The sequence below is a fragment of the Halichoeres trimaculatus genome, unplaced genomic scaffold (genome assembly GCF_033239565.1).
Source record: "Halichoeres trimaculatus isolate MK-OKI-2021-1 unplaced genomic scaffold, fHalTri1.1 fHalTri1_scaffold_7, whole genome shotgun sequence".
Taxonomy (NCBI): Eukaryota; Metazoa; Chordata; class Actinopteri; order Labriformes; family Labridae; genus Halichoeres; species Halichoeres trimaculatus.
In genome coordinates, this window is record NW_027437185.1 from 8,191,436 (window position 1) to 8,335,614 (window position 144,179).

Here is a 144,179-nt window from a genome sequence, read left to right on the forward strand (position 1 = left end):
TCGTAGTAAAAATACATACTACTTACATGCTAACATACATACTTAGTACAGGTATCCTGTGCTGAACAGGTGAATCTCAGCTATTAATATGTCAAGACTGGGATGAGTTATGTTTGTGGTTTTGATTCAGCTGTGTGATCTGAAAGGATGAAGAGTTCTTATTACAAGTGTCTCTTTGCCTGGATGTTGATGCTGAGGTGGATGTGGGTGTTGTTAAGGTGAAGGTGTGTGTGTGTGGGCGTGAGGCTGCTCCACACTGAGATTTGGTCAGGAGGATTTTTCATGTGAACAAAAGGACACATCTGTGGAGGAAACACGGCTACATGTTAGCTTCAGCCTCCGCACTGTGTCAAGGCTGCAGGATGAATTTGTCAGATTCTTCACACACCTCTTACACTCTTTGTGAAATGTCACATAAAAAGCCTTTGGAAGGGAAGATTATTTCCATTTTTCTTGCTCATCATAAACAGACACATTTCCTCTGAACGTCTTCACTTTGATAATATTGCCAACTCTGTATAAAAGATCATTTTTGAGGAATGATGTGAGTGGGTCATAGCAGGATTTTTCTTTTCATCTGCCATTGTGAGGAGTTGAATGTGGGTGTGTTTGTCTAGGTCAGGGTTTGGACCTCTGTGTTTTTTTTGAGTTTTATTCTCAAACTCTCAAAAATGTCAAACTACCAGCCCTGTAACACTTAAGTAACTGGAGTGCTGCAGCGACTGAAGTTCCGATTCAGTCACGACTCAGAGAGAAGACACATTTCAAAAATTATTTTTTGAGTCTTTGCCATAGCTTACAGCTGAAAGAACAAACTGTAGCTGTTTGGATATCTCTGAAAACAATGTTGCCCTACATCCATGCATAACAAAGATTTAGTCGCTGAATAATTCTCAAACATTCTTACATTTTTGAACAGTCTAAACGCTGACACACCAGTGCTGTGCAGTTTTTTTTTATGTACTGTGCTTGCATCCGCATGATGGGCCACCAGTTAGTTTACTTCATGATTTAAATGTGACGCTCTTAAACAGAGTTGAATGTGACTTGTTTAAGAAGATGCTAAACCATTGGAGGTTGCAAATCATGCATGATCAGAAGATGTTTTAAAAACATCATAGTGAAAGAATGTATGGCGCTGCTGTCAACTACTGTCCACATGAAACTTTCCCTGAGTTTTTGGTTTGATGATCGAACAAACAAAATCAGAGATGTAATCGTTTCATTTTGTCAGCGAATGAAATCAATCTGTACTTATTCTGCACAATATATGGGACCTTTGCATTTAAGACAAGGTAAATAAGATACACCTTTATTTGTCCCATTCCAGACAAATCTACAGATGTAATCCTATTATTTATTTATTTATTTTGAATGGCAATCTGTGTGTGTGTATATATATAAATATATATGTATGTGTGTATATATATATAAATATATATATATATATATATGTGTGTGTGTGTGTGTGTGTGTGTGTGTGTGTGTGTGTGTGTGTGTGTGTGTGTGTGTATAAATATATATGTATGTGTGTATATATATATATATATATATATATATATATATATATATATATATATATATATGTGTGTGTGTGTGTGTGTATAGATATATATGTATGTGTGTATATATATATAAATATATATAAATATATATATATATAAATATATATATATATATATATATATATATATATATATATATACGTGTGTGTGTGTGTGTGTGTGTGTGTGTGTGTGTGTGTGTGTGTATATATATATATATATATATATATATATATATATATATATATATATATATATATATAATTTTGTCAATGATTTACTTGTTTTAAGTTTTTTTTGATGATTAAGAAACAAAATTCAAGTGTTTTTAGGGTGATCTCAAGGTGCCTTCTTTGTAAAACTACAGGGAGACACAAAGAAACATGGTTCATGTAGTTTCAGCTGTTTGTGTATGGGGAGAGGGAGAGGAGCAGTTGGAATTTTGTTGAAGCAGAAAACTACTTTTGAGGAAAGTGTGAGTTCTGTAATAAAGGTCAGTTTTGCCCTTGGTGTGATTTTTTTTTTCCTTTTTTTTTTGATCTGGAAAAAAACTGATGGTGATTTGCTTCCTTGTCATCACCTAAGGTTGCGAGTTTCTCTAAGTGTGATGAAGTTAATGTGTCCTCTTCTGACACTGAGGTAAGAGGTAGACAAATCGGCATAATACTTTAGATTCTTCTGCCACTGATTTTTTTTTTTTTCTTTTTCTTTTTCTTTTTTTTTTTGCAAACAAACAAAATAAAACTATAAAAAACTCTAAAAATTAAATAAATTAATAAATAGATACATAGATCAACTCAATATCCTATGACCTGGGAGATTCCTTGCCGAACAGAGAAACTTTGGCCAATGATATATTCAGCAGGAGGTTGTTAGCATATTCCTGTTAAACTGATTTTTTTTTTTTTTTTTTAATAGAATAAATCTGTATCATCTATTAAGATGGAAATTTATCTTTGACTTTCCATAAATATAATATGGACATAATGTGATGTGTAACCAACTTCAGAGAGCTCGTGGAAGAAGAAATGATCTTCTCATATTCCAGACTGGATTAATAATTGGACTTTAAACAGCAGAGCCACAGAAAATGATGCTCCCTGACATATCAAACCGGCAGGTCATTAATTCTGTATTCATCATTAGAGAAGTGGACATAAATTAATTACATGCGCACTTCATTAAAAACCACTGATCAGCACATATAGAGCTCCCATAGAGAAAAAAGATTTATATGTATTCAGTATATATTTCATATTTTGAAGAGTTAATGAACTACTTCAACAAAATGTTAATGAGCTGTCTTTATATGGTGTTTCATCACTAGTACCATTCACCATTCACACCACACTCACACACTGATGGCACAGCCTCCAGGCAGTTCAGGGTGAAGTGTCTTTTTCCAAGAACACTGTGCCGTGTGGACAGTAAGACTTGGGATCAAACTGTCAACCTTAAGGTTGAGACACAACCCGCTCCACTGCTGAGCCACAGCCGCCCTGAAGGTAAAATCAGGGGTGGCGGTTTGGCCTTGGGGTCTAAGTCCGGGGCCCCATGCACAGAGGCTGTAGCCCTCAAGCAGTCGGCCAGGAACCTTCAACCTGCGGTCCCTTTCCCACATGTCACTGCCCACTCACTGTCACTGTTAGCTGCTCTATTCCACATCCTATCCTCTGTGAATACATGTAAGGCTGGGAAATTAACTTCATGAACAGTGAAATCATAAAAACTGTGAGCAAATAATTTTGCTGTAATTAGTTTTAGATTTAAGTAAACATTTAAAATGTATGTTTCCCACATTCACAAGTGATTTCAGATCAATACAGCATAGTATGTTGACATCAAAGGAGTTGTCAGCGATTGTCTATTCTGCACTATTTGTCAAAATCACTGTATTTATCCTCTCCATCCACAAGATACCATCACTGACAGCATGTTGAAAAAAAGTACGGTTTCAATACACAGCCTTGGCTCTGAATTTCAGCAGGTAAATACTGTGACTCGGACCGAGCCACCAAAACAGGGTACACCCCCACACACCCAGGGGGGCGGATCATACTCATGAGCAGATCAGACAGAGGGGGGAGGGGTAGTAGTATGTTGCGTAGCGTGTGCAGTTAGCGTAAGAAAGCAGTGTGATACCAACAGTAGCAATGGCTGAAAAACAGCCCAAAAGAAAAAGGAAAAAAGAGCATAAAATGAAAAAGAAGGTCTATGACCATAACAGAGGGAAGACCTGGGTCAACATTGGTGTGACTTTCTGATGGTGGAGGGAACTCTGCGATTTAACAGAGCTAAAAAACGGACGCGGATGTCGCTGTCTTTCTGCTGGACAGGTTAGCAAGATTAGCTTTGTTGTGCTTCACATAACAGTGACAGCCGTCAGGCGTTCATCTTATTGTCTAAACTGCCAAAATGTACTGTTGTTGTGATGGTATCAATTATGGCAGTCGAGTTGTCGCTACTGTTGTCTGACGAGTCAGGGTTACCTTAGCTTTGCAGCTTAGCTGTGTGCTAACCCAGAGTCGGCGTCAGACAAAATTAAACAGGGGGCATTATGACAGGTGCAGGAGGCACAAATTCTTGTTCATCGCTGGATTCATAACCATTGTGTAAAGTTCTGATTCACATATACAAGGCACTGTACCACAATGAAAGCCACGTCCCTTTCCGGTGCACACACAACCGTGCATCTTTAGGGCACCAAGATTAGAGTGAACATCAAACACCATTCAACAATCAAAGAACCACGAAACCCCAACAGTAGTAGCAAGCTAAAGATAGATATACCTTTAAAACAGCTGGAGTCGGCGAGTGTTGCAGCTTAATCTCCTGAGGACAGTATCGTACATCTGTGGGTCAAGTCTCTTTCGAAGGCAAGCTCAACAACCTGGACCTTTCTATTGTGGAGCATGGCACGTCTTAGATCGGAAAATATTTATTTATCTAAGTATTATAATATCTTTTGCTACAATGCTACTAAAACTCGTCAACTGCTACTACTTTCAAAGTAATAAATACGGCTTCACGTATTATAGGGAACTGACCCAAGTTGGTCAGCTATGCAGTTTCTACGGTCGTTTCCATGACGATGCATGTCCATCATCTTTTAAGCGTGGAGCCAGGGGTGGGTTATTGGGGGGAGGGGCGGGTCTAAATTAGTTTATCAACAACCTCTCCACTCGTTTTCTCCGAGACGGCTGACTATATCTTTAAGTCTGTTTTTGTCCTTCTCTTGTTTCCTTTCTCTGTCTCAAATTCACAGTCTGACCTGTTACGTCTAAAAGGAAATACTGCATGCTGAAAAAGTGTGTGCATGTTTGGGAATGTGTGCTTGAGCTTGTGTGTTTGTGTGTGTATGTGTGTGTGTGTGTATGTATGTGTGCACACATTTGTTTGTGTTCAATGACTGTGTTCTTGGGTGTGTGTGTTTGTGTGTGTATTTTACTGCTGAGGTGACAGAATGGGGGCAGATGGCAGATTGCTGGGGTTCCTGATGAGACACACACACACACACACACACACACACACACACACACACACACACACACACACACACACACACACACACACACACAAAAAGAAACCTGTGTGGCTGCAGCTCTCTAACAATCCATAATCTAGATCCCTTCCTGCACTATCAAAGGAAAGTCAGTCTAATTGTTGCACCTGGCAGTCAATGCTCATCATCATCATCATCATCATCATCATCATCATCATCATCATCATCGTCATCATCATCATCACCCTGTATTATCATTATTACTTTATGTTGGTATCATTAGGGTCAGTATTTTTGCTTTTTCTATTTCAATCTACCGGGCTTCACACAGAAGTAAATGTCTCTATGAAACTTAAAGTCTATTCTTGTCATTGTTTTACTGTGGATTCCAAATATTTTGGATTAAATGAGAGAAAAACATTTTCAGGGGACTTCATTTTTAGTTAGTTTGACTTTAGAGAAGAATATCTGCAGCAGTGTAACTGTGCTATTAGCAAAATGAAAATAAGAAAGGCATACTCCTGGTAGTCTCTGATCCACTAATTTGTTTTTCCTTCCTCCTTTTCTTCATGTTTGCCTCTGCAGCCGTGTGATTGCTGTTGCCAGAGCACAGTGACAAAATATATTTCTAAACTAAATGTTTCACATCATTAAAAAGCGTGTCATTGAAAGCCAGCAGGACAGCTAGAATGCCATTATCATTAGTTGAAGGAAATAAAAACCTTGTGAATAGCAATTATATTCATGAGTGTCTAACGGTTAGAAATTTGACATTTAAACTTTAATAGGTATCACAAGCTGCAGCAATTCTGAAATGCCAAACAGCAAGCGCTCTTAATAAATGTTCCAACAGGAACAAAAAGAGACGAGGATTAAGTCTAAGGCCAAAGAATTTATCTTAAATTTCAAGGAAATACACATAATTAGCATAAACCTGTGTAAAGCCTTGGTCTGTGTGGTTCTTTGTGGCTTCTTAATTACAGATTTTGAAAAGTTAAGTTTTAGTCTTTGTGAGCCTCAAGGCCAGCTGGTCTAAGAATAATGATAGTAGATTTGAACAAAGGTTGGTCTCACAATGTAACGTGCTTTCCAAGGTAAAATAAACCAGTTACGGCTCATGTTTTGGAAGATCCAGATTTTAAGCTCACATTGTGTTGGTTTTGGTGCCACCTGTTGGCCAAATAGTCTCAGAGTTTTATTCTTTACATGAACTTTTTTCTGGATAAATATTTCAACTTCAAAAAAGTATAACAAGTAAATAGAGCATTGACTGCATTGGTAAATATTCATCTAAACATGTATAATTCACTTCATTCCCTCAGATTTACACAGCTTAGCCAGAACTTTTGCCTTTTAACGGCATGCACATGATGGTCAGTCACCTGTGACTGATTTTATGTGAACAGGACATTAGCCTGAAATCCCCCCTTGCCAGCTGTGTCCCAAGACTGCAAACAACAAACAGCCAGGGAAATAACCAATAACTCTTCTTGTTGCTGGTTTTGTTTAAGATGCCATGAAGAGGATCTGTTTTAAAGGTCCCATATTATGCAACTTTTCAACAAGTTCAAATAGGTCTCAGAGGTCCCAGGACAGTCAATTTAACGTTTTTTTTTTGCTCCTGAGAACAAGCCGTTTCTGTGGGCATAGCTCTAAATAATAATGAGCTGCCCTGTCCACACCTCCTTCACAACTTCTTGGGACACGGGTGTGGCTTTTGCTCCAGTACCGTGCTACAGTGTGTACAGAGAGTGCGTAGCTATGGCTCATAGAAGCACCGAGGTTCAGTCATACCAGTTTCACCCAGAGACTGACCCAGAAGGAGAGGCGCCTGAAGAAATCCAAACTCTACAGCTGCAGCAGGACGTTTCTGAGTGGTTAGTGACAAATATTATGTGTTTTGATATAAATTAACGTTAGCAGCTTGGTGCTAACTAGAGTTATATGACCATACCGAGCAGAAAGAACTGTGTGCAGCCTGAACTGTTAGTTACAACTTTTTTACCTGGTACAATGCAGCAAGGTAGGGTTTTTATCAGTAGTGCTGTTGTGTAAAATGTGAAAACCAGCAAACATTATAAGTTTGTACCGTACGTCAGTAGCCGGCTAAATATAGCATAAATAGCAGTCTGGTGTGAAGCTAACATGACAACAAGCAAACAGTCAGTTTGTACAGTAGTTTAGCCGTCCATATGTAGCGCTACTCACAGCCCAGTGCTGTGAGACATGTCTGTATTGTGTAATGTTAGTAAATCCTGGTTAGCTATGTCCTGCCAGTCATCTACCAAGCAGAGCTAACGTAACCTCACTCTTCATTTTGCTGATAGACTCTCAAGTTTGAACAGACCACTGCAGAATAACTGCTGACTGTGGAACAGCAGACATGCCCCCCATCTTGCCAGGTGCCTGGTTTTAAAGAAAAAAGAGACTTGTTGGCCTTTTTTTCTGCCATGACAGAAACCATGAACTGAGAGAGCTCCTGCTGTCTGGAACAGGAGCTGGTAACAACAGGACCTTTTTGAACCATTGGATGCCAGCAGCTCACATATGACAGCAGACTATATCACTCACCATCCAGAGTTCTCTGCCTCACTGTACGACACCACTTGATCCACTTTCTATGACTTTTATGTTCAATATGAAAAAAAAAAAACCCAAACAGAATATTTATGAGCAACAGCTTTTGCTTCAAAGACGTCAAAGTCAGTTTAGATCACCTTAGAGAGAGTCAATCAGTATTTGGTGGTTTGTGGACCTGATGTTAAATTCTGATGAGCTTGATTATGATGTTTTATTTTTTTTTATTTTTATTTTTTTATGCCTGTATGGTGCTTTTCTCTTTTAAGAAAACCCTGACCATTTTTTTCCTACTGTGGTGAATATTACAAGCCATAATTGGGACTAGTGGAGGCACATCTTTTAAGCACTCAGACTCACTCAAATCTAAACCACAAATAGAAGATAGCCAGGGCCTGATATGATCCATCCATCTAACTGCAGAAAAGAAAAAAAGCAAAGCTGGTGCTATTTAAAGAGGGGGTATTGTGCATTTCTTCTTAAGGCTTTATTCTGCCTCTCTGGTACCTCTGAAGTAGCTTCACACAATTTACAGCAAAAAAAAAAAAATCAAATTTTCTCACACTGTTTTTTTTTTTTTTAGAAAACCCTTATTTTATCCTCTGGTTCAAACAGTTTAGCTGCTGTCTCTTTAAGTTCCCAGCTTCACAAACCTCCTTCCCTTTGATTGGCTGACCCTCTGGAGGCCTGTCAAGAGTGGAGCTATAGGCAGACCTTTGTGCTTGAGGCCCACCCCTCCAAAGTGTTATGAACCACTTAAGTGGATCCTTGTGTGATGGCGTCACTTCAGCAAGTCTCATGAAAAGCTCCTGATTTTTTTTTTTTTTTTTTTTTTTTGCTATTTTTAAAACATTACATTTTGATCACTCAGATCCAGGGATTTCTACAACATAAAATTATGTAGAGGTTGTAAAACCTGCACACATTTAGTATGAACATCCATAATTAATATATCATATCTGCATTTAACACATGGGAAAGCATCACACCCCCACTTTAAGGTTATTATGAGTGAGGAGAGGATTGTACAAAAGAAATCAAGTACCTTTACTTTGCTGTTTTGTCTTACCTAGTTCATCTGGATAGGGCTGATGTTAATAGACTTGTCTACTTTAAAATAAAAAAGGCACTGAATCGTGCAGACCAACAAAATTTGTGATGTTTTGGACCTTAATCTGTGAGCCTTGCTCACTAGACCCCTTGAAATCCATCACTTCTGTTTCATGCTGATAATTTAGACGGTAACCTTTTGGCTGTTCTTTCCTGCCTCCCACTCCCCCCACCTTCCAGTCATCTTTGTTTACTCCATCTCTGTGTATTTCTCCACCTTCCTTTCTTACTCAGACTGTTGACCAGCATAGTGCCAGCTGAAACCAACACCTGTAAAAACCACAACCAGGATCACAGCTGCTCTTTTTGCTCTCCTCACCATCTTCTCTCTTATCACTACGCATTCATCCTCTGCTTCGCCATCATCCCTGTAATTCTCCCTCCGTACTCCTCTCTGATGTGTAATCAGTCGTATTCACGTTATCAACAGCTTCTTTGTCTGCAGTGCTGACATTACAGTCTGTCAAGTCAAATGTGAGCCTTGCTGCGAGTACATGCTATCAAATTGTTGGAAATAGTATTGTTTACAGGACAATCATTCAATCTTTTCGTTCCTTCCCTTTCATCTGCTCTCTTGTGTAGACCCAATCAGTCCTACAGTATCTAACCTGCTCTGGTTGTGGCCTGTAATCCCACCCCTACATTGTGATATCCTTCTGATGTCTGTTTCTTCTATGGCCAGCACAAATGTGTTTTCATACAAATTTTTAAAAACATGTTCTCATGTTTCTCATTGCATTCTGTTCACTTTGTGTTCCTATTTTTATTAAGGTGGTATTCAGGGTTACAGTCAAACAGGATGAATGAGTTTCTGAGAGGAAATGATATGCATGAACAGGGGAAGATGACACAGACTGGAGCAGATCCGATTTTTAATTAAAGACCAATATCTTCCTCATACATCGCTCAAACAGCACCTGGCTGACATCACACCCACTCCCTCTTCTGCACCCCCCTCATCCTCATCCTCCTCTCTCATTTTTTAGTCCTAATTTCCCTACATCACTTTCCATCTCCTCCTTTTATCACAGCATCTGTACTGTACTTCCTCACTTATTTATACCTTTACCTCCCCCTCCTCCTCTTCATGTCCCTCCTTCAGTCTGTGTCGTCTTTCTCTCATCGTTTCTCCCTGTCTTTGAACCATTTACCAGTCCTCTTATACTTGCAAGCCTTTGAACTCTAGATCAGGATTCATTACCCCTCTCCTGCTTCTCTCCCACAATAACCCTTAAAAGACACTTCACTTCATCACTTCTTTAACCTCCCATCATTCTCATTCATCCGTCTCTTTCTCTGTAGCTCTCCACCAGCCCGACGAATATGTTTTGCTCTGCTAATTTTGTTTTCCCACTAACTAAAGAAGGCCACATGAAGATGGAGTTCCCCCCTCCACCCTCCCCTCATCAGTCTGTCTTTCTTTTTGCTCTCTCTCATTATCGCCTCAGTAACAGTCCCCATGGTGATAGCATAGCTGCGGAAACCAGGACATCCTTGACAAGAGGTGGTACCTTTTTTTGGAGGAGGAGAGAGCGCGGCCGAGATAGAAAGGAGGAGGAAAATTGAGGCGAAGAAGCTGGAAATACTTTTGAGAGCAGGTGAAAGAGTGGAAAAAAAGGGCAAAGAGGACAATTCTGGTCAAAGACGGAGGAAAGGACGCAAAGAAAGGGACGGGGACAAGAAAAGTTCCCATGGAGATGAAGAAAAAAAGAGCACAAGGCATGAAAGTTTTCAAAAAAATGTATCAAAAGCTCATCCTTATTCAGTTTAGGCAGAAAGTACACATGCTTAGTCTTGTTTAGGATGAAGTCAGGTGTCACGATAACACTGCAGAATCTTAAAGAGGGGCTTTTATATTTCACATATTGTAAAGATGAATATAAATTATCAATGCTGGATGTACAGATGAAATGTGTGAAGATTTTCAAACCTCTACATATTCATATGTTGAAGAAATCCTTAAATCTGTCTTCAACTGATCAACACAATCTGTGGAAAAGAATAGCACAAAATCTTCATGAGACTTGCTGAAACGATTAAGTCAAAACATAAGGATCTTTTGACAGGTTCATAATATGTTGGAGGGAGGGGCCTCAGACACCAAGGGCTTCCTGTAGCTCTCCCCCAACTGGCCTCCAGAGGGCTGTGAAGCATTGAGACTTAAAGAGACAGCTGCTAGAACAGGCATGGGCAAACTATGGCCAAGGGGCCACATGTGGCCCATTAAACGTTTTAATCCGGCCCGCCGAACTTGAAAAGATTAAATGAATAAACCTTGTTAATGTTTTATTTTCCATGCAATTCTGATGTTTTCCCACTAGATGGCGCACTGTAGATACACTGGCTTTGTTGAGGTGAAGCGTAGGCCTATTACTCCATGTTTGCACTTTACCCTCTGACCCATCAGCCCTTCTGTAAAGATGAACGGACCTAAGAAAAGGAAAGTGGACAAAACAAAACTCATTGAAACACATGGAAGTGCGCATATGCGCGTGGATAAGATGGAGTGGATCGTCAGCGATCTGTTACTTATAAAAAAAAAAAAGCTCTGGAACATGTCTTCAATGTGAGTAATTTGTCTAACTTTTATATAGACTTCACATTTAATATCAAAATATCACACAAACAATTTTGACACAATCTTTTATTACTTTTTGTTTTTTCATTTTTAAAACCAGGGCAGAAAAAAATGTGTTTTTTTCTGTTTTTTCTGTAATTCCGTTTTTCCGTTTTGGTTTTAAAACAGAAAAACAAAAAAACAAGTCAATTTTTTCTTTTTTTTTCTTTTTTTAAAAATTTTGTTTTGAAACAGAATAATGAAAGAACGAACCATACACAGATTAAAAATCCCATTATAATTCCTTTCTCTCATATTCTTATTTTAATTTCAAAACAAAATCAAAACAGCGAAAAATAGACCGTTATTTTTTTTCTGATTTTTGATTTGAAAACGAAAAATTGAATAACAAGTCGTTTTCCGTTTTCCGATTTTGGATTCTAAAATGGATATTGAATGAACAAATGATACCCTGATAGTTACCAAAGCACTCCATCCATCTGCTCCTGGTCCGGCCCCTTTGTCAAATGTTAGAAACCATTGTGGCCCACAAATCAAATAGTTTGCCCACCCCTGTGCTAGAACAAAGGAAGATTCAGACGCAGGCTGAAATCAATGATTTCTAAAACACTAGTGTGAAGAAAGAAACTACAGGGGCACATAAGGGACAGTATGATACTCCCTCTTTAATCTGCATGGCTACTCACCAGTGGTGTTGTGCTCAGAGTTTGAGACTTTTATCCTGATGGAGACTGATCCAGGCTCTACAGGTCACTATTAAACAAATCACTATATTTTCTGGACTATAAGTGGCTCCAGGGTATAAATTGCTAATCTCGCAGAGCAGATGGACCTGGTTGATTCAGTTTCTGAAATCCTGCAGATCCATCTTGCCAGGCTGCCAGACAATTTCACTTGGCTAAATTCTAACCCGCTCAATCAGGGAGGAGCTGTGGGAGCAGCGAAAGTGACGAGCAGACAAGACATCAGCAGACTTTCGTACTTGTCCATGTTCCTTTGATTCTTAAGTTAACTTCACAAAAACAGCAGCAGTCGTCTCACGCCATTATCACAGCTGTTTCTCCTGTTCCTGTAGTTGTTTGTCAATTGTTTCTCAGCAGCTGCGCACATTAGCTACGTCATACCGTGGCTTGAAGTGGATTGGTCTGTGGTGAGTGTGTCAATCAAAACAGTCGTCCAATCACCAGCTGCTGATTTTTTTTAAGGTCCCGCCTCTGAAAACAAATCTGAAGAGCTGCTACCCAGATGGACTTGTGACATATTTCCATGGCGGATATTTGAACCTGTCCGTCTGGCATGTCAGATTAATAAATTGCATATAAATCATGAAAAGGAAAAAAAAAAAGTCACACTGACTTTAAGACACATTTATTTAGAATGATTTGGTTTGTTTACAGTATTTCCAGAGATAACATATCAAATACAACTTGGATAAGTAAGAATTTGTATATTAGGAGACTTAAATATTTCCGCTACAGCACATCATATCCGTGCCCATAGTTAAGTTTCGGTTTCTGTTCTCTTTCCTTGCTTCTCTCATACACTTCACTGATCGCTATCTTCCGTTGCTGCAATGAGTGTTGCTGATTAGACCAGTGCAGTATGAGCTTCAATAAGCTCCATCAGATAAATGTATTTACTTTTATAAAGTTACAGGAGTTTTGACACTAGTTTAGGGCTCAAATCCTGAAAAAAACTGTCTATGATGGAGAGTGAAGAAGACACAAGCAAACTTTTATTTCTCTAAACCATGTTATCAGGCCCGACAAAAGTCAGACTCTCCAAGCAGGAGATGCAGAGACGCGTGCAGTGCTGTCAGGGCCATATAAATATTTCCTCAGCAATATTCCTTATGTATGAATTTAGCAATCTTTTTCCATAAAAGTATCCAATAATACAGCACCTTATTTGTTTGATATATAAATTACAGCTGACTATAAGTTGCAGGACGAGCCAAACTATGAAAAAGTGACTCATAGTCTGGGAAATACAGTAATACTGCAGAACAATCCACCTCAGAATAGATCCCTATTCCCTGATTAAGGCTCACAGTTTAATCAGTCTGTAGAGTCCACAGTCCTGAGCTGCCCCACAAACCTCACACCGTGAAACAACCCACACACAGTTTTTAAACTGTTTGGAAGTTTTTCAGGTTTTAAAGCCAAATCAACATGATAAAACAAACTTAAAAGCCCAGACGATCTGCATCAATCAGTTTTATGCACCCAAACAACTTCTTACTTTCCTTTATTAAATAATTACTGACATTAAAACCCCTACAGCAGGTTTGACCACGTTTAGAATACCCAGGCTGCCATCGCATTTCACCCAGTAAAATGTTCACATTACATCACTTTAACAAGCAGCATAAAATGTAACATTTATTGCTGTTTTAGTAACAGTAAAATCAGTCATAACTGTAGGATAAAACTATGAAATCTCCTTCTTCAAGTGGAGAAAAATGCCTTCTCTGTGCTCACCAGGAGCAGAAGGAGATTAAGAGTTGGGATAAAGAAGAGAGAGGATATAAAGAAGAAAAGGAGACAAAGAAAAGGGAAGGAAGGAGCTGGGAAAGAATGGATCAAGACAGGAGGTGGGAGTACTCTCTCATACACACACACTCACACACACACACCAACCATCTAAACCCACCAGTAAGCTATTTCTCCCTAGAGTTTGAGAGACAGAGGGTGTGTAAGTGTGTTGGCTTCGATCCCAGGTGTAGAGGAGGGATTTGAGTCCTTCTCTTTGTCTTAATGTCAAAGTAACATTGTCTTTCTTTGAGGTTAGAAGTCTGATCTGCATGTATACATGTCATAGTGTGTGTGTGGTCTGTGATGTTTGTGAATTAGATTACTGTTTAACAGAGAAATTTCTTGGCTGGTCTCTTTGCAGACCTTAATACAAGCTTTATTTAAAGTTACTGCAGCGTTTCCTCAATCTGTAATTTACTCCTCTGCAGCTCAGTAGAGACCAGACATACTTGGCTGCACACATTCCCCTCCTCAATTTAGATACTGTTGATGCAACGCTTCAGCGCTGTCTAGCATCCCCTGCTAAAAACAAACATGTAAGTTTATATCTAATCTCTAGTTCCCTTCACTGGGCTCAGTCTGCCAGCTGCTGTCAAAAAACAGAAACACACCTCCTGCATGCTGAGATGTATAGACACCTCTCTGGATTACCATGATGTATTCTGTGTTCATGTAAGTTTAAATGGTGACAAAACAACTAAATTGGACTTATACACAGTTTGTGGCGCTGTTCTTGTCTTTAAAAACCTTTGATGAGATGATGGTAGGTTATTTATCAGTCAAATGTTTGCATGACTAACTTGTAATATTCCAGATCTGAGGAAGTTTGTAACTTCAAAAACCCGGTGAAATAAAACAAGATAATTTGAAGATTAAGCATTTAATCTTCTCCAGGGAAGTGGTTTTTTAACGGACCCAAATTATACTGATACCTTGCATTAGCTTCAAGAGCAAAACAGACCATGAATATTAAGGAAAAATGGCATTCAATTATGTCTAAAACTGCTGGCAGGGAAAGTGTTTGATTATGTCAGCTGTAGTGATTGACCGCAGACAACTACAATGGACAAATAATACATTTATACTTTAGATTAGAGCACTGTGAGGTTGCAAAATATAACAATTAAAATTAATTAGGTAGCGGACAGATTCTGAAGTAACAGGTTTTGCTTTGTCCAAAGAAATTGCTCACTGGAGCTTTACAATAATAATAATAATAATAATAATAATAATAATAATAATAATAATAATAATAATAAATATATATAAAAAACTTATATATATATATATATATATATATATATATATATATATATATATATATATATATATATATATATATATATATATATATATATATATATAAACAAATAAAACAAAATAAAATAAATTAAATAAATATAGAAAATAAATAAATGATCATTTAAGGATAAAAATATTCTAAGCCACGTCAAGAAGAACAACAGATTATTAGGTACAGCAGGCTACAACATAATGGAGCCACATTTTTTTTTGATTAGCCAATCACACTGCAGCAACTCAAAGCATTTAGTCATGTAGACATGATGAGGACAAACTGCTGTAGTTCAAACCGAGCATCAGAATGGGGAAGAAAGGTGACTTCAGAGACTTTATACATGGCATGGTTGGTGGTCTGAGTTTTTCTCAAACTGCTGATCTACTGGATCTATAACCATCTCTAGGGTTTACAGAGAATGGTCCCAAAAAGAGAAAATATCCAGTGAGCAGCAGTTCTGTGGGCCAAAATGTCTTGTTGATGCCAGAGGTCAGAGGAGAATGGACAGACTGGTTGGAGCTGATAGAAAGGCAACAGTAACTCAGATAACCACTGGTTACAACCGAGGTCTGCAGAAGAGCATCTCTGAACACACAACACGTCCAACCTTGAGGCAGATGGGCTACAGCAGCAGAAGACCACACCGGGTGACCCTCCTGTCAGCTAAGAACAGGAAACTGAGGCTACAATTCACACAGCAACACCAAAACTGGACAATAGAAGATTGGAAAAACGTTGCCTGGTCTGATGAGTCTGGATTTCTGCTCCACATTCAGATGGTAGGGTCAGAATTTGACGTCAATGACATGAAAGCATGGATCCATCCTGCCTTGTATCAACGGTTCAGGCTGTTGCTGGTGGTGTAATGGTGTGGGGGATATTTTCTTGGCTCACTTTGGGCCCCTTAGTACCAACTGAGCATGGTTTAAAGTCCAGAGCCTACCTGAGTATTGTTGCTGACCATGTCCATCCCTTTATGAGCACAGTGTACCCATCTTCTGATGGCTACTTCCAGCAGGATAACGCTCCATGTCATCTCAGACTGGTTTCTTCAACATGACAATGAGTTCCCTGTACTCAAATGGCCTCCACAGTCCCCAGATCTTAATCCAATAGAGCACCTTTGGGATGTGGTGGAACGGGAGATTCTCATCATGGATGTGTAGGATGTCTGGCTTAAAAGTTTAAACAAGGACTTCAAGCTTACTGTGCTAGCAAATGGTATTACATTAAGCATATTGAGGGATGCAGAGAGGTAAATCACAATTACTGTGGTAATAACCAATAACTATAATGCCTATTTATCAATGTGATGTTCATTATTAACATCAATACTCCATAGGTACTGAACCAATGTTCTATTAGCATCATTAAAACGAACCTCAAAATAAAGGCTGTGTTGAGTGAAAGCTTTGAAAACATGAGTAGTTCATCATATGAATCTCACAGAGGAAAGAAGTGTGGAAAACACCAAGGGCTGATAGCAAAACAGCATTAGCATCAATGATGGATGATGTTTTGCTTCACCAGCATGTCTGGGCACTTTGGTGAATGTAGAAAAACATTTGTCTCTGCAATGTTACTCTAATAGTTCACCAGATGAGCTGTGTGTTAATGCTTCCTGTTCCAAATTTAGTCTGACACTCCTACGCTTCTGTTAGGCCAATGATGTTGCAGACACCCATCCTCTCTCCTCTGGACTTTGGGGAAGAAGGGAATAAATGAGAAGGGGGGTGCACAAAAGTCTGGGGATGGGACATCTGGTAAATCATTTACCAGACAAGAACAGGTGGCTTTCTAATCCCCCTACGTCATCCTTCATACTTTACAGGCTAAAATATTTATTGTGCTGCCACAGAACGAGACCCTCATAATTTGGCTTCCGCACATGGTGGCACTCAGGCTCATTACAAGTAAATATTATGCACCATATGCTTTCATTTTTACTGACTAATGTCCTAACAACTAATGTGCTGTTACCAAAAGAGGAGGGGAGATGAGAAAGGAGGGTTGGGGTTGTCAAGCCAAAACTAAAACACAAAGAGGGGACAGAGAAAAGCAGCACTTGTGGTCACTTTATAAGGCTGTAGATGCTCATTGGTCATAGATACCAAACCAGTCTTATCTTGTAAGTATGTAGCAATTTTCCCATTGTTTTTTATTCTCCAGATTGATTTAGAAAAGTGCTTTAATGTATTCAATATTTGTTTTCTTTATTTTTTTCTGAGGTTAGAGTGATAACTTATTTGTGTGTTTGTGTCCTAGATAGACCGCTAGCTTCACTGCTAGCTTCACTGCTACTTTGAGTCTGAGTTTTGATCATGCAGCAGTGCACGTCTGCAATGTGTTTACAAATAGTGCAAAAACAAACAGGCCTCTAATGGCAAAGTTATAGGATAATTCTCTGTAGATTGTGCAAATTCATTAAGATGCTGTTTGACTGTTTTTTTTTTTCATTGAAGGGTGCATTAGGGCTATTAAACTCATATAAGCACACACAAGCCTTCTTCAAATGCCTGAAATATCCCTTTAATGACTACATTTTCTTGTAGGTTTGGTAGTAACTAACAGTTTTCTGTTTTAATACAGAAATAAAGTTTCTTTGGAGTAATTTCAATTTGCAAAAATAACAGTGCAGATGACTTCAGATCTGAGTTTTACTCAACAGAAAACCTGAGTCTTTAAACAACTATTTAAATGTTCCTTTAGACGCCTGGTATTATGTAAATGAGGGCCTGGCTCTCAATAATTTCTGAGCTAAATAAAGAGCAGTGTTGTAGTAATACATAATGTTTAAAAAATGTAATGTTTGTTACACACATCTAGTGATACTTATTCTTGGACACATCATCAGTGATAGTACCTGGGGTCATAGAAGGTTTGGGGTCTTTCAACTTCAGACCCCCTCTTCCAGGCGACCCGACCGGGAGTGATCAGTTCCCGGTCTATGTCCAAGAAGCGCTCGTCCCTCTGGATCCACAGCCATCGTGAGGCTCTGTCCGCAGCCTCTGATGATGAACAGATGGCTTTTCTTTTGTGTGCACCTGTGATGCCCAAGAGGCTAAAGGCCTTGCAGAGTGACTTCCCTGCAAAACCCCTTGCCCCTACCTCAATGGGCAGACATCTTGCACGCCACCCCCGTCCACGGCACTCCTCTACCAGCTCTGCATACTTCTCCCTCTTTCTCTCATTGGCTTCCTCTATCCGCTCCTCCCAAGGCACTGTCAGCTCCAGCAAAACGACCTGTTTGGACGTGGCTGAGAACAGGATGATGTCTGGTCTGAGGGTGGTTTCGATGATGTTTTCTGGAAATTTCAGTTGTTTTCCCAGGTCCACCCTTAGCTGCCAGTCCCTGGCTGTTCCGAGGAGGCCAGTTTGAGTTTTCCTGCTGAGCGGTGGCTGTTCCCCAGCTTTAACAAAGGGTATGACCCGTGTTGGTGGTTGTAGGCGCCTGCTCTGGTCTATGGCAGCATTGATGGACTCAGCAACCGCCTTTAGCACCTGGTCATGGCGCCAGCGATAGCGGCCATCACCAAGTGCTTTAGGACAGCTACTAAGAATGTGCTCCAGCAATCCTCTACCCTGGCACAAGGGGCATGCTGGAGTTTCCACCTTGCCCCAGCAGAAGAGGTTGGATGGGCTGGGCAGGACGTTGTAGACCGACTGAATGAGGAATCTGATGCAAAGGGGCTCAGCTCTCCACAACTCGGCCCATGAGATTTTCCTCTCCATGGCTTCTTCCCATCTGGTCCAAGCACCCTGCTGCCTCAGACCTACCCATTGGCTTGCCCGCTGCTCTTCAACCCCCGCCCTCACTTCAAGCTGGACAAGGTCCCTCCTTTCCTTGCCCTTGACCTTGCTGTAGTGGGTTGTTGGGATGGTGCCCAGTCCTGCTTGCCCGGTTGCCACGGAACCGACCAGTTCTTTGTGGGACAGCCGTGCTTCTGCCTGGTCCACCGCCTCCTGCGCCCGCCACCTTCTGCCCGTCCTCACTTCGATACCGGCTTGGGGCGCTTTCGGGTCCTTGGACTCCTTGTATTGGAGGACTTCCCTCACTCTGGCAACCTTGAATTATAATAAATTGAACAAATTATGGACATTTAAAATTATAAGTGTAAGGGCTCCAGAACCCAAAACAATTATTGTACAATTATAATACTTATTATATTTTATTTTCAACTGATGTTGAAAATGTGACAATAAATAAAGTAAATCTATGAAAATATAACTTTACATTTTTGAACAGTTTGTCTGCTTTGCATTATCTTACGTATAAACTTTAAATGGCACAGTTTTTCCACACATTGTTTTTTTTTGTTTTTTCTCTCCAAGTGATCAACCATTTAATTGTATTCCTAACCCTGGGGTAAAATTATTACAACCCAAACCCAAATCAAAACTGTGTTTTTTAGAGGGGGTATTCCCTCTACATGTTTTTTAAGGGCTCAGGGGTCATCTGAAGAAGTAAAAACCTTCAATGACCAATCTTGTCCAGCTGGAGAAGAATCCAGGGATTAAATGAACCAGCTGGACATCACTTTATGATGTGTTATTATTAGCTCTTGGCCTAAACTCTAACAGGTCTTGAAGGCCTTGATGCTCAAATCCAATTTTTGGTTGCCTGTGACTTGTCTGCAGACTTTCAGTGCATTTACATGCAGTCAGTACCCTTTCATATTTGGAATACTAGCAATAAACCAGTTGCGCAAGGGCCATGTCAACACTAATAACCCTTTAAAAAAACTGGAATATGCTCATATTCCGGTTTTCCAAACCCTGAAAAACAGCCCTGGGTTCCTCCTTTTCTGACCTGAATATTTGTCCCCATCCAAAGTAATATTATTTTGTGATCTGAGCATGTTCTGTTCACAAGGAATCTTGGTCTTTTGAGTACAGGAAATTCACCATGCTGCTGTTGTTGTCGTTGTTGCTATGGATACAGCAAGATGAAGCGGAGATAACGCGCATTGCACCATGATGTTTGCTGTGCCTGGAGATGTTGCCCGTGCGATCAGAATACCTTGTAAACAGGAAGAACTCTGCTCAAGCATGTAAACGGGTTATCCTGAACATTTCAGAAATCAGAATATTGGCTGCATGTAAACGTAGCCTCTGACGCGAGCAAAACATGACATGAACTGTGATGTGTGTCGCTCCAGAATAACATCAAAGACTCATTAAATGTGACCTGGCAGTTCAGATTGCCCTTGCCCTCAACAAATCTAATATGATTCCGAATTCGTACTCCATTTGAAAGTGGCCTGAATCTGACTTGGGAGTGTCAGATTCAGTGTGACTGTTACTGTTCATACCTTGAGAAACAAAGCAGATATGGGTAACATTTGAGAAATAAAATCAAATTCAGGTCACTTTTAACTGCAGTGTGAACACAGCCTAAGACCAGGTGTACATGTGCTCAGCTTTACCATTTGCAAAATGATAAGTGTTGTTACACATATGAGGGAAATGCAGTCCATCAGACACACACACACACACACACACACACACACACACACACACACACACACACACACACACACACACACACACACACACACACACACACTCAGTGTCCTCAGTAACATAAAACCAGAGAGTAAACAACATTTATAAAGCGAGGACAGGAAACCTCTTCTGTCTGACACGTTGCAGGGTGAGCTCTTTGATTCATTCCAACAGGCCTGTATGACAGAAGGCAGCATTAAAATCCCTGTCATCTTAATGCACTAACATCCATCATCCCTGTCTTCTTTTTTGCTCTTTGACTTCTGCATCTTTTATTTGTTGTATATAACCTCAGTCCGACTTTACAAACATGCCCTTTGCATGAAAGTTGCACCCAAGTTTCCCACAAACAAGGATTGTGTCGTGCACCCACTCTGACTTTGAGTGGGTCGTAACTTGGGGCTCTAACTCAGATGAGAGGTTGTACCCATGTGTGCGCCCAGCTGGTGCACTCGGCTTCAGATGACATTCATTCCGAAGTATTACCATCAGTGCCATTTCCATTTATTGATCTAGTCTGTAAGATTCACTTCAAAGTGAAATAATGTCTGTCCCTTCTTCTGTCAGACAGTTTCTAATTCTGCTTTTCACTGCTAACAAAGGCTGAGAGACACACACACAGAGCGGGAGTGATGGAGGAGCAGTGAGAGCTGTTGAAGAGCAGCAGAGCAGAAATAAAAAGTGTCCACCCCTTTGATTCTAAAGAGCATTTGGACTCAAGGCGCTGGGCTGGAGTGAATAGGCAGACTAATTGACTCACTTTACATTTGAAGCAGGCTCTATACACCATAATTAATAAAGTGATACTGCCCTGCTGAGCCTCACAGCCAGTGGACGACGGGCGATTAATGGCTCCCACTGTAAAGGTGCCAAAAGGAACGGTCATTACTGCTCTATGTGTGGACTTCTGTGAGTCATTTGTATGTTATCTGGGAGACGGCCTCTCCAATTATGTCACCCTCTTAATGTGTCTTAACATGGTGGACAAGCTTTAGTACAACAAATAACTCAAACAGTTATTGCTCTGAGAGTTTCACTCTTAGCACTGTGGTTTGATTGTATGCAGAGGATCAACAAAACAACACCTCAGCTGCCTTTACATGGCAGTCAAGAAGGAAGGACTTCCAGAACTTTTAGTTCCTGAAACTACTCTACCAGGAAGTACATGATTCCTGTGTTTGTCGTACACACATATATATATATATATATATATATATATATATATATATATATATATATATATATATATATATATATATATATATATATATATATATATAAAATAAAACAAAATAAAACAAAAGCAATTGCATTACAATGCGTTCCACCAATAGAGGGCAGTAAGACAACAATAAAACCATTTAACACAAGTGGCATACACAATAATAAATAAATAAATAAATAATTAAAAAAAACTCAATTTTATGTTTTTTTTACCCTAAAATTTCAAATTGTTTTTATCTTTTTTAAAGACTATAAAAAACTGTAAAATTACAGAATTTATCTGTAAAATAAAAATCTGGATGTTTATTTATTTATTTAGTTTTATGCCTGTGATGTATGACAATGTCGTGCTATGTTTATTTATAATGTTTTATCTTTTCTGCTCTCTTAAATCACAGTCAAATTCATGTAAAATGACAATAATTAGCCGAAACAGTGGAAAGAAGTTAGTACACAGGCCAGAAATATAATGTCTGACTCTACAGTTATCCCTTTTTCACTGGAAAAATCTCTGTTTAAAACAAGTTTTCTCACAAGTTTTTGTGACATAAATGCCCAAAACATTTGACTTATGGTAGAAAGATAGATTTTTAAAGCCCCAGCAGGGATCACTTTAAAGAGACAGACCCTGTTAATCAACTTCTATAAGGGCAGAGCCTTTAATACTTTTCTGATGAGGATTTTGTAATATTTTGATTGGGAAAAAAAATGATGGAGGACTTCTTCTGTGTTTAACAACTGTAGTTAATCTGACATCCAATGACACATTCAGCTGAAGTTCTCCAGTTTACAGAGTAACTCTTTGAATTATAACAGCTGGAGATGACACATGGTTTCTTAGAAGGTCCCTGGTTCCCAGGGAAGGTCCCTGCAGTTGAAAAGCAACCTTAGTCTCATTAAAGTAGTCCTTGTGTCTTGGAGACAGGAACCACCTTTAAAAAAAAAAAACATTGTGTCCTGTGGAGGGCTTTACAACCCAAGGATTAAGTTCAGACCCTGACTCCTGCAGCCAAAAAGCAAAGAGTTTCTCATAAGACCCTGGCAAAAAGTTTCTGCAGTCTAAAAGCATCTGAAGTGGTATTTGAAGGAAAAGGAAGGCTGAAGTGGGTGGATACATCTATCATCCAACTCTTACCTTTCAGATCAGTTCATCTTTGAAAGGTGCGGCAGGCTATATTTATCAAATCAGCTGATTTTCTGCAACATCACAGGCAAAAAAAAAGAAGAAAGAAAACTAGTTGGGATGAGCTCTGAGCAGTACCAGTTATTTGTATTTAGCTTTTTAATCATTACTAAATTTAACTTATTTCTTTATGATTTATTTAATGGACAAAATCTAGTATGCTATTTGACTTTTTTTTTTTTTTTTTCTAAATGAAAGGTTCTTTGTAAGCACACTGCAAACACCAAAAATTAGCTCTCAGGGCCAGGCAAAATGTGTCAGCTGCAGAGAGGAAGCTGTAATGGGCTTCATGAAACCTTGTAATTGTGTTTTCTGAGTAATGTCACTTTCCAGGACATTCTTCCCAATAGCTGACATTGAGGTTTTTTTAAGCTCACTGGAGCCTGACTACTGGCCTAAAAACATTACTTTTGATTCATACAGTGACAGTCATTGTCTGTGTTTTTATGAAATAGTTGGGTAAGCTGTTAGCTCTGTGTTGTGAGTTATCATACACACCATTCATGCTTCAGTGAGTTATTGGAGGAGAGGTAGCAGATCCACTGGTTTATGTGCACATCAGAGAAGAATAACAAGTTAACACAAAAGCAAAACTACCTCACTTTTTCTAAACTCTTTTTTTTTCTTGTTGAATTTTCAGATGATGGCATTTACCAGCAGATTTGTCAATAGACTGTGTTTTAGCTTCATCGTATTCCAGCTGACTGCAGTGGTCTCACCAGGGTGGATCAAATTTTCTTTCTCTCCTGCTCTCAGACCTTGGTAAATCTTCAGCCCAAGTTCAACCAAGCATTCAAGTATTGATCAGTACAGTTTGGCACTCTGCAAAAACTGCAATCTTATCAAATGTTTTTGTCTTCATCCATCCATCCATCCATCTTCTTCCGCTTATCCGGGGTCGGGTCGCGGGGGCAGCAGCCTAAGCAGGGAAGCCCAGACTTCCCTCTCCCTAGCCACTTCGGCCAGCTCTTCCGGGGGGATCCCAAGACGTTCCCAGGCCAGCCGAGAGATGTAGTCTCTCCAGCGTGTCCTGGGTCTGCCCCGGGGTCTCCTCCCGGTGGGACGTGCCCTGAACACCTCACCAGGGAGGCGTCCGGGAGGCATCCTCATCAGATGCCCGAGCCACCTCATCTGGCTCCTCTCAACGCGGAGGAGTAGCGGCTCTACTCCGAGCTCCTCCCGGATAGCCGAGCTTCTCACCCTATCTCTAAGGGAGAGCCCGGCCACCCTACGGAGGAAGCTCATTTCGGCCGCTTGTACCCGCGATCTTGTTCTTTCGGTCACTACCCAAAGCTCATGACCATAGGTGAGGGTGGGAACGAAGATCGACCGGTAAACAGAGAGCTTCGCCTTCCAGCTCAGCTCCCTCTTCACCACGACAGACCTGTGCAGAGTCCGCATTACTGCGGACGCCGCACCGATCCGCCTGCCGATCTCTCGCTCCATCCTTCCCTCACTCGTGAACAAGACCCCGAGATACTTAAACTCCTCCACTTGGGGCAGGATCTCATCCCCGACCCGGAGAGGGCAGTCCACCCTTTTCCGGCTGAGGACCATGGACTCAGATTTGGAGGTGCTGATTCTCATCCCAGCCGCTTCACACTGGGCTGCGAACCGCTCCAGAGAGAGTTGAAGGTCACAGCTTGATGAAGCCAACAGGACCACATCATCTGCAAAAAGCAGTGATCCAATCCTGAGGTCACCAAACTGGACCCCCTCGACACCCTGGCTGCGCCTAGAAATTCTGTCCATAAAAGTTATGAACAGAATCGGTGACAAAGGGCAGCCCTGGCGGAGTCCAACCCTCACTGGAAACGAGTCCGACTTACTGCCAGCAATGCGGACCAAGCTCTGGCACCGGTCGTACAGGGAACGGACGGCTCGTAACAAGCAGCCCGACACCCCATACTCCCGGAGAACCCCCCACAGGACCCCCCGAGGGACACGGTCGAATGCCTTCTCCAAGTCCACAAAACACATGTGGACAGGTTGGGCAAACTCCCATGCACCCTCAAGAACCCTGCTGAGGGTATAGAGCTGGTCCACAGTTCCACGGCCAGGACGAAAACCACATTGCTCCTCCTGAATCCGAGGTTCGACGATCTTACGGACCCTCCTCTCCAGTACCCCCGAATAGACCTTACCAGGGAGGCTGAGGAGTGTGATCCCCCTGTAGTTGGAACACACCCTCCGGTCCCCCTTCTTAAAAAGGGGGACCACCACCCCGGTCTGCCAATCCAGAGGCACTACCCCCGATGTCCACGCGATGTTGCAAAGTCGTGTCAGCCACGACAGACCCACAACATCCAGGGCCTTAAGGAACTCTGGGCGGATCTCATCCACCCCCGGGGCCCCGCCACCGAGGAGCTTTTTAACCACCTCGGCGACTTCGACCCCAGAGATGGACGAGCCCACCCCATCATTCCCAGACCCTGCTTCCTCCAAGGAAGACGTGCCGGTGGGATTGAGGAGGTCTTCGAAGTATTCCTTCCACCGATCCACAACATCCCGAGTCGAGGTCAGCAGCGCACCGTCTCCACTGAGCACAGTGTTTACAGTGCACTGCTTCCCCCTCCTGAGATGCCGGATGGTGGTCCAGAACCTCTTCGAAGCTGTCCGGAAGTCGTTCTCCATGGCCTCACCGAACTCCTCCCATGTCCGGGTTTTTGCCTCAGTGACCGCCGAAGCTGCATTCCGCTTGGCCTGTCGATACCTGTCTGCTGCCTCAGGAGTCCCACACGCCAAAAAGGCGCGATAGGACTCCTTCTTCAGCTGGACGGCATCCCTCACCACTGGTGTCCACCAGCGGGTTCGGGTGTTGCCGCCCCGACAGGCACCAACCACCTTACGGCCACAGCTCCGATCAGCCGCCTCAACAATGGATGCACGGAACAAAGTCCATTCAGACTCAATGTCCCCTACATCCCCCGGAACACAGTTGAAGCTCTCCCGGAGGTGGGAGTTAAAGCTCTCTCTGACGGGAGATTCTGCCAGACGTTCCCAGCAGACCCTCACGATACGTTTGGGTCTACCAGGTCTGACCGGCATCTTCCCCCACCATCGGAGCCAACTCACCACCAGGTGGTGATCGGTTGACAGCTCCGCCCCTCTCTTTACCCGAGTGTCCAAGACATGCGGCCGCAAGTCCGATGACACGACTACAAAGTCGATCATCGAACTGCGACCTAGGGTGTCCTGGTGCCAGGTGCACATATGGACACCCTTATGCTTGAACATGGTGTTCGTTATGGACAACCTGTGACGAGCACAGAAATCCAACAACAAAACACCACTCGGGTTCAGATCGGGGGGGCCGTTCCTTCCAATCACGCCCCTCCAGGTCTCACTGTCATTGCCGACGTGAGCGTTGAAGTCCCCCAGTAGGACGAGGGAATCCCCAGACGGAGCACTCTCAAGCACTCCCTCCAAGGACTCCAGAAAGGGTGGATACTCTGAACTGCTATTTGGACCATAGCCACAAACAACAGTCAGGATCCGTCCCCCCACCCGAAGGCGGAGGGAGGCTACCCTCTCGTCCACCGGGGTGAACTCCAACGTACAGGCACCGAGCCTGGGGGCAACGAGTATCGCCACCCCAGCCCGCCGCCTCTCACCATCGGCAACTCCAGAGTAGAAAAGAGTCCAACCCCTCTCGAGAAGGCTGGATCCAGAGCCCTTGCTGTGCGTTGAGGTGAGGCCGACTATGTCTAGCCGGAACTTCTCAACCTCGCGCACCAGCTCAGGCTCCTTCCCCGCCAGAGAGGTGACGTTCCACGTCCCTAGAGCTAGCTTCTGCAGCCGAGGATCAGACCGCCAAGGTCCCTGCCTTCGGCTGCCGCCCAACTCACACTGCACCCGACCCCTATGGCCCCTCCTGCGGGTGGTGAGTCCACGGGAAGGGGGTCCCACGTTGCCTCTTCGGGCTGTGCCCGGCCGGGCCCCATGGGAACAGGCCCGGCCACCAGGCGCTCGCCATCGAGCCCCACCCCCAGGCCTGGCTCCAGGAGGGGGCCCCGGTGACCCACGTCCGGGCAAGGGAAACGCTGAACCATTGTTTGTACTCATCATAAGGGGTCTGTGTGAGCTACACTTTGTCTGGCCCCTCCCCTAGGACCTGTTTGCCATGGGAGACCCTACCAGGGGCATAAAGCCCCCGACAACTTAGCTCCTAGGATCATTGGGACACGCAAACCCCTCCACCACGATAAGGTGGTAGCTCACTCATGGAGGGGATGTTTTTGTCTCACTACTGAAAATAAGACAAAAACACTTCATGAGATTCCTTTTTTTTTTCAGTGTAGAGGTCAGATCAGCAAAGCCTGATCCGTTTTTTTTTTGTTTTGTTTCCACAGCCGACTGTGCTCCTTCTTGGTATGCCGCGTATAAGCTAGATGACAATAGACACATCAGTTCCGTATAGTAGGAGGCCCTAGCAGCAAGATCCAGGCTACCTGCTAATTAATCCAATGAAGAAGAAAAAACGTACACAGTAAACAAAGGGCAACCATGGAAGACATTCAGCGTTGCGTCTCCTTTGTGATTGGCTTTTTGTGAGAAAGAACAATCAAGCTTTGTTTCAGCGAAGACTGTGTGCCAGGAAAAATTACAGCAAATGTCGCACAGGAAGAAACGATTCTTTTAACCAATCAACGGACTGCAATGTTGTAGCTTCACCTTCTGGGGTTTGGTCTGTATGTCTGGCACCTAAAAAAGTGGGTCAATACAGGTCAGTTTTAGTCAATGGAAATGCCACAATATGCGTGCTGTACCAGACAAACCAAACTAAACAACCAGGTGGGAACGGGACTTTCCTCTACTCTTCAGGTGGATTTTCTTATTGTGTATCTTGACTTTTGAGAGAAATCCCACTCCCTCAAGCAGCGACACTGTTATCTGCGTTTTCCTTTAACTACGTCACATGTGAACTGCTTCTGAAACACTTAACCTGAAGAATTTAACTAAACACTACAGGAAAACGATATATAAGTGTGTCATGTGTCTCAAAAGTAGCACAGTCTGTAAAGGCTGTATTTTAACAGGGTGGTGAAACATGATACTATCAATCATGCAACCAGGCCAAACGCAATTCTGAGCCCTGCTTCCTCTTTGATCCGTTTGCATCTTCACATGTAAGCTATAGCACATCATAGGAGCCATATGCCCCATAATGCACTGAGGCTTTCCTTGCATTTGTGTCTGCTTCATAAAAATTCTCTCAGTTGTAACAGTGCAGTAGAGTACAGTATTTTATGGCTGGGATGTAAAGAGAATTCTGTGTATGAAGCTGGCTCATCTTCAGTAGAGACATCAATAAGTCATCTTTAAAAGCTCTCATCTATTAATTAAGTTACGATGTGCCAGCCTTGAATATTTCTCTGCCAAGCCTTTGTAACTCAAGGAGGGAACCACCTCGAAACAGGATACACATATGCCAGTTCTCTGAACAAGTGCAGCCCGTCACCACAGTAAGAAAATCCAGTCTTTAATCAGCGCTAAGACAAAGAGGACAGATTTTCATTACGTTACAGACACGCTCTGTTATTTAAGACATTCAAATAATGTTCCAGCTGGCTCCATCAGAGGAGAGCTTTATACTCCACTTCATCCATGTAGAGTTTCTCACTGAGTCATCCACTGATTACCTCTCTGTGGGCCTGCTTTATGTAGGAGGTATGAAGTGATTAATGGCTGAAAATAACTGTGTTTACTAGAGGGACGAACAAGAAAACGGTGTACTGTACGACATACAGTGAGCACGGCTTCCACTGTTAATGAAAAGAGGAATAGATTGGAGTTTGAGTCACACTAATAATTTTTCCTTTGGGATGGGATTCATTTCATATGCTGTCTGCACTCCTACTCTCTGTGGTTGTTTCACCACTACTTTAATACTGTAGCTACTGGTTGTCTTATGATTGGGGCTTTTCTCATTTACTTTCTTGAAGGAAGGTGGTTGGTGAATGTTGTTAGTAAATTGCAAGTGAGTTTTTTTTTTTTTTTTTTTCTTTAATTAACTCTAACTTTAATCACAATAAATGTGTGATACATGCAGCGATAATGCTGAAAACACAAGGATAAAATGATCAACAGGAGTATTTGAGTCATTACATTTTAATTGGATGAATAAAAACAGTGAAACAGAAAGAAAATATTGGAGTCACTCTGCATTAGTTTTACTGCTCAGTCATCAAACAGAGGAAACATTTATACAGTTTGCTTCCTGAGCAGCTGTTGTACAACCCCAGTGATGACTGTTAGTGTAAAGGCAGGTACACACTACAGGATAATGGGGTTGATTTTTTCCCAATCTCCCCTTACGATCAAAGTCGGCAAAGGCCTGATTGTCTGTCTGCAAATGACACTGGCTGTGTCCGAAATCACTCCCCATTCATTATATAGTGCACGATAAAGTGAATACCTCATTTTGGAGTGTTGTCCAAAATCTGAGTGAGCATGGTCATTCACTATATAGTCCACTCAATGTATCCCACAATGCATTTTGAAAAATAGTGTATTAGCAATGCTCACTATATGAGCAATATATACTGTAATGACACGACCCTTCTCAAGTCGAAGTGAAAATGCTCAAGGGGGGAAACTTTAAGGGAACTGATCAATTCTGCCAACAAAGCATATTTTAGTAGCCACAAGTAATAAATGTTAAATGGATGAAACCAATGAACTCTTAAAGGGGACATATCATGCTGATCCGTGATTTAATACTTACATATAAAATAATAAAGTTGAAAACAAGACCTTTCACCCCCTGAATTTTCAAACAATGAGATATTGTATTTTTTCTGATATTCTTGAACGAGATTTGATGCCTCTGAAAATAGGTCATTGACATTTGGCCGCGAGATTTCGACCTTCATGACGACACAAGTATCCTTTCATTTTATTGGAGGAATCTGATAAAGCAGCTCCTCCTCTGTGATGTCAGTTAGTCACACAACCGCCACCGAGGGATACACCCACCAAGAGCCGAGTATAAATAAAGCTCCCTGCTAGCTCTGGCTAACTTGACTGAGTACTAACATAGTGACGAACTGATGGTAGAGGCGATCTTTAGACTACACATTCAGCATGATGGATAAAACAGACAGAGAAAAGTGAAGGAGCAGGATGGAGCCCTGTTATAGAAATAGTTTATTGGTGAAGTCTGCCTATATTTCCACGTATAAACTATACATGTTACAGTACCGCTTTGACTCACCACACTGAAGCGTCCTGAGATGATCTGTGTCCAGGTGGATTTTCTTCCTCCTGAGCTGCAGAACCGTCCGGGTCTGACTCGGGGTCCAAAACAAAAGGACGTATCCTACACTCTGCCATTTTATTAGTGCTATCAATGCTTTACAGTGAAGTTTTGGCAAACAGCAAACTCGCTCGATCTGCCCCATCCAATATTGTGATTTTGTAAATACTGCCATGCTGCAAAAACCGCCCCCTGGCTCTACCCCCTCCACCCCTCTGATAGAACTGACCAATCAGAGCACAAAGGGCTGTGACGTTGCGAAGTTACTGGAGGTCATTCTCCAAACGCAGCGTTTCAACGAGATCTTCAGAATGGCCTAAAATGAGGATATTGAGAACGCTATTGTGGGGCAATGAAGGAACTAAATGACTTGTACTGAGGGCAGAAATGCTTTACAGGCATCCTAGTCTGGCATAGTGAAAAAGAAAAACAAGCAGGATATGTCCCCTTTAAGAGACTGTCCAAATCAAAAAAAAAAATGTTTACCATTTAATTAAACCGGATAAAAGCCTCTCCTGCGCACCCACGCAATAGCAATCAAACAAAAATATTCAAATAATGCCCCAAAAAGAGTCTTTTTTCACCCTAAATAATGTAGAAATTCCCCCTCTACAAAAAATTACCCCGCTTGTCCTTTTTCAAGTCCTTTTAAATTGTCTTTCACACAGTTTTTTGGTCCTCTTTCCAAATGGAAGCCGGAGTGAATCCTACGAGCCCCAAAAGTAATCAACACAGAAAAAAAACAAAAACGTGATCGATCAACTAAAAACACTGGTATACTAGGCAAAGTGCAAAATAAAGACGTTCTCACCACCCTTGGAACAACTTAAATCAACAAAGACATCGGTCCGTTCCTTGCACACACTCTTGGTCCCAGGCAGAGATAATCCACAGGGAACCGTAGGGATGTATCGGCACTCTCCAGTAACTACCCTCCAGAACATTTATATGAAGTTGATTTAAACTTTTCCCCTTTCCTGACGCCATATCCTCCTTTTTTTTAATTTTGTCCTTTATTTTCTTTTTTTTTGTCTTAACCATGAACCCACTCATAAAACATTACAACAGGCACCCCATCCTATCTTACATTTTTTTTTCTAACAGAGATTAATTTTCATCAAACTTAAAACCTTTCATTAGTTTCATTACTCACACTTATACCTTTCACATTTAATCAAATTCTCGTTTTTGGTGGCACTGTCACAATACCATCATGTATTGCGGTTCAAACAGAATAAATGGCTGATGACATGATTACTGATTAAATTAAACAACATTAAAAACTGTCAGAGAATCATACTTATCTCTCTGTTTAACTTTCAGACGAGCCCGTCTCACAACTTTGAGCAAAGAAACACACAACACAGATGTTAGCCACTAAACCGTTCATCATGGGTGATGCATTCACTGGACCCTTGTAATTCTCAAACACAGCACAAGTTTCACGCAAATATATGGTTTCTTTACTTAAAAAAATTATGAGTAATTAGTGTTTCTATTATATTTGGCTGTTGCAGAAAAAATCTAAGAACAATATTAGTTATCACTACTGTTTTCCAGTGTTTGAGAAAAGTTATCACTGTAAATCCCCAGCTGTCTGCGAGCGACGCAAGATTAATTACATCACTGTCAGCAGCTGGCTAGTGAGTAAGTAGCTTCTGAAATGATGTTTTGATTTAGCTGATTGAGCGGAATATATAGTCAACTACATCACTATATAGTGAGTTGTGGGTAGAGAATGAGTGAATGATTCGGACACAACCATTGTGTCTTTTTCTGTGGTGTGGGGTGTGTCAAGAGTGATTTTTTCCAGTCAGAGCCGCTCTGAAGGCCTCTGATTGAGAGGTTGGAGATAACGAACATGTTTAATATTTTGCAACTAAAAATCCTGTAATGTGTTGGCTTCTCTTAAAGGAGCTGAATGGTCACAGTGTGTGATGTCAGGTGTATCGGAGCAAAGAAGGCAAGGAAGTAAGAAATCTATCTGAAAAACTTGTGACAACTTCACTCACCTCCAACTCGCGCAGTTTTTCAATCAGCCCATATCCCCACCGTCTCCTTTTTCCATATTTTTTTTTCTTAGGTTTTTTTTTATTTTCTAATTTTATTTATTTATTTATTTATTTTTTTATTTTATTTATTTTTTTATTTTTATTTTTTATTTTTTTTTATTTTTTTCAAAATTTTAGAAGCCCAAAACATCCATCATTGCTTTTTCTTGTTCACCTGTCATGTTTGTTTACACTGAAGTCGTGTTTCACTATTTAAGATTTGGAATACTGAGCATGAAGAAGCTGATACTCTGCTGAAGACCGTGTGTGGTGGCCTCCAGAGTGCACACCACACACTCTAAGATCAGAAGATAGAGATCTTGTGTGATCTGTCTTTTGTTATCATTAAGTGTGTGCTCTCTAAATGTGTGAAGGTTTAGAGAATCCTGTACTGTGTGCCAGCCTTGACTTAGCTTTGTCCTCCTGCTGTTTTTCAGAGAAGAATGAGATGAAAGATGAAACATTTTGAATGTGCTTTCGTTTCTGAAGCTTGATTGTCTGCTGAACTTTTCATCATTTTTTGTAAGTTTCCCAAAAGCCTGATATCAGTGCTTTTTTCCTGTTCATTAGCTCTAACAGGAGCAGTCACAACATTATTAGTGGAAACAAGAGTCTGGTTTTTACCTCTTTGGAGTCGTGATCGATGTGATAGATATGGACTTGAAATGAGACATTAATTATCTTCTCACTATAACATATCCCTTACTGAACATTGACCAGGCTGTCAACAACTGCTAGTCTGGACTCTGCTGCTCATTGAGGTTGAGCAGTGTTTAACTGACCCAGGGTCAACAAAGCATCCTTATGAAGGTTGCTTTTCAAAATGCTGACTTTTCTTGCAGTGTGCACTGGTTTGGCCATAAATGTAGTTTGTGAAAAAGAAGTGGTTTAAGAAAGTTACTCAGGATGCATCGGGCCAGTCTACCATATTGTTTCCTGCTATAGGCACCATGCTTATCTTTATTTATTTATTTATTTATCTATCTATTTGTTTATTGATTGCATGTGGCATTCAGTTTTAAATGCATTACCTCCTTCTACTGTGTTGAGTTACCAGTAGCATTAACATGTCATAAGAACTAATGTTTTATGGCCTGTTGGATTAACAGTGAAGAATCTTGTCACTTCATGAAAGAGGTGGTACCCATCCCACAGCCAACTGTTCAAAAAGGTCATATTAACTTTTTTTTTTTTTTTTTAATCATAAGTTCATGAAATTGAAGCTGTTTTCTGACAGCTTTCTGAAACTGGAAACCAGAAAACCATACTACAAAACAGATCCAACAGAAAAGTTACACTAAGTATATCTGCAGTGAAGGATGGAGGGCTGGTTTGAAGGACTATTTACAACTCAGTGGTATATCGGTTAGATCTGAGCAGCACAGTCAAGGGTCTGGTTTATTGGTTTTATTTCACAGTCTGAGCAGTTCTCTGACAGAACAGGACAAAGAACAAAAGGATATTACAGGCACTGTGATCTAAGTGATGTTGAAAAAGTCTCCCTTCTAGATATATGCCTGATCATAATCCACACTTTGAAATGAGATTATCAGCACCAATGTAGGTGATTTGTTAATGCTACTTCTCAGCTTCCACATTGGGTTGAACAGGAATGGATTGCTTTCTGGCACATCCAGGTCTCTATGACAACACCACACTGTCTGATGAAGTTTAGTAGTGAGGTGATAGATCTATGCTTTCTCCGCTGTGTTTTTTTGGACTAATTTTGTAGTGATGGTGGATACTAGGGCCTAACTTTCAGACAGTAAACAGACAGAAGAGCAGAAGAAAGATAATTAGGAGAGTGGCACAGCCTGAGCTAAAGGCTAAAACAGAGGCTAAGCTGTTTGTGGTAATGTTCATTTCAACCCACAGTCAGCAGTTATTCTGCAGTGGTCTGTTCAAACTTGAGAGTCTATCAATAAAATGAAGAGTGAGGTTACATTAGCTCTGACTGGTAGATGAGTGGCAGGACATAACCAGGATTTACTAACATTACACATTACAGACATGTCTTAGAGCACCGGACAGTAGGGCTGGGCGATTATGGTAAAAATAAGAATCCCGATTATTTCAAGTGATATTGAAATCACAATTAATATACAAAATTATTCATCTACTCAAAAACTTCAGTACTGATTTAAACACAACTTTAAAGAACCAGCAAGTGGCACATACAGTATTATTGATACACATAAATCACACACACTCGCTGTGGCTGCACATGGAACACAGAAGAGCTATGAAGCACAGGAACTTGCATACATCTACACTGTGTGGCATATTAATTCTTTCTTCATATTAAGTTTTTCTTCGATTATATTGTTTTTATGATTGTCAGATGGCTAAATTGAAATCACGATAAAAATCTGATTAATTGTCCAGCCCTACCGGACAGCCAGCTGCACTAAATATAGACAGCAACTAAACTATGGTACCAACCTAAGATGTTTATTTGTTGTCATGTTTCAGACAACAACGCTACATAAATGTTTTAAATACAATTCCTTGTCGTATTGTATCCAGTAAAAAGTTATCTTGAACAAAGAAAAGTTAGTTTTTAAAAGAAGATCTGATCACCATTCACTTTTCATAGTGAACATATGCCTTGCTAAGAGTCACGTCTTCACGACAGTGTGCTCACAACTCTGGGGCAAAGTTGTCGATGCAGTCCTATTCAAACAGAGCCTCCTCACAGCCTCTTTAAACTAAAAAAAAGTAAGATAAAATAAAATGATTAGTCTTTCAACTAAGGTAATTGTCTCAAAACAAATCACAATAAACACTCAGGAGTGATGAGCCAAGAGACATAACCCAAGATGTATAACGAAAAAAGGGGAAACTCACAGAGTTGGGTGAAAATGATGAGGTTGGAGTCTTTACACTGATTTTCAGTGCTTCAACATCCCTTTCAGAGCCAGAATCTATCTGAACAGCTATTTTCTGGTCAATTCTTTGCTATAACTGGCTCTGCAATTGACTCTGAAATTGATATCCATCCTCTGAGCTGATCTTTCCTCTGAGTTGAACAACTCATACATCCTGCAGCTTTTACATGAGAAAGTGTTTGTTGCAGCAGCACCAGACCTCAGCTTCACACCTTGCACTTGAAAGAGGAACATTTAACAGCAGTCTGATCAAGCTCAAAGGTGCAGATGTCCAGTCGTCTGTGCCGAGTTCAACCTGAGGCTGAGTAGGAGCTGCAGTTATCCAGATACTAAAGTTTGGTATCACAATTTTGATCCAGTGGATACAAGATGTGTTTTAGCATTCGTCTTGGTCCAGCAGGTCCAAAGGTTAAAGCTGTGGCACAGGTCAGCACATTCTACTTTAACTTCTCTATTTAAAGTTGTTTTTTGAAGGCTTTGGAGCTTTATTCAGGCAAAAGGATGATGTCCCCAAACTTAGCTTGAAGCGTGATTTATTGGTAGTCTTTTCTAAATGATCAGCTGATATTCTGTCCACTGTAAAAGCATCAAACCCAACCCGTCCTCAACTTGTGCCCATTATTGAGCTGCTGCCCCAAATGAGGTAAGGGTTAAGTGCTGGAGCAGGAGAAATATCGTCCTACACACTGCGCTGTATTTGATTTACGGGGGGTTCAGATGATTTATAGAGCCCTCAAGTTTTATATTTCCCACAAGTGGAAGTACCACTGAAGAGAAGGGGATAAATCAGATTTTAAACAGATCACAGTGGGTTGAAAAGGTCCCAAGAGAAGATAAAAAAAAGTTGTGTGATAACTGATTACTGATTAAATTAAACTGTGGATTTTTACAGGAATGTTTTATAATAAAAGGGGAAAAAACAGCCAATTAGGTGTGTTAAGTCTGACTGATTTATTCGAGGTCTCCTGTTAAAGCACCGTTTTATGTGGCAGTGTTTCTGCGCTGTGTCACTCGAGGAAAACTCCTGAGAGTCTATTAAAAGTGAAAAATTTGGTTTTCAACACTTTTGTAACCGGAGTAACTAGCTTCCCCCTTTTTACTGAGCGCTGTTTGATGACTGCAGTTTGATTTCCTGGGGCTGCAGTCTACATTTATCATGTCCAACCCTTGAAACATTTCCCAAACGCAGAGACAGGGTTTAAAAAGATAAAAGAAAAACTGCTCCGGGACAGGTCAGGGAGTTCTTTTGGCAGCAAACTGATCCCCTAACTGGGCAAATGTTACCGCACAAATGGGTGCTCTGTGAGTTGAAGTGTTCTGCAGTACATCTCACTTTTTGATTGTGTCAGATCTACTGGGTCTGAAATGTGTAAAGGTTCTTAAACGTTCTGGGAAAACAGATGCTCTGCTGTACATCCTGGAAACTTCAAGACATCTGGAACAAAAGGGAAGAAGCACTGCTGGGTCTGATTTTAGTCAAGTACAAACACTATTTGGGTGTTTAAGGGCCCTAATGAAAACCTGGGCTCCATCCATCTTTAAAGAGGGGGTGTTCTGCTTTCTAGTGTTTAAATATGGTTATACAGTAACAACACTGGATATTCAAATGCACTTAACCTTTACACATTTTCAAACTGCTACAAATACGTATGTTGTTAAAATCCCTGAATCATTTTGTAAAGTGATCAAAAGTGTTTATGCTAAAAGTAACACAAAAATGACAGAAGTAGCATTGAAGTATTTATTACTTGAAGCCAAACTGTGAGGAGTCTTGATAAGTCTGAAGTTAAAATGTAACTTTCCTTAAGCCATACCTGTCATCAGTGGAGTAAATGAGCAAATTAACAAAAGGCCAAAAATCTGAACTTTTCAACTGAATAAAAATATTGAGTCCCTCTCTAAAGCCCTCTCTCTATTATTTTATTCTGTGCCTAAAATAGTTCAGACTGCCCTCAGGATCAACCAGACTGCAGTTAAGCAAAATCAGGATGTCTGAAAGAAAAGAACAGGAAGAAAAAAAAAATACTGGTTTGCTTAAGGAGAGAGCTTTACCCACACAGTCTGAGAAAAGTTAACAGTAGCTGGGATTTAAAGAGGGGATATCAGACTTTATCATATTTGCCTGTTCTTGAAATAGCAAAAGCTGAAATGATGAGGTCATCACATGAGAACCTCCTAACTGGTGATACATTGAAAAAGCAGGCAAAACATCAAGGTCTGCCCGTAGCTTCGCCCCAGAAGCCTCCAGTGGGCTGTCCAATCAGAGGAAAGGAAGTTTACTCTGTGGGGAGCTTTAAAAAGAAGAAGCTGAAAAAAAAGTAATTCAGAAAGAGGTTAGAATAAGGGACAGGGAACACACAACAGCCCTTCTTGAGGTCATTTCACCTTTTAAAACAGAAGTATTTTTGATTTACTCCATTATTACAGTGTATCCCTAGTTGTTTTTAAAGAACAGTTGGGGTTTACATTTTATTTTACCCATGCAACCACCCTTTAACACAAATAGATAGATAGATAGATAGATAGATAGATAGATAGATAGATAGATAGATAGATAGATAGATAGATAGATAGATAGATAGATAGATAGATAGATAAAAAGTTCATCTCACATAAATGTGTTTGGCTTTAGATTAAAATATAAAAAGATATGCAAAGTTCAATGTAGAAAAGTCATGATCATTTTGTTGTTATCAAGTGTTAGAGATCCATTGTATTGGGGCACCATTGGCCCAGCTGTCTAAGAGTGTGTCCACTTTACTGCGGCTGAGGACCTCATAGCATTGGTTGCTGGCTCCACTCCTAGGCACATACTTTTTCTGCCCCTCTTCTGCTGTCCTATCAAGGAAAACAGAGCAAACACACTTAAAATATATAACTTAAACTAAAAAAAAGAATTGATCGTCCTCATCTTCTTTAACAAATATTTGCTCACTGCAGGAACAAAAACAAGTCAAACACTGACAATCCAAGGGCAGACATGGTTTAGGGGGATTGTCCACATCTAAGTCCAAGTGAAAGTTGATGTAGCACAAGTTGTAAAAGATGTCAGAATATTTCATTGTGTTTGGCACATTTCATAGAAAGAGTCAAACTAGATTGAATCAGTACGTTTCTGTTTGTCCTCAGGGAACATGTGCTGTTCTGTCTGTATCCAGTATGTTCTTAAAACATATATACTGAGATAACAATGCTTTAAGGCTACAGTACATCTTCTTTTCAGATTTATACAGAAAGATAAGGGAAATTACAGCCAAGGACACATCCAACCACACAAGGACATTATCTGTCAAAGCTAGGGTAAGTCTTTTATCTGCAGAGAGAGACTGCTTCATGGGAGGATCCTACTCAATTCCACTGTAAAAGATCACTGGCTTTACATTGAGGCTTACATTGCAGCACGCACACACACACACACACACACACACACACACACACACACAAACACACACACACACACACACACACACACACACACACACACACACACACACACACACACTTATATATATATATATATATATATATATATATATATATATATATATATATATATGTGGTTTTTACCTTCCTGCAAAGTATGTTAATGACTACGCGCAATACAAAACATATTTTGTTATTGCTGCAATGTTTGCTTTCTTTACACTTCATGTCATCTTACTGGTACCCATGTGGTACCAGGCATGAATTACTAACTAACTGAATAAATAAATAAATAAATAAAATAAAATAAAATAAAGAATTTAAAAAAAAGATAAATAAAAAAAAAATATCAATTACAGTTGTTGTTTTTTTTTTTTTGGTTTGTTTTTTTTCCAATGGTTGTTTTAGAAAATACTTATTTCAGTAATTCTCACCATAAGACTCTCTTGCTTCACAAACATGTTTTCCTCCTCTGGGGGCCTGTTTTCATTTCAATTATTTATTTGTTCAATTATTATCATTTGTTTACTATTTATGGGATGGACTAATTCGATCATTTTACAAACATACTCAGAGATGCCTACATCGTATAATTATGTAGCGGTGTCAAAAGCTGCAGTATGATGTATAAACAGAACATGTTTAAATGAAAGAAAGGAGAAACCTTTCTCATCAAGACAACTTTTTTTTATGTCCACAGTGATGTACATCTCATGGTGATAGAAGCAAAGATCTAGACCAGGGGAAATAGCATTATCAAAATGACATCGACTGCTTTAAAGCAGAACTAAAACACAGGTGCTGTGCTGTGAGACAAAGTAAAGCAAAAAAAAAAAAAAATCCCAAAACTGCAAAAGAAAGCCATAAAATAAAGTTCTATCTAATGCCAACTATAAATGCCAATGCAGGTGTCTTTAAAGTCGTTTTTAAGGATGCAGTCAGACATTTGATGGGGATATTACTCATAATCTATAAGGACTTCACTTTTACTCAAACGATTTGTTCGCAGTGGAACAGAGATTTAAAATGACATTTCTATCTCTGTCATGGTGTGTCTGAAATTCTTCCAGTACCAAACTGTCTGGTAGCAGTAATGTATTTCAGACTCCTCACTGCAGGGACATGTGAAACGGGAGGGATTTGTGATGAACCCTGTCCTGTATTCTGTAGGACGACTTTATGATGGGATTTTAATCCTCTGACTGCACCACCTCTGGGTCTCCAGTCTTTGCGGTGCCAGCGCCCGGGGCGAACCTGCCCACGGATAATGGAGTCAGCAGGCTGTTCCTCATGCTCTGGTCTGACTTGTCGGTGATTCAGGGGTCATTATGGGGGAAGTGCGAGCTTGACATTTACACAGGGACCAGAAGCTACTCTGTCTCCGCCTCAACACTCTGTGCTTTGAACTTATTGCTTGTCTGACTCTGTCTGTCTGTGTCTCAATCTGTTTCCTCCCTGTGTTGTATCCTCCATCCTGCCCCCATCGCTCCAGTTTTCCTCTCCTTTTTCTCAGTCTGGGGTTCTGTGAATAAGACAGTAAGGTGGGTTTTCATTTTTTAAAGGTGTTTTGTAATTAGGGTCACTGTATTCTGTTTTTGTCTTATTTCTTCCTGCTTCACACTTCTAAAAAATCCCCCAGTCCATCCCCTAACCTACCCAGCCCTCCTGTCTCCGCCCTCTACCCGCGCCCTGCACATTCCTCTTCATCTCAGCAGGTCTTCTCCAACTTCCTCTTTTTCTTTTCTGTTCATGCAACGTCCCAATCCTCACCCTCCGACTCGCCCGCCTTCTGCACTTCCAATCCAGCTCACCTCCTTAGCCCGGCCCTCTCCTGAGGCCTAATTAATTTACTGAAATCTCAATCAGCCTTACGCTCCATTACCATAACCCCACATCCTGGGTGAGGTGCTCTGCTGGGGGGCATTAGGATGATTACATTCAGGAGCTGATCTGTCTCGCTGGCTGACATGGCGTTGTCTCTTTTCTCTAACATAATGATATGATGATGGCGTACACGCCCCTTGCTCGGATCAGAACAAATTGAATCTCAACGCTGAGGCTCTTTAGGCTGTGGAGTTCAGTCAGGGAGCTGTAGGTGGGTGGTGAGTCTCTTGGGCAGGGAATGAACTCATCTGATGTCAAGCGAGAGAAAAAGTGGGGTGAAAACGAGAGCAAGAGAGAGGAGACGGAGGAAGCCGACCATAGACAGACAGGAGGAAAACCATGAGAGATTCAGGGACACGAACGGACAAACAGAGAGAAAAAAGAACCCACAGTAGATCCAGGCGCAGAATGGTTTATTCATACACTAAACCATGTTCGCATACGTGCTCTCAGAACATCAGATAATAAGCAGTGTGAGCTGAGGAGAACGTTCGGACAAAAGAAGAGCAGAATAAAAGGCAGATTTCAAGAAGGAGAGGATGGAGGAAGGAGGAGAATGAGCTAAGGAGAAGGGAAGGAAGGAAGGAAGGAGACTGTGACAAAGAAACCACTCCTCACTACACCAGCATCCCTCTCAGGCTTTTCTTTTCATCAACCTGCTCACAGCCTCACTATGAAAACATTTAACACTCTCTTCATCTCTGTAAATTTTCTTTGCAAGCTAAAATCTCTTTAACTATCTATAAACTCCAAAGCTGTTAGATGATGCAAGTTGCATTTGTTTTGTAGGATGTAGTTGTAAACTAAAGATTAAAGTGGTCATTGAACTAAAAAGAGCAGCAGAGGTAAAAGTCAGAGGATCATCAAGTCCGTTCATTTGTATACAAAAACAAGTTACACTTCAAGACTTTTTTTAAAATGTATTTTTAAAGAATTGACTGTGAAGCCCGCAGACTCAGAGCTCCCCCTGCTGACAGGTTGAAGTATAAGTCATAAACTCTGCTTCCTTACTTGTAAAAGACAGGGCATAGAAAAGACCTGTGAAATAAAAAGCATGCCTGAAATGTTGATATTTTCTACAATCATTTCAAATTGTGCCTTTTTATGCCCAAGAGTTCATTTTCTCAAAGATTAGTTTGAGATAGTCATTTACTCATAAGTTAACAGCTTTACTGACAAATAATGATCCTGCAGGTATCTGTAACAGATCATCAGAGTGGAAGAGAAACACCGAGGAAAAAAATGTAGCAAACTTTAAAACAAGAGTCACTGAACTTTACATTGTCATGAGAGTTTAACACAAATCTGTTCTGCTGTGGACTAAACCCATCTAAGGGGTCTTTAGCCGCGTTTCCACCAGCAGACCAGGTTAGTTCACCTCGGTACAGCACGGATTTTGTGGCATTTCCACTGACGTATCCCGGGACGGATCCTCAAATAACCAAGACGAGCTGTCCCACTTTTTTTTGGACCCTTTCATATGGGTGCTCTTTGTTCACTGTGTCGCATTTTTCTTCTTTGTTGGATTCATTAGCGAGGTACACTTGTGTCGCGCTGCTACGGCATCATGCTATTGTTTAACAGCTGTGGCTTTCAGCATCCTGCTTACATGCCGCCTACCACTAGAGGACACAGTTTTGCTGTGGAATCGCAAACGGGATCAGGCTTAACTGTACCAAACCGTCCCAAACCGTACTGAACCGACCCGAACTACTTGGTGGAAACGTGGCTTTTGATGTTTGTTGTTCAAAAGTTTATCACAGCTTGCTCCAAGAAATTAGAAGGATCTGTACCATGGTCTGGGTGAATACTTGATTCTGATTGGCTGCAGGGTGTCTGTTTAAAGTGATGTAAGACACCTGTAAAAAAAGTTCCGGTCAAATAGCTTGGTGGTTCTAAGGCCTGAACCACTTGTATATGGATATATTCCTAAACGCACATTTTTCTGTCTGATTGGGCCTCTCAACCACTCGAACAAGGCGATTTCACCCACATAAAGGGAGATTTTTAAAAACGGATAAAAAGTGAAGAAATAAAAAAAATATCTGGTTGAGTGGATCCGTGTAGCGGTGTTAAACGGAGCTGGTGTTGACGCGATGACATCAAGCGCCTAGCAACAAGTCAGTGTTTGATTGCGCATGCTCATAACGTTCTTCTTCTATGGTTTTCACATTTTGCTAACCTGCCACTTATCGACCAGGCATGGCATTGCAGGCTTCAGAGGCGATCGTTTTCAGTTTGGCCTCTTCGTATGGACAGAGATGTTTCTGTGGTGTGGATGGAGTTTTTTTTTAAACAAGGACAAAGATATCTGATCAAAGAAATATCCATATACGTGTGGTTCAGGCCTAAATTATTGGGCTGGATCGAACGCCAGTTGGTAACCCTGGCAACAGAAACTCAGAACACACGTTAACATGTTATTTCACAGTTTATTTAATAGTCAAAGTGAATAGTGGGTTATATTTTTCGCAATAAAAAAACAATTCAGCAAACTACCTGTGGATTTTGATTATTTGAAACCGAATTTCGCATCACCCTCTGGACACACACAAGCAGTAAAAGGTGCACCTGCCCTCTGAAATGATACTTTTTATCATGTAACAAAACGTCAAGCAATCATCTCACTTCCCTCCACTGATTAGACCCATTATAACAGCTGCGGCTGACCAAGCTGCAGGTTCTGTGGCCAGAGTTGGTAACCTTAGCAACGCATCACAACAAGAGATATTAAATAGTCCAATCAGCTTCTTGTAAAACAAAAAAAAGTGATGATTTTAACTGTACATTACATAACATTAACATAATAATTTATATAATATTTCTTTCTTTCTAAGTGACCATGATATAACCGGGGTAATGCCCTTTGAGGTGTCCAATATCAAATAGTATTTAACAAATATGTCATGAATGTGGATGGAATTTATTGAGAATGATTGTACTTCTCCCGGTGCCTGTCTGTGTTCTCATCAGGTACATTGACTTCCTCCCACAGTCCAAAAACATGCTTGTCAGGTTGGTTGCTCCCGGTACAGCGTGAGTGTGACTGGCTGTTTGTTTCTACATGTTAGCCCTGTAATAGGCTGGTGACCTGTTTTTGCTCAATGACAATTGAGAGAGGCTCAAGCCCTGCTGAGACCCCTGAAGGGGAAAGGGGTAAAGATAATGGATGGATAGATGTAGGATGAGATCATAGAGGAGAGCTCTGCACAGCACAGAATGGAGATGTAAACAGCTCATCTCAGTCACAATCTGGTCCAAACTGGAGCAGGTTTTGTGCTTGAATATCAAGAGCAATTTTCTTTGTGAAGTAGACATTTAGTTAGAGCAGATAGTGGTGGTAAATGATGCACAATCTCTTCTGCTATTAGCTGCCAGAATCCATTCTTAAATTATGTTTCATTGTTGGTCAGGGGTGGGCTGAAAATGTGACGCTTATTCCCTTAAGTCTAAAAAAGGAGGTGTGTACTCTCCTGGTGGTAGGGAGGGTAGATTTAGAGCTTTATCACTTGACTGTTCAACATGTATGAAACAAACTCACACGATAGTAGGAGAAAAAAAAAGAACATTGAGTCCTTCCAAATATCAGATACTTTCTGCTTCTGTATTTTAAGAATTTTGGGTAAAAATGAGACTTAAGCCTTCAGTTTTAGTATATCCTGTCTGTTCACAAAGGTAGTGAGAGTTCACACTCTCAACCAGATCTTTGCTGTGGTCACAGTGGCAGAAAACAGCCTGTGACAGCTTTATGTTTGACACAGTATGAACGAGTGCATGACCCTCAAAGTGAACCCTAGTGACACATGAGGTATTGTCAGAGAGATTGTTTTCATCATGGGTTTAGCTGATTCTCAGCAGCTATTTGTAACTTTAGGGCAAAGGTGAAACAGCTGCAGGGTTTTAGATAACTTCTCTTGGTGTGAAGGCACTGTGTTAAATTAGTCATCTTCATCCCTTCAGGCCACATTCCAGCCTCAGCCTCCAGCGTTGACCGTGAGTGCTGCTCCCACTGACATGTACATTGATTGATTGATCGGTCCAGCTTTATTTATCTTGTTTTGCTGTGCTCAGTAGAGACCTCTAGGTATCTACTGACTGTTCCTGTCTTTGTGTCTGTTTCTCTCTTATCTGCTTGAAAGCTGTGGTAGCCTTTCCAACCTTTGGGAAGTAGCACGGTAGAGAACACAAAAACATCACAGCAGGGAAAACAGAGACTCTTAGCAGTAACACTACACCACACAACCAGATCCTAACATCCAAACACAACGATCTTATTCACTATCAGGAGCTGATCTTGTATTCACACCATACACCTGAAAAATGTAACCCAGACCAAAGATGTTATTGTCGTCTGTGTGCGTGTTTAACTCCCATTAGACCTGGAATATCAGCAGCTGCAGAGTAAACGCTTGAAATAGACGTTTGACAGGAAGTCAGACAGACGTCAGAGAGATAACGACAAAGATAAATATGAGACCCAGCGTAACATCTCTCAGCATCCGCAGCCTCTTGAGATTCACTGATTACTTTTGTATTTAAAGTAAAGTGCATGCTAATTACCCTCTCATTATGTTCGTCATAGACTTCCTTGTTTGATATTCACACACGGTGACCCTCAGACTGCCCTCCTCCTCAGCTGAGAAACCTCCGGTCAGGTAACTTACAGAACACAAATCAACGGAGCGAACAGGAAGATTTCAAAGAGCGTCTCCGCCGCCTGCTTCGACTGTTCCCTGACTTCCTCCGCTTCTTTTAAAGATGCTACAGCAGCAATTGGCAGCCTTTACAAAAGGAAACGGGGAGGAGGTGCTCGCCACAGGAAACCAGGCCGAGCGTGGCTCCGTTAACAGGTGTTACATCATCTTCAGAGGGATGCAGATAAATCAGCGCTCATGAGAACAGAAACACAGTGTGCTGCTCTATAATGCAAGCCTTTAACAGGAAGTTCAGTCAAAACATTAAGTAATGCATGGTCAAAATGCTCTCATAATGCAAACTTCAGACAAAAAGTAAAAAACCCATGAAGACTTCATGACTTTGGAGAAGCTTTTTTTTTTTTTTTCCATCATTACAGCATGAATAAATGCTACTATGCTGAGCTAAACATTTAAAATATCTGCACAAGAACAGGTCACCATAACATTTACCATACTGAAGTAGTATTTTGTGGTTATTGACCAAATAATCTCACTAAAGAGAAGCTGTGAATAACAAAAAGTCTAATAATCTATGACTATAAATATACTTTGTTTCTCATCTTCCAATCACAGGTCACTTTCTCTCATACCATCACAAAAGGGGGTAAAAAAGAGGGGTTGGGAATAACCATATGCACTGATGGTTTAAAGAGGGGGAAGACTGTGCTTCTTTGTAGTAGCTTTAGCTTGTTTCACAGCTAAAAACGTTTATATTTTCACACACTGGGGTTTTAGAAAGGCCTTAGTTCAGCCTCTCTCTGAAATGGTTTGAGGTAGTTCTTGTTATTTTAAGGTACCCCATTCCACAAACCCCTTCCCTCTGATTGGCCGGTTCTTTAAGGGCCTGTTTGGGACAGACCTATGAGCAGACCTTGGTATTTGAGGCCTGTTCTTACAACATGCCATGAACATAGACTGTAAAAAAAAAGGAAAAAAAAAAAAAAAAAAAAAACAATCATCTTGCTCAGCATAAAGTGAGGTTTCCACTAAAACTGCTCCCCCTAGTGGCTGGCTGCAGTGTAGGTCAAAAAATCAATCCCCCCAGTCATTCCAGATGGGCTGTGGTCAAATTTTAAATAATGAATACACCTCGTAGAAATGTTTCTCACGTCTGATTGTTGTGGTGATATGAAGATATCGTTTGGCTGCCTTGTATTTAAGTCCTCTTTTTACTGAAAAGTTTTGTTTTCATTAGTTATATGAGGTTAAAAATGAGGCTTTATGTCACTTTAAATGATGATTGACAGCTGCTGTTCTTGTTTTTTTTTTTTTTTTTTTTTTTTCTGGAAAAGTAAGATATGGGGAGAGAAGAGATTAAACTCTCTAAAGAAAAAAAATAAAATAATAATAATATTTTTTTTACCTAGCTCCACTCAGATTCTCCCAGAATCCCTCACAGTCTTTTGTCAATGGGGAAATTTGTAACAGGGTATTTTGGCCTTAAAACCGTAAATGGTAAACGGCAGGGCCACACTCTCCATTCTATGTACAGGCAATGGTCATGAACCAGTTAGAGGTGCTTATGCAATGAGACTATTATTTCAGCAAGTCCCTTGAAGATCCCATGCTGTTTTTAGAACACTTTTTTGATCAGTTTACGGACAGATTCAGGGATTTTTTACAACATATGAATACGTCCAGGCTTGAAAATCTGCACATTTAGTCTGACCACCCAGCATTTTTACTACATAACCATGTTCATTGCACCCCAACTTTTAGGATGGATATTAGCATCTTCAACACGCCTCATCAGCAACATGTCACCCACTGAAGGGGAAATAGTGAAAACATGTTTTCACCTCTGATTCACTGTCAGCGGCTATTGTAGAGGCGGAGAGGGGCTGTACAGTGGGGTTGAGATGGTATGTGAAGCTGGTAGGATGGAGCAGCTCAGTGTGAGTGTGTGCGTGTGTGTGTGTGTGTGTTTACACCCCATGCCTTTCAAGCTCCTCCATTAACTTAATGCAGTTTGAAATCTCACAATGGGACATCAATAGTGTACAGTTGAAGAGTTCAGTGTGAAAGAATCAAAGCAGAACACGGTTTCGTTGCAGGGTTTCTGTCAACTTAATGCATGTACATTAGTTTACCACAAGATAAGTTTAAAATCTCCATTCAGCCTTCCTGCTTCATACTACAGCTACAGATGTTCATTTATTTCATGTTCCAGCTGGATCATTATGGTCCTTGAGTGCTTTCCTTCCAAATGCTCCTGATGTGTCCTGCTGGAGAGACAGCTTTCTGTTTTTATGCACCAAAACTGTTGGACTCTGCCTCTGGACAAAAACATGGAGTCCTCTCCTGGTGTTTGACTTAAGATTGTTCTTTTTAATTTGCTTTTTGATTTGTAATAATTATCTTTTTTAGCATCCGGCTGCATCATTATCACAGTTCAAAGAACATGTATCTGTCCTATTTATTGATTTATCTGTTTAGCATTCATCTGGTTTTGTATTATCTTTCATTGATTTTAATTTTGTTCCCAGTCCCTACTTATGCTATTGATTTTACGGTGATGATTTTTAGCCTCAGGTTTCTGTTCACTTGAGCTAGTTTAAAATGTTCCACTTGAACTGACCGCTGGTCCAGGAAAAATGATCACCTAAAATCCTCAGCTCTGTACTTTGACTTCCTGTCCATTTTGATATTGATTTCAAAATTCTATCAATAACTTAGAAGCACTACATGATATTGCTACTGAGTATATATTGACCTTCTAACCCCATATAAAGCTATGCACCCTCTCAGATTAGCTGATATGGTAATCACAGAGCTAAGAATGACCTACCCCCTCAAGCTAAATCTGTTTGTTATTTAAAATCCCTTACTTTGACTTTTTTCTTTTTTTTTCTTTTTTTTTAAAATTAAGACCCAAAAGGGTGAACAAGCTCCTAACCCCGCTAACAATATATTATTCCTTACACAAACTTAACCAAAGATTTCAAAAGGTTTTGTTGTTGTTGTTGTTGTTTCTTACACAGTCAGATGTTGATTATGTCCATAGAGTTAATGCGCACGAAAAAATGTGGTAAACATAGAGGGCTCTAATTTAGTGGCTCAGCGCAGGGGGCGCAAGCCTGGCGCCTGTCCATTCTCCTGCTGCAGGGATAGCGGCTCTGACCGTCTGACACTTTCCGCGGTGCTGGGGATCACTCAGACCAATCAGACGCTGCACCTCGGTCGCAGGGCATTTAAAGGCGAGGAGAGGTGCTCATTTGGTTGGTGAAAACAGCGCTCGGCTGTGTTAAACCTACTCACGGCTTTTCTCCTCCCTCTCTGCCATTTGCACGGAGGGAGGCGTGGACACGCACCTCTGCGCTCCTCTGCGCCTCTCTTGGCACTGCAGGAAACTTGCAGAGTGCGCCGGTCACACCCCGTCCGTGCGGTGAAGGCCGGCCCAGGGCAGGTGCGCCTGCGCTTGCGCCTGGTCTACAAAATTAGAGCCCAGACTGTTTTTTTCAATGGATTATTTAATTTAATTTAATAGGTGGAATAAATCATTTATTAACCATCTTTATTCCTAAATGTTTGCAAAGTTTATGATAAAGCCAAGAAAGTACATCTGACCTGAATAAGAAGCAGTCATGCTTTGTGAGGCGTTGTATTGCTTGGATCTACTTCAAAAAAATCATACAGGATTTAATTTCCTGCAGAAAAAAGATAAAATGAGCAATATACAAAATATGAAACCATATTTGGGGGGGTAAACACAATGCCACAGTTTAAGATTTAATCTAACACAGAAGGACAGATGATACTTTAAGGGATTTTGTAGCAGTTTCAGAGTAACAGATGTGCTGCAGGAGCTAAGCTAATATTCTGTAATTGTTTGTTATTCAAACAACACACAGCCCTCTGTATAACAGTTATTTGGTGACTCCAGGGATTTCCAAAGTATGCCAACATGTGTTTTACAACTTGTACACCACATGGAGAAGAAGAAGTTAAGCTCTGGAGCTGATTAAATGTATTTTCCTGCAGAATTTATCCATGGTTCAGGGACTGGGAATTCCACTGACTGACAGGTTCGATATCATACTAACCAGTCCTGGGATTCTTTTGTAATCACTGCGCAGGGCTTCCATTAGTTTTCTCTGAGCTGTGGATTAATAACTTTTGTTGATTTTGTTTGGAAGCTGTGACAGGCTCCAACTGTTTCCTGGTTTTAAGTGTATCCACATACTGCTGTCATCAAGCTCTGCTCACATGAGGGAGTACACTTCCTGTTCGGTTCACGCCCTGAGAAAAACTCAGAGGGAAAGGAGGCTGAGTGAGCTGAGAGCTCGGAGGAGATGGAGTTCAGAGAGGAGATGTTTTTGAGATGAACTCTGCTGCAGAATGAAACTCATGTTTACCTTTGAGAAATCAGAAACTTTCAGTGTTGTAAAAGGGCTTGGTTGGTTTGCTTTGACAGCGGAGCAGGGGAAGCTTCAGGGACTGAAATGAATCAAAAACACCACCGAAGTAGAGAGAAGAATCGAGACAACAGTGTTTTACATCTGCAGAGGCTGCTGAGTTCAGAAGATGTTAAACCAACACCTGATTGAAAGCATCTCTCTATCACCTGCATGGTAACAGGTTGCATGAAGCGTCGCTATGATCTGTTGCTCCCATTTTTAAAGGGCCAGTTCCACATTTTTGAAACTGTAAAGTGCATTTGTAATGTTTTACACCATTGTGCCTGTTCTTGCTAATGGGAGGGCTTTCTCACTCACAGTGTCATGTCATGGCTACAACCAATAGTTCACCACTTAGTATAAAAAGAACTGCTAAGGAAAACAAAGCCAGGCAGAGGCTAGCTGGTCAAGAGAATCCACAGCATCTCTTAGTGTGACGTATGTGGTAGAGTGAAGAAAAGGATCATAAAAACACCAGGAAGAAAGAGAAAAGGAAGGAAGACAGAAGTCCAAGATCTGCAGACCAATAGAGGAGGGTGAGGTAAAGATGGGCGTCATTCAGCAAAAGTGACACCATAGAAGGAGACACACAGGCCAGTCCTGTTTTCTGTAACACCCTTGTTAGCCTGATAGCATCGAGGGTATTCAGCATGTGCTGGGTTTGAACTTGCTTTATTGTACTGCAGAAGGATTTGTTGAATTGTAGAAAACAGCTGACTTCGTCCAGCGAAACACTGGTTGTTTAAAGCGAGAAGATCAATGGAAACCCTGTTGATTGATAACTTTAAGTGGGATGCTCCCTTCTCAAACACCTTAAATTATCATTTAATACTTATCTGATGTTAAATTTGACAGATAGTGCCATGCCTTGTCAGATGTAAACTTTGATTTCTTTGATTTTTGTCTTGTCTCCGGTGTGTGTGTCAGCTTTTATTTTGTAGTTGTGTCATTTTGTGTTGTTCTAAGTTTTACTTCCTGTCTTGTTGATTGTTCATCCCTCCCTGATTGTCTCCAGCCCTTTCCTTGTGTGGATTTAAAGGATAATTTCGGTTTATACAGATTTTACATTGTTTATAGAATGAAGTAGAACAAAATACTCACCTAGAAGGCTTTCCTGATGCAAGCAGTGCTTCGGGAGATATTTACATCCAAAATCGTGCAGCAGACGTCCATATAATGGGATCCATTGGGGCATAGACAGCACCACTCCTAAAACTTCATTAATTGTCCAAAAACTTGTGTTTTTCACCAATATTCCATCACGGCTTGCTCACGTTTCTCCTCCATTGCAGTGCCGGCTCGCTCCTTCCATAATGTGGTCACTGTACTGACCTCTGAACTGAAATGTTTTATTCCGGTTGCTTGCGCATGAACCTTCTATTCACAGACGTGCAGCGTTTTGTCGCTGTCCGGCCAGCTGTTCTTCTCTTTGCCTCCTTGTCCTCCTTTCGATGAGCTCCTCATCTGTATACTCTGGCTCGAAACTGTAAGGACACCCATCATATTCAAAGTACTCCTCCACGACATCTTCATCTGATAGATATTCGTACATTTTGCACAAAACTGGAAGAAGAAAGCTACCATGTGTAGCCACCGCTCGCTGCTGAAACAATGAGCCGTACTGCGCATGCGTGAGTAACCCGAATAAAACATTTCAGTTCAGAGGTCAGTACAGTGACAACAATATCGGTGGAGCGAGCCGGCACTGCAATAGAGGAGAAACGCAAGCAAACTATGATGAAATATTGGTGAAAAACATGAGTTTTTGGACGATTACTGCAGTTTCAGGAGCGGCGCTGTCTATACCCCAGTGGATCCCATTATACAGACGTCTGCTGTATGATTTTGGATCTAAATATCTCCTGAAGCACTGCTTGCATCAGGAAAGCCTTCTGAGTGAGTATTTTGTTCTACTTCATTCTATAAACAATGTAAAAGCTGTATTACCAGACCTTATCCTTTTATTTTGGTGGCTACCTTAGGCTATGTCCACACATAGCCAGGTATCTGGGAAACCGCATATGTGGCCTGTCGTCCACACAAACCACAATTTAACGTCTCTAAAAATGAAACTGAAAACTCCGGCCAAAGTGAAGATTTTGGATAGAACTGGTTTCACGTAGAGGCCAGTAAACAGGGGGTTTAATTCTCAAACGTCACAGTTGAATAATGAGGGCTCATTCTGATTGGCTGGCACTGGTTTTACGTCTGGAAGCACTGCCAAATATAAATTTGGCAGACCTTTAGTCGAATTTTTAGGCAGATTTGCTTGCTGCATGTAGTGAAAGTATTTTTTAAAATAAATGAGTGAATGAGTGGGAATATGTTTTTGACAAGACCCAGCCTGTGTGTACAAGGCTTTGGTCTTAGTCTTGAGCCAGTTTGTTGTGCTTTATGTCATGTACCTGTGCCTCAATCTCCCATTTATGGTCAAGTGCGTCCGGCCATTTGCTGAGTTTTCTTTTCTTTTCTTTTTTGTTTATTTATTTATTTATTTTTAATAGTTTTTCTGCTGTATAGCAATCCAGCCCTTTTCTGTGTTTTTATTTTGTATTTTTTGTAGTAAGGTGCTCCAGCCTTATTGCTGTGATTTTGAGTTATACTTTGCTTTTTTTGTGAATATGGGGCAGTTTATATGACAACAGTTTTAGGGTGAAATGCAAAAGTTTTATTGCATTTAGGTCTCGCATTCACATGGAAACAGTGTTTTATCAGACCTAAAACACAAACTTTAGAAAACGGCCTCCGGAGTGGAATTTTACTGAAACGCTGTCGACATCATTGTCGTGTAAACAGTAAGCTGGCATTTCAGTGGAAACGCTGACATCACACTCTGCTTCACGCAAGTGCATACAACAGGACAACAGTACTGTTGTTACAATTGTCGTGGATTGCCGTGTTGTGGATGTTCTGCTGAATCTGCCGACTGTCTTTCAACAAAATAAGCATCTGTTACTCTACGTCTGTACTTAGTTTTTGCCAATACACCAGATGATTACCTCAACTGTCATTCGGTGGAGATCTACCAAAAGCAGCTTCTGGACAAGACAGTTACAGCGCCATCTGTAGGCCCTTGCATTTTCAGCCCCTCAGCAGGTCTGTCTAAACGCAGTTTTTTTTACCACTTTATGGTGTTTTCAGATGAAACACTGTCATGAAGGGGCCTAAATCTCTCTAATTTAGTTCACCCAACTGGAGTCTGCCATTTGGGTCCTTACTCTTAGCTTGTTGGATATATATTAAAATATAACTAGAGTATGTTTTAGAGGACTTCTTCCATTTTCCAACCGATGCTTTTAAATGGATATCCACTGACAGGGTCCCCAGTTTAGAGGGTCACTCTTTGAACTGTAACACAGGGAGCTGACAGGCACATTCACACTATCAGGCTCAAAGAAGACCTTTGTTTAGGGAGTTATTGAACCAAGTCAACCCCAGCTGTGTGTGACGTTAGTGCTGTACCACCCCGCTGGCTGGGTTGTTTCAAGGGGTACATCAGTTATCCCAGATCTAAATTTAGACCCTAGCTCTTGAAGATGAAAAAAAAACTGATTTGTGCAAAAAGTTGTGGTTGAAAGGCATCTTTAGTTTCACCGTAATAGTTCTTGCTTTTTTGTGACTTTAACCGTCTCTAAGGAGTAAAACACTCTGATGAGCAGACTTGAATCAAACACAGGATGCAATGTTTCAGTCAGTATGTTAAAAGTTGTTGCTTAATCTTTTTAAACCTTTTTTTTCTGAATCTTTTGGAATCTAAATGGAGGGGGGTTAGCCAAATCACTGAGTAGAAAACATCTGCTGCAGGATTAAAGGGTTGTCTGGGCTCAGTGTCTCTGTCAGAGAGGGCCACCCCTGTCCTGACTGATCCAGCACCCCATCATGCACCTGGAGTTGCCCCTCCTGGCCGTGGTATCAGGCCTCGAGGCTTGGGCAGCCCAAGGTTCCAGGTCACCTCTTTCCTGAGGCAGGTTTCCTTTATACTCCACCAGAATTGAGAAAAAGTTAAAAGATTTATTGAGCTGTGCTGAATTTGCTGGCTGTAAAGGTGAGGATCTTCTTCTCTTCTCGTCTGTAAATGTTTTATTCAGAGTGACATGATACAAGGTTTGAGGTTGAAGGAGTTTCTGTTTACATCCTGCTTTCATTATAACACTCCAGCGCATCTTTCTTTAATGTATGGTTACAAACACCTGAAGGAACACTGAGGTCAAAAACATCAACACCAGTTATATAACTTTACTGCTCACATAACTGCCTCATAAAGCTGATCGTAAAATGGCCTTTTTACTCCATTATGTAAGGATATATTGTCTCTTAGCCCTGCCAAGAACTATTAACCAACTGTGGCTAAAGTCATGAAGAGGCTGTGGAGTTGTGGAGGTCAGAGAGCAGCAGGTGCTGGCAATATTTCTGAGGTGAGGTTCGCAGGTTTCACCTCTAATGTGGGAAAAAAAAGAGGAGGCTGACCTGTGCAAACTGTTTACAGCCATAAGAGATACTGAAAAAAGAACATAAAATATTGTTTTTAATCATCAGCACTCTCCTTGTGAGTGTCCTTGCCATAATAAAACATAAATACAGCCAAAAACTTCAAACAGGGGATGTAGAGATTGTTCAGTATTAACAGAACTTTTCAACACAGCAGATCATCAACCTCCATCTCCAAAACAAGAATGTCTCACTTCTTCACTTGTTTTGTTTACATCAACTCTAATGTTTTCTTCATCCTACACAGCATGGGATCATGTAATTAAGTCCATGTTTCTCATGTCTCAGATTGCAGTAAGAAGAGGAATCAGGCGTGATAGTAAACCGGTAGTGCTGAGGTGTTAATCAACAACACTTTCAGCTAGCTCGCCAACATTACCTGGCTCAGCTCCGGTTATCAGCCGCCCACTTAGTGGTTTAATAGGTGACATTCCTGTGGTGACGGAAATGTGTCCAATCAGTGGAACATTGCAGCTTTAACCCAGATAGTTAAAATCTTTTTCCAAAAACAAAAAAGTTATTCAACATTTAATAAGTCGCCGTGGGTATCCTGGCTGGTCTCTGACAAAGTTGTGCAGAACAGCTGAGCTGATTTACAGATTTGTTTCCTGAAGTGAAATTAAAGCCTGTCAATCAGACAATGTTCACCTCTAAAAACTCATCCTGTTTACACAAACCTCTGAAAGAGCTCATGAGTGAAACTAATAAACCCTTTAATATGAACACCATGTCATGACTACGTGATATATGAATATTTTTCCCACTAACAACTGGTTTGTTTTTGAAATCCCAAATGCTGGTCCGCTCATCATGTGAATAGACAAATTAACAGGGGTGTATGGGCTGAGGTATGTGCCATTCAAAACTTGATAAGGATAACTATGCTAAATTTGAAATACTCAGTTTGTACTATTGAATTAACCCTTAACCGTCCCCCAAAATACCAAAAACACCTGTAAAATTAAATTAGGCGTGTTGGTTTTGGAATTTAATGGAGATCATACGGAAAACAACGCACTAAGGTAAGGTGCTTATCAGTAGGCCACAGTTACGTAATGTAAAGGTTTGAAATGTGACAAGTAAATGTAGTACCAGGCTACATGTAGCGCCCTGGTACACCCACATATCTGTAGACCAATGTGACGACAAGCAAACTGTCAGTTTGTGCAGTAGTTTAGTAGCCGTCAATTCAGCACTGCTGGCAGTCCAGTGTTCTGAGACGTGTCCATAATGTGTAATGTTAGTGAATCCTGGTTATGTCTAGACCACTGCAGAGTAACTGCTACATGGGGGTTGGGATAAACATTTTCACAAACAATTTTGCCCCTGTGTTAGCCTTTAGCTAGTGTTTTAGCCTTTAGACTGTCCTCTATCCCTCTCACGTTAAGCTTTCTTCTGCTCTTCTGTCCTTTTTCTGTCTGACAGTTAGGCTCCTAGACTACAAAATTAATCACAGAAATTGTTTTCAGCAGAGAAAAACACAGATCTCTGTGTTTAATCTCTTTTCTCTACAAAACTGTGTCAGCGGACGTGGTGTTGTCATGGAGACCTAGACATGCCGAAAATCAATCCGGTCCTGCTCGACCTGCTCGTGAAACTAGGAAGTAGCATTTTGAAATAACCTGTATCATGTAATATTGCTGCTGATAATCTCATTTTGAAGTGTGGATTACGATCAGGCATATATCTAAGAAGGGAGACTTTTTTGAGATCATTTTCAACTCCAAACAGCCCCTTTAAGACACTGAGTTTAAATTGCCTTGAAATTGTATTTTACGTTTTGAAACTGAATTAATTAACTTTTGATTGTATTTTAACCTTTTTAAACATTCAAGAGATGATACTCCTTAAATGTAAAGATTCAATATTCAAATTCACAGAACTACTCACATCAGTCATGTTCAGTTGAGGAACAAAGCTACCATCTGTAAATGACTTTTTGCTTTGTGAAAACTGAAGGTGAACACTTTTTTTTTTTTTTTTGGGACATAGAGAGCTGAATGATCAAAGGAGTAAAAATACATTTTCAAAGAAAATAAATTCAGTTTCAAAATGTTAAATTCATCTTCATTTAAAAATCTTAAAACTTAGACTGGCAATATGATCATGGATGCTACAGTTGTAAACTGACATCTGTCTCTGCTTGAGTCATCCTCAATACCACTACCTGAACTGTCTGACTCGAGTGATATCTGCTTTGTTTGCTCTATGTTTCACTCATATTCTGTACAATGTACAACTATACCACTTTGGCAAACTACGTCATGAACCAAATTTTTTGAGATTGGACTTCCAAAAAGAAGAGAAAACTCATCAGATGATTTCAGAGCAAAAGTTAACAGAAAGAAAGTGGAGGATGATGATGTTTGTCGCTCAAATAAAGAAAAGTAAAAGTCATGTTTCCGCACTAACAGTAAATTAAAATACAGACACCTGAATAAGTTTACTTTATTACTGGAATCCAAAGGAAACAAATTTATAAGGTTTATCATTCAGTGCTCTATGGCCCTCCACCCACAGCCATTCCCCCTCTCAAGAAAGGCCTTTGGACGGCAGTAGCTTAGTCTTTAAAGGACTGGTAAGCTTCTGTTTTAAGAATAAGTGGTTATCACTTATGGATAAGTGCATATATATTTGGCTGGTAGCTTACATAGTGGCAGCACAATTCCTGGAAACTGCCATGGTGCTCAAGATCGAGGCTTCAAAATCCCTCGATTGCTCAGGGATGAAAGTGCTACATAAATAAAGGTTATTATTTTATTAGGCATTATTCTTATAGGACCATACGATCAAAGGAATACATTTGAAGTGTTGGGATGCAGTGATTCAGTAAGGGAAGGAAGATATCAGATTACTATGTGAAATGGTAAGTGCTGTGAAATAGATTCCATCTGAACTCTGGGTTAAAGCTAAAGCCTTTATGCAAAGCATGCATATACCCTCAACAGCTGGAGCTTCATCAAAGGGGCCAAAAGAGACGTGGGCCAAAATCACAATTCCCTTAATCTTGAGCAGAGCATGAGGTTAGGCCGAGGAGATGCCAGTAATTCCACATGAGATCAAAACCTTGTTACTGCAGACGAAAGTCAAAGCCGCACACAATCACACTCTCTGCTCGGCTCTGCTTGAACCCAAGTCAGTGAGTCACACATTACATCTGAAGGAAAATGAGCAACAGAAAAACACTGCCTTTAGCCTCTCTTTGACACAAAATGGTAAATTGGGCAGATCAGAGTGTGTGGAATCAAAATCAGTGCGCATTATGTTGCAGAGTCGTGCTGGGAGTCTTAGATTTGCAGCCCGGCTACTGCTGTTAGATTTGATTGCAGAGGGTTTTTTTTTTTATTGTATCTGGCATGGATTTCATCACAACCTTCACCGTTTCTGGCTTCTTTTGTCTCTGAAGCTTTTAAAGCATCAAGGCAGTTTGCCATTGTCCCGTGCTCTCTGTGACTCCATTTCTTTCTTTCTTTTTCTGTGAGCACACACAACCTCAAAGATGAAATTGAAATCGAAAACAATGTACAAAAAAATTGAAGGGTAGGAGTCAATCAGGGCAGACACAAAAGGATTTCTTAAAATGGTGATTAATTGAAGGATTTCCACAGCTAGCCATGATTAGTCACAATTTTGGGCATAAATTGAAAATCAACTGGTGGAGTCCTTGCACAAGGAAATTTGAAGCCAGTCTGTAGAAAACAGTAGCTAGTCACTAATGCGCATACCTAGCAGCTACCAGGATGTTTGTTTAGTAGTGCAATGGCAACAAGCAAAACTCCTGTAAGCTTGTTTATAGGTAGGGGATCCACAACTAAGTGGAAGCAGTGTGAAAAACGAGAAGAGGGGAGGTGTCTAGGGTCAAGTATTATGGTATTTACGTGTGTATGATGGTTTTGTCGTTGAGTCCAAACAGTTCTGGGGCCTGTACTATGAAGCAGCATTAACACAGCTGGGATCCCTCTGTTTTACTTGGGCAGACTTACGCCTGAAATACACCAGATACGGTGATACGGCAGTGCGACTCCGTTGCGCTGTGTCTTGGCTGTGTTTGTCAACTCACGCCAGCTGCATGTACAAGCTACATGACTGATAGACAGCTGGAGTCACAGACCCAGAAGTTCACATGTTTCCCAGTCCTCTGATAAGTCTCTCTTCATTCATGTTGGGCTGTAAAACCTCAAACCTGTTGACTCCTGGTCTGGCTCCACTCATTATGGCAGTTTCTCCTTTTGGCCAAGCAAAATATGAACTGATTTTCATCCAGTCTGTTTTGTTTTGAAAGTCACTGGGTGTTTATTGGGTAGTTTCCTGCCATGACTTCCTGTTCCATTTGATCTTCCCTATGTTGAATTTATGCGTCACAGCTCCATTATTTTAAAAATAAAATGGCTGCGTATTACCTACAACACAATGAACCAACCATGCAGAGGTACTACAACAGAACGGTTCCAGTGTGAGTTGACACATTGATTTAGCGTAACTTTGAAGGTGAATATCAAGTCTGTAAGTGAATCCACTCTTGATCAGTTCGCGCTCAAATTCAATGGGCTGTGTTTGCAGCGTCTGACCAATCACAAACATGTACGAAAGGGAGAAACTCTGCAAAGCAGCCTACATTACCCCAGAAAAGTTTGATTTCATTTTCCACCGGTTATTTGGGTCCCCTGTCCCTGGCCACTTCCACCAACTCCTCTGGAGGGGTACCGAGGCGTTCACAGGCCAGTCGAGATATAATCTCTCTACCCTGTCCTGGGTCTACCCCAGGGTCTCCTCCGAGTTGGGAATGCCTGAAACACCTCCCAAGGTAGGTGTCCAGGAGGCATCCTCACCAGATGCCCGAACCACCTCATCTGGCTCCTCTTGACATGGAGGAATAGAGGCTCTACCCAGAACCTCTCTCAGCTGTTAGGGCTCCTAATTCTATCTCTAAGGCTGAGCCCAGACACCCTGCAGAGAAAACTAATTTTAGCCGCTTGTATCCACAGTCTTGTTCTTTCGGTCACTACCCAAAGCTTGTGGCCATAGGTAAGGGTTGGAACGTAGATTGACTGGTAAATTGAGAGCTTTGCCTTCTGGCTCAGAAGTTATTCATCAGAAATAAGGATAATTCAAATACATTCTCCAGACCAAAAAGCGTTTGTTGACCTCAATGTTAACCCACCTGCAAGCTGTAGCCGCCCACCAAGCCATCGATGTTCAGTTTGTTGCTTGTCGTCATATGTTGTAAACTGTCAATGGTGGCCAGCCTTTGGTGAAAGGGAGGAGAGCTCAATGCAGAGATAGGGACTCGAGTTTTCGACTCTCACTGGAGTTGCACTTAAGTTGTGCACGCAGAGACTTTAGACTTAACTTGGACTTGTGCTCAAAAGACTTTGGACTCGACTCTGACTCATGTTTTGAGACTTGCGAACAATCATTGTGTTTTCTTTCTTGGCATATTAAGATTGAAGAAGCTCTGAGCTTAATGTGGTTCCTTCTTTTTTTTCATGGTAACTGTGGTAACTACTATATGCTTTGGGTATGCACCTCACAGCATCATGTAGTATCACTTGATTAAGGCAATGGCGACAGACCTGCAGCTGCTGCTGTACCATTTGTCACTAAATTTGGTTATCAAAACTTTAAACAGGCACCAACAAAAAGAGAGCTGACTGCAAAGTCTACACGACACAGATCAAATATGCTGGATCCACCACATTTAACCACTGAGCCTGCACAATATGGGGCAAGATGTACTGTAACTATGTTCATGTTGGAAGAATACAGTTTCTTTGAAAGGAAAGCATTCATTGTGTTTTTTCTTTCTATTGGATGCAAGATGAAGAAATGAAAATTGATCAACCAGTGGCCTGTTAAAAATCATTTTATAATTGATCAGTGCTGATACTGTATGCTAATAGACAGAAGTGATAATAATGCAGTGAATGCTTTAAATGCTTTCTGTAGATATAGCTGTGCAGTATTCTTAGTAGACCAGACCACAGCAGACGACAAAAACTCACAAGACTTATTTTTCTCAATATTTGAGACTTGACTTTGACTCTTGACCTGAGACCTGACTTGGACTTGTGACCAGAGACTTGGGACTTGACTTGGACCCGCAAAAAATGACATGTGAACATCTCTGGCTCAATGCCTGGCCAAGAAGTGATACTTCAGCCTCGATGTTCTGGTGGTAAATCAATCCACATGGAAAATAAACTTAAATATCTTCTATCTGGCAGAGCTCTGGCACAAAACTTGACACCCAAAGGACTTTTTTTTCCAAGTAATATGTTCTAATCCATGTCCATTAGAGGAAGCTTGTTTGTACTTGCCACCCTAAACATTATGACTGTATCACTTCCTGACTTCCTATAAGACAGGCTGAAGGTCATATCACAGAATGTGCTTGTGTTAATCAAAGTTAATGGTTCTAAAGTCAAAAGCTAACATGCTATCCACTTAGCCTTGACAGTCCTATCACGCTTTTTAAAACTCCTCTATAAAGAGGGAGAATCTCTGCTCGTCTTTGTCAAAAGTGAACACCGAGCAAACCACTCAGGCTTTACATGCAGTGATGGTTTTAAATGGTGACCTACTTTATTTTAAATATGCATCTCTCAACTCTCTTCAGTGAAAATGAGGCTAATGACAGTTTAACTCCTGTAACCCTTTGACTTTCAATCATCTTTGTTTTCTCGAGGTAATGAATGTGAGGCCTGTAATCAGTGTTAACTTGTTTTTCTATGGACCCTTTCCTCTGTAGAAGGAGATATGCTGCATTTCTAATCAATATCTAGAGCTGCAGAATTTTTGTTTTGCTTGCAGGGAGTGAGCTGATGCTATGAAAAGATTGGCAGGCGCTAGGCTTGACCAGAACCCTGACCCCCCCCATGGATATGAGTGAAACAATCTGGGAAATAAAGGAAATAAGGAACTAAGAGTAGTCAGCAGGCCGAGCCATTCACCTTGTTATCCCAGTGGACTGCTTGGCCGAGTGCCAAACCGAAACACTGAGGGCCAACACTGAGGAAATGAGTTTCACCCGAGTATCACACCACCAAACAGATTGTGCTTTTTAAAGCTTTTATTTTGTGGGGAATGTTTGCTGAGCATGCGATGCCCTTCACGATTACACCTGAGATTTGCCCAGTCCAACCATTTCAAAGAGCTGAAGTCCAGTGATTAGCAGAGCAGATTAGGTCATTTTTATTATAAGGATTAGTTTCATGATGAGGCAAACACACGGTGTTTTTAATGATGGGGTGTGTAGAGGTTCTGAAGTAACCAGCTGATTTTATCACCTTAAAACCTATACACATCCACCAGTTATCCCCTGACAAATAACCATCTCAAACCCACAGACTTCATCAACCCACTCCCCTGTCTGCTCGCTGTGCTCTGCAGTGCTGGCTGTGTGGCAGCATGCTGCCTGCCCTCTCTGACTTGTCTCTATTAAATGGATGGTGCTTTTGGCAGGCGAGCCTGTGTGGCTTGTTTGCCCTGGGTATAAATGATGTCTGGTCTCTCCAGCAGGTTACAGACTCTGCAGAATGCTCATTACAGGGGAAAATCCACCCAGCACCACAGCCATTGTCTTTTTCTATGTTTGAATGATCCGTAAAGAGAAGGATGATCTTTAAACAGCAGCCTCTGAAGCCATACATTGTTAGAGATCAGAGACAGACAGCCTCACCATGAGGTTGGAGTCAAATGTACCAGAAAAAAATCAATGTGAACACAGGGATGTCACTGACCTGTATATAATTACCCAACACCCCAAACATTTTACTTCTTTTCACAAAAAAATTTAACTTGTGTCTTTACAGGAAGAAAGGAGCTTATACTAAAGACTGCTGCAACAAACACTTTGCAACAACAGGTTATGGCCTCACTGGTAAGCAGCTTATTTAAGTCTTTAGAAAGCACAAGACCTTGCATGTTCATGTCATCATTGAACAATTAACAGTACATTTATTTTGGGGAGCACTACATGCTCAGGGTATCCTCCCCAAGAAACTGTGGAGCATTCTGAACAACTGATAAAGAAAGAGGACAGTGAAAATGTCTCTTTGATAATGTCTGGAAATAGAGTGACGTATGCCTTCATACCACAGGCTTCATGATATAAGGACGTGGACTTCATGACCCGGCCCATTTGTACTGATACAGATTTATGAAGCCCATTAGGCCACATCGTAAATGCTGAAGTTAGGGTTGCCAAAACAGCCACAACAGTAACAAATTAACATGTACGCTTTCTTGCGTTTTTTAGTGTTACAAATCGAGGGAATAACCAAAAGTACTTGTTAGACAATGCGTCTGTTGTTGTGATGCATGAGCTCTATCAGTTTGTGGAAAGCTGCTTAAAAAAAACAACAACAACAACAAAAACAAACAAAAAAAACAGGCTGTAAAGAATACAAACTTGAAAATTATCATTTCAAGGTACATTTGGAAGAGATATAAAATAAAAACTGTGCAATCAATATGAGATTATTCGCCAGTTAATTATGAACGATCATAGGACTGATTGTGATTAAATATTTGAATGGATTGACAGCCCCTGCTGAATTACTTCAAGCTTTCTTTGAGTTGGGATAGGGTAAAAGGTGGGTCCATATGTGGTTTACGCCAACTCAAAGTGGAACCTTAAAAAAGATGCAGTCTTGAGCTTTGCTTGACATCATATTTTAACACCAGAGGTTTCTAATTGCCCAGTTCTGGTCAAAACATGCATCTTGAAACATGGACGAATGCTGGACAGACATGATAATGCATGCAACTTGTTACTGATGAATTGTTTTCTTAGCAAAGTTATAACCTAGTATAATGAGGAAGCTACCCTGCAAAGTTTTGAATTGTTTAAATTGCTGTTCTTGAGTTTGCATACTCTGTCTTGAGTCAAAGTCACTGATAAAGATGATAGATGTTGATGCTGGTAACAGTTTTACTAACTACTTGCAAGAATGGGATAGAAACACGGACCTCAGGGGAAACTTGTAAGTTTTGCACAGGGTAGTTACCGATCATGACATGGTACAGCCTTTTTATTTTCTTCACTGATCGTTAAACCCGATCTCTCCCATATCAGTCTCCAGGACTGTGGCAGTATTTGACCAAGCATTCCTATCCTTTGCTCATTTCTGTAAAACTCATGCAGCCATAGACATATATCACTCAGTTCTTCCCCAAGAATGCACCCTCTGACTGAGAAATTCAATTTACAGTTTCCAACAAAAGATTACTAAGATAAGATGAGATGAGATAACTCTTCATTTGTGCCACAAGGGAATCATTTACAGAATGACAGCGGCAAATATACAGGTGTAAAGCACAAACTAAATCACAAAAAGAATTTATTGAAACTGAGTGAAATAGGTGTAACCTAGACAACATGCAGAACAATTCGCTGACAAGAAATGCATACAAAGTCAATAAACAAATATAGAATGATCACTGATTAATAATACAAGAAAGGCAAAAGCTATATATTATATAATACGTTTTTGAAGAGGAATTGCACGTTGTGATAATTGCACTATATATATATATATATATATATATATATATATATATATATATATATATATATATATATGTATATTAGGGCTGGGCAACGATTAAAACTTTTAATTGTAATTAATCGCATGATTTCCCTGATTAATCATAATTAATCACATTGTGAAAGTGCGATAACATCTGTCATGCAAACTCTAAATCAGCACTTGTTATACAGTTATAGTTTAATCATTTATTTAGTGCAAATCAAATTTACAAAATGTAAATACAAAATTAAAGCTTATTGCCACTGTCAGGGCATTAAAGTGATCCTCCGGGGTGGAACAAGTTGGGTCCTATCTCAAGGTTTAGGGCAGAAATTACCGCTACAGCAGTGATTTTGTGCAGCAGAAGCCCAGGGCGCTCCCTCCCTGCTCCTCCAACGGTTTCCTCTGCACTCAGATAGGGCCATATTTTACTCGACCAAAAACACAAATAAATGGACTCCCACCAAAAAACTCTATCAGTCTGCATTCAAGCTTTATTTAGAGAATTTTCACCGCGTTACTTTCACACAAAAACACCGCTAAATAAGGCTCTAGTTCTCATCGTGTGTCTTCGTCCTGGCACACTACCTGCATTTGTTTATGTGCGGCACGCCGCGTGCGGACTGATACACTAAGCGGCGAGTGCCTTTAAGTTCCGTGGTGTTGCCCCTCTTCTCCATGCTTGTTTTGGTTACTCATCGTGTTTTTCCGCCAATTTCACTTCCGGTTCCACCGCGGTCGGCAACAGACATTTACAAAAAAAAAGCATGTGCACTAATACATATATATATATATATATATATATATATATATATATATATATATATATATATATATATATATATATATATATATATATATATATATATATATATATATATATATATGTACGAAATGTGCCAGAAAAAATCAATGTGAATACAGGAATGTTCTGTGTTTTTTTTTGTTTTTGTTTTTTGTTTTTTTCCAAATAGACTGAACTGTTCACTTTACTGAAAAACAAAACCTTGAAGCAACAGTTGTAGGAACCCAAAGCAAGATGAGCTGATAAGTGTGTTTGTTAAAATGTGGGATGTAATCCTCAAGATGATTTCCCCATCCCATCCAGGTATGACTGAATCAAAGTATGAGTGTGTGGTAAGATTAACACAGCCTAACATAGGATCTCAATCATCCTTAGACTCTGGCTGTAGAGGACTCCAAAGCCCTGGTCTCTGCTGAAATTACACCAGTCAGCTCAACAAAGTGACTTTATGTGCTCTTGGCTGCAGCTGGGCATCAATATTTTGACATCAACATTTTGGGCCTACCTGCTGAGAAAATTTCCCACTCTCTATAATAATTCTGCTAATTACCAAAAGCATTTCTCTTGATCTCCACCTCCAAGCTACAGTCTCACGAATGACTGCTTCTTTATGTGTTACAAAACTATGAAGGAGAGGATCAAATTAAATTCTGCTGGGATATTTCCTCTGAAATTAGCACATGAAAACCAAGAATCTTTCCAGAAGTGGAGCCAGTGAAATGTGAGCTGAGCTCTGCTGTGGCTTTGTCGTGGAAACAATGAAAGGCTTTGAGCTCAGACTCAGACTCAGACTTGGTCCTCTGTGCCTGCTTGAGTCTGGAACAGAAGAAACTGTGCTATTGTCAGTGAAGAAGTGACGCTAACCTGCCATGTTTTTTCTTGTTGAGGTTTCAAACCATGACTGTTTAATCACCGAGGGAGGAAAGCGGGTTTCGAAATACACTGTACTTAATTCATCTCAATGTTTCATTATTTCAGAGCTGAAAGATCTCAGACTAGAAGGCTTTTTTTTGTTGCTGAATGAGTCTTTTGAGTTTTTTTTAAATTTCCTTTGTCTTTTAATGAATGCCCAGCTCTCACTCCTGTCCCACTGATCTACCTGACGCTCTCTAAATGAATGGAAAGCTACTCCAGCTAATTTACTGTTCCTGGTCATAAAAATGGTTCCTCTTTGGCCGGCACAGGGAGCGTGAAGAGGTTTGAGGGGGAGGGCAGAGAGGCTTTCAAATGTTGGGACACTGAACAGATGCAACCTGAGTGATATAACGCTGAAATATTGGCTTGGGGGGCGCTAATATAAATACGAGACGTGGCTGGCAAGGTTAATATGATTGCTTAAATATTGGCAAGGTTGGCTCATCTGAATGGCGCTAAAATACGAGCGCTGAAAAATGGCCACAGCTTTGGCCGGAGCGACAGCGGCTATTCCAGGAAACACTCGAGCCAGGCTCTGTCTTTTTTCTGCCAGCTGTCCTTTTTCCTCTCTGAGGTTATTCCTGAGCATTTTATTTTCCCATCACTCACCCCGGGTTGATGGATGGACGGACAGTGGAGGAGACAGCTGGATCAGAGGGAGATGTGACAGAGGCAGACAGTCAGGGAGACAAAGTCGAAGCTTGAAATTCTCTTTATTTGTTACAGCGCTGCTTCATTTTTAACAGCAGAGTCTGACATATGTTCAAGTTCAAGCTTTTATTTTAATTCAGAAACACAACAGAAGAAAAATGTGGATTCATGCACACAGAGAAAGCTGTGTGGTCCGAATAAACATGTTGGATCAGGCCCATCACAAGCATTACTGTTCCTCTCACCTCCTCCCCTCTCCTCTCCTCTTCTCCTCTTGTCCTTTTTCCCTCCCCCTGCTCTCCTCTGTCTGCTGCTCTGTCAACACAGACTAACTCAGCCAGCCGCCATCATCTCCTCACATCTCCTGGGTCCATTTAGCAGCCAAGAGCCACAAACACTCGTCTGAATCCTAATTAGGGCCCACTCTGGTTGGAGGGTGGCATTTTTAACAACATGATGTGAGACATCAAAACACTCTGAAGCAGAGCGAAGGACGTCCTCGTCATCCTCTGATTCCTCACCGATTCCCAAAACACTCTTTAAGTTCTCTTAGTGAACAGAGCAGCTTCAGCTCGCTGCCTTCGTATGTAACAACCAAACCACGCTGATGTTTATGACTATGGTTCATTTACAGAGACAGTCAGAAGAACAGGATAAATCCTCTGCTGAACCAGAGTTATTATGTTCTATGTACCTGAATACTGAACGGTCAGGACCTTTTTCACCCTGAACACTTTTCTTATGTTCACATAAGCTGCTCAGGGAAGTGCAGCTGCTGTGCTAAAGGTTACTGTAAAGTGAAAGAGGTGAGATTGGAATAAAAGAAGAATTGGATGAAGACCATAGCAGCAAATAAGTATAACACAACAATAAGCTACAGAAAAGTAAAAGAATCACTTCATGGAGCAACATGAATCCTCTGCTGAAAACAGGTTCAAACCAAATATTTATAGTAAAGAAAATTTACCTTTTTGTCTTTTTTTTAAAATCATCCTTTCATCTAAAGTTGACTCAAAGGCTGTTGACTATGGTATAACTGGGTAGGCTGACTGCTAAAAACATGGTCTAACAGCAGGTGTCTTGTTGTGTTCAATCCTGAGTCCTCAGTCAAATCTAAGTCAAGTCTGGCTTACTAAAAGAGTCCTGGAGTCCCTGTTACCTGAGTCTAGATCATACTCCTCATGATTTATGGTTAGTAGGTGGTTATGGGTTAAAGAACACAGGTAGGGATGCTGAGCAGAGGGGGTCTTGTCATACCCTGAAGAGGGGTCTAGGATTGATGATGTTTTGTCATAGGTACCAAAAATGTTTGAAAAATGCAAAATGAACCAAGAACCTGACTGTTTTACTTAAAAAAAAATAAATAAATAATAAAAAAAAAAAGTATAAAGTGCTTCCTTTTATGCTTTAATGCCCCTCTGGTTTCCTCTGTTGTAGCTTTATCAAGTAATTTTTGTCTCTCATTGGTATTTTAGAAAAACCCTAAAATCAGTCTCTGTCTGAAACACATGGTTTTAGCTACTGTCTCTTTAAGGCTCCCTGCTCCACAAACCCCATCCCTCTGATTGGCCAGTGCCTCTGAAGGCATGCCAAGTCAAACCTTGGTGTTTGAGGCCCGTTCCTTCAATGTATCATGAACCTGTTAAGAGGTCCTTCTGTGATGGCCACATCATTTCAGAAAGTCTAATGAAGATTTTATGCTTTTTTAAGAGCAGGCAAATATGGGAAAGCCTGATACCCCCTCTTTAAATCTCAGCTACTGTTAACTGTTCTGTCTGGGTAAAGTTCTCTCCCTAAGAAAACTGTTCCTGTCCTGTCCTTTTTTTTTTTTCTACCTTTTTTTTTTCAGACATCCTGATTTTGCTTTATTCCATTAGAAACATGGTCCTGCATTAGTTATCTGGCTTTCCTAACTGCAGTCTGGTTGATCCTGAGGGCAGTCTGAACTATTTTAGGCACAGAATAAAATAATAGTGAGAGGGCTTCAGAGAGAGATCCAACATTTTTATTCAGTTGAAGAGTTCAGATTTTTGGCCTTTTGTTAATTTGCTCATTTACTCCACTGATGACAGGTATGACTTAAGGAAAGTTACATTTTAACTTCGGACTTATCAGGACTCCTCACAGTGTTTGGACTCATGTTGGAGGATTGTGTTGGTGGATTGGTTTTGGGGCTCACCTGAGCTGGGTTAACGTTTTAGGTAGGGGTGCACGATATTGGATTTTTGCCGATATCCGATATGCCGATATATTAGACCCCTTTTGGCCGATACTGATACCGATACCGATAAACACAAGTTTGTTTTCTTCCACTGTAAATAAAGCTAAGTCAATCCTGTACTGGAATTCACATGTTACTCCTATTGTGACGGTCTTATTTGTTTAAGAAACACACATAAAACAAGACAAACAACATTTGATTTAACCATAAATAAGAAATGTAGTATTTTTTCAAACTCAAGACATTCAGTATTGAAATACAGAAAAATAATTTCTTTAGATCACATGAACTTTAAATGTACAATGCATTTTTAAACATAACCAAGTTGCATTTGATTATTTTAGAGCTACTGTAACAACCTGGTGACAGACACAGAGCTCTGCAGTGCAAATAAATGAAGTGCTACATTTTATTTAAGGAGCTTATTTTTCAGATGGAAAATAATAATAATCCTAATTGAACAGCACCTTATCGGCTGTGACTATCGGCAAAAATTTTCATATCTGCCGATACCGATAAACGTGTTTTTAAGCTTTTATCAGCCGATACCGATATTGTGCCGATAATATCGTGCATCCCTAGTTTTAGGACATAGGCCCTCCCTATCCAGTAGAGCTGACTACAGTGTGTATCAAACACTGCACTGACTGTTTCACGTTCACCACACCTGGTTTTCTGCACATCTGTCGGCTGTTGACCACACACACAGCCCCGAGCGTTAACAGGAGCCAGCTCAGACTGAGTTTATGACGACCTTACACCACCAGATGATGGGATTGCACCAAAAGTCCGATGGAAGTCTCCTGTTTCATGTCTTACCTTGGAAAATTGTCTTTAAGAGTAAAACTGTCTAAAAAGTTGTTGGAGAAAAAAAAAAAAAAACATCTCCATGACAACGTAACATTTCCATCTTCTGCAGGATGTGTTTGAAGCTGCTCTGAGTCAGAGGAGCTCGTGTTTGGACGTTTTCTCCTTCAAGGTCGAGACCGATGCTCCAAAAAGTAAAGAACAAAACTGCTTTTTCTCCTTCAAATTTCAAGATTATCATACATTTCTCAATGAAACTCAAAAGTGTCAAAACATCGTGGATCAACCCAGATAGAGAGCTTTTTCTTTTTGTGTGTGAGCTGTGTTGTGTTTTCTGCACAAACTGCTGTAGAGAGGTGAAAATGAAAACACGGGTCGGGTGACGAAGGGTTTTAGAAAAAGCGATGGAGACAGATGTGGAGGGAGACAGTGACAGAGCGGGAGTGTCTGAGCCCTCACCCCTGCTCGATGTGCTCAATGCTAACTGCTTGACTTGGTTCTCTGCCAGAGGCTTATTCAGGACCAAGGACAGCTCCCTGGTCTCTGAGCTCTCTGGCTGGAGAGACACATTTAGACCAAGTCTTTCTCTTTCATTGCTCCCGTTTTCCTTCCTCTAAAACTCGCTGCGTCTCATTGGGGAGCCCACATTTAGCTACGCCGTCTTTCTCTGTCAGTCTCTCTTTTCAGTCTCTCTGAGGAATGTCAGATTTATCGTCATCTCGTCCTCTTTCCTTTCTCTTCTCCCTTGGTGTCTCTGAGCTCCATTTCCCCTCGGTTCCCCTCCAGTGAGGACACATTTAGAGTCTGCACCATCAGGGAACACCCTGACTTTTCCCTCCTATTCAATTAAGCTCTGACTGAAACACACACGAGAACACACACATGAAGAAGCACACACTTACACACACAATTACAGCGCTCTGATGTCTGGAGACTGGTGACACGGAGAGATGACCTCAGAGAAATGAAACACACACACGTACATTCACAGAAGAAAGGGTGAATTGGACACACACATGCACACATGAAGTAAAAACACTCAGCAATCACCCGACAGAAACTCCCTGTGGTAATTTTCAGATGTGAGATCTCTGCAGTAATTTTGGACTGACTTCAATTTATCTTTTTTCTCCTTTCAGGGTGATTTTTCCCCCTGCTGGGCCTGAAGTATTTAGTTAAACACACACAGGCTTCACACTTTGTTCCAATCTGTTTCAGCGCTATAGTCATCAAGAGACGGATCTGGCACAAGCCAATTGTCAGGATGAGATTAAAAGACACCAAGCACAAAGGTGCATCACTGCTTTTTTTAATCTTAACAGGAGAGGTTAGAAGATAATAAAACGTGTAAATCATTTTTTAGATACAAAGCAACAAAGCAGCCTGTGTGAGAAGAGACTCAGTTTAATTTGTACTGAACTGATTCATGGTCTCTGAGCTGAAAAAAGACAAGTTACAGGATAAAACACTTTTCAGACTATTTTTTAAGAAGCTCATGCATTCCTTGTTTTTTTTTTTTTTTTTTTTTTTTTTAATCAAATATACATGAATTCAACTCAAAACTAGATGCTGGGATAAGCTCCAGCCTTCTCACTCTGAACGAGCTGAGTGGGGAAAGATGAGGAACGGGCGGATGGATGGATGGATGGATGGATGCATTTCTCATCCCACTTGTTTTTTCTTTCATTGCCTTTACTTTCATGTCTTTAGGTCTGGTTGTATCAGTAACTTTTTTCCTTTCTGATTAGTTTTCCAGTATTTATATCTCATGATATTTTCAGATTTTATCCTTGTCTCTGTTTCTTCTCTGACTCTCACTCCCCTCCATTATGTACGCTGTATTTCATGCCATACTTCTGTTGTTAGCACCTCCTAAAGGAACAGCTCTGGGCCTCTTTTAAACAGGCTTTTGAGCAGATATCGAGTATTTTAGCTAAAGAGAAAAGCAGCCAGAGCTGGCGGTACTTCAGCTCTGTGTGCTTGATTTCTTTCAGAGATGAGTGTCACTTGAGTGTTTCCACAAGGTTATGATTCAGAGTTTAGTTCTTGTTTTTGGTTTATTGTATTCAGTTAACACAGACTGTTTTTTTGTTAATCCTCAGTAGTGTTGGTTTTGTGTGGTTTGCTTTGAGTTGTTACATTTTCTCTCATGTCTGTTTGCTGAAGTCTTATATTTATACTTTTGCCTACAATTCATGATTTTTTTAACTAAGAATTTAAAACTTTTATGCCATCCACATTTGGCAATTTACAGTAAGACTGCTACAGGCAAAATAGAAATCAATAAAAGAATTTAAGAATACCTTAAACCTTTCTTTTCCCACAGCTTTCTGTTCTGTACAACACATCACCATAACCAAGGATAAATTAAAAGGTAGACCACTCCTTTATTATTATTATTATTATTATTATTATTATTATTATTATTATTATTATTATTATTATTATTATCAATAATCACTAATCGCTAATCGCTATTGTTAATGCTAGCTTTTATAGAAGGTCCTTACAGCATTTTTAAAGAACATGCAGAGCTGTTCATCCGCAAAAAAAAGAAAAGAAAAAAACAAACAAACAAAAAACAACAACAACAACAAAAACAATGAAGAAGACAAAGCTGAAATTGTACTTTATCTAATACATACTAAGACTTACTTGAAAATGTCTGAGCAGGACCACGTGTTTGTCAGTAAACGCCATTGTCATCACAAAATGTCTGGGTCCCATATAGATGCTAAAGCTTTTCAAACAGTCATGTTGGGAGCCCATGTGGGCACTCAAGAAAAAAAAAGAAAAAAGAAAAAGGAAACACACCAAAAATAAGGAGTCTATATGATTTAAGGCAAAAAAGTGTATGACATATCCTCACTGAAAACACTGTTAAAACTCTGATCTACAAATGGTTAAAAAGGATAGATGTGGCTCAGTGGATGCGGTCATCTTTCAGACCAGAGGTTCTCTACCTCAATCCATGGCTTCCATACGTTAAAGTGTCCTTAACGCATTTCCCCTGAAGGCAGAGAGTGTGTATTTATGATTAAATCATTAGCAAAGGGCTCTCTGCATAGCCCCCTCTGCCACCACTATAGTATGTGTGGAAATGTGACATGAAGTGTAAAAGTGCTCTGAGTGCTCAGGATACTATAACAGCGTTGTATAAGTGCAGTCCATTTACAGTTTACTATTTCAAACATAAAATTATAATAAACCAAAAGGCAACTTTCTATGTTGCAAACAAAGCAAAGTGTAAATACAGCTGTTCCTCATTTATCCACTTGAGACTGGCAGCAGAGACCAGGAAAACTCTGTCAGGTCCTGTGTCAAAAAACGTGTTTTTAAAGCACAAGTAAACCCATTCACAGCCACAAAATATTAAAATATTCCACATGTGAAGCTAATTTATAAACTCACAAACATGGGACAGAGAGTTAAAGATTTGTAGCACAAGGGCCTGGCTGAGATTCTGAAGGTGGTGGTTTTGCAGGAGGCTGAAAGCTTGCGTCAGCTCCACCTCTTTGACTGTGGATCAGTTGGTTAAAAGTTAAGTTAAGTTCATATTTTCAGATAGACTTCCCTTCAGAAACAGTGGTTGATATCACTGAGACAAGGGCTTCGTCCACATGTAATCTAGGTCGCGCCCTATGAGGGGCCTTAGTTCAGGTCTGGCCTGTGGCCTGCTTTCCACATGTTGTTCCCCAGTTTCGCCTTGTTACTGCCAAGTGGCAACCTCCGGTCTAAAAATATGAGACGATGCAGAAGTGCCAAAATCTGCTGTTTCTCAAGTGTCGGCCTGAGGCTGGCTCCGGAAGTACCTGAAGTCACATACACACACACCAAGCCAAAAAAGCAGTTTTCAAAGCAGAAATTAACTTATTTACAGCCTGGTTCAAAAAACTTCTCCAGACTGAATGCTAATTGTACTATCTGCAAACACTGTACAGGGGGTATATATATATATATATATATATATATATATATATATATATATATATATATATATATATATAATTTATTTATTTTTTTTATTTAACTCGACCATTCAGAGGATATTAAGATCATGAGCTCGCCCAATCAGAGGCACAGCTCAGGGTAATTTGACCGACAGACACCCTTTAGCTGTACATGAAGCCTTTGCCACTACCAGTTTAGCTGCTATAGCCGACGTGCTTCATTTTACATTTCAGGAACAGATGGGTGACATCGGGGAGACTATGTCCATGTTTTATTCAGTCTGTGACTACTGCTCTATCCACTGCCTTATCCTCTCCAATCACAGGCATGAAAAGCCAGAAGAAAAAAAAAAAAACTACCATAATAATAATAATAGTAATAATAATAATAATAATAATAATAATAATAAAAATGATAATAATAATAATACACTAAGCCAATACTAATAATAACAATTACAATGTTGTGAATAATGCTCATAAAATCAGTTGCACATTTCAATTTATGCACTTTAAGGAAGAGTCAGTGACCCTTTTTTATTTATTTAAATTTTGAAAAAAATATTGCCCAGAAAAATAAAAAATAAAAAATAAAAAATATTTAAACATTAAACATTAAATAAAATAAAAAAAGATTTAAAAAAAAAAAGTTCTTTATTACTTTACGGCTGTTCTTGTGCTAAGAGAAGTGAGTTAAAACAAAAATGAGTGCTTTGACAATAAATAGATAAATAAATAAATAAATAAATAAATTGTGTTGTTCTGCAGTGTGAAGCTGAAATGCAATTGTCTGCCCACATGACTACAGACATGCCTCACATGACTTATTCAGAAACATTTTTAGTGCACAAGTGCAGACTGATGACCAAAAGACTGCAAAAATGTATGTTTTTACATACATGTGGACGGGACATTTGTGTTATTTAGGTCCTGATCAGTCTGTGGCCTTAGCATTGTAACCCCTTTCAACAAAACCTCACTGTGACTTTTTTTTTTCAGAAAATTATTTGTTAACCAGAAATTTATGAGTAAGAGATCATAAATGTTACAATCAAAACACTGTTGGGGTTTAATGTTAAATACACAGGTTTGAAACTAACATACTCTCAACTGGTCTGGATTTCAACCTACTTTATCTTTTCCTAAATTTGCCTTTTTAAATAGAGTGGATTTAGTTTTTATCAGAGGTCATGTTGTTGTATCAAAGTGTGCCCCAGTTGTCGGTGAATCAAGTATTCATTGTATAAATCTTGGTCAGTGCAGCCAGCAATGAGCTCAGACAGAAGGGTGTTTGGTGAAAGGAAGCAGAGCTTGAGGAAACAATGAGATAAATTTAGCTGAGAGTTTTGAACACATGCAGGAAGAGGGGTTAGAGGTTGAGCATGAGCAAGATATTTTAGTTTAAAGCTCAGCAAAAACTCAAATAAAGGACAAAAGACTACCGCCAATATAAACAAACACAAGTTACTGTTTCTTTATTCAAACAGAAAACAAATCTCTCTGGATCTTACTCATGATAATCAGCTGTGAGCTGAACAAAGGACCATGGACAGCTCCGGTTTCAGCACCCTGGACAGTGACGTTAGCTAAAAGCTCACAGTGTGCAGATTACAAACTCCATTAATCACCTGACATCAGACCTTCACTTTATGCAACTCTTAATGTTTTCTGCTTGTACAAACTTAACAGCCAATCAGAGTGTACTCTAAGGTCAGATGACACAGACGCAATAATTCAAGGACGAAGAAAAACCTGAGCTGCTTTAACAAAGATTCATCTCTGCTCTGAACTTTGAATCAGAGTCAGGCATTAGAAACAATGAGGTGATGAAACATTTCACTGCAGGATATTCTCTGAGGGATAATTAGTAGAAAATAAATCCTCTTCATTCAAAATTCAACACTTTTTTTTTTTTTTTTTCCTGTGGGCCATTGGCAGTTTGTTCAATAAGTGGATAAAACACTCTGTTCTTCACACACTAGAAACTCTGTCAGATACCTTTAACCCAGGGATGGGGGGCTCCAGCTTTACCACATCACAGAAACACTGACCTTTGTGTGTGTGTGTGTGCGTGTGTGTGTGTGTGAAAGAGAAAGAGTCTGAGCCTCAGAGTGTTCAGACATGTATGGGTGAAAGCACTGGCCTCTGTTCCATGTGTGAGCATTTATGTGTTTGTTGATGAGTGTGAGTGTGTGTGTCTGTTTGTGCATGTGTGTGTTTGTGTGTATGTGACCTTTCCAGCAGCTCCTCTCTCAGCCATCAGGGTGCTGTTTTCCTCACCACTGACTCTCTAAAGAACTCTTTTTTTTCTGTTTTCCTCCTACAGTGCATCTCAAAGTGTTTCCGCTCACGTTAATCGTTTTCAGTAATTTCAAATGTCACCAAAACTAAGCCGTGGAGTGGTTTAATGAATCAAAATGGTTAAGGTGAATAAACATCTTATTGCAAAAACATCATGAATCAAATCATGAAATGGAAATAATTCCTCTGGACACATTTTACTTGTAAATTAGCATCAGTTCAGGATGGAGGAAAATACGAACAGATAACAGTCTAGAGGCAGGAATTTGTATTGTTGCAGTAATTTTCTATTTTTGTTTAATTAAAATGAAAAGATTTCAAAAGTAAAATTTTACTCATGTACTTCAGTCTTTCTTTCTTTTTTTTTTTTGACCATCAGATGCACATACGAGCACAACTTATTCAACAACCTCTAGCAAAGAAGTGACATTTTAAATTATTTGGATGGAAAATTTAAAAATGTGTGATTACTAACAATTTTCATTTCAAACAACACTTTTACAGATAGAGATGGTGCAATTTTCTTAAAATTGTTGAAAAAATAAATATATTGGATTTTTATATTTCAGATAATCAGTGAGGTGGTCTCGGGAGCCTTAGGAATGACGATGTAAGACAATGAAACCGTTTTCCTGGAGCAATGAACAATAAGACAGAGTCTGTCACAAGTTTTACAGATGACTAACAAAGTGCCTCTCCAAACAGAGATGTTTTAAGAAAACTGATCTGCACAAAGACTTCTTTGAATTTGGCTTTTGTTTGAACTGTCTTTTGCTTTCTTGCCTTAAGAAACTTCATTGTGACAAAATATTTGCCACAAAGCCTGAAAACATGCCAGACACTTTTGGGATGACAAAAAGGCACAAAAAGTGCATCTTAAATACTGAAAGTCATTTCAAGTATTTCTTTGTTTCGCACTCAAAAGCAGAGATACTCAAGTCCATCTTGGAGAACAGTTCATTTTCAAACTGTAATAGAAATTTTAAACCCAAACTCTGTAGTGTTAAAGTTTAACAGATCAATTTGTGCATCCCTCCAACTCGTTTTGACTGACATACACTAGATGTGTCTGCAGTGCGTCTCCGCTGCCGTCATGGCAATGGACCAGATAGGTTCGAGTCAATCTGTCAACTTACACTGTATCCGTTCTGTTTCAGTCTGTCTGCATGGCTGGTCCGTCATGTCTCAGGTAATACACAGCCATGATGCGGAGCTGTGATGCATGAAGTCAGCGAGAGGAAGATTGACTCAGACAGGAAGTAGTGACCGGAAACTACCTAAAATCACCCAGTGACTTTCAAAATAAAACAAACTGTGTCAAAATCAGTTTGTATTTAGCTTGACTACGACACTAAACAGACATCATGAGTGGAGCCAGACCAGGAGTCAACAAGTTTGAGGTTTTACAGCCCAAAATGGATAAAGAGATATTCAATGGAGTGGGAACGTCTTGATCTCACGACTCCAGCTGTGTGTCAGTCACACAGCTCGTCAGACTGAGCACACGGCTGGTGTGAACTAACAACCTCTGTTAACCCAGGAATGATGGAGTCAGACTGCAGACATATCTGGTGTATTTGAGGCGTTGGATGTGAGTCATGTTGTTTTTTTATTAAAAAGGGGACATGGTTGACTAAAGTGACGCCAAGTTTAAAAAAACAATTTGTTTTAAATACTTTCATTGGAGGCTGTTTCAGTTGATTCGGTTAAGATCAGCCATTTCTTTACCAAACAACAAACTGAATTCAATAATAAGAACAAATCATCTCTAACCAGTGGCTCTGAAAGTGCAGTCTTGAAAGAAAGAAATAAAACTGGATGTATCAGTGAGGTTATGATTGTTACTTGTGTAATTATTAAGTTGAAATGGTGGCAGCCAGTGAGGAGCCTCTTTGAATTCAATGATTGGAAAGAAGAGTGTTTGATTTAAATATTTTCTTTTACTTTTGTAGAGCTGACAGCCTGACTGTGAGATATCTATTTTACCAAACTGTATCCATGTATCTTCTCCTGAACCTGCACTTCATTTCAATCTGAGCTGACTCGGTTTCCTCCTCCTTTCACATCAGAAAACATTAAACACGCGGTTGTGACAACCTGCTCCAACGTTTGCTGCTGTATTTTGACAGCCAATTAAACGCTGCCAGCTCGTGGCGCTGTAAAGCAGGTAGACGTACAGTACAGAGCTGCATGTTGATGATTGAGAGCAGAGCTCCTGTTTTATTCATCCCAAGGTCGCCCAGGGTTCAGGGAATATCCCTCCCTCCAGAAACACGGCTGCACTAACGCGCCCTCCAAGGTTCCTGAGCGTGATTCATTTATACCATTAATACAATCTGGCTGCTGGCACCCAGACCACACACACACACACACACACACACACACACACACACACACACACACACACACACACACACACACACACACACACACACACACACACACACACACACACACACACACACACACACACACACACACACGTTTCCAGTCAATTGGCTGTTGCGTCTCCAGAAAGGCTTCCTATTAAATAAAGTGGCATCCAAGAGCTTAAACACAGCACCTACTTAGAGCGAAAGACGCAGAGACGCAGAGAGAGCAGCCGAGAGGAGCTGATGATGGAGGAAAGGGGGGTGAAGAGGAGGAGAGGAGGAGAAAGAAGAGGGATCGCTCTACACTGAGCTGTAGGTAAAGATGTCTTTGAGCAGAAAGTCTGTGTGTGTGTGTGTGTGTGTGTGTGTGTGTGTGTGTGTGTGTGTGTGTGTGTGTGTGTGTGTGTGTGTGTGTGTGCTCCCTCTGAACTCCCACTCTCTGGCTTTAAGTATACCTCAGTATTCATGTGACGAGTCCTTTTATCGCTCTGATCCTGAGAGCTTCACACACTCTGACACACGGCAAACATTTCAGATTCAAACCCTCACATATCCAGATTTTCTCCACACGCTAACTCACAGAGAGCTCTATGATTCATAGACACACAGCCAGGATGTGGATAAAACTCTAATATGATACAAAGTGACACACACACACCTACAAGCACGCAGAATTTGGAGGGTGAGGGACTCAGTGGAACAGTTTAGAATTCTTTGACGCCCTCAACACATCACAGTTAATCACTGTAACCTGCGTCTATAATGTGAGACACACACACCTAAACCTATTTCATGACATGTCCCTTTCATGGATCGTTTGTGGGTGTTGAAAATAACAAACCAGCAGAATATGCTGATGAATATTCTTTCATCTGCTAAATAACGGGGATTACACTCATGGGGATTAATAGCAGAAGGGTCATGACTTCCTTTCAGGTGGACAGGAAATGAAATGTCATTTGTCATTCTGATTGGCTGATTCCATATTTGATTACCTCTCATGATGGATACCCACTATATAAAGGGATCTGTTACTTATGTTGTCAATAATAAAAAAAAAAATAAAAAAATAATAATAATAATAATAATAATAATAATAATAATAATAATAATAATAATAATAATAATAATAATAATTATAATAATAATAATAATAATAATAATTATAATAATAATAATAATAATAATTATAATAACAATAATAATAATAATAATAATAATAATAATAATAATAATAATAATAATAACAACAACAATAATAATAATAATAATAATAATAATAATAATAATAATAATAATAATAATGATAATAATAATAATAACAATAATTATAATAAGAAGAAGAAATAACAGCAAAGTGTAAATTTTTCAAATCTATGTGCTTATTACTTTGTATACATGTCAGATTTATTGAGAGCAAATTGATTCAGCTTAAATCAGAAGTTGTAAATAAATAATTACAAAATAGAAAAAAAAAAAAATTATCTGATTGTTATGTTGTCAACACATGAACTACAGAAGCTGGTGACCAGTCTGCCCTTTCCCGTAAAATATATTTTTAAACCAGTAATAAGCAGAACCCTCAGTGTCTCCCCCATCTCCAGATGTCCTGTCTGAATCTAACATCGTATCCCCAATACTTCCTCATGAAGATGAAACTTTGGTAACACTTTACTTTAGAGGTCCGCAAATTTCATCACACTTAGGTAATAATAAGGCAAATTTTTTTCTTATTTCTTTAAAATTAGCACATAGCTTCTTTAAAATAATGTCTAAATTTATTGTCGCAAGTCACAATGGTCAGGTTACCGTTTTACTATTTTATTTTTCAGTTTCTTTGAAATTTACTCCAAATCGCAAGGTAAGAAAGTGACGATAAGCAACTAATTTATTTGAGATTAAATCACAACCCACCACAAAATGTTTTTAGAAGTATCCCGTCGTTTCTGCTATTTGCAGAGAAGCAAGTGTTAAACAGCTGCTTAGTTCTTGAAAACAGAAGTTAGCTTCATTGTTTCCTCTGATAATTACCTTTGAAATGTCAAGTGTTTAATTTAATTTCCCAATAAGCAGTTGATAGTCGGCTATTTGTTATTTAATTTCACCAAGTGCTTTAGTACTCAGTTTGTAGATTTGCATAATTGAGATCACATGAAAATTGATAAACCTTTATGATTAGGCCTATAATGTTTTACATTATACAACTGAAGGCTTCAGATGTGATATTCACCAAGAGTGGGGTTGTAAATTGGCCTTATCTGATTGTGATAGACACTGCGAGTACAGGCGCACTGCAAAACAGAATCTGGCCAGAAGTTATGTGCTGGTTTTCACCAAATTCTTAGGAAATTCTGGGGTAATTTGAAAGAAATAAGAAAAAAAAAAAGTCTGATTATTACCTAAGTGTAATGAAATTTGCAGACCTCTAAAGTAAAGTGTTACCGAAACCTTTCACAACATGGCACACCCATCCTCTTCTTACTTAAGAAATGATAGATCACTGGCATCTGCATCAGTGTTTTTCAAAACCCTAAACAGACACATCTCTCTGTGTTTCTCTTTGACATATTTTGTTCATATACATATATGTTTTATTGTTATCTTTTTTATCCAAATAAATTGTGTCGTCTAATTTTCTGGGATTAATCAAAAAATTTTCAATTTGCCTTCAGCACTAACTTGCTGGTGCTTCAAATGTGCTGTCAGGAGGATCTGTTTTAAATGGACTGCAGTGACACCCTTTGGCCTGGAGTGGGACACACACTGTTGTGAAGATGCGACTCTAACAAGACGTGTGTTTGGTTTGGAAATAAATGTAGATTTTCTTTTCTTTTCTTTTTGATTTATTTTCTTTTTTCTTTTATCTTATTATTATTTTTTTTCCTTTTGGAGGAGTTTCCGCTCTTCCCAATCCATTTTTTGAGCATCTCCTTATTCTTGTTTTGGCTGTGAATCCTCCAACCTGTCGACTGGCGTAAAGTTGTACCACTTACTGTGAATGTTTAATGTGGTTAAAAAAAAAAAAAAGAAGAAGAAGAAGATAAACACTGACTCTTAAAGATGTGGTGAAATGTCTCACATGACACCTCACCCTCTCAGATCTTAATGCCATTAAACATCCAAAACAAAAAACAAATAATCCTCTTTTCCTGTTTAAGTAAATAAAAGTAAATAAAACATGGCAGAGGTCAGTCCAAGTGGTTCCACGTTTTCTCACATTGTGCTTTATTAGAGGTTCTAAGGAGAGCCAGCTACTTATGTATTTATCTGCACAGAGGAAACATGTGCAGCTGGATATCTCACCACAGGACTGAGAAGAGAAATGCTTTCTATTGTCACTTTCCCTTTATTCAGCTGTGCAAGAAATGTGTTTTCACACAGGGGGTTGAATACATGTTCGAGTAATGTGGGGGAGTACCAAGGTCATCACAACAGCAGCAAAGACAGTGAGCACGATAAATATTACATATAAGAACAACATTAGGAGAGGAAAAATGAGAGAAACAATGACATAAAACAAAAATAAAATAAAGTCATAATGATAATAAACAGTATAATAATACAACTGAATATATATATATATATATATATATATATATATATATATATATATATATATATATATATATATATATATATATATATATATATATATATATATATACATTAAGCAAATGTGAAGAAAGTGGGAGAAAATTAATTTAATTTTTTAGTTTAATTCAACTGAAATTTTACATCAGAAATCTGTCAAATGGTGTCACTGTCTCATTCCACATAAATATAATACACAGACCCCTGACACTCAGTTATTTACTGTATCAAAAACCTTGAACAACAAACACTCTGGTAGCTGATGGATGATAAAAGCAGTAGAATCAGAAATAGATGTTTGGTCAGTCAATGTAACCAGTGAAATTACGACATGCTTCCCCACCTGAACTATGACACTGAGATTATATGAGGTTTTAGCAGTTCAAAATCGGTGAAACTGAAAAATGTGGTTACTGTTTCAGTGTTTATTCTCTCATCTGTACATAAGTATCTGTATTCATATATGTATGTAGGTATCTGTTGCTATGCTTCGCCCTGTCGGTTGTTGATGCCTGTTACAGCTACTCTCTCTTCTTTGTCTGTTCCTTGTAAAAACTATTTTCACCTTTTTTTGTCATCTTTGCATTTGGAGTGGATCATCACTTTGTATGGCTCATTTGTTGGTTGTGGACACCAGACTGGTTTTGTCTTCAGTGATATTTTTACTATTTGTGCTCCTGTGTTTGTCTGGAGATCCTACATGTAACCATGGCTGCATTGTTTTCATGTGAAATCAGCTGTTAACAGCCTTTAGCATTTCAATGCTAAATAGTGCAAGGCCTGATGTTTCCTACAAGGTGAGGAAAAGGAGGAGAGGACGACGTGCTGGTTCTCAGGTGTGAGCTAAGAAGTGACGACATGGACCTGTCCTTCTACCTATCGTTATTGGGAACGTAAGATCTATCTCCAATAAGTTGGACAAGCTAACTATGCTGGCTTGTAAACAGAGGGAATACCAGAAGGAAGAGTAGCATCATGCTAATCACTGACATGGATAATGGAGCTAACGCCAACGCCATGTCGGAAGAGCTTCACCTGCTGTGAGCAGACAGGATCCAGGAGACAGAGACTGAACAGACTGCTGAAGAAGCTCAGTCCTGGACCCTGTGGAGGTGGAGACTGGCTGAACTGGACAATGATGAACAAGCTGTCATCATCTATATTGTTATGGACCTTTTTACACTTTCTATGCACTTTCTTATTTTTTTTTTCTTGATTGCTGCTGTGACTCCTGAATTTCCCCTCTGGGAAAAATAAAGTATTTAATATGGTATTGTATTTCTATTCTGTGTAGGTCTAAATGTTTGTTAAAGTCTTTGTAGATTTTGTTCCTTTGGGATAAATTGAATGGTTATAGAACCTTAAACCCAATGCTCTTTAACCCATGTTTTAGTGACACAAATACGGTACCTTTTGTACTTTGAAATTTGTTTTTGCTGAGATAGATCTGGGATAATCTCAGTTTCTGGCTGTAGTTTGTTTTTTTCTCCACACAGAGAGTTTTTTCAGTGAAATTGTTGTTTCAGAGTATTTTTAAAGCCTGTTTCTTTCCCTCTGCTGAAGGATCTGAAACTGCCCTCTGCCATCGCTCCTTCAAGAAACAATGTTCTGTTTTCATCACAGCTGTTTTCAGAAGGGCTATTTTCCACCAAAGAGACACTCAACCCAAAGCAGAGTTCGGAGGATCCCACGTTGAACCTGGGAGCAGAGATCTACCCTGGCTGTACTTTCAGAGGCGCCGCAGCTCTTGAGGTGAGAAAGTGAGATCTGAGCTGGCAGTCCTGACCTGACCTCTGCTCTTGTGGAGGTGGTCTGTATTCTCAGTGTGAGGACGGCTGGCCTGTAGGCCTGCAGCCAGACTGTTTGGTGTTAGAGTGGAGATGACACATCACAAGAAATAACACGCTCTGACCGCAGCACCTCTCTTTGTTTTCCCATCTCTTTGTCCTTTTTTATCCTCTGAGGTTTTTTTTATACTTTTGTTCTCACACATTTTTTCTTCTTCTGTTTTTAGTTCCTCCTTCTCATAAAAGAAGAAGTGTGCAAACGTGTAACCTTTGATCTCTCTCTCTCAGTCGTACTCTCTTTGGACTACCACTGTCTTTTAATAATAACATTAGGTGAAGTATGTTTTATATGTAAACTCTCAAACATTAAACAGAGATGACTGAACTTAGACAGAAACTGAACAGAGCTTTAGACTGCTGGTCGTGTCAGGTTTTGGTTTTCTGATCAACACTGCAGTTCTCTTACATATTTTTCTGTGCACTTTATGACACTGGTATGATTAAGGTCAGTAGGAATTTTGGACCATTCCTGTTTACAAAACTGTTTCAGTTTAGCCATATTCCTGGGATTTCTGGTGTGAATCATGCCACAGCATCTCAACCAGGCTGAGGTCAGGACTCTGACGAAGTGACCCTCAGAAGGCGTTGTGGGGTCAGAGTGTTTGTGTTTATTTGCTTCTTTGCTTCTAGTCATTGTCCTGTTGGATCAACCATCCCCTGTTGAGCTTAATTTGGTGGATAAATTTAAATTATCCTGTGAAATGTCTTGATGAACTTGAAAACTAATTTTTCTGTAAATATTAGCAATCTGACAAGCCCAGAGGCAGCAAAGCAGCCCTTAACCATAGCTGTGATCAGGTTTTGATCTTGGTGTGCCTTGCCATTTTTCCTCCCCACAAAGTGCAGTGTGTTTCTTTCAAACAAACGAGCTTTGGTTTCACCTGTCCTCAGAATATTTTGAATTTGAATGTATTTATTTGATAGGGACAATGCAGTTAAACATAGTTCACAACAAAGCATGAATTAGATGTGCTGCAAAGAGAGTTTATAGCGAGTGCTAATTTCCAACTTTTGTCCCTCGTTGGGCCTTTAAAAAACTAGATCATAAAATGTGCATTTAACCAGCGATAAAATGGCAAAATAAATAAATAAATAAATAAAAATACAGGATAACTGTAAAATAAAAAATACAACATAAAAAAATAATAACAATAAATAAATAAAAATATCCAGTTATTGGAATCCAGTTTTTTGCCAGTAGTGCTGTGAAACATCCAGGTGCATTTTTGCAAACTTCAAATGTGTTCCTTTTTTTTCTTTTTTTTTTTTTTTTTCCTTTTTTTTATGGACAGCAGTGGCTTCCTCTGTGGTGTCCTCCCATGAACTCCATTCTTGTTTAGTGTTTTAGGGATCGTAGATTGGTCACAGAGATGTTAGCATGTGTCAGGCAGTTTTGCAAGTCTTTTGCGGACACTGTAGAATTCTTCTATACCTCATTGGGCATTCTGTGCTGTGCTCTTGCATCTTTGGAGGATGTCCAGTCCTCGAAACAGTAGAAACAGGACTGAACATTCATTCCATAGATAGTTTGTCTTTCCATAAACTGATGAGCATGGAGAACTTTAGAGACACTGTTGTAACTCCTATCAGCTTTATGCAGATCAAGAGTTCTTAAATCTTTGCTCTCCTGAAAGTTCTTTTGTGCAGAGTTTGGTTCACATCAGGCGATGCTTCTTGAGAATTGCAAACTCAAAACAAAAGTTTTTTTTTATACGGCAGGAAAGTTTTTAGAAGATACTGGGCTCCTGGTCCACTTCAAATACCTCCTGTTCTGACATCCCCACTGGAGACAGAGTTTTTTACTATCATCATTCATAACATGTATTACCATTAGATACAAAATACATGATAAAGAGAAAAAATGAAGTGTTCATCTTGCTCTTGGAAAAAAAAATCACCTTTGCCTCTTTCAGACGTTAATGAGCCTCTATTTGTCTTCAGTGAAGATTGTTTCCTCCCTTCTTTTAATTAAAACATCGGCTTTTACCTTTACACAGAACATCAAAGAGGAAACAGGAGCTGCTGCTAATTGGAGGAAGATTTGAGGCTTTAATAATATTTTGTTGTGACTAATTTCTCCCCACACAGGTGAACAGAGAGGAGGCAGCAGAAAACAAGAAAACAGAGTGAAGAGGAGAAATGAAACGATTATTAGAGGTAAAAATAGAACAGCAGTCTTTTGTTTGCTCGGGTTAGGTGGAGGCGAAGACGTGGCTTTGTGTTTGTAAAGGGGGAATCAGTTAAAGTGTAAAATAGAGAGGGGATTGAGAATTAAAGAGGAGGCTCATAACCGCTAAAAATAGCAAGACAAGAAAGGAAGCTATGAAGAGATTAATCAACATGGGAGGAAGTAACAAGGCACCAGGGAGGAGAGACAGGAAGCCAAAGCGTCATCATGAAGAGAAGTTAAAAGGCTGAAACTCTCGGGTTTCCTCCTGTTTGTCTGTGCTGCAGCAGCAGAAAGTGAGGCGACCGTAAAGCAGGTGAAAGGGTCAAAGGAAGAGAGAAAAAACAGGTTTAATTATCACCTCCTCTGTTGTGTTTTCAAAGTGTTCATGTCATAATTACACGTCACAGAAAACAAAGGTTAAACAGCTCTGCAGGGAGTCTGCTTTCATTTATCAAGTCAAAACATTCGCCCACTCACAGACTCAGGGTCACAGCGACCCGGCATTTCACAGACCGGAACAAGTGGGCCGAGATGAGTGATGACATGTTTGAGAGGCTGTTTCTAATTCTGTTTCTAATGATAAATAAAGCTTGGGTGCTAAACCAGACAACAGGGTGTTTTAGGCTCAGAAAGATCTCCTGACTGGTTCATGACACGTTTGAGGAGTGGGGCCTCAAACACCAATGTGAGCCTGTAGCTCTGTCCTCAACAGGCCTCTGGGGGCTGGCCAATCAGAGGGAAGTGGGTTTGTGAAGCAGAGAGCCTTAAAAAGACAATAACTAAAAAAATAAATAAATTAAAATTAAAAAATAAATTAACAAAAAAATTAGACAATAATTGAAATTAGAGTTTTCCATTCAAAAATAAAAATTAAAAAATAGGAATTTGGAATTTGTTTTAGTCATGCAAAGCTGATACAGGGGGTACAAAAAGGATGGCAGAAAAACTCGGAAAAAAAACAAAGAAAAAAAGAAACATATCCCTTTTTTAAACATTGTTTTCAACATGAAACCCATACATTTTATTTGACCAAAAATATCATACTGTCTTTCTGTTTCTTGCAATTTAAATTGATTTAAGTTTTTTTTGTTTGTTTGTTTGTTTTTTTCTTAATAATGGTTACACATCCATGTAAATACTTGAGATGAGCATTGATAAGGTCTTATTGATACCAATGCCCTTATAGATTCCTCTTGTTCATCAATTGCCCCTGTGAAATTTCTCTTTACAAAATGTTTAAGATAGCTGCAGCAGACTAGTCAATGTTAACTCTGTCAGGTGAAATGTAAAGAATCAATAAGGGAATTGTTAAGCATGAAGGCTAGTAATATTGATGGAATTTGACCATTTATTGAGTCTAAACAGAATCCGGTTTTCAATACCTATCTCTAGTGAATACTTGAGTCTTTGGTCACCACATAACAACATTTTATGGCAATAGCCTGTTCTCTTGACAGCTGATTGTTACGAAGAACAAACTGTGCCCCCAGTACACTTGGACTGACTGTGATCAACACACACAAAGAAGATCAATGAATATGTTGTTGGGTGTAAAGAGTGATCAAACTAAGAAAAAAAGACAAAAAAGAGAAGGAAAGAAAACAGAACTATACAAAAGTTAAGACTTGAAATCAAAATAAAGTTCACACCCAAAAGCACACAATGTGAGAAACTAGAACTTATCCATTTGAGGGAAAATGTCATAGACTCTGAGAGTGACAAGGCAGAAAAACTCCATTAGGAGAAATTTTCTGTTAAAGTGAGTGAAATCAGCTAAAGTTGCTCATCTTCAGAGGGTTAAAGAGTTCACTCTTACTGTGGACTCAGCTCAGGCCTAAAAGGTACAGAGGAACATATTTAGCTGGTCACAAAGACAAGGGGTGGGGACAAGTGTCTGTTATTCAAGCAGCCAATCAGGAGGTCTATTTGGGAAGATTCATGTCCATCTAGCCTATATGGTATGATAAGAAAATTAATGTGTCCAATTGTTCGAAAACAAGCTTGCAGTTTTCTTTGGATACACAAGGTGGAGATGACACAAGACAGTGAGCTGTGCAAAATCAAAATCCCAGATGTCCAACGCAGAATTCAACAATACATGCAGGTAGTGGTCTGACTATGGTCATAGTTCGACTGTAACAGCACAGCAGAGGATCTAGTCTCGACTGCATAAACATGCAGGGAAAAGAATCAGACCTCTGGCCTCATAGTCTGATTTCTTAAGCTGCATGTTCTCAACCTGAGTGTTGATTGAACAAAACTTCTATTTCCACCAAGCAGTCCGGTTTAGGTCAGTACGGTTTGGCATTGGTTGAATCAGTCAAACCCGGTCCTGTTTGTGTTTCCACAGCCAACTGTGCCCCCTGGTAGGTGGTAGGTGGTGTGTAAGCTGGCTGCTGATAGCAGCATCATTTAAAAAATAGCATGACACCATAGCAACGTGACACAGTGTTCCCCGCTAATAAACCCAACAAAAAATAAAAATGTGACACAGTAAGCAAAGAGCAATAATGGAAGTCATCCATCAATTTGTCTTTTTTTTTTTTTTTTTTTCGTTGCTAGGCGCTGCCCAAGTTGCTGCCTGTTGCAGCAGCTCTCTCTTCTTTGTCCGTTTCTTGTAATTTTTTCGTCTCTTTTTTCATCATCTTTGTATTTGGAGTGGATCATTACTTTGTATGGCTCATTTGTTGGTCATGGACACCAAACTTTTGGTGGCTTCAGCTACTACTTTTCTCCTGTGTTTGTCTGGAGATACTACATGTGAGGAGGAGGAGATGCGAACGACGTGCTGGTTCTCGGGTATGAGCTGGGAGGTGACGACGTGGACCTGTCCTTCCATTCAATCGTTGTTGGGAACGTGGGATCTATCTCCAATAGAATGGACGAGCTAGCCGTGCTAGCCCAGCAGCAGAGGGGCTGCCGGAGGGCAGAGTGGCATCGTGCTGTTCACGGACATGGCTGACAGAGCTGACATCGAACGCCGGCGCCACACTGGAAGAACTTCACCTGCTGTGAGCAGACAGGATCCAGGAGACAGAGACTGAACAGACTGCTGAAGAAGCTCAGTCCTGGACCCTGTGGAGGTGGAGACTGGCTGACTGGACAATGATGGACAAACTGTCCACATCTATTTTCTTGTGGACTGTTTTGCACTTTCTATACACTATCTTACTTTTGTTTTCTTCAATGCTGCTGTGACCCCTGAATTTCCCCTCCGGGATAGATAAAGTATTTCTGTTCTATTCTATTTCTCTTCTATTTCTATTTTTTGTGATTGGCATGTGACTATTTGTTACAAAGAACAATACAGCTTTGGTTCAGAGAAGTCTGTGTGTTGCCAGGAGAAATGCAGCAGCTGCTGACGCACGGTAAGTGATGATTTTTTTTAACTATCAACGGTCTGCAGTGTTGTGGCTCTACCCTCCGGGATCAGATCGGTTTGGTCTTGGGGATCTGGACAGATCCCCAAGACCAAACCGTGGAAACAGTGGAAAACACCTTAAAATCTGTGCCGTCTTCCCTTACCAATTCAACAAGCCCTTATGTTTGGTATGGTTGTCGTAAAACAGGTTATCTTGAGAGAGTGGAAATCAGCTTTTCCTCCATGCAACAAAATATGGTTGAATGACATGGTTTCCTGAATATATTTGGAGGAAATCTGGTATACTCTGTTGGACACTTATCAAAGGATTCTGGACATGTGGGGCCCCTTTATTGACTATATCCAGAAGGACAGGTGGCAACGTCAGGATCAACCACACTGAAATGTTTCCCCTTGCATTATATTTTTTACGTGGTGCTGGGAACAATCATACTTTGATACTTTAACTCTACCGGACCTCATTTGATCAGGGTCACATGGACTCAGTCTATAACTGAATGGTCCTCTTTTGGACTCTGATGTTAATGTACGGACTAACATGTCCATTTATATCTCTGTATACATCTCCGTGTTTGTTGATGTTGGCAGTTTTTTGTTTGTTCGGTTTTCTCTTTTGTTAGCTGATTTGCCTGTTTTTTGTTCTCTTGTCTTTTTTGTTAGTGAAAAAAAAAAAAAAAAAAAAAAAAAAAAATGTGCCGTACAAAGACAAACCAAACTGAACCCCTTGGTGAAACGGGACTAAAGAGTACAGTCTGGACCTCTTCTTGTAAAGATTCAGAGTTCAAGATGTAAAACTGAATTAACCTGTTCAGATTTGTTTAAGTTTCTTTTGGGAAAACTTTAAATTTACCTTTCATATAAAAAAACAAAAAAAAAACAAACAAACAAAAAAAAACCTTTTTTTTGTTCTTAATATCTAATTAAGGATTGAGTTATGGGGCCCCAGTTAAGGCAAACCGAATCAGACACCCTTCTCTAAGGGATGTTTCCCGTTACTTCCTGAAATACCTTGAGGTGTTCCAAAGCCAGAAGGGACATTCAATCCCCCTCACTTGGCTCTATGTTTGCCCCAGGTCTCCTCCAAATTGGTTGTCCTGCTTCAGCTCTCTATGAGTTAGTGAGTATTTTCAGAGTTGAGTTAAATGAGATCACAGATAAGAGCTGAAACTCAGTGAGCGTAGGAAAGAAGGAACAGAGAAAATAACTTTCTGTTTGTGCTTTCAGCATATTTTAAGCCTCTATCTTCAAACTTTGACTTTTTATTAAGAAACAAAATCAATACTGCTTCTTACAGCTGAGTCTTATTTCCAGATATCTGTTTCCAAAATGAGTGCTCCTTCCTCACCTCTGTAGAGAGGTCGAGCCACGTTTGGTGAATCACTGATCAACAGTGTTAATGTTACATAATGAAGACTCAAACCACTGCTCTTAATGTTTGGCCACAGACTTGTTTTTTGATTAGAGCAGGATTTATTCTTTGGTTCATCGGCGTGTCAGAGGACGGTGACATCAGCTGGTCTGTCACCCGAGGTGGAGCATTAGCTTCGTGGACCAGCGACTGGCACACTGACTCACTCTGAAACCAAACAGGGTGAGGACAGCAGAGTCATGCTAACGTCATACTTTTATTTTTGTCAGTGTCATAGGTCACGGCAGCACGGCTCAGCTCTGTGTGCCTTTGAATGAAACAGAAGTCTGTTTTTTGTCTGTTTCATGGTCACCACAGTGAGTGAGAAAAACAATTTGAAGAGGCCTTTTTTTATGAAAAGTGTTTTTGGAAACACTTATTAAAAACCAGTTTGAAATTGTGAAACAAAACAATTGAATGAAACCTCTAAAGTAAAACGAGGCACTTCATTCCTCTCCGCCTCGACAGTTTTGCTCTTTTGTTTCTGTTTGAAAAGAGTCCACAGAGATCACTTGCAAACATTCATATGATGTTTCTCCAGTCATTTAAAGTCTATGGTGCATGAGGAAAACTGTTGTTGCATCATAAAAGTAACAGAAAGCTCATAAGTTGGTCCCACAAACAGAAAACTGTCCAGCTTTTGCCTGGAGGCTGCCAGAACAGCAACACAGCAGACGGCAGCGAGCAAATATTACGGAGGAGCATGGATTTAAAATGTGAAACTTGAAGAAAGAATGACAATGATGCAAGAGCCTGGAAAGAGGAAACAGTGTTTGAGTAAAAAGACCCTCAAAGTCAAAGTTTATTTAACATGCAACATTTAGTTTTCAGAGACAAAAGTCTGTTTTATTATGTCAGTTTACACACAGCCAATCACAGCCACAGCTGTGATCAATCCTGATCTTAGTGGTGATCCTTTTGTGATAGCTCTCAGAGCCCCCCTCTTCTGTGGTCCACAATCATGTCCAACTTCCTCTGTTGGGACAGATGTTCACAGTTCAGTTTATGCATAAAGACACACAAAAAAAAACATAAAACACTTTTACACAGTCCAGCTGAATCAACATCCAATGACAAACAACTACAAGGTGCCAGCAAACACCCCACCGAAAAGGAGCAAAACATGGAGAAAGAAACAACATGTGAAAACAAATAGTGAGAAGATCAGACAGCTTTGACAGGAGACAGATCATCATCATCAAACATCCATCCATCCATCCTCTGCCGCTGAAGCAGGGAAGCCCAGACTTCCCTCTCCCTAGCTACTTCGTCCAGCTCTTCTCAGGGAATCCCGAGACTTTCCCAGGCCAGCCAAGAGATGTACTCTCCCCAACGTGTCCTGGGTCTGCCCCGGGGTCTCCTCCTGGTGGGACGTGCCCTGACATGCCCTCATCCACCTCATCAGATGCCCGAGCCACCTCATCTGGCTCCTCTCAACACGGAGGAGCAGTGGCTCTACTCCAAGCTCCTCCTGGATAGCCGAGCTTCTCACCCTGTCTCTAAGGGAGAGCCCAGCCACTCTACGGAGGAAGCTCATTTCGGCTGCAATCTTGTTCTTTGGTTCACTACCCAAAGCTCATGACCATAGGTGAGGGTGGGAACGAAGATCGACCGGTAAACAGAGAGCTTTGCCTTCCGGCTCAGCTCCCTCTTCACCACGACAGACCAGTGCAGAGTCTGCAGTAATGCAGACTCTGCACCGATCCGCCTGTCGATCTCTCGCTCCATCCTTCCCTCACTCGTGAACAAGACCCTGAGATACTTAAACTCCTCCTCATCATCATCATCAAACAGAGATGTGTCAAACAAGTACAGGTTAAACAGATGAGAGCAACTGAAGAGGAGCAAAACCATAGACTGTATAAAACATGGACGTAGTCTCGCTCATGTTACCCATCTGTTTCTAAAACAAAAAATGAAGCGCATCGGCTATAGCGGCCATATTGGTAGTGGTAAGGGCTTCGCCTTCAGCCATAGGGCGCCGGCCATCACGTGACCCTGAGCTGTGCCTCTTATTGGGGGAGCTCGTGATCTTAATATCCTCCGAACGGCCAAGTCAGACAAAAATTCACCCCCGTACAGTGATAAAAATTAGCGATAGTAACCGGTACTGGTAGTAAAATCAGCAACTCAGACAGGAGACGTTTTTTGAACCAGGTTGTAAATAGCTTGATTTCTGCTTTGAAAATGGCTTTTTTTGGCTTGGTGTGTTTGTGACTTCTGGTACTTCCGGAGCCAGTCTCAAGTGGACACTCCAGAAACAGCCGATTTTAGCACTTCCACATTGTCCCATGTTCCAAGACCGGAGGTTGCCGCTTGAGCAAAACACAAGAGCAGGAAGTTCAATCAAGGGCCCTTTCAAAATAACTCTTAACTGACCCAGAAATCTGGACTAAGACAGGCAGTAGGGTTAGCTAGAGACAAAATAAAACAGGAAATGAGGTCTGAATAATGATATAGTTAGTATACAAAACTCATCTTGGAGAGAGCAACTCATGACACACTCAATACTTAATACCAGTTCCTGAACGAGACTTTTTTCAGGACCATTTTTACAATGAAAATTCCAACAAAAAGGAAATAACATTACACATAACAGTACAACTGTGAGTCTTGTTCTTCAGCTGTTGTATTTTTACGCTCTGAGCAGTTTTCCTACAAAAAAAAAAAAAAAAACAATAATTGCCTATGCAAAATAACTGTTGCAAACACGTCACAGGTTAGAACAGATATTGCTTTTTTCCACAAAAAAAAAAAAAAAAAAAAAAAAAAAAAGACTCTAGAGAGGTCTGAAATGAAACGTTACAGCCAATCTCCAGTGCATCAGTAGAGCCTAAACAAGTGATTAACCCTTTGTGAAGCATGTTTTGATACTCTGTACTACCCAAGCGTTTTGGTTGGTGCCATAAAAGAACCAAATTTCAGTACCCAGCCCTACTCCTTTGACACCCCTGAAGCCTCTGTGCAAAGTCTCCAAAGTGTTGAAAATCTCTGAAGTTTCCAAACTCTCTGAACTCTTCAAAGTGCCGAAACTCTCTAATCTCTCCAAACTCTTCAAACTTTTAAAACTCACCAAAATCTCTGGATTCTCTCCAAGGTGCAGAAAAGTGACATTCTCTCTGGGTGTGTTTGTCTCCCTGGCCCTGCCTCTGTCTCTCTGTCTCCTCCAGTTTCTCACACTGCTGCTTTTTTCTGTGTGTCCTCTTGCTTTTGCTGGTGCTGTCCCTTCTCCATGATGGTCTCCTCCTCCACACCAGACTTAAAGGTCACTGTAGGCAAAGTCTTCAACCTTGATTGGCTGAGTGGCAGCTCCTCCGAAGACTGCTCGTCTTCAGTGAAAGAGAATCCACTTTTTGCCAATTTGGTGGGGGATGGATCGATACAGGGGTCCTCATCCTCCTGCTCCTCATCATCTGAGGACATCTACATTCACTCCACGACTGACGGCAAAGGATTTGTTTCCTTCTTCCTCACAGCATGGTCAGTGTCAGAAGAGTCCCACTAGGTCCAGGGCTCCTCATGCTGTGGCTGAGTGGTTTGTCTCTTCAGGCACTCCCTCTTTTTACCCTGTTTCCTGTTCCCCATCCCCTGGAACTCTTCTTTTTCTTCTTCTCCTCCTCCTTCTTCTTCTTCTTCCTCCTCTTCTTCTTCTTCTTCTTCTTCGTCTTACTCTGGTAGATTCAACTAGAGTTTTCCTGAAGAGTTGTGGAGAAATGACCTTGTGCCTTTAGAGATCAAAGGTTTGTTATGTTGTTTGAACCATGCATATGCCTCTTTCCAGCAGGATGGCTGTTTGCCTAAAGTGCTTGGCTTTGTGCCCATTAACTTGAATGACTCAACTACCTTTTGGGGTCTTTTTAGCGATCTAGACCTCTTTCACAGTCAGGTTAAAGAGCACACTTTTACTCTGTTTAGTTGTGGCAATGATATACCTGCCAAGTGGTCCAACAGAAACTCTCAAGATTCACAAAGTTTCTGTCTTTGCCAGCCCTGTCTTAAAATGCTCTGTGATGGTATTAGTGAGTGGAATAAGTCCAAGGGCTCTAATTTCGTAGACCAGGCGCAGGCGCACCTGCCCTGCGCCGGCCTTCGCCGTGCGCACAGGGCGTGACCGGTGCACTTTGCAAGTTTTCTGCCGTGCCAAGAGAGGCACAGTCAAGGCGGAGAGGAGCGCAGAGTACGGAGTCCACGCCTCCCTCCACGCAAATGGCAGAGAGGGAGGAGAAAAGCCATGAGTGGGTTTAACACAGCCGAGCGCTGTTTTCACCAATCAAATGAGCGCCTCTCCTTGCCTTGAAATGCCCTGCTGCCGAGGCGCAGCGTCTGATTGGTCTGAGTGATCCCCGACACCATGGAAAGTGTGCTGGAAAGACCCAGTTGCGGAGATGGTCAGAGCAGCTGTCCCTGCAGCAGGAGAATGGACAGCAGGGTGCATCGGACACAGCACGTCGGACACAGCACGTCGGACACAGCACGTCGGACACAGCACGTCGGACACAGCACGTCAGACACGAATCAAACTTCCAGCTGCCGTCAGGTTAACTTTCCATTGCCTGTCACCAAATTACAGCTGTGGAGGGTGCCCTCTGCTTTGCGCCGAGGATAGACCAGGTTGGAGCTGGCAAGCTTTCAGCGCACTTTTTTGGCACGAAATTGTCACTGTGCCAACATGAATCTGCTGACACCTTCCCCTGGTGCGCAGTCACACCCATCTCTGCACAGACGGTCTACCAAATTGTCAAATTGGCCATGCACAGCGGTGCGCTGCACAAAATTAGCACTGCACAGGGTGCGCCAGGCTTGCGCCCCCTGTACTGCGCCATGAAATTAGAGCCCCAAAAGTTACAGGTTAGAGGTTTCCAGAAGTTATCACAAAGGTGTAAATCAGCTGATTTAGAAGTTACTGTGAGTATCCTCCCTCTTGTGCCTCCCCTGTCCAGCGGTGCTTCTCTGTGAGCACTGACAAACAATAGAGCAAGGAGCCAAACCACAACAGAGCAGAGAGAGTCTAAAAACAGGTCTGGTGGAAATCCAGAGTGACTGTACACAATACCCACGCTTCCTGTGGAAATGAGGCATACGTTCTGAATGTATGAATACAGGAATTTCACAACTTTTGGGTATTTTTTTTTTTCTCTTTTGGTTTTCTGTTATTCAGAAACTCTGCCGAGGATGAGTCATGATCCCACTGTGACAGCACAGAAAGAGGAAAAATATATCTATAAATAAATAAATAATGGCTATTTTTTTTCTCCTTTCTTGTTTATTTGCTGAAGCAGCAGGTGTCTCCAGGTGAGTTTGTGTTGTCATGTTCTGGGACAGGTTGTATCGTTCTGAACGGCCCACAAACAAAGCTACAGTAGCCTCCGTCTGCAGCTCCCCTCACACACTCCTGCTGAGCTGTTTGAAGACCATGTTAGAGCTGCTGTTTAAAGTTACTGTGCTGTCAAAACACACACAAACTCACACACACTCACTCACACACACACTCCGCCTGGTATTTGGATAAAAATGGATGCTGGCAGGGAACTGAGTGGAAAAGTCATCATTTTACACTTTCATGTGACAGTTTTACATATTTCATTTCATTTTTTCTGATGAATATTTTTGATATTTTGTTTGAACATCACATCTTTTTTTTAAAGAAGTGGTTCATGTGGAAGAAGTGATTATTCAAAGATCATTTGTCAGGTGCCTTCCACTTATCCGAATAAATAGATAAACAAACAAATGTAATAATATTATATATAGCTAGTGGTATCAATGCTTATTAAAAGTGAAAACATTTCACTCACTGACCAAGTACAGAATGAAAAGATAGGGCTGACTTTTCTGCATGACGTGACATTCAAGTGGACAATGGTCTGGAAATCAGAGAAATAATTTGCAGCTGAGAGTTGAAAGTGGAAATCACGCTGTTGTAAGAACTAATCCATGAATCACTTAGCATAATTTTTATTACCCGTTGGTATGAGGGCTGAAAAGCCATCTGTTATAATTACAAGTCGTTTATAAGCAGCCACCAAGGTCCATCCATCCATTTTCTTTACCGCTTATCCTGTTACAGGGTCGCGGGTGGCTGGAGCCTATCCCAGCAATCATTGGGCGAGAGGCAGGGTACACCCTGGACTGGTCGCCAGTCAATCGCAGGGCTGACACATAGACAGACAACCATGCACGCACACACTCACACCTAGGGACAATTTTGGTGTGACCAATTAACCTGGTAAGCATGTTTTTGGACTGTGGGAGGAAGCCGGAGTACCCGGAGAGAACCCACGCATGCACGGGGAGAACATGCAAACTCCACACAGAAAGACCCACCGGCCGAGGTGGGGATTTGAACCGGTGACCTTCTTGCTGTGAGGCTGCAGCGCTAACAGTTGCACCACCGTGCAGCCCAGCCACCAAGGTGTTAAACAAAAAAAAAAAAAAAAAAAAAAAAGAGAGCGCTAATACAGAAGTGTAAAAAGCTGCAGTTCCAGAAGTGTCCACTTGAGGCAGTTTCGAGTGTGTTAATCATGTGTACAGCTTGATATAAAGTGGTTTTGATGTTATACATCTGACATGCCAACCTAAAACCAACATTAAATGACAGAGCTGTCACTCATGATGTCACATCCTTTATTTAAAAAAGAAAGAAAGAAAGAAAGAAAGAAAGAAAGAAACAAACAAACAAACAAACAAACAAACAAACAAAGAAAAAATTATCTCACAAGAAAAATGAGCTTTTGAAAAAAAATCAGTTTGATAAGAAGTTCGTTTTGCTTTGGTTCCTTTTGTTAACATTAAGGTGGTGGAGTTTATTACTCTGGTCAGTCAGCAGGGGGAGCTCTACATGTTTCGCTCTGAGGTCAGTAAACACTTACTTTAGAGCATTTTCTTTAGTTTCATTTTTAATTTGGATTTCACTTCCTCCAGACTCCAACCATTGTGACAGAATGTTAATATGTGTCATAAGTTACAACAAGATTCCTGCATAGAGTCAGCAAGGTCCAACAGGCAAATCATCAGACAACCAAAAACATTTTTTTTTTTTTTTTTAAGTTAACCAGATAAACATCATTTATTTGTTAAAAATGGGAAATTTAGGAAACACAAAATTTAGGAATACATTTATTTCAGAGCTGAAGTATCAGGACTGGTCCTTTAGATTTTGTTTTTACTGCAGAGTTCAGTCAAACATGTTTCCAGTTTGATAACTGGAGCTTTAAATCGTCGTCTGCTTCTCCTCGTGCTCTGACGATGGAGGAATCAGGACTTGTTGCGTTTCCACAAAGAAGCCTTCAGTGAATTCTGACTTCAACATTTCATGCTCCACGGGGAGCTTCTGACATTTCAGTCAAAGCTGCTTCATATTTCAAGGACAACCGAGAGAGCACACACACACACACATACACACAGACTTTCTACAAGGGTGTTGTGCAGAGGATCCCAACAGCTTTATCTTCCACACACCTCTCCATCAGCCTTCACATAAAATCCCTAAAACACACCTGACCATGCATCTCATCAACCTTCAAACACTTAGCACTAACACACACATGTACACACTCGTGCACACACACAGAAGATCTCCCGCTAACTGCTGTTGGCAGCCACTGTGCAGTTTTGCTTCTCTTGTTTTCTCCACAATGAGCCTCCATCAGCTCACAGATCACATAGATTCATGGACAGATGTAAAGATTTCCTGACAAAAGGGCAAATGAGAGAAAAATGATCATCTCACAATATAAGAAAAAAAAAAAAAAGAATAAAAAAATAAAACAGGGATGAGCATTGGTTCGGGGCAGAGGTAGAAGTTTTCTTGGAAATACTTTTCCTGCATCTCCTCAACCAAACTTACCACAGAAAAGAGATTTTTCAATTCTCCACCCTGGGCTCCCACTACTGTTGTCTCCTAGGATCCAGAAAGAGAGGAAAGAGGAAAGAGAAATGAAAGAAGTGTGCAGAGAGAAGACACATGGAGGGAGGGAAGAAGGATGCATGGGAGGTGAACGAGAAGAGGAAATATGAAAACTGATGAAATTTAATTTTTAGCATGGAAAGGAAAGACTTAAGGCAGGCAGACAAATAAAGGAACTTTCTGCACACATGCACACACAAACACACCTGCTGCACACAGCAGGAGAGAGCTGATTTATCAGGAAACACACACTGAGTGGCTGAAAAATCCAAAGAAAGAGGAACCAAACTTAAAGTAGATCTAGAAATTCAGATCTCAGCTCTTTACGTCAGAGCCGAGCTTATCAGCTGACAATGAAGAGAGAAAAGAGATTTATCTCCAGCAGTCGTATTAGAAACGCTCCAGTGTTTCCATTCTCTGACAATATGAAGGTTTGATACCATCATCAGATGGAAAATAGCATTCATGATGAGTGAAACATGCAGATTTGTCAAAAGTGCTCTCCTCCTCTTTTCTTCTCTAAGAAGAGATGAGACGTTTACTGACCTGCTCAAAGTCACTTTACAGACCAGATGTGTTTGTCTGTTTTTCCTGAGTAAACCTGACCCTGGCCTGGTTGTTTATGAGGCATCTGTCTCTCCTGTTGCCACTAAAAGAAAGTTTGTGAACATGAATGAACTTTAACTTAAAGTTTGTTGTTGTTTCTTTTGACTTAAAAAAAATGATGTGAGCTCATGTCAAAAGGTCAACGGTATCTTTATGTTCATGCAAACAAACTATGACTTGTGATCCATGACTCTTTCACAAATTACGCATCCAAAAAAAAGAAGAAGAAGCTCCAGGAGATTTCTGAACGTGTGACACTTCCACAAAAGGCAGCAGCACTACTTTCCTTCAGGGCTGAGAGAGTGAAGGTGTTATTCAGAGGAAATCTAACACCAGGAGCACCTGCAGGAGACTTTCACACAGACCTGACCAGCTGTCTGTCTGTCTGTCTGTCTGTCTGTCTGTCTGCCTGCCTCCTGTTAGCTACAGTACAAAGAAACACATCTGAGGCTGTCCTGCAGAGGAGCTGTCAGTGGAGGAAAAGGCACAGTGTCAGATTCACTCTGATGGAGGCCAGTGTGTGTGTGTGTGGGGGGGGGGTTGGGAACTGAAAATGTGGCTTTTGCTGCTTAAAAAATAAATGTCCAAATTGTTCAAATTCAACTGGGAAAACGTGAGTCGTTATTGTTGTCATATAATTGTTTTTTTTTAGGGATTCAAGTCATAGATTTAGATGCAAGTTGATTGGGAAAACTACACACTGTGGAAACACTTTTACGAACACCAACTCAGGTAATTTTGGGGGACAGGGCTCCTAAAAACAGGTCAAGAACAATTTATGAATAAACATCAATCCTGTCATCCATGCATGCCCCTGCCCATTGTTTCTATCTGATAAACTCAGTATGTGTGGATGTGTGTGGATAATTTGTTTCTTCCTCTAATAACAGCAGTGGCGTGGCGTGGGGATTTTATTTGAGGAAGCCAAGTGAGACAAAGCCTTTAATCTGTATGTTTTTTTAGTGAGTGGGGTACATAAAAGACTATGTTGCAGTTTGTATGTTGCTATTTCATGTACTGGAATGACCTGTTAGAGCGCCCAGAGAGCGCTCATTTTACTTACACATGCTTGTTATGTGACCCACACTTTGAACACCGACACACGCCCTTTCACTCTCCCACCCTCAGTCACTCATTCAACACGTACATTTTCCTCTTTACTTAGCTTAAACATCTTATTAATTTACTCAACCCACTCAAACGCACAACTGGCCACTCCATGCACACTCCTAATGTGCTAATCTTCCTAATTTTATTCAGTGGCTTGATGATGATGATACTGTGATTTGATTGGTTGGAGGCCAAAGATGGGGTGGCTCCCCGTGACACAGTCTTGGCGAATCACAGGTGAGCAGTGTCATGAGCGCAGCCCCATCTGATTGGTTTATCATTTCTGTTTTTTTCACCAAGGGACGCCAACTCAGCTTGGCCTCTTTGTGGACAACAGTGTGCAATATCATATTTTCACCACTCATTTGCCACATAGGAGGGCAAACACATCGTAAAATGCTCAATAAGTAGAGGAAAGAAATAAGTAAGAGATGTCAGTGATGAAACACAGAAGAATAATCAAAACTGTTAAAAAAAATAAATAAAAAAAATTCATTAAGTCACAACTACTGTCTGGCCTCCGGTAGAAAACGCCACTGAAAAACAGACAGTGTGGCCTAGGGTTGGAACTGAATTAGGTACTGTCATAGGTACGGACTGAATTTAGTCAAAAGTACCAGGTACTGATTGGCATAAAATCAAAAAGTACCATGTTCAGGTACCTAAATGCATCGTTGTGACTGTGAGGAAGTGGAAGAGTAGGCAATTTTCCATGCTGTACATGAACACAACAGTGCAAGGTTATATAGTGATGAGTAAACATGTTAATTGAAAAAAATGAGATTTTATTAAAAAACAAATTTATATTTTTTACCACATAATCACAAAGAAAGTTCAGAAAATTGATTCCGTTGAGTATCAATACTGATTGCCAGGTACGAGCATCGGCACCGTATCGTTTTAAATGTGAAAGGTACCCATCCCTAGTGTGGCCTTCAGTTTTTGGTTTGTTTCTTTTCGTTTTCCTCAACAGATTTAATCCCTCCTCTGTGTGTCCTGTTCCTCAACCCCAGTGTAGAGACTTGTGTTTCAGAGTCAGCCCGTCAGGACACAGTGGATTTCTACTAATGAACACTTTAGGCTGTAAAAGTTTAGACTTCAGCTTCTGTCTTCACTGAGTCCATGTCTCATACGTCACATCTGATCTATCTCGGTAAATCAGGAAGTAAACAAACCCGTTAGTGAGCGCTGTTCAAAAGCAGCAGCAGCAAATGAAGCTGTTCAGGTCGACAGAGGAGATTTATACCCAGGACTTTAGGTTCAGGACTCCTCCCAGCCAGGCTCAGCACCGCATACAGAGTTGAGCTGCTGCAAAACCATCATCAGTCTTTACAGGTGAGCTGTTACCTGGAAAAATGCAGAACACAGCAGTGGGACTCTTTTAAAGGACAGTGACACTGTTTTTTTTTTGCTGTTTTGAACATATTTTATTGTAGAAACAAATCTAGGGCCAGGGATCACAGGATGTAAAGAAACACCCTTCAATAAGAAACAGTTACAGTGTTTTCTTCTTCTGCTCTTGTGTTTTATTTTTGACTGATTAACCGTGCACACAGAGGAACGATGTAGTGGGTTTTCATTTTCATTGTTGTGCAGTTTATGTGATGCCTCGTGAGCAAACAAGCCTCCCGCTTCATCACCACGGTTCATACTTGAACATCCAGTTGTTAAAGTCTGTGTGTGTTGAGCCTGAGCTAATTAAAAGAGCTGGCATCCCATCATGCTTTGTTTGTTCTGCTGCTCCTTTCGCACAGCAGCATAGCAGGGGAGGATGCATATTTATCAGACTGGATGTGTTTTTATTTTCATTTTTTCTCTCCTGTTCCACAGAGCTGAATAAAATGTATCAGCAAAACAGTCCAAGGTCAGCAGAAACAGAAAGCAAACATTAAGGCAGCAGGATTTTGTTATTGCTGGAGCACAGGGGAGCCGTGCTCAGGGTTTAACGGCCGACACACGTGAAGGGGAAATGGAAAGAAGAGGAAAAAGGAGAGCCTCTCAAACTTTTCAGCCTGAGACAAGTGGAAATATCCTCTGGACCAGAGATAATTTCAACACATCACCTCCTTTATCATGCAAGCAGGACCAGCACAGCTCATTTTCAGACCTGATTCTGTTTCTGAAGAGTTATTCGCTGCTCTGAAGGATCAATAAATCATTACCACGTTCAGTTTGGAGGTGTTAGTAAATATTTTTAACTCAAATGAGCTTCCAGGGGTTTTGGTAGCCTCCACTACAGCACCATATTTCTCACAGTCCCACCTGGTTGGGTTTGGCAAGAAATCATTTCAAGAGTTTTATGGCACAAAACAAGCAGGAGCTCTCAGAGTTTCTGACAATGAGAGGAGTAAAGCACAGGAGGCCAACGAGAGGAGAGGACACACAGTTTGTTCTTACAGACCTTTAATGTTTGTGTTTAATCCCTCAATACATCAAAACCTGCTTTCTTTGAAAACCATACTTCTCTTTAAAAACACTGACCAACAATCTAAAACAGCCTTTGACCTGCTTTAATCTCCACATTTTCACTTCCAAGAACGACCTCCCCACACTTTGTGGGAAAGAATTAAATTTGTGTTTTGTAGTTTCAGGTCTGGAGAAACATAAACAAGATAAAAGTGACTTTATAATGAGATCTGTTTCCAGGCTACAGCCTCTTTCATCTGTTTTATGCTGATTCAGTCAGAAACTGCATCACAAACAAAGTTATCAAATATTTTTAAGTTGGTAAAGTGGAGAAGTTTAAGAAAAGAAAGTTATGCATACCTTTCTTTAAAGAGGGGGGTTAAGCTTTCTCATATTTAAAATGGGGATATGTTTAGACTACACACATGGTTTTTCAAATCTTACACATACATGTGTTGTGGAAATCTATGAACGAAATCTATGAAACTGACCAAAACAGTCTGATCGTAAACAAACAAACAAAACTGCATTAGATCTTTAAGAGACTTGCTGAAACAACAAGGTCATTGCATTAGGATCTCCTTACTGACTCATGACATGTTAGAGGGTCAGGCCTCAAACACTGAGGTGTAACCATAGCTCTGCCCCTGACAGACAGGCATCAGGCTGGCCAATCAGAGGGAAGGGGGTTGGTGGAGTGTTGAGCCTTAAAGGGACAGTAGCTAACATGAAGTGACTAGGATGAGGCTGAAATAAAGGCTTTACAAAATATTGTTTAATTTATTTCATCTTTATTTGTGTTGTCTTTATTTAAAGCAGTAAAAGCTTATTGAATTTTTTTTTTTTTTTTTTTTTAATAGAAAAATAAGCGACCTGGTCAAGAGGCAGCAGAATTTTTTTTCAGTGCGCAACATAACAACTTAGCACATTTGTACAATGAATAAAATTAAGTAATTTAAAATAGAAAAAAAAAATGTGTATCTGATAGAAAAAAAAATACAAGGAAAAAAAAGTTTTTTTAAACTGCACCTCATAAAAAACTACTGCATGGATACCAGAGGGACAGTGTAAAGCCCCAAAAAAGACAATACCCTATCTTCAAGACTTCCTCTTATAGACTGTAAAAAAAAAAAAAAAAGAATGCCATCTTGCTCAACTCAAAGTGAAGTCGCCACAGAAACTGCCCCCCCTGGTGGCTGGCTGCAGTATGGGTCAAAATATCCGGCTCTCCAGTCATTCCATATGGGCTGTGGTCAATCTTCAAAAAATTAATACACCTCGTAGAAATGTTTCTCATGTCTGATTGTTGTGATGATTTGAAGATATCACTTGGCTGCCTTGTAGTCAAGTCCCCTTTTTTTCTTAAGAGTTTTGTTTGCATTAGTTATATGAACTTAAATAAAGGTGTTAAGTAAGATTAAACAATAACTGACAGCTGCTGTTCTTGGGTGTTTTTTTTTTTTTTTTTTTTTCAGGGATTGTCAAATATGTCTGGGGGGACAGTCAAGAAGTGATTAGACTCTTGAAAATAAAAAAAAAAAAAATATATATATATATATATATATATATATATATATATATATATATATATATATATATATATATATATATATATATATATATATATATATATATATATATATATATATATTATATATATATATATATGCAGGTTGTTGCTGCAGTCTTCGTTTTTCTTTTAAGTTTAGTATGCATGTGTTTGTTTATGGTGACGACCTATTTCTGTTTTTTTTTTTTTCTTTTTTTTGCATGTTCAAAATAAATTCATTCATTCATTATATATATATATATATATATATATATATATATATAAATATATATATATATATATATATATATATATATATATATATATATATATATATATATATATATATATATATATAAATATATGTATATGTATATATATATATATATATATATATATATATATATATATATATATATATATATATATATATATATATATATATATATATGTATATGTATATATATATATATATATATATATATATATATATATATATATATATATATATATGAAAATAATTTTTGTCACCCTACTCCACTTAAATTCTCCCAGAATCCCTCACAGTCTCTACTGGGCAGACTCTGGCTGCACAACTGCCACTGATGGCTGCGCCTGTGAATGGGGAATTTTGCCTTCAAAACCGTACAATGGGAAATGGTGGAGCTACGCCGTCCACTCTATATACAGCTCCTGCTCACCCCATCAGGATTCTACTTCACATATTAACCTCCTCACACTTTTTGTCCCTGATATCTTTTTAGTGTGGCTTCAGAAAGTAAATAGGAAGACTCACAACCACTCAGAGTGTCAGAAACAACATGTTACCCACACACACTCTTTCCCTCACTGACGACATTGGCCAGTGTCAAACTGCCTGTGATTACTGAGAGGATCATTTACACTGAAACATGTTGATGCTGATGTCTGCAGGAGTAATATGGGGTTCAGTTTCCTGTCCAAGGACACTTCGACACGAGTCTGCAGGAGTCAGGGATTAAACCCCTGAGCCGCTGATCCAGAGACCTCCAGCTGTACCAGGCTCTCAGTCTTGCTGCTGCAGGTCTTATTTCAATGATTCATGTCCCTTTCTGTCTGATTTTAAATCAACTGAAGTAAAGGTACAGTACCCAAACACACCTGAACATATCTCAGCTTACTGTCATTCTTATCTGAATCAGAGAGTCCTGCTTTTGTTTCTGTCGTCTGGCAGCATCGTCTCATTGAACATTCAGGGCTTCACAGACTCCAGTGGTAGATCTATTTCTAGACAGACGCCTGTGGCCTGGAGTGTGCACGAGTCTTCAGAGAGGAAATGGAAAGGAAGCAGAGAGCAATAAATAAGTAATCCAGTAAATCCAGTCCGGCCCTCAGACACGGACTCTGTGATAGCACTGCGCCGGGATTTAAAGCAGGTAAATCTGACTGTCTCCCCTGTGGACAAAACTCAGAGCAACTTTCAGGGAAGCGTCAGGTGTGGAGCGCTGTCTGAGTTATCTGAGGGCGCTGAGGAGAGAAACAGGATGAGAGGAGACGTTGTTCAGACGGAGCAGAGTTTGTTATTTCACCGTCAGTGCAGTTTGAGAGGGAAGCTGTTCTGTAATAGACCATCAGAGACAAACCTGTATCATCTCAGAGATTCAGTGTTTATGAAGGTTAGCAAGAGTCAGGTGTGTGTGTGTGTGTGTGTGTGTGTGTGTGTGTGTGTGTGTGTGTGTGTGTGTGTGTGTGTGTGTGTGTGTGTGTGTGTGTGTGTGTGTGTGTGTGTGTGTGTTGTATAACATGTCTTAAGGGTAAACTGAGGCAGGTAAGGGGACGTGTAAATCTTTAAGACACTCCTCTTTACCTCAGCATCACCTCAAACACAAAACCTCTCATACACCTCTGTGACTGCTGCTAACTGTGAACCTAGGTGTGTGTTTTTCTGTGTGTGTGTGTGTGTGTGTGTGTGTGTGTGTGTGTGTGTGTGTGGTTACCTGAGATTGCCTTCTTGTACCTTATTTGTGTGTGTGTTTGTCAGGTTGTGAATATATTTTTTTGCTTCCTTATGTCTGAGTTTGGGTGAGCCTGAGGGTGTGTGTGTGTGTGTGTGTGTGTGTGTGTGTGTGTCTAGCCCCCGTGTATATACCTGGGACTTCCTGATATACACTCTCTCCGACACTCGTCCCCTTCCAGCTGCTCTCTTTATATCCCTCCTTCCTTCCCTCCTCTCGTCCGTCCTCCTTATCCAGCCTAGTTTCTTATTTACAAAACCCAGCTCTCACTCTTCTCCTCAGTCTGTGTACACTTTGAAATTTTCTGACTCAGAATAGGTTGGGATGTAAGACAGCACAAATATGAACTGCAGTAAAACATGTATTTTCTTCACAGTTTGTGGATTGTGTCCCTAAAGCTTAGTAAAGTCAATGTTAGATGCTGTATATTGAAGTGTCAGTTCAGGCCTTCATTCTCACCCAACTTTAGTGAAGACAAATTTATCTCTTCTATAAATTTAAAGCAGAGCATCCAAGGAGCATTACAGACATGATAAGAAAGCAGAAACCAAACAAAACATGAATGAACATGAATCAGATAAAGTTCAAGATCACAGTTTGAGTCAGATGGTTTCAAACTGACTTACACAGGGGCTGGCATGAGGTCGGTGAGGTCACACAGTAGATGTAGTAATTATCGCTACATGCATGTAGTAACACCTTCTGTATCAGATTTCTAACACCTTATGAAAAGAGAAAACATTGAACAGAGCTGAAAACCTGAGCCAGAAAGTGAGTAGCTACATGTAGGAAAGTGGCAGCAGGTCAGAATCAAACCTGTGGATGTCCGCTTGAGTATCATAAGGTCTGTACATGGGGTGCATGACTTCCATAGAAGCCCAAAACAGCAAACCTTTTGTTCATTCAAAAAATAAATAAATAAATAAATAAATAAATAAATAAATAAATAAATAAATAAATAATAAATTCAGGGGCAAGAGGGTCACAGGTTTGAGTTTCGGCTTGGCTGGTGGGCCTTTCTGTGTGGAGTTTGCATGTTCTCCCGGGGCATGCGTGGGACCTCTCCGGGTACTCAGACTTCCTCCCACAGTCCAAAAACATGCTCATCAGGTTAATTGGTCACTTGAAATTGTCTGTCAGTGTGAGTGTGTGAGTGAATGGCTGTCTGTCTGTCTGTGTCAGCCCTGTGATTGGCTGGTGACCAGTCCAGGGTGTACCCTGCCTCTCGCCCAATGACAGCTGGGATAGGCTCCAGCCACCCTGAACAGAATAAGCGGTTCAGAAAATGAATGAATGAATGAATGAATTTAGGGTTAGTGGTTCTGTTTATCTTTCAGATTTAAGGGGAAGTAATGCCCAGCCTTAACCTCTTCACATGTCTTTTGTAGATGGATTGTGCTTGCTAATCTTTTTGTATTTGAATACAATTTTCTAAATTTATTTATTTATTTATTCTTATATTTGTAAAAAATATTTTTTTTTATTTATTTATTTTCATCTTTATTTTTTCTGATATTCCAACATTATTTATTTATTTATAGTCTTGTTGGAATACTTATTAGGATCGGGGCAAGGGGCATAAAAAGAAAATATCGGAAAAAATAAATAAATACATAAATAAATAAATAAATAAATAAACAAATGAAGTTTTTTTTCTAACACATTACTAAATAAATAAATAAATAATAATCCAAATAAATTCTAAGCATTTAAAATGAAAAAATTGAAATGACCTAAAAAAGACTGAAACCAACTTTAAAAAGGGAGGTGAAAAAAGAAAATAGAAAAAAAAAGTTGCACATGGTTGCTATGTTGTATTTCTCACATTATTAAGGTAACAGTTGGTGAATTTGGTGTATTTTACAAAACAGTTAGTACAAACCACAAAACCATGTTGATAACCTGCAATGTAGCCCATCACCCATCACCAGGGGGACCCCCAAAGCTACTTTGGCTTTACTTTTTGAAAGAAGTCATTCCATCAATCTTTTAAAGAGTCAGTTAGAAGATAAACAGCATCCCACAATGTTCAACAACTGATACAATTTCCTTTACGTATTTTAGTTTTTACATTCAATCTGTTTCTGTGTCTCTACTTACATTTGGTGACTCCCTCTCTGTTATTTTTTTTTCCTTCCTTTTTTGTTCTTTGACTTTTTTCTGAAAATTACAACATAGATTCTCAATGTGTTGTATTTTAAACCGAACTAGAAGAGGATTTGGGTCTCTGCATATGTGAGTGTTTCCATTTGTGTGTGTGTGTGTGTGTGTGTCCCATGCTGAGCTGGTGGTCTTGTAGTCAAACACTCGGGGCAACATTAAGACTGGAAAGCAGACTGTTGCATTATGCATCACACACTCGTTGTCTCAGTCCTCCTGGTTTGCTCCCTCCATCTGTCTGCTCCAATCCTCATTTCTCTTCTTCTCTCTGTAATTTACCCTCTCCTTCCTCTCCCACCACTCTTCTTTCCTTTCTCATTTTCCTCCCTGTCTGTTGTTCTTCTCTCTCTCCTCTCTGCTTCTTCTCCCATTTATTCCCAGTGTTTGCTGTTGTTGGAAGCATGCAGCTAATTTCAGCACCAAACAACAGCTGGAGGAGAGGGACGCCTCTCACACACGCACAGGCTGAGTGAAGTTGGAGCAATGACGACATTCCCTGACTCTGATCTCATCCCTCCACAAATTAAGCCTCAGATTGAATAACATGAATCCTTCTCGATGACTGATGGCAGACATTTATTTGTCGTTATGATTTTATATGTTTGAACCAGATGCTGAAATCTCATCTCATGTGATCTAAAAATGTGTTCACAGGGTGAACTCTGGTGAACTTAGCCTGAGTTCTGCTCCATATTCATTCTTCATTGTCATCCCTCTGTAGCCCTCTGTTACTTTGTCTGTTTCCTCTCTCCTCTAATCACCTGATCACAGGCGTTTACTGTTTTCAGAACTCACCAGGGTTTTTCCCATGACCTCTATCAACCAATCACACCGCATCTTTGAACCTGTCCTCCTCTCTGCTCTGTCAGGTTCTTTGTGACCCTCCTGCTTCCAAATCACCTCCTCTCCTTATTATCTGTGTGTCCAGTTCTTTAAATCTTAGTCCTCCTTCTCAGCCTGCATCTTTCTTTTCTCTCACCAACACCAGCTTCAGCGTCTCACTTCTCCTGAAGTCAGCCTCAAAACCACTTTAAAGATAAAAGCCTGTCTTAGATACTCCATATTTAATGATTTTCTCCAAATCAAGTGAAGTAAATCATTATTTACTTGTAATTTGGTCTCTTCTGGTTCAAAAATAAGTGTTTCTTCGTTAGCTAGATTACTGTTTGAATTTTTTTTTTTTTTTTTTTACCCTTGTTCACATTTAATGTCTATACACAAAATAGATGAATTGGATGAATTGAAGCTGAATTTCAAAGAATCTTTAAACCCCCAAGATAAATGGATGTATTAATAAAACTGGGGTGTATTTTAGCCCCATTTCTACCAAGTGGTTCATATCCATTCGTCTTGGTATGGCATTTTGTGCCATTTCCTTTTACTTATCCTCGGACAGGTCCCCAATAATACAGACCCGTACTGTCCCACTTTTAGGTACCCTACTGTTGGGGTACCTGGCATACTGATACGACCCCAGAAGGTGGAGCCAGAAACTCTGCATTTGTTTATTGGCCCAAAGATTCATGACTTTCTGTGCGACAGTGGTCATAGAAACACATGGCTTGATTGTACTTTCTGACAAAGAGCCACATGGCGATCACTAAGAAGACGAACTGCTGGATGTCCTCCATTGTTGCTTGTTGTTTACTGTACTGCGTTTGTCTTCTTCGTTGGATTTATTGGCGCAGTGTGTCACACTTCTATGCCACGATGCTATCATGTAGCTGACGGGGCTATCAGCATACGGCTTACACGCTGCTAACCAAGAAGGGTATGGTTGGCTGTAGAAATGCTAACATACACTAAAAACAGTTGGGTTATTTCATCAACTCAACTTCTGTTTTGGGGTGCAGATGGCCTAGCGGTTTAGGTCGTGCACCATAAGGTTCCCCCTTGAGCGGATGGCCCAGGTTTGAGTCCAGCCTGTGGCCTGATTCACTCGTCTCCCCACTCTCCCACCTTTCTTGCTCTGTCCACTTTCCTCTCCTCTATCATTTAAGACATGAAAAGCCCAAAAGATAACTTTAAAATGTTTTTACATTTAGATTTGTGTCATTTTTGTGCAACTCAAGGGCTGTTTAACAACCCATCAACCCAAAATACATCTGTTGACTTAGCACCTGGGTTGTTTGTAACTCGAAAGTTACGCCATCATGCCAACAGATGCACTCTACCAACCAGACACCATGCCAGGATCTATTTACCGGGTACTCCACAGCTGCAGGTTCTGTGGCCAGAGCCAGTTACCTTGGCAACACGTCACAATAAGAGATATTAAATAGTCGCTTCTTGTGCAACATTTCCTATTCAAACAGTAAAAAAAAAAAAAAAAAGTTTACAGGTTAATGAATGATTTCATGCTTATTTCTTCTGTAAGTGACCATGGTATGCAATGTAATGCTGCACAAGGTGTCCATTACCAGAAATGAATAGACTTGGCAGAAGCATCTCCATGTTGTCCATTCATTTCTGATAATGGACTCCTCATATGGCACAATCCTTTTGTTCTCCATGGCCTGAAACAGCTGTCTGTATTCCACAACATGGACTGGGTGTCAGTGCCCTGCAGCTTCATGGTTAGACCAAGCTTCTTTTTTTCTTTTTTTTTTAATGTGTGCATCGGTTAATTCAACCAAGCATTTGATTACTGAAAAAATACATGTCTTTGAAAAAACTCAGAATTGTGTTAAATTTGACCCAGATTTTGGGTAGGATATCTAACCCATATGTTGGGTTAAAATGGACCAACCTATCCTGTTGGGTCACACTAGTTACTGTTGGTCTGGTGCTATAATGACCCAGCCCAAATAAAATATAAGACAACCCAAAATGGGTCAATTTTCCATCTTTGGTCAATTTTCCATATTGGACCACTTGGTGGAAACAGGGCTTGAGACTCTTTCTTTGAGCTTTCTTGAGCAAACAGGCAGAAACCACCCTATACTCTTCTTCATGTTTTTTATTTATTTATTTATTTATTTTCTTGCTAAAATAAATCCCAAACAAACATAGGCACTGAGTTTTTGGCATTGATGTATTTTTGCACAAAAAGTGAAAGAAGCGAACTGTACAGTGATCAGGCAGTCAGACAGAAAGACAATGATAGATAGATAGATAGATAGATAGATAGATAGATAGATAGATAGATAGATAGATAGATAGATAGATAGATAGATAGATAGATGGATGGATGGTTGGATGGTTGGATGGATGGATGGATGGATGGATGGATGGATGGTTAGATAGATAGATAGATAGATAGATAGATAGATAGATAGATAGATAGATAGATAGATAGATAGATAGATAGATAGATTCTGTAGGTGTTTATTTTATCAAAGAAACAGACATTAAAACGTTCCTTGATCGATGATTGTTGGATTGTTTTTGTTGTAAAGTTCAAAGACTTTATCTCAGCACCGCCTCCTTCAGATCTGTCAGGACTTAAATCAGCCCATAATTACATATTGAACAAGAAACTTTCAGAGTAAATATAAACGGACAATTCATCCCTCAGGAAGAATTGAAACTGTCAACTAATCCATACAAAGAACACACAGACGGAGGAAAGAAGACAGTTTAATGGTCACTGTCTGTGACTGAGTCAACACTTTGACTTTAGGATGCAGATTCTGGTGTTGTTCATTAAACACTTTCAGGAGCAGGAGCATGGGGGTGAGCAGAAAGCACACACAGGTCTGACTGTGGACTGAAACCAAGAGTCCTAAAGATGATCAACACATCCTGTTTGAGTGTGAATCAGTCACAGTCACACAGCTTGACCCTGCAGAGGACTCTAATGTTAATCTGTTTATGCAGAGCTGGAGCCAGGACACAGGACAAATAGAAGGAGGAATTTGGGACAGAAAAATGCTCACTTAAGTCTTCCTCCTGTTAAAGTTTTCTAGTAAACAAACATTCAGAGGATCCTCGAGGTCTAACAAACATTCTGAATGGTTTCCCTCTTTAAAAGATGTATGAAGCTGAGTTCTTGAATATTTTAAATCTTGTGTTGTGTAGGTCCAAGCTTTCAGCCTCTGCCTGTGTGAATGCTCAGCTTCAGGCTGTGTATTCTCTAACAGGTAATCGGTTTGTGTTTGGGACACTGGCTAAAACAAAAAGATTTAAGTCTGGGTTTAAAAAGTGACGCTGATGCTGAAACACCTCAAACCTGCTTTCTTCCTTTGTCCAGCAGAGATTGTTTACCTGCTAAAAAAAATGGTCCCATCACCTTGGAGAGCAGAGCCTTAAGAACACACACTGTTCTGATACTCAGCCCACACTTCTCACCCTCACTGAGACAAAGCTATGCTGTCTTTTATCTTGTAGATGGGGCTTCAGTGGTTAGCAGTCATGGCTGACTTCAAACACTGAGGATATATTAAACAGTCTCATCTGTTTCTTGGTTAACTCAGGTTAAAAACATGAGACTGGGCATAAAACTCTGAGCTGTCTGTTTCTCATCAGTGTTGTTTAACATTAGTCATCAGTGTCTTGATCCCTGAAATCAAACATGAATTTCACCAACGTTTTCCTCTGCTCGTCTGTCACCAAACACACCAGAGAGTTTCTCTCTTCCCCTCGTCTTCCTCTGTCTCTTGATGGACCATGTAGAGGAGCTGAATGTATTTATTATGGGGCTGTGTGTCTCTTTGATCTGTTGCTCTAACAGGCTGCTGTCTGCCCACCGCTCTGACACACTGTCTGCCGCCTGTCTCAAAGACTGTAAGTGCGTGTGTGTGTGTGAGACTCTCTGCACTGACTTGAACTCCAGTTCAGACATCATGTAGAGATGCTGAAGTTGTCATTCACTGACAGCTGGGATACAAACTGTAATTTAATGATCACAGTATCAAGCTTTTATCTGGGCCTCTGACCCATGTTACTTTGAATACCTTTGATTATAATTCAAACCTTTATTTGATGGAAAAGTCACTGTCAGTCAGCTTGTCTACCTAATGGGTCCACTCTGTAATATTTCAATGATGCAAAAGGTGGCCATATAAACTCTGCCTGAATTAAAATTATATATATATATATATATATATATATATATATATATATATATATATATATATATATATATATATATATATATATATATATATATATATATATATATATATATATATATAGTGTTCTGGTAGTTTTAAATAATTTCCATACTAGAAATAATTTTTTTTTAAAAAAAGTCAAAAATCCTTGCTCCAGCTTTTTTTTTTTTGTGAAACACTCTGTTTAAGCTGATGTCTCTTTAAGGGTCCCATTCGACCAACCCCCTTTCCCCTGATTGGCTGGCACTCCAAAGGACTGTCAGGGGGCAAAGCCAGGAGCAAACATTGGTGTTTGCACTGAAAAAAAAATAAAAATAAATAATCCATGTAAGTGTTAAAGGAGATTTGCTTGTTACAAATTAAAAATAGATAAATAAATAAACAAACAATAAAATAAAATCTGCAGATGGAACAAGAGAAAAGTTACTTTTTCCAAGACATTATACTAGTTTCAAACAACAAACAGGCACATTTTCCCCGTTCCATTGGCAGTTTTCTTTTCTTTTCTTTTTTTTAATTTTTTTTATTTCTATTTTTTTTTTATTGTTATAAGCTATTAATATCTCATTTTTGTCTTTGAAAAAATGAAACAAGATGTTTTTCTGGACTTGTCAAGTGAATATGGCTCATAATAAGTCTAAAAATAAATTTTCTACTGAAAAATAAGACAAAATCACTTGATAAGATTTCTTTCTTTCTTTCTTTCTTTCTTTCTTTCTTTCTTTCTTTCTTCTATTTCTTTATTTTTTTGCAGTGTGAGGCTTGCCCCTTCAATGTGTTATGAACTGTAGAGTGCAAAGATGTTTGTGAAGTGATTATAGAGTAAATTTTCCTTAGGAAATTATAAGCTCAAAGCTTCAGCTGGCGCCCCTCCTTATATATTATATGAAATATCTGATTGTGGTTCAATAATGAGTAAAACAAGCATATCAGAGGTCTAAAGTGATGAAATGAAGCATAATCTTGACATTTTAACTGAAATGCTGTTTATTCTGAAATCTGTCAGCTTAATGTGTTTAAGAACAGCATAATATGAACCAAATAACAGCCTCAGTGACATGAACAGCCCCTGACTTTAAAGTAAATCAGTATTCAGCTGCATCAGAAAGCCTCCGGGGATTTATGGCTTCATTATTTCTTCTTTCCAGTTTTTCTTTAATGGTCTAATTTTAAAGAAGGAAGAATGAAAAAACAAACATCAGTGTTTCTCTGAGGCTGTAAAGGTGGCCAGAGCTCTTTTAAGTGGAAGTGGGACATGTCCAAACATAGATTTCTCAGTAAATATTCTGCCCATTGCTCATTACAGCTGAGCAAGCCTTTAGGAAAGTTATTGGCTTAGCGCTCTATAAATAAGATAAGCTTCATTTGAAGACCTAATTAATCACAGCCCATATTCACAACTTCAGCCGAGCGTTGAGGGCCACTTCCACATCAGTCTGTGGTGAAACAACCTTACAGAAAGAGAGTCCTCTGTCACATAAATGAAATCAGATCAGAAAGTGAGAGGCCTGTTGTTTTCTCTTCTACCTCAGGACGACGTCTCCAGCGCGTCTGCATTCTGCTGACCTCATTTGTATCACAGGGATTGTTAAACTGGGAACAAAATTGGAGACATCTGCCTGTGCCAGTGTTTTTACTACATGGCTCAGATCCCTGAGAGGAAGTTTCTGTGTGTCCCAGATCTACGGAGAGGAATAGACCCTCTGTCTACACGCTGGCATCTGGCATTAACAAGTATCCAGGGTGTTGGGCTGTGCTCAGACACATCAAACACAGACTGAAATGCACCCAAGATGCCCCGAAGATACCACCCAAATTATCTCCGGTAGACGTGGCAGACTCATTTGTCCTGATTAAAAACAAAATGTACCAGAGGAGTCATAGCAGAGGTTTTATATACCAAACAGAGCAGCAAACTGATGAAGGACGTCATGAATATTTGATTCAGCTGAGTGCTCACATTGTCCACTTTGATACCAAATCAATGTCCTTTCCACTGGATAATAGGAACAGATACTTTATCAATCTATCAATCTATCAGTCAATCAATCTATCTATCTATCTATCTATCTATCTATCTATCTATCTATCTATCTATCTATCTATCTATCTATCTATCTATCTATCTATCTATCTATCTATCTGTCTATCCAGTAAATTTTCACATTTTTGCAGGTTAGGTTAGTTGAAGTAGGAATTTGAACCTTGGTGGTCAAAACTTCCAGAGCAAGCCTAGTTAGGGTTATATTAGTGAGGGTTAGGGTTAGTAGGATAAGGGTCAAGGTTAGGCTTTAGGAGTAAGTGCTGAACTTAAAGTGATTTTAATTCTCATTTTGCTCTCCAATGTAAGGTCTTAAAACCATGTCTTTCCACACTGACTCATATATGGGCATTCCAATGGCTCCACCCTCGACTTCCTGTGATGAGGGAAAGTTATCTAAACTGTCAACAAATAAATGAAAAAATAAAAATAAAATTGCTGTCAACCTGGAATGAACGGTGGTGGAGACATGGGATGATGTGTTCAACCACCTCAAATTAGATCTGACACCATCCAGTCCTGAATTTCTAGGACCTTTGGTTCCCATGTTATGAACCAAAATGTGTTTCCCATTAAGAATGAATTTGGATCATAGTTAGATGAAATTTGCCGAAGTACTTCTTATAGCAAAATTCTAAGTGTAGAAAGTGTTTGGGACCCTTCTTTGAAGTTATGATTTTGTGAGTGGAAATGTATAGAAGTACAGGTAAAAAATGTTGTGTTTTGTTAAAATGGTCTTTACCTTTGTGTTGTGTTTGTTGTTTCCTGTGTTCTCTTCTTGCAGGTTAAAGGATAAGTTTAGTTAATACAGCTTTTACATTGTTTATAGAATGGAGTAGAACAAAATACTCACCCAGAAGGCTTTCCTGATCCGAGCAGTGCTTCGGGAGATATTTAGATCCATAATCGTGTAGCGGACATCCGTATAATGGGATCCATCGGGGCATAGACAGCGCCGCTCCTAAAACTGCATTAATCGTCCAAAAACTCATGTTTTTCACCAATATTCCATCATGGTCCGCTCCAAGTTGGTCCTCTGCTGCAGTCTGTGTCACTCCAGACAGCGCTGTCTGGCTGTACTGACCTCTGAACTGACAAAGACTTTGACTCCACTTCCTCCTTTCTTTAAGGCTGGAGTGACCTGGAGAGTCTTAAAGCACCTGCTCATATCTAACTTTATCCCTAACCTTATGCTAAATCATTGTCCCTTCCAGTGGATAATGGGAACAAATACTTTAAGACTGATTTATCTATCTATCTATCTATTTATTTATTTATTCCCATACTTTTAAAGTATGTATTTTTGTTTAAATGCTTATGCTTCCTGAAACTTCTACAGAAACTTACAACTAGTAATACTAATAATGCTAGTTGTTCTCTGAAATTCATCTCGTGAAATTACAATTCAAATCCTTTGTTGGTTTCTTAGATAAAGTGAAACTAAACACAGTAGATAATGGATTGTTTGTAATGTGTGTTTTCGCTGTAAGACTTTTCTTGTGTTTGATCTCATCCTCTTCATTTTTGATTCTTTATCTCATGATTTGACTCAACTCAAGCTTTCCAGACGGATTCCAGTATCGTCTTTATTTTGTCCTGTAGTTGTTTGTCTGTATCGATCTGTTGTGCCTGAAAGTTTGAGCTTGTATCAGACAGACTGTTCCGCACAAAGATTTAAAAATGAAGTTTTAACACCAGAGGCACTTTGTAAAGTCTGCAGTCAGTGTGCTGAGATTAGACACTGAAGTCTGTCTCCTTTTATTTATGGGAGTTCTGGTTGAATTCATTTCATGTTTATGTTATGATGTTACATGTACATTTTCTTTGGGACTTACTAAATACCATTTTTTTGCTTGATGGAGCCCCTGTGGTGAGAGTTTATTAGACTGTGATCCAGACTACAGCCCAGAGCCAAGTACCTCATCAGGTCAGAGGGGACAGGCCCGAGGTTGAGCGAGAGGGGCAGTAGTTAGAGGCAGGGGAACAGAAAAAGAAAAGAAAGCATTCGTCTTTCTTTTCTTGCTCTGTTTAGCCAGAGGAGCAGTTACCAGTAATCGGGGAATGAGTAGTTTCTCTGCCATTCTTCTGCTGAGTGCAAACCTGTACACTGCTAAACTCTGGAACACGCATTGAGTCAGGGGCAGTGGGCGCCGGTGAAATGTACGTGCAGGAGGGCAAAACAGCAGGACGTGATTTGATTGGTTTAACATATTGGATCCTAATCGATGTGATTGGCTGATGTTTTCCTGGGTTTTCTCCTGCTGTGGATAGTGGATATTATTCGCTGTCATTTAAAAACACATCATTTATTTCTTGCCATCAGGACATATAGATCATTTTAATCAGTATAACAAAAAGTGTATCTAATCAAACTATCAATTATACCAGGACAGAGCAAATAATCCCCTTTTCAGGTTTAATGCTCTGCTGTACTAAAGGTTCATTTTTATCAAATATAACAGCAGACATGGAGCTGCACAGTGGATCAGCACTGTTGTCTCACAGCAAGGCAGATTGGTTGTTCTAAGTTGCTGGTAGGTGTGAGTGTGTGCATGAGAGTTTTTTTTGTCTCTGTGTGTCTGCCCTGTGACTGACAGTCCAGGCCCAGGTCCAGTCCCTGCCCCTGGCTCAGAGACAGCTGGGATAGGCTCCAGCCACCCGCGGGATAAGCTGTAGAAGATACATGATAACACGTAAATGTTTTAGTGACAATAAAATACATTTATTGACTTGTTCACAGGACAGTGTGTATTGGTCCAGGCTGCTGATCTGCATTCAGCAGACAGAAAAGAGAGAGAAGAGAGGAACAAGAGAAGGGATGGTGGAGGGGGCAAAGAGGATAGAAGTACAAGCGAAGTAGAAAGTAAAAAAGAGAAAAAAAAATGTTTCTTCATCATCATCAGCAGCAACAGCAGCATGTGTGCACCTGTGAAGTGTTCAATGCCAACACCCTGCAACCACTTTAACCACTTTCTCTCTGTCTCCCCACCTTCCTGTTGTTTCTAAAAATAGACGCGCCTAAATCTTATTATCTACAGAGACAAACCTCCATTCTGCCGCTCCTCTCATCGATTTAACACCTCGGGAAGTTTGACAGCTGAGCCAGGGTCATTTTTCACTCTAAACTCACTGTACGTTTGTTTAAACATATGCATGTCCCTATGTGTGTGTCTGTGAGTGTGTGCGTTTGACAGCATCAGGTGTCAAACTGCCTGGTGTAGAGGTGAAATATCTCTCAGTGCTCACACATACACACACACATGCATGCAGTCATCATAATAATATACAAAATACACACCAGATGTGACCAGACAATTGATGAATTGTTGTGTAAGTTATATCAGCGACCAAAAGTCTTTACATTTACATAAACATAGTTCACACACACACATTCACAAGCCTTTCTGGTAAATGGTTTGTCTCCTTCTTCATGTTGTTTTCATTGTTTCACAAAAAGCTCTTTTTGTTTCTCTCTGACTCAGGTTTGCTCCTGTGTTCCTGTGTTTGAATGAATGAACCGTTTTTCATGTTGTTCCCATGCTCCCACCTGCTGCAGGATCTAACACTGGAGAAATCACTGTGGAGGCCTAATGAAGGCACCAAAGACTCCCAGATATCTGAGGAAAGATAATCTGCCACAGCTTCAGTCTTCACATCTAAAACCTCCGACTTTCTGCCTCCCACTCGATCTTCACTTCACATCCAATTCTGTGTCTGTTTCTGAAAACTTTCAGCCTTAAAACCCTCTCTAAGACATTCAGGATACTGATTCATTGTGCAGACACAGAAAGTAAAAACAAAAGATTTTAAAAGCTTTATACCATAGCATTCAACCTGTAATTTAGCAGAGTAGAGACGTTTTAATCTGCTGAATTCAATTATTTAACTGGACAGGGGGTACTATGCTTCTGTTAGGCTTCTTTCTGTCCCTCTGGTACCCCTTGTTGTATCTTTAAATGCTTTACAGCTCATAAACCCTCAAGAGTCTTTATATCAACCTCTGTCTGAAACACCGTGTTGTATCTGCCTCTTTAAGGCTTCCTGCTTCACAAGCCCCCTCCCCTCTGATTGGCCAGCCCTCTGGAGGCTGAGGGAGCAGAGCTATGGGCAGACCTTGGTGTTTGAGGCCCACCCCTCCAATGTGTAATGGACCACTTAGGAGGTCTTCATGTTAAGACCTCATCATTTCAATAAATCTCATGAAGATCCCATGCCACATTTAGAAAAAAAGTGTTTCAATCAGTTCACAGAAAAATTCAGGAATTTCTACAACATATGAATATGTAGAGGTTTGTAGTACGGACATCTAGCATTGTTGCTCTAGATCCATGTTTGATGTATGGACAAACAGGATACCCCCTCTTTAAGGTTTTAAAACATGTTTATATGCAGTCCTTCTTTATATGTCTAACATCAGAAATGTTACTCAAAGAAGCCTTCAGCAGCCTGTTGAAACAACTCAGACAACAGATTTAGATATAAGTGCTACCTCTGACCATCAGATAAGGACTCTGCTTGGTGTTTATTTTATTTAATGTTTGCATCTTCTTTTCAAGTTACTTGACATAACACCTCCATTTCAGTTCCCTGTGTGGTAGGAAACAGAAATGTGAAAATCTCATCTTGCATTGAAATGATCACCTTATGACTCAAACACCATCAGTCTGACAGTCTGACTGATGGTGTTTGATCTCATTTTAGTAAATACAGTAGCTAAAGATTGTTAGAGTCAGTTTGAACATTATCTCATTTGTATTTTCTCTCACAAAGATCTGAAACCCAAAATGTGATCACCGGTAACTTGCTGCAAGCTCCACAGCTTTAAGAAGTGTGAGCCTCTCAGTTCTGTAAAATCAGCAATAATACTAAGTAAATGCAGAGCTCTTAAAATTCAAATGTGCTTTTCTCTGCATTTACCTACTGTGAGATGATTTGTTTTTGAATGTCTACTGTGAGACACTTTTCTTTATGAAAAAGTGTTTTAAAGGTAAATCAGTGTATAACAGTTGAAATATGTGACTCCCTCTTCTTGGTGAGTGATAGATTTGACTGTTTAGAGAGAACAGGGGAGATTTCTGTGACTGGGAAAATATGTTTAAGACAAATTTAGTAAAGATAGCTTTGTCCACCGGGGGGCACCAAAACCTCCTAACAGGAGCTCAAACCAGAGCAGGCTATAAATCCACTAATTTAAAGTTGATTAAATATGAACTATTTATAAAAAAGTTTCATCAATAGCTTTATGTGGCAGGCTGTACTCAGGTGAAATGTTTTTTCCTAGTTTGTAGAGAAGATACACCTTTTTCCCTTCTTTTTTGATCAAACATTGATCAATGTAAAGCTGTGGGCTTTTATCTCAGGATATTTTCTTTCATTTCACATCTTGTGTATGTGTGTGTACACACCATGTGTGTATGAAGACAGGTTCACTCAATGCAAAGCCTGAAGCTCAACTTAAAGAAAAACTCTGAAAAGACGTTGGATAAAAAGCAGGAAGGCAGGAAAGAAGACAGATAACTCTTTTTTTTCTTCTTTTTTTTGTTATAAAGCAGAACACAAAGTACAACCTGCCCCATATACACTTCATACACACACTCACACACACACAGGCAACCATGCAGCCACGCACTCACACATTCATACAGCGAGTGTACATGGTAGTGTAAATGCAAACTGTACGGTAAAGTAGAGACAGAGAAACTGAAGTCATCTGTGTTTTTTTACTCCTGCTACTTTGTCTGTTTTTGTCACATCTGGAAAAAAGGGATTCACAGCAGTGACATTAACAGCTTCTCAAACACAGCAGCATGTATGACTGATAGTGTGTGTTTCTGCAGCCAGCCGTAGGTCGAGTCCATCTGCAAGTTGAGCTTCTGCCCTGAGCGACGGGCTGCGGCCAGCTGGCACAAAGTCACGTACAGCTCTGGACAGCGCCCAGCACCGGGGAGGGAAGGCGAACGAGCGGCTGGGTGGGCAGACAGATGCAGGCAGGCCGGAGACTTCTGTGTTCATACCAGCATGAACGAAGGCGACGCCACAGGACTTCACTGTCACACTCATCTGCTGCTGTCCACTGTCTGTGTCCAAGATCACATCCAGCCCACAGCCACAGCAGGTCAGCCCCAGCACACAGATCACTGACTTCTGTTATCCTCCTTTTTTTATTTTTTCATCTTTGGAAATGTCTCCTCATGTCATTGTTTTTATGTGTGTGAAAATACACTTGCAGGGAAAAGTTAACCTCAACAGTTGACCTTGGTTTATTCTTTAGTTCTATCCACCAAATTGAAACAACACATTTTTGTTGCATTATTAAAAATGTGATTTTTTTGTATTATTTATACATGTGAAAATAAAAAAGTTTGCCATTTTCTAAAAAAAGAAAAGGTCCTTTTTTCTGTGGCTATGTTATGTAGTCAAACAACAACTGTTTACTTTTTCATCACTTTATCACTAATAAGAGCCTCCTTGTTTCTCCTTTGACTGTGTTAGCTTCTCATGCATGGTATCCCTCTCCGAGGTGAAGTGTGCTGTTAGCTGGGGAAGCTTTCCAATTAAATCCTCATGCCTGTTATAAACATCTGCAAACATGTACCAGCAGCTCTGAAAGGTCACATGAAGTTAAGGATCAGTGAAAGAGATGTCAAAACAAAGCACAAGGAGAAAACCGCAGAGACAAAAATCAGGCAGTCATGCATCATGTGATTTTCTAGCCCTGTTAGCAGACTTGCACACCAAAATGCAGGAGATCAAGCTGTTAATAACCAGAATGGTAACTGGAGATCTGCTGTTTGTCAAGCTGTAGTACAAGCCACCATCATGGCAAACAACAGCTAGGAGAGTGTTTTTTTTTTTTTTTCCATCTAAAAGTAAAAAAAAATGAAAATGTGATTACTCAGGTACTTGTTCATGAAGTGTTTTGAGGAATCGAGTACAGGAATTACTTTAAACTCCCATCTCCAGTGTTAACTTAGCTCTCCTGTTAGAGATAAAAAGCTGTGTTATTAAGTATTTTTAACACTCAGCAGCACTGTGTTCATCACTGAAAATCAGCTTCACGGATTTTAACCTATCATAAAAGACCTCCTTCTGTGTTTTCTTCTAGTCTCTGTGTGATGAAAAAGAGAAGTAGAGATGGTGGAAGCTCATCACTGCAGTTTCCCTTCCCTCAAACACAGAAAATGAAACTTACATACATTGAAACATACATTGAAAATGAAACTTCTGTAAAGCCAGCCTGGAAATTTGAGTTCCTCTGTAAATTAACAAGAAATACTTTAAGTCAAAAATTTTAAAGACGACATTCAAACACAATCCAGTGAGACGAAGAGGTGAAGTTTTAACACAGATCACTGCGCCCGGTTCTCCCTCCGCTGATGAGATTTACTGCATGCAGGTGATTATGGCTGCCACCTGTCCCGTAAAATATGGAATCGTCCCATATGTCACACTTAAAGGTTGCGTCCTGTTTTAAGTCAATATTGGACGCAATTTGTCCTGTATTTTCAGTTGCCCTTAAACACAGCTCTTCCTGAATTCAACATGAGATTGTGTCCACCCACTATAAACGGCAGTTGGTTGGTTGATTTTAAGTGTGGAATAAGTGCTCATCATTAATTGGGTGAGAGAAAGTCACGGGAAATCAGAAGTACATGGCTGTGGCCACATTTGGTACTCCGCCCAGTGACCCATTGAAAAGCAAAGGATGCAGAAACACAGACGTGAGTGGGAAAGTTCAAACGACTAGCTTGACAGTGTGAGGGAAAAGATTTCAAAGGACACAATAAAATCTGTTGCTGAGTGCTTTCTGTGGCACATGGTGGCTTGACTGATGTGCAACAGCATGTGGCTACAGAGCAATGATACTGCAACGTCAGGACAAACAAACGTCACTCACAATTCTTCATACCTGAAGCATATGGTTAATTAGGCAAAGTTAATCCTATTAAAAAAGACAACAGACTGAGATTTTAAAAAAGGTTTATGTTATTTTTAAGCTGCCACACTGTTTTACTGAATATATTTTCTTAGGTTGGTTATTTCCTACCAATACATCAAGAATAAAGACATTTCATTTTTACAACACAAAAAAAGTTCAACATAATATTGAAAACCAGTATCATTCATGATTATAGAAAAAACAACAACAATAGGACAGACAGGACAGAATACGTTTTGAAGAACTATTTTAAGATATTGACACGAAACTTTAACTCATACATCACCACGACTGGTGCCCCACTCCACTGTAGGAAGTCATGCCACCCCACCCGGCTGCCTCCTGAGGGTACCCCTTATTTTTCTGCTTCAAAAGTGGCAACCCTACAGATGATGCTCCCTCTAGGAAACAGATCACTAACTACTGCATCTCAGCATTTCCCTGGTGTATGTCACTTATTTTCATTTTTTCCTTCTTTTTTTTTCTTTTTTTAATCAAAATTCGGGAGCTTTTGAACTTAAAAAAAAAAAGAAAAAAAGGCAAAGATGAAATACTAAAAAGAAGCAACTTTGCTTATCTGCTAACTTGATCTGTATCAGTCCACCTCCTTTGCCGTGTTAGTGCCTCTTTTACATTTCAACCACAGTAAATTGAATTTAACACTTCTTTTGCAAAGTTTTCCCCTTTTTATTTTTTTTTTTAACAAGCTCACCACTAAACATTTACTTTAGTAAACATTTACTTTCCCAGTCTCAAAATTTTAAAACTCAACATTTTTCTCATTACCTCATCAAGCTTCTGAAAAGAAAAAGGTAGGAGTCTGTTAGCATTGAAAGAAAAAAAAAAAAAATCATTATCCAAGGAATAAAAGATCGAAAGGAGGTGATACTTGAATCATGACCTGTGTTTAATATAAGTGTATCCACAGCAAGTCAATAATGAAACAATTTCAAAGAGAGTATAATAAAGAAATGGTGATTCATGCTGATTTATGCTTTCAAAGCAAAGAAAATTGGCTATTCAGGAGCTAAGCTCAAAAGCCACTGAGCTGTACCGATCGATACACCCACAGTGACCGTGATGAATGGTAATCTTATATGATTATTAAAGAGGCTTCTTTCTGTATGTGCATGAAAAGAAGTGCAGACACAGAGAGAGTCAATATTTACTTCTGAGCATCGCTGCTGATCGATGAAAAAACAGCATCAAAGAGTCAAACATTGCATAAAAACATTTTATTGACTTGCTGCAAGTGGCAGAAATAACACAAGGTTACTTAATTCTGTGACAGCGCTCTGATCATCCACCATGAAGACTGTTAATGATGCCACTGCAAAAGAATTACAAAAGCCTTGAAAAGTAATCCAAACATATTTTTACTATTTTTTTTAACAATATTCATTCTGCTTTCAATTATTTAGAGGAGAAAAAAAGGAGAAAAAGGAACTGGTTAGGTCATTCGTTGGTAAATCAAACTGTGATTACATTGAAGCGTAATGCTAGGCGCTACCTTGTTGGCTATGGCTGCCTTTTGCAGCAGCTCTCTCTTCTTTGTCTGTTTCTTGTAATTTTTCATCATTACTGTGTATGGCTCATTTGTTGGTCATGGACACCAAACTTTTTGTGTCTTCAGTGATATTTTTACTACTTTTTCTCCTGTGTTTGTCTGGAGATCCTACATGTAACCATGGCTGCATTGTTTGCATGTGAACTCAGCTGTAAGCAGCCTGTAACATGTCAATGCTAACTGGTGCAAGGCCTGATGTTTCCCCACAAGGTGAGGAGAAGGAGGTGAGGACGACATGCTGGTTCTCAGGGGAGCTAAGAAGTGACGACATGGACCTGTCCTTCCATCCATCGTTATTGGAAACGTAAGATCTATCTCCAATAGGATGGACGAGCTAGCCATGCTAACCCAGCAACTGAGGGAATACCAGAGGGCAGCGTAGCTTTATGATATTCACAGACATGGCTAACAGAGCTAACATCAGACACCAACGCCACATTGGAAGACCTTCTTTCTTTACACTTTCGTACTTTTCTTTTCTTGATCGCTGCTGTGACTCCTCCTGAATTTACCCTCGGGATGATTAAAGTATTTTCTATTCTATTCTATACTACCCTAAGATGGTCTACACTGAAATTAGCTCCAAGAAGTGTCCAGGCCCCGAAAAAAAAGTGCTTTTTTTTTTTTTCTGTAAAAGGACTGATGATAATACAGCTGCATTAAATTATTGATTCTGATTGGTCAAAGCCAAAACAATGACATCCAGACTGGCTATCTCAAGACAGTCTTACCAACAACTAACTTATACCTGACCATTCAAACCCTCAAAGGGCTGCTGGGCCTGTCAAATAAGGAGTTGAACTGTAACCTGCGTTATATTGACTCTGCAAACCATGATTACTCTCTCTGTAAAAACCTGACTGGTAAATGTCAGCAGTTTGAATGTAGATGAGTTATGGGGACAGGATACTGTAAAAAAGAAGCCTTTCACCATTTTAAATACCATATTTATGCTTCTTATAAACTTAGTGAAACCATACAGCTCAGAGAGGAGGGCGTTGGTTGTCGAAGCCTGAATTCATGATATTTTCCAGCCTTCAGGTAGAAAATAAGAAGTCTTGAATTTCTGCAGATGTCAGCTGATTGAACAGAAAATGTGGAGCTGCTCCAGTATAATTGAAATGATTGCATCATTAGTTGTGAACTAAGTGGCAGATGGATGATTTGTGAACAAAGATGCCCTTGAGTTAGCTGATTAGCAGGGAAATGTTGAATAAAAAGGTGCTCTCTCAGAGTGAAAGAGGCTCTGACTCAGGTCTATTTATACGTCAGAGCATAGTAAGTACATCAGCAGGTGCACAGGGAGAGCTGTCAGAGCTGTCAGTCAGCTGAAGCTCACTGAACTCATTAAAGACTAATGCAATAATAAGATCAAAAGCTCCTCAGTGAAACCGTTTGGTTCAGTCCTCTCTGCTGCTGGAAGATCAGCTTCATGTCGACTCATTCACAGACAGGAACATAACTGCACCTTAAAGCAGAGATACTGCACTTCGCAATTATTACATTTATTTATTTTGCCATTAAAGTGGAACATGATCAAACAAACAGGGACATTTTTTTTTCTGTTCTTTGGTTGTATTTTATATGGTTTTGTTGCACTTGTGTGTGTGTGTGTGTGTGTGTGTGTGTGTGTGTGTGTGTGTGTGTGTGTGTGTGTGTGTGTGTGTGTGTGTGTGTGTGTGTGTGTGTGTGTGTGTGTGTCCACAGCTGCAAATCTAATCCCCTTAAAGGGACAATAAAGATACAGACTGATGAAGATCACATGCTCTGAGGTAGTTGAATGTAAAAAAAAAAAAAAAAAAAAAAAGGTGTAAGTAAAAATAAATAAATAAATAAATAAATAAATAGAAAGATTTTATTTATTTATTTATTCATTTATTTTTACTTACACTGTTTTTTTAAATAAATAAATAAATATTTTTTAAAATAAATAAATAAATAAAATCTTTCTATTTATTTATTTATTTATTTATTTATTTATTTATTTTTGTCTTTTAACTTTCTTGTTTAGGTTGAAACATTACTGATGATTAAATTTGGGAAGCAGCCAGTAACTGTGTCACAATGAAACATGACAAGTTGACAAGAAGTTTACAGTTTAATCAATTTCAGAACTGCTGCATTGCCCATTTATCTGTCTTTCTAGGATAGGCCTCAGTCTAAATGTAAATACTAAGGAAGAGGCTTCACTGTGGCTTCCTTAAGTCATAAGAAATATCATTATTTATCTAAAAAAAAAAAAAAAAAAAAGTAATCCTGATGCAAATGTCAAAGAGATGCAAGGTTTTGGAGGTCTGTTCTCGTGAGGAGGAGACAGGATCTCCTGGTCTGCTTGTGTCCTGTGTGAAGATTGGATTTCTCATTTATTGCAGGAAGTTGATAAATCAAAACACTGATTGGCTCTCACAACATTTTAAGCTAAACTGTTTGTTTACAAAAAATATTTCATCAAGAACAGACTGTAAACTGTAGTTGGATGCAGATCCGTTAAGATCATTTGATCAAAATGTGATTATCTCTTCTGCTTGATTTTCACCATAGAGAGGAATGTGTTTAAATAATTGAGAATGTCTTTTGTAAAATATACAAAACACCAAGTTTTACATTATATCAAATTTATTTATTCATTTATACCCACCAATTTCCTCAACAAAAAAGTTAATACAGCATGAACATAACATGTAAATGACAAGTAATTACAGAAACTTGCGATTGATTTCATCTGCTCTGTTCACTAACATGCTGCCACTCTCAGCAAGAAAATTGTATCAACCTGACTAATCAGACAAAACACAGGAGGTCATTTTGACCCCTTGTGGCCAACGTAGGAAAAAAAAGTTGTATCTGAGTCTTCTTCTGTGCAATTTGTTGGAATTAGATTTTAAATGCATCAACAAATACTTTTAGGAAAGTCTGCTTTGGAGTAATTATTCTTTTCTTTTAATGCTCGATGGACTCAATCTCCATGTTCGAGTCATGTTCATGTGAACAGCTCCAGAGATTCCCTTCGCTGTGCAACGTGTTTGATGACTGAAATCCTCTTCAGCTTCAGCCTTATTTCCTGCTCTCGCTGCTCTGACCTGTTTACAAATAAACAAACAGGCCTGTTTTTCACTTTAAGTGATGGTTGCTGAGTCAGTGCTGCAGACGGAGCAGGAAGTCAGAGCGTTTCACGTCCTGATTGTGAAGACTGCCTCACGCTCTGACTCTATTTCCTGACACAGAAATATATTTCAGCTCTGACCTTGGTGAAAAGTGATTTGTTTCCCTCTGCTGCAGGACTGTTGAGCTGCAGTTCACATGCAGAAAAAGGCAGATTCACACACACACACACACACACACACACACACACGCTTCCTCTCACACACACACACAGCAGCTCAGCTTCCCTGCAGCAGCTGCTTGGTTTGCATCTTATTTCCTGAGGTATTGATTTGTTGCCTGGCACGGCGCCCTGCTCTTCCCTCGTCATTATGCCCACTCTGCCCAGAACAGAGCGGAGGACAGCCAACACGCCGCTGGACTGGAGATTGTTTCTGCTGCACATAAACAGGCACCGATCGATTCACCGAGCAGTGAAGAATATTCTGCTGTACTACGCAAAAACAATCATCTCTCTTTTCTTTCACTGTTCTTTATATCTGAAATCATCGACTTCTGGAACAAAAAACATCCTTAAATCAGGATGAAGATGAGTTTACATGACATGTGTGTCTAAAGTTAGCTTTAGCATCAAACAGGTTAATGATCACAAACTATAAGTCATCATTACTTTTCCATTTGAACCACAGTTCAGAATCAATCATAAGATTTTAGACCAAAAAATGTGGACAATGCAGCAGCTGTGCCCTCACATCTCTGTCAGTGGGCTGACATTTCAGGCCACTTCATTTGTGTTTTAGCTGTTTAATGTTTTTTTTTTTTTTTTTTTTTTCAATCTTTAAGGCAGAACTTGAGAGTCTATCAATAAAATGAAGAGTGAGGTTACATTAGCTCTGATTGGTAGATGGCTGGCAGGTCATAACCAGGATTTACTAACATTACATATTACAGACACGTCTCAGAGCACTGGGCTGCCAGCTTTGCTAAAAATAAACAGCTACTAAACTACTTCAACTACTCCAAACTGACAGTGTTTACTTGTAGTCATGTTAGCCTACAGATATGTCAGAGCACCAGGCTGCCGATAGCGCTACAAAAGCCAGCTGCTACGTTTGCTTGATGTCATGTTTCAAACTGTAGCTCTGTACTGATAAATACCTTGCCTCAGTGTGTTGTATCCAGTAAAAAGCTGTCTTGAACAAAGGAAATGTGTTTCAATTCCATAACAAAAACACACCTCACTAAAAATAATTTACGACAGTGTGTGGAGACTCAGGGCCACGAGGTGGCAAGGCAGTCCGATTAAAACAAACCGTCCTCATAGCATCTTTAAAATATGTATTATTGAACTTAATCTGAGCCACAAGTGAAAAGAAAAAAAAAAATTCAAGATATGAAAAGAAAAAAAAAATACCGAATGTCTGAATTGCTTGTAAAACATTTGCTGATGAGATAAGGAAAAATTACAGACAATTCAAGCTTGATTTCTGCTCTTCAATTACTTAATATGAGATACCTTCTGAAAATGTGAAATGGATGTATCTCATATCATGTCTTATAAACCTTTTTTTCTCTTTTTAATTAAATATGAGATGAAAACACTTAATCGGGTTTTCATGTTTGCAGAGCACCTGACCATGTACCGTGTCTTACTGGAGGATACCTCTAGGGGGCACACCAGGGAGTTCATCAGACTTAAAGGATGTGAACAAGAGACGCAGGAGGAGTTACAGAGGTCATTGTTGGACTAATTATTGGTCGCCGATGTTCGGTAAGTAAAAAAAAATCAAAAACTTCAGCCTACTAAAGATAATTGAATTAAACTGATGTGATCTGTCTCCAGTGAGTCTGTTTGAAATGTTGGTTGATGTGCAGCAGAAAAGATCCACCTCACAGATGTAGATACCTGGAGACTACAAACTTTGTCTTGTCTTTAAAACTTTCTGTCACTGTCCCTGCTGCTGTGTTGACTGTCACATCCCCTCAACAGTGACTCTACATTAACCCAACCATCCAAACCGCCCCTCACGTCTGTGCCGTGTTCATTTTAAGGACGTGTACGGCTGATGCATCAAACCAATGCTGTAAACATAAATTATATATGTTTACGTACAGTCTGTTAAGTTGACTGATCATCGTTTTGTTCGAGTAGCACCACTTCATCCCTCTGACTCTATCTGGGTGAATCCAGTCCCAGCAGAGGCCCTGGATGAACAGTTTGTTGTAAACATCCATCAGAGCGGCACTGAGCAGACTATAAGAGATAAGCCTGTGTCATTTGCATCATTTTGTGCACACTGACCGTTGGTCAGAGGATCGTCTGTTTGGAGACTTTACCATAAGTCTGATCTTCTCTGCCTGTTTCTTGTTTGTGAAATGACCAATTTGCTCTCTGCAGCGTTTCTTTGAAGTTCCCTTTGAAGAAAACTGACAGCCTGACTGCACACACACCTCTGCATAAACATGGATTCACACACCTCTCTTAGATAAATTCTCCCACTTCCAGCTTGTTTAGGAGCAGGTAATAAAAGTTACATGAACAACTGTTTTCCTCCAGGGTCTTCTGATGCTTTGTTGCTCAAGGTTGCACCCAAACTCATCTTCATTTGTCGGGATGATTAAAGCTTGAATATCATTACTATAGTTTCCTTTTTGTGGAAGTAAAACTCTGTGAAGAGGAGCACTGGCCCACAAAATGCTAATACAGAAACAAGAGCGAGCAGGGATTCAGTTTAGTTTTCAATTTAACCCAAATAAAGATGAAGTGCACACGGAAACAAACTCTGAGGCATGGAGTCAGTGTTTATCATCAAGAGCTTCCCAAAAGCTCCACAGCTGAACTGATGAAGTGCTGAGTGTGTGTTAAAGGAAAAATAAACATTTTTTTCATCACAAGTTTTTAGTCTGTATGAGAGCATCAGAGCTCATGTCCTGGGATCTGGACGTGTTGTAGGGTTTTTTTTTTTTTTTTTTATCACAGTGGGTTTACTTGTACTTTAGGTAGTATTAAGCTCTGTGAGTCTCATATAATTTGTTTAGTAGCTTTTTTTTCTGAGCATGTCTGACACACCAGGGGCCTCATGTACAAAAGTACGTAGGCTTAAAAACGTAGTGTAGGCTCTTTTTCACTGGAGAGTTCAGATGTATCAAAAGTGAAAAGACCGTGGAAATGTGCGGTGCCTCACGCCAACTTCATGGCTGGCCCACGCCTGTTTCTATAGCTGTTGATCCTTTAGTGACATCTGGAGGTGATGCTGGCAAACAGTCAACACAGCTAACAAGCCCGCAAGTCTGCAACCACATTAGTGGACATAAACGCATGCGCAAAATAGTGCAAGAATAGCGTTCCAACGACTGCCTTATCAGATTGAGAGGACTCTGTAAATGGTGGAATAAGAAGAGAGGATAGACAGAGACAGAGAGGATTTACTGGAACATGATGACAACTGGCTCATCAGACACTTTAGCTTCCTGACGGTAACCCAAACTACAAGCTGGCACTGTGCACAATGGGTGGCTTCTTGGTGAGTAGATTTATTTGCGTAATTGTCATAAAAGGGCTGCACAGTGGTGCAACGGTAAGTGCTGCAAACTCACAGCAAGAAGGTTGCCGGTTTGATTCCCAACTCCTCCTCTCTGTGTGGATTTGCATGTTCTCCCTGTGCATATGTGGGTTATCTCTGGGTACACCAGCTTTCTTCCACAGTCCAAAAAAAAAAAAAAAAAAAAAAAAACATGCTCACCAGGTTAATTGGTCCTATAGGTGTGTGTGTGTGTGTGTGTGTGTGTGTGTGTGTGTGTGTGTGTATGGTTGTCTGACTCTGTGTCAGCCCTGTGATTGGCTGGCAACCAGTCCAGGGTGTACCCCGCCTCTCACCCAATAACAGCTGGAATAGATTCTGAGAAAGAATCTATTCTTCCTGTTTTTGGTCCAAAAAATAGAAATATCAAACTTTTTTTGATCGTGTTCATCTCGGGCGCTCCATCCTTTGATCCTCTCCATGATCTCCGTAATCTTTTCTCACGATGGCACTGCTCTTTCTCTCTGAACTACAGTGACACATCCTCAGTTGGAGCGTGAGCTGCCTGAACTTTCCTGACTCGCAGCGTCTCTCTCTGTCTCTGTCATCTCACATTTCTCCTCATATCCATGCTGAGCTCTCGTCCAAAGAGCGCACCACCCACAGTAGTTTACGAGCAGGATTTTGACTGACAAGCTCCACCTGACCCCGCCTCCCTCCGCTGAAAAATATAATTTACTCCTATAGACGCAGTTAACAGTAATCCAATGTCAATGGAAGGGAACAGGGACACTTTAATTAATATTGTCCTGATGAAAAAAAAAAGATTTATAAATCTTCTCTTTTTCATGTATTCATTCCATTAGTCACCCACTATAATTTTGTAATGCCCTAGAATTCAAATTCTTTATGTGGGGACCTTAAGCAGATATAAGATTAAAATGTGATTAATTAGATTAATTAATTACAAAATCTGTAAATAATTAGATTATTTTTGAATCTGTCCACAAAAAAAAAACATCTTCTAACCAAAATAAACAGTATGTTGTTGTTTAAACTTGTGTATGAGAATATTCAATGATTTAGTCTATTACAAAATCTGTTTATATTGAAAAGTGTTGCTCTTGATGTTGAATAGTGTTTTGATTAAAATGTGATTAATTAATTAATTACAAGTGGCATTATTAATTCGATTTTTTTTTTAATCAAGTCCTACCACTAGTTCTGATATAATCTATTCCAGACAGAATAGATACCCGTGATCCTGAACAGGATAAACGGCTCAGAAAATAAATAAATTGTCTTGATATTAATCCCTGTGATGCACATTGAGCTCCCCCAAACTCTGTCCCCTCTTCACAGCATCATTAGTCAGAGGTTAAGGTTAGTGACTATTTTTTTTTTTGCAGGTTAAGTTAAAGCTCATGATGTTTATTTTTATCTTTTGAGTAATTTTCTGGGCATTTATGCCTTTAAGAGGACAGTGGATAGAGCAGGAATCTGGGAAAGAGCAGGAAGTGATGTGCAGGAAAGAGGCTACAGGCTGGATTTGAACCCAGGCCACCTGCTTCGGGGCAAACCTCAAAGAGTGCGACCTCTACCACTCGACTATCTGCAATTTGGTTCAAGATCTTTCAACAAACCCCTGATTGCCTGTCTGTGCAAAATACTAAAGTTAATAACCCTGTGTGTAAAGCGTTACATGTCTTTATCAGCCCCACTCCATGGGGCAGGTATGTACTCACACATTCTCCCACAAAGAGGACATTTTTGTGTGGCTCAACTTCAGCAAGTAGCACTTCCAATTCACTTTCTATTAAATTATTTTTTTGTACCGCTCATTCTTTTTTCTTTAATTTTCTGATCATGCAGAGAGGAAACTCTCTGCAGGCCTCATTTACATATGATTTATGTATTAAAACAGGGACGTGGACAAGGAGGGGTTAGGGACTCCAACATGTTCACTTTATTCCACCCTGATTGGAATGAACAAAGGATTCATGTTTGCGCACAGATTCATACATCTAGAAATTTTTGTGCATACAACGTTTTCTGGATTTGAGCTCAAGCCAAGTTTCAGTAAAACATGCATGAAAGTCTTTGAACATGAGGCCCCTGGCCCTGTGATTTCTCCAGTGAAGAGAAACATCAAGGATTCAGTGTAGAGAGACTCTCAAACACATAACCATCAGAAACACAGAATAATGAAATCACTGTCATTTCTTTCTCTGAGATCGAGCCGTGGCATGGCAGAGACCTTCATTTCACTCCTCCACTTTCACCCAGTCCACAGGCTGCAAACCAAACGCTGAGGATCCTTAAATATATTCTCCAGCTGGTCTTAAAGCTCCAGCCTTGGGCAGAATATGATTGAATGCAATAACAGCTCAAACCCCTGCATGCTGGATCAGTGTGCAGGGAAGAAGGATTTGTAAGGCAGCGATTTTCTAAGACTGTTCAGTGAATCATTAGATGGATACACGGGGCAACTTTGAAGCTGTTTGAAAGGCAACACGGGCGAGGAGTTTCTGCCTGCAGCCGAGCATCGCTCACATGGACATGAAGTGAACTTTATGGAGCGAACTGTTTATTTCGTCTGCAGATAATGTGAGCAGAGTTTGCATTGAAATGCTTAAAGACGATTGATGCTCAGATGAAACTGTTCTCATGGTATGAAGACAGAGGAGAGTTTGTGTCAGACTGAACAGAGATCAGAGGTCCAGCTGATGAAGCTTCAGGACGATGTGCAGAGATGAAGGTGGAGAGCGTACTGATGGAGAGAGCTGTGCTCAAAGGGATGCAGAGAACATGTTAGAGCAGATCCCTGCTGGTCTTTAACATGGACCTTTGGTCGTCGTCCATCCCTCTCTGAGCCTTCAAAGACCTTCATCACAGATGTGACAGAGTCGCTGCTGAGCGTGTCTCCGAGCAGGACCACAGAGCATGATCACATCACAGAGCTGCTCCACACATGAACCAGTCAGGGTTCAAAGCAGGTTTGAACTTCTGCCCTTCTGCCCCCAGCGGCACACAGTGGCCCTATGTTAGCACACAGACTTCAAGGAAGCAACAAAAACAAAAGCTGGGGATTAAGAACCTGCAGAGCAACAACATGAGAGCACAGCCGACGCAGCAGGGCCCCACAGCCTGGATTTATTTATAGATTTTCTTTACCTCCAACAACATACATGCTATCAGGATTCATCTGCTTATATCTGAAAATCAAGACCATGTCTTTCATTTATCATAACATTTCATTCCCAAATTTGTGTTTACAGTGGTGTTTTAAAGGGATCCAGCAAACTCTCAGAACAGATGGTTTGATGTGAAACAGCAGCTCTGCAGCTGCTGAATGAAGAGACTCCTCTTTAGATTCTGGATAATCCAAGGATCAAATACTGGAGCTGGATTCTCATACACTCATGAATAGAAACACTAAAGATCCTTGTTTGGAGTACAGGTGAAGACAATGCTTAATCAACCAGTTGTGGTGGTTGTCCACCTGTACAGGTGGCAGAAAATCACTGGAAACAAGTAGAGATCAACAGGAATGCTTTACATTGAATATTAAAATGTGTTGTTCTGCTGGAGGTGAGGAATTTGAATCAAAAAGGCTTTTATTTCTACACAGAATACTGTTATCTAAAGCGTACCCAAAAATGGATTGTTGAGCTCTTGGTTCGGATGAAAATGTGCAGCTGGAGGACAACCAACATTTTTGCCAAGCAGCTGTGGCTAAGTCTCAAACATGACCACACACACAAAAAAAGAATGAATGAACAAATAAATAATATTGAGTAAAATAATCAATTAATTAAACAACAATCACTCAGAGTTCTTTTAAGGTTTGGTTTGGTAATGGACCCTTATTTCCAGGTTGTCTGGAAACTGTTACTGTGACCATTCAGTTGTCCTCCCTGAATTACTGACCCAACAGTAAGGGTCGGGGAAATTTACCCCATTGCTTTGAGCAGTGTTTCTCAAATTGTGCTCCACCAAGGCCCCTTAGTTGTCCACCACACTGCCGGTACTTGTAATGTCAGTGTTAGTTTGTGAAACTTACCCGAACATGAAAAGTCCACTTTTTCCAAGTGTAACGAAAATACTGCAGTGCGTGCAAATTGGGTTGTTTTGTCTGGGAACAAAGATGATCCCAAACCACAAAGTGTTTTCTGCTGTGAACAATACATCCGTTTTCTGAGCTGTTGTTTCAAGATTTTTTTAGCTTGGTGGTCCCTGAGTTTTTTTTTTTTTTTCTTGTTTTTTTTTTCTTTTTTTCTGGGGGGATAAGTGGTCCTTGATCTGAGAAAAAAAAAAAAAGAAACTCTGTCAGTTAGTGGCAAGATGTTTCCTGGAAAAAAGAACAATCCAAGCCAAACAGTTGAGATAAGCCACAAAGGTTTCCAGGTGGTCCTGAACTATCTGATTAGCTATGACCACATTTCTGTCCCTGTAGCTCCGCCCACCAAATGCATCAACACTGTTTACAAACACAAAACTGCTCTGTAAAGCCTTGTAGTTTTCTGGACATGTCCACCAACCATAGACTGTCTAAAACATGGATGTAGCCTCCACAACGTCACCTGTCTGGTCCTGAAACTGTTAAATGAAGACAATCCACGGACACAGCCACGTTTGTTACGATGCTGGATGTGGCATCCACAGGGAGCCCAGCGGTCACATGACTGGAGTTGTGCCTCTGATTGGGAAATCAAACGATCTTAATAACTTCTAAACAGCTGAGTTAAAAAAACAAATCACCCCCCGTACTGTGTGCCCATACTGAAATCAGGGTTTTAGACCCAAGCCGTTTTCTGAACCATGCTGTAAATATGCCCTTTACTGCTGTAAAGGTCTGTTTTTAAAGTTGGGTGTGTATGTGACTTCCAGTCTTTCTGATTCTCAACAAACAGCGACTTTTAGACTTCCAGAATAGGCTTTTACTAACCTGATGTTGCCCCTTGCCACCAACAGTTGACCTGAAGTGGATGTGGTTTGGTCTACACCTTCAGCTGCTTTAAGAAAGACTTCCAGATTGTCTTACAATTGCACGTGAATTACTGTGAACATACCAACTGTAAATGGGAGGAGCTTAGTCAGGTCAGAGGTTACCTAACATTGTGTTCTTTAATAAGCTCTTCTGATGTCAGTTCAAAAAGATGGGCACAGATGGCCTAGAGGTCTAGGTTCCGCCCCATGAGGTTTGCCCTTGAAATGGGCTCTCCTGGTGTAGTTCTCAGCATCTGGTTTATTATTTTCAGTGCATGTTGAATCAGCTGTTTTCACTGTTTGTTGTTATGGTTACATTCAGGGTGTTCAGACATTTTCAGGTGGTCTAAGGAAAGTTACAATTTCAGGAATCCAACATAGGAAGTAGGAACAAAACATCTAAACAGGACTGAAAAGTTTTAAAACTATGCTGGCATGATTTTTTTTGCTTTCTTTCTATTTTTTTTTTCCCTCAGGTTACATCAGAGGTTTTTAAATCTCAGAGTGGGCTTGTTCTTTTAGTGTCACCTGTGTTTAGTTTATTTTATTGTATTTTTCATAGATCTAAGTTGTAGTGAATTCTGGGACAGTGACTGTATCCACTTATACTGTCAAAGGTTCTCATCTCAAAAGAGAACAAAACTTTTAGTTTTGCTTTTCTTTTACTGGCTTTGGAAATCAGAGCTTCAAATGGAAATATAAACTCAGTGAATTTCAAACTGAAAGCTTTAGTCCTCAACAGCAAACCCCTCAGCCCAGACTGTTTTTTCTTTTTACTGCTAACAGAGCCAGGGTATGTGTGTGAGGAATCAGAGTCTGAAGGCTACTGATGTGATAAATATGAGCCCTACGCTGCACGAAACCTGCAGATCAGGACAGAAAATAAACACAAATAAATATTCACTTCTGGGTGTTTTCCCTCATGAAGCAACATGTTTCACTTCTTATCTCTGCATATCCGTTGTAAATTGATCAAAGTGAGCTGTTTGTTTCACATTATTTAGAAATGCTTGACAAGTTTCTCTTTGTGGAGAAGGAAATGGATTTTATCTTCAACGTGTGCATTGAATGAATTCACATTCTGCTGTCTGCTTGTTAATAAATTCACGTCTCTATCTGAATCTGTAATTCGATCCACTTCAGCAGTCAGGGAAAATGATTTGTTTTTGTACTCTGTGGTTAGAGCTGAAGTTAAAAATGATTTTTGAAAGTAACACCTATGTTTGTGAAGTCCATCTGAAGATGACAAAGACGAATATGCACAAAATAAATTCCAATTAAAAACAGAAAGGTAAGTATAATCTGACCGAAACACAATCTAAGAAGATTTTTCCTGTAGCAGTTTTATTGAATGAGCGCCTTTTCTTCAAACTTCTTACATTGTGAGTGTCCTGATGACAAACAACAAACATCAGCTATCATCATGTTATGATGTAACCTCCTGAGATAACATTCATCATCTGGGCTGTGAGCTCACTAAAGTCTCATTAGTAAAACAAAAGTCTCTTTTTCCTGAGTTTCTCTGAATGGCTGTACGGGTTTTAAAGTACAATAATAATATAACATAAGCTTCACCTGTGCTGCTCAGAAAAAGAGGAGTCAGTCCTCCATATGAATGTAAAGAAAAGAGTACGCGACAGAAAGCAACCTAAGTGCTGGAATACACCAAAAACCTCATCTGTGATCTTTGTCTTTGTGTATTGCAGCAGGTGAATGCTGATGTAGGTTTTATTCACATTCTAATAATATTCTATAACCTGAAGTCATGTATAATTGAGGGTGGATTCATTGGCAGACAGGTGAAACCTTTACATCAGCACAGTTTATCAGTCAGTGACGTCTCAACAGTTTTTGTTAAGCTCTGCTGATGCCTTTTCAGGGATTGTTGCTATCTTGTAAAAGATGGACGAATAAAGCAGCGCTCCAGGTGGTTTATGGCACCATCTGACTGTCCAGTCTGGGCTCAGGCTCCTCACTGCATGAAATTTAAGCATCGCAGACCTGATGTTTTTGGACTGAGTTACAGGAGTATTGATCTCTATATGTGGCTCTTATCAGCTTGGTTGGTGTTTGTGTAACGTGTATTCACTTGCTGTCCAGTGCAGTTGTCCAGTGGTGGTAGGTTAAAGTTAGTTAAGTAATAAAGCACACCTCCATCATGATTCAGCTTCATCCACAAATTCTGAGTGTGATTAAGAAACTGTCAGACATCTTCCTGCCACACAAAGAAAATTATCATGCCGTGGAAAAGAACAAACTTCCTGACTCACCTGCTCCCAGATTTGTATATGGACTGGGTCCCCGATAACTTAACACATGTTTACTCCTTTTCTATCACAGCAGCAGAAAGCAGGAAGATGCTATTGAAGCTGACCTAACTACGGTAAACTGAAAGGGACAAAAAATAAGGATATGAAGAAAGTAAAAACATTTTAATTTAAGATTGTAGTGGCATCATGATAAGCAATGATAACAATGAAGCAGGTTATGGTGATGTTAGTCAATATGATGGAAAAACAGTGATGATGGCTATAATGTTTTTGATAATGCTGAGATGATGAGATTTTTACATAGGTAATGGTGATACAGCTTTGGTGTGATGATAATGTTCATAATACTAATCGAGATCCCTGCTAATGATGGTTATGACAATGATGATAATGATTGTATTTGTGATGATGCTGCTACTGCTGCTGATGGTGATGACCAATCAGGATCCTAGTTATGATTACAATGATGATCATGATGAGAATGGTGATGATTGTGGTGGTGAGAATGATGATAGTCTGATTATGAAAATAAAGATTATATGATTACAATTAATGCAAGGATTACAGTGATACAATGATAATAATGATGTGATGATGAGAACAAATGAGGATCCTATTGAAGATGATGATGATGATGAATAATGATGATGATGATGATGATGATGATGATGATGATGATGATGATGATGAGAACAAATGAGGATCCTATTGAAGATGATGATGATGATGATGATGATGATGATGATGATGATGATGATGATTGATTGTTTTTTTTTACAGAGATAATGGTGATACAGTTTTGGTGTAATGATAATAGTCATGATAATAATTGAGGACCCCATAAATGGTAGTTATGATAGTTATGATGATGATGATATTTGTGCCAATGCTGCAGCTGCTGCTACAGATGGTGATGACCAATCAGGATCCTAATTATGATTGCAATGATGGCGATGATGAAAATGGTAATGATAGTGGCTGTGAGAATAATGAAAGTCTGATTATGAGACTAAAGATTATATGGTTAGGATTAATGCAAGAATTACAGTGATGATTATTATGACAAATGAGGATCCTATTTATGATGGTGATGATAATGATAATGATGAAATTAGTGATAAAGGTAACATAAACTGACAAGGAGGACTGTATGATGAGGCATGAGGATGATAAGGCTGATGATGAGAAAAATAAGATGACATGACTACTTTTTTTCACAGATAATAGTGATTAAAGTAATGGCTATGATTATTTTACAATGATGATGTTGAAGATGACTGTGATGATCATCATCATAATGATATTCATGATAGAATAAAGTTGGTATCAAGCATGATTTTTATTTTAAGTTGACATGAGTTGATGTAACTGTGATGATGATGATGATGATGATGATGATGATGATGTAATGATAATGATGTTAGTGATGATAATCATAAGTAATATGAAGATGAAGGTAATGACTGTGATGACAAGGTTTATAATGATGATGAGGAACTTTTTTAGCAGTAAAATGACAAAAAGGTCATGAATACTAGAACGAAGCTTGTTTTCCTGTTGAGGCCTACAACTTGATGTAAGAGTGACCATTTGATGAATTAACTGAAACTTAAAGGTTGTTTCTTTTATTGAGTTTAGGAAATAGGTTTCTGACTCTCTTTCTTTCTATCAGTGCCAAGTCTGAAAAATCCAGATAGATATTTATCCGTTCATTGAGATATATTCACCTTTAATGCTCACATAATAACTAACCCATAATTCAGCTTTTTTTTATAAACAGAAACCACTTTAATTGTTCCTTTTGTACTTCTATTTTCTGTCCGTGAGCTATTTTAAGATGATAAGTAGCCTGTGAGGTGCTCTGCATATAAAAAGAGCTGATTTATAGTCATTCAGCTGCTGACTTGTTAAGGCATTGTGTTTGTTTGTGCCGACTGTGGGTAATTTGTTGGAGACCTGTGGCTTTAACATGCATTAAGAAAATCATTACTCAGGTGGGGATCAGCATTGTAAAGCAGCTACAACCCAATTGGGGACACACACACGCACACACGCACACACACACACACACACACACACACACACACACACACACACACACACACACACACACACACACACACACACACACACACATCATCGCTCTGCATCAGCACTCATTTCTGCTGAAGTGCTGAGCAAAGATGAGCATTGCATATTGAAAAGCTGTAAGTATTATTTTATGCGAGGACTATAAACTCCACAGCTAAATAGAGGCATCTTTAATTTAATATCTGTTTCCCCTAAGCAGATAAAGCTTCATGACCCAGGAAGAAAGCAAATATTGATAACAGATTTAAGGAACAGTGTGTAGTAAATTAAACCACAGATAAGAAGCTGTGAGATATTAACCTGTACATAAAAAACAGGCTTTTCCGGAGATATGAGGTTCCTTCTCTGATGATCTGATTCTCGTTTTCTGCTGAGTTTTCAAACCCCGACAGCGAAGCCTGAGGGTGACGCACATTAAGATGACACTGAACCCGTCACCTTCATTAAACACTGTTGTCTTGTTAAACAGAGCTCTTTTAGAGGAAACCCCGCGGGCACGTGCAAAGCTAAGCATAAACGGGTAATCCATTACTAGTGATGGGAATACTCCTGCCTGATACACAGGAACACAGCTTCAGGCACTTTGTGAAATAGGATTTCAGCAGCTTCATCATAACAAGAGGAAAAGGTTACCTGATCTGTGCTTTTGCTGAGTATGCACGTTTGTTTTTCAGCAAAGTAACCAAGAAGCGTCTCAGCAGGGATTTGGCATGCACCAAGTTTCTTTCTGTTGGCTGCTTAGCAGCTCAGAGCAGATGGGACTGAGTGTTTGCTGTTGTTTATGGCTGTCTCAGTAATAGATGAGGAACGAGAGTTAAACATCAAGGCAAACAGCTACAAAATGTTCACTGCAGCATTATGAGCAGTAAAATCTTACATTACAACGGCTTTGAAACTAATTGAGGGCCTAATTTGCACGAGGTGATGCAGGTGGAAAATACAAACACAGGTGTATCATAGGCCTTGTTACACAATCACACTGTGGTGTTATTTATCTGTAGTATAATCATTGTAGACACATTTCCAGCTCTGATATGAGTTTAAAAACATATTTTTCCCTGTTAGAAATATGGAGAGCATTTTCTTTATCGGCACTTTTGACAGCAGTTAGCTTAATGTGCCTTCTGACCGTTCAAGACAGCCCATCTATGATTGATGCATGTTGTCACTGTCAGAGTTATGTGATGCATTCTGATCTGAGTGTGTGAAGACAGAGATAAATGTTTCCATTTGTAAATCTGTTACAGAAGACAAAAGGACAAATTGGCCTCTGCTAACAGGTGAAAGGAAAGTGAGGGAGCTGTCAGTTCAGCACAATGTCGACACACTGTTGGGACCAGCCCATGAGCATCAGACAAAGAACAAAGCCTTTCAGCCTGTACAGTAAAGTATTTCCTACTGCTAGCAAGGAAACCAACAGAAGGAGAAATGGCTACAGGCCTTGAGTCCCAGCATGCTTACCTGTGCCTCACAGCTAGGTGTGAAAACCAGATTATCTCTCCATTCATTTGAGGTAACCACGGGGAAAGAAGCACCAGTTCTGTCCTGCTGCAGAACAAAACATAAACCTGACATCTCCAGCAATGGAGCAACGGAAAGCTGTGGAGGTATTTTCCACTATTTTTAAGAGGAAAAGAGTAAAGACACAGAGAAAGAGAGGGAGGAAGACAGATTGAGAGTTAGGAGATGTACACTGAGCCTGGGGAGCTTGAATAGAGAGCAGACTACAAAAAGGCATGTAGCACCATGTCTTGATTGTTGACAAAATAGTCTGCACAATAATAAAAACATTAAAATAATTTAAGGTTTTACATCAAATATATAAATGTATAATGAATAACAACTATAATGTATCCAAATGTACAAAAATCTCCTCTGTGGCCTTATCGTGGTGGAGGTTTGAGTGCCTCGATAATCCTAGGAGCTATGTTGTCGGGAGGCAATTGCATCTGGTAGGACCTCCCATGGCAAACTGGTCCTAGGTGAGGGGCCAGACAGAGATTGGTCAAAGACCCTATATGATGAGTAATACCGGGATTCAGTTTACCCTGGCCAGAGGGTCACCTCACGCTGGAGCCAGCCCTGGGGTTGGGGCCCGCAGGCAAGCACCCGAGTGGCTGGAACTAGACCCATGGGGCTCCGTCGAGCCAAACCCGAATGGGTGACATGGGCACCACCACCTGCAGGAGGAGCCATAGGGGTCCAGTGCATTGTGAATTGGGCGGCAGACAGAGGCGGAGGCCTTGGCAGCCTGATCCCCGGTCACAGAAACTAGCTTTGGGGACATGAAACGTCACCTCTCTGGTGGGGAAGAAACCTGAGCTGGTGTGGGAGGTAAAGAGATACCGGCTAGATATAGTAGGGGCTCACCTCAACACGCAGTTTGGGCTCTGGAACTAACCTTCTCGAAAGGGGATGGACTCTCTTCTTTGTTGGTGTTGCTCTGGGTGAGAAGCGGAAAGCAGGTGTGGGCTTAAGTTATAGCTCTGCTGGTGTGTTGCAGTTTTCCCCGGTGGACAAAAGGGTTGCTTCTCTGTACCTTCAGGTTGGAGAATGGGTCCTGATGGTTGTTTGTGCTTACACACCAAACAGCGGCTCACAGTACCCACCCTTTTTGGAGTCCTTGAGAGGGGTGTCGGAAAACACCTCAACAGGGGACTCCATTGTCCTACTGGGGGACTTCAACGCTCACATGGGCAATGACAGCATGACTTAGAGGGGCGGGATTGGGAGGAACGGCTTGCCTGATCTGATCCAGAGTGGTGTTCAGTTGTTGGACTTCTGTGCTAGTCACAGTTTGTCTAAAACTTACACCATGTTCGAACATGAGGGTGTTCATATGTGCACCTGCCACCAGGACACCCTTGGTCGCAGATCAATGATTGACTTTGTAGTTGTATTGGCTAATCTGCGGCACTCAGGTGAAGAGAGGAGCAGAGCTGTCAACTGATCACCACATGGTAGTGAGCTGGATCAGATGGCAGGGGAAGATGTCATACAGACCTGGTAGACCTAAACGAACAGTGCGGTTTCGTTGGGAACGCCTGGCTGAGGACCCTGTCAGGAAGATCAGGAAGGTCTGTTGTGGTGAGGAGAGAGCTGATCCAGAAGGCAAAGCTCTCAATTTACCGGTCAATCTACGTTCTGACCCTCACCTATTGCCACGAGCTGTGGGTAGTGACCGATAGAACAAGATCGCGGATACAATGGCTGAAATGAGCTTTCTTTACAGGGTGTCTGGGCTCAGCCATAGGGATCGGGTTTGAAACTCGGACAGCTGGGAGAGGCTTGGAGCCACTGCTCCTCCACATCAAGAGGAGCCAGATGAGGTGGTTGGGCATCTGGTGAGGATGCCTCCTGGACGCCTCCCTTTGGAAGTGTTTTGGGCATGTCCAGCTGGGAGGAGACCCCGGGGAAGACCCAGGACACAGTGGAGAGATTATTTCTCTTGACTGGCTTGGGAACGCCTTGGTATCCCCCCAGAGGAGCTAGTGAAAGTAGCCTGGGACAGGGGTCATTGGTCTTCGCTGATGGCACTGCTGCTCCCACGACCATGGTCGTTTAACCAGCTTCTGGTACTTTTGGAGTTGTGGGCGGGTGCCAAGTTCTGTTGGTAAATGAAATCAGTATCTACATAAAGCTTCTCAGCAGAAAGCAGTATGAGGTGTGATAAAACACCCTGGGAAGCAGCACCATTTACGGTAGACTCCAGAAAACTGTAGTTTTTGTATTAAAGCTCAATCAAATAACATGCTGCTCACACTCAATGCTCACACTTCTCTGT

At 40.2% G+C, this 144,179-nt stretch overlaps 1 pseudogene; it reads right to left on the bottom strand.

Annotated features, from left to right (window-relative positions):
- Nucleotides 1–18,087: 18,087 nt before the first annotated feature.
- Nucleotides 18,088–93,513, bottom strand: LOC141793898 (uncharacterized; annotated as a pseudogene).
- Nucleotides 93,514–144,179: the final 50,666 nt, after the last annotated feature.